Here is a 144,179-nt window from a genome sequence, read left to right as displayed (position 1 = left end):
AACAGGGAAAGAAACCAATCAGGGTGTCGCAACAGTCATCTTTACTGAATTAAATGCCATGGAATAATTTACTAGATTGTGATTTATTTTATAAAATCAAAGTAGAAATGGAATGAGTTTTTGCTGCTTATCAAAAGTAAAAATTATACTCTAAAGATAAGTCATATGACTATGTTTTTAACAAAGGCTCAACATAATTTTTCAGAAGATGGCTAATGAGGGAGCAAGGTGAGTGCATCATAAATTTTAACACAGGTAATCATCTTTATTTGCAGTTGGCTGGGGAACAGACCAGGGAATTGGTGGATTTGGAGAGGAGCCAGGAATTAAATCTCAGCTAACGAACCTTATCCGATCTGTAAGAACCGTGATGAGAGGTAAGAAGAAAAACGAGTGGAACACTCTTAAGTTTTAATTTTGTGGTTTGATTTAAGTAGCAAAATTTCTGAGTGTGAATACTATCACATTCCATTTTTGTAGTGGGATTTTTTTTCTCTTTAACCTGGCTTTACTGCTTAATAGTTATTGGTTTCTGTCTTAGTTTGCCTCTTCTTTCTGTCTAAGCTAGTCAATGCAAATAGGATGCTCAGTGCTATAGTCTGTGTGTTACCTCTCAGAGTTAAAAGACTGATGTTTTTGCCTCTGGAAACTCTCTTGCTTCCAAGTAGTAAAGTCATCTAGAGTCTTGTAAGGCTTTCAGAAGAAAAATAAAGCTCCCCTGTTTGCTCTTTTGTTAGAAAATATTAGAGCAACTCAAGAAAGAAGAGTTTAAAACCTTTTATTTAAAACCGTGAAAATTAGGATCTCTCTCTCTCTCTCTGTCTCCCTCTTTCTTTGTTAGCTGCTTTAATCACAACTCACAACTTTGGATAGAATGATAAATAAGTTCATTCTAAACTTCATGATGAAGCTACGGAATCTTCTTTGCACTTTATTTCTAATGTGGAGTGTCTCCGGCAGTAGAATGTGGGTCTACTTCTGCCTGGGTCCAGTGTGCTTCTCTGTTCCCAGGGCTGCCCCAGCACTATCCACAGATGTTTGCGTACGGATCTAGTTGTGCGAATGTGACCCTCATCCCCAGTCACACAAGCCCTCTTTAGAAGAAGTTTTGGATTTTATGATCCAGTGCATGTTTGAATGTTGCTCTGTTACAAGTATTTGCAACATGATTATGATGACATATTGTTAGGTATTTTCATCTATCCTGAATGCTAGTAACTATGACTTACTTTTTTTCTATTTTCTTTACAGTAACAAACTGTTTGTTTTCCTTGCAGTGCCGTTGATAATAGTAAACTCAGTTGCAATTGTTTTGCTTTTACTGTTTGGATGAAGATCAGTGGAGGAAATGGAGACTCAGAAGAAGAGCTGCCAGCAGAAGTTATTACTTCAGTCTTTATTGGAACATACATATCTTAGCTGGCTGTCCTTGGACTTGACAAAAATGTAATCCTGACAATAAAACCAGAGTCCCTATTTATCTGATTTTTTTAAATGTTGCACTTATAGTTTCATTACAAAAAGATCAGATCATCAGAGGCAGTAACTATCCAGGACTGGAATTACATTTGATTGCTGACTGTTAATAAAAGTTCATGCTATGCTAATAATTGTTAAAAGTGTACCGGACTGTCACTTCTATGTCTTTAGCGATTTTTCTCTCTCACTTCTCAGGGATGAATTTTTTTTCAGTTTTGAAGTTCCTTATGAGTTAGCTATGATATGAGAGTGATTATCCTCCTAGATACAATTTAAAGAATTTTTAAAGAGTAATTACTACATATAAAATGATAACTAGGTAATTTGGATAATTTTATTTTGAACTGTTTGATTAAATACTTTGTCTATATATTGTCTCGGCTATGAAAAATTCAAATTTATAGTAACTATTGAGAAGCATTACTCTCTGATCTCAGGGAGAATTCTAATTTTGTAAGTCAGATAGTAACATGATGATTGTGTTTTTGTTTTAAGTTCTTTTCATGCATTTCTTATTTTATTAATTGGCCTGAATGATGAGACCAGATCAGTATTTATGTATTTTCATTGGTAGAAAAATCTATGTAGAAAAGTCTATGCCCTTTTTACAATGATGACTTATTTTTTTAAATCACCATAAATATTAGCCTGCAAGAGCAATCCGAAACAATCACAATTAAAACCATGCTACATAAGAAGCCTTTATTGTGAAGCATTTCCCTCTCCCAAAATTACCACGTTTCCATCTCTGAGGAGCACATGAAGGGGTATGATTCTTATTTCCTCATTCTCTCTGTCAATAGAGCATTCATGCTGGATCAGTTGTTTTTGTTTTGTTTGTATGTCTCAGACCATCCCATATTTGCTCATCCCATAATACAATTTTATGCAGAGAGATTAAAACTATGTAAATGGTTTTTCTGAAAATTATCAGTTATAACACTTTAAAGGGTGTGGAATGGCATCTTTGTTTATAGGAGAACATTTCTAAATAAAGTTAAATTTCCAAGTCAAGCACTTGTTTTTGTACCTTAGTATATACCTGTCAGTCTTAAATGAATTAATCTCATTTTGTGTGTAACACTTCTTATATATGTTCTTTGCTGTACAATCAATGAGCATAGATTTAATGAAAGTAAACATTCACAATCCATTTTCTTTCTTCAGTGAATTAACCGAGTTGCTGACATACATCAGGAAGACTCATGAGGGCCAGCCCTGGTGGCCTAGTGATTAAGTTTGGCATGCTCTGCTTCAGTGGCCTGGGTTCAGATCCTGGCTGTGGGTCTACACCATTTGTCTGTCAGTGGCCATGCTGTGGTGCATCTCACATACAAAAAGAAGAAGATTGGCAACAGATGTTAGGTGAGGGTGGATCTTCCTCAGCAAAAAAAAAAAAAAAAACAAACATGAGCAGCTTTATTCTGGGACTTAAGTTACTTCTAAAATTTTGAGGCAGGTATTGAATGCCTATGGGCCGTGCCTGAGCTAGAGATGGATGATCTCTGGGCTATGGCTTTGCAACTGAACCAAAGAAATGTACTGGGGATTCTTAGGTGATTACTTGGCTCATGTGAGCAACTCACATATTTGACACTTAGAGGCAATGTTCTTTTCACCTTACAAAGATCTGATGCATGAATCTGAGTTTAAGCCACTGAACAGATTAAAAAGCAGCCATTAACTGAGAGTAGTCCCATTTCTCCAGAGCCTGTGAGCCCTACAGAATTTTAAAAAGAAAGAAAAGAGAGACATTGACCTAACGCTGTTTTCATGTCAAACATATAACTCACCTTCATGTTCATTTAGTGTTGGGATCCTGTCCAAGTTCACTCTGATGGGCAGCAGTCACAGCAGGGCAGGATTCTGTAGCAAAGCAGTTCTGAGGAAAGTGAAGCACTGAACATGAAAGTATTTCATCTCTGGAAGCCACTTACACACTTCTAGCTTTAATGTGCCTGAAGGGAGGTCTGTAAGCTTTCACAGGTTAGCCCAGGTTTCCCCAGAGCAGTTGTGATGCCATAACTTAAGTGCCTGCTTACCTCCCCACATCCTGTCCCTTAGCCATTCTGAGGATTAACACTTTGTGATCATTCCGGACTCCAAATATCCATGATGTTGATGGTCCTTATGTATTCTGACCCTGCATCTGTATGCCTCTGGCCTCTTGGGAAGGATCTTGGCTCTAGTCCATAGATATTAACGAAATTCATGTCCTAACCCTTAAGTACAGTAGTTTTCAAACTTCGTTAACAGCAGAACCAGATTTTCAAAACAGGTCCTTTGTTTATTTATTTATTTAGTGGAAGTCATAATAGTTTATAACATTGTGAAATTTCAGTTGCACATTATTATTTGTCAGTCACCATATATGTGCCCCTCTGCCCCTTATGCCCACGTCCCAACCCCATTCCCCTCTGGCAACCACTAATCTGTTCTCTTTGTCCATGTATTTGTTTATTTGCCACATGAGTGAAATCATAGGTGTTTATCTTTCTTTGGCTTATTTCACTTAACGTAATACCCTTCAGGTCCATCCATGTTGTTGCAAAACATCCATTTGTTTTTGGTTGAAACAGGCACAAGGCCCCTGTTCAACCTCCACCTCACTTTTGTCAAGCTTCCTAAGGCAGTTCTACAAAACAAGTTTTCAAAAACCTGGTTAAAAGGTACCTTTTTTAAAAATGCCTGCTTTAGCTAGAGTAGGCAATATGATCGGTGCTCTATAGGTATATGCAATCACTTGTGTGTCTGTGTGTATACTCATGAAATGACTTGAGAGAAAGCAATATATTTGAGTAGTAAAAAGAGTAGGAGGCAGGATAGTTCTAGTAAGCCAAGAAAAACTTTTTATTATGTGACTTAAACTTCCTAAGACCTCAATTGTTTTTGATTGCTTCGTCTGTAAAATTGGTCAATAACTTTCAGAACAGAAATCTGGTCTAGATGATTTATGTATATCTTTTTCAGGTCACTAACCTTTGATTCTAGACATACCTCCACCAGAGTTCTCCCAAAGTAAAGTGTTCTTGGTGAAATAAAACACTTTCTCATTACCTTAAAGTTTCAAAGTTATTACCAATAATAAAATTTTGATAATCAAAGTGGAATTATTTCTTGCTAAAATTTTCCTTGGCTCCTGATTGGTCATTAGATGTCAAATACTGTGAAAACATTCTGTGCAAGGCCCTGGGACACACAATGGGCAATGCCCAAGAGGATTAATGATCAAGATAAGTTTTGGAATCCTGCTTTTTTTGTTTCCATTCTGAGACTGCTTTATGTGTCCATTCCCCCTTTGAGTTTTTGCCCCTTTTCTTTCCCAAATTCAGCCCCTCCTTTTTGATGTCCCATCTCTTCTTTATTCATCTTGCCCTTTGGCAAGCAAAGACACTTGAGTCTTTTGAGGAGGAAGCCATTAGTTTTGTTCTGTTATTCCCATCATAGTGAATGACACCACCAGTTATACTACCTCACTGCCCAAGCCTGAAACCTAGTTCTTGTTGCCTTCCTTCCTTTCCCTTACTCTCAATCTAATCTATGACCAATTTCTATTTTACCTCCTAAAAATCTCCTCAATTTGCCTTTGCTTTGTTTCCAAACATTTTAGTTTAAGCATCTCTCTTGTAGCCCTGCAGTAGCTTCTTTTCTGGTCTCCACATACATTTTGGCCTCTCCCATCCATTTCTCCATATTGCATCCACAGTAAGCATTTAGAAAAACGCGTGTCTTAATATTACCCACTTGCTTAAAATCCTTCAGTGGCGTTTTAATCTGGTCAAAGCCACAGCTCCTAGTTCTGAAGGGGAATCTAAGAACAGGTTCCTTTGCCTTCAACCAAGTAGGCCCCTCACACAAAGAATTTGGATTTAACAAACACGAAGAAGACAAAAACAATCTCCAGACCCAGTGGAGAGGAAAGCAGAGGGTCCCTAGTCCAGGGGACAGAAAGGGTTATTGCTCACAACACGGTTGACTGCAGCACTGGCAGAGGGGATGTCGGACGGTTCCAGCAGACTATGCGTCCCCAGTCAAGGGCAAGAGCAGCAGTTTTTCAAGGGGTTCCATGTGTGCAAACCAAAGTGTATCCTATTATGTCACACTGCTTCAGAAAGTTTTTCATCAAGCCGTTTTCATAGAGAGTGCAATAGGATGACCACCTCTGCCCTCAAGGAGTTTAACTTATTTGGATCAAAGGGAGACAAGTAGGGACTCTCAACGGGGAGGGGTGGGAGGAGGTTCCACGTAACCCAAGATATTGCTCCCCTAGGGACGATGGGCAAGGCTGTGGTAGCTCTCTAACGAGAGACAGAGAGGCAGGGTGGGAAACTTGACGGCGTAAGGGCTTGGAACAACTGATGCAGGAAAGGAGGGACCTCGCTGCCTGAGGTAGTGTTTAATAAAGACAGCGATACTGTCAGATGCTATTCAAATAGCAAAGCAGGAAATGACGACTTCAGAGACTGAGTGTTTCAAGGAAAATAGCAAGGAGATGACTTCTGATTACCCCTCGAGAATGGACGATAAGTGGTGGCGTGAGGGAGGGTAGCGGCAAAGAAAGTTAGTCAATGATTCTTGGTTCAACAGTGGCGCTGTGGAATGGGCAACAGCTACAAGCAACTCAGAGGTTTTTGTTTCCCTCTTGCCTCTGGGCCCAGCAGGCCGCACCCCTCAGGGAGCAGGTCTCAAGAACATCTTCCCGTTCCGCTCGACGGCGGTGAAGCAGCAGGATTAGACCCAGTACCAGGTATCGGAAACTAGGAGGTAACCCTGGGCAGAGGAGGCGGAGATGGAAAGAGGGAGGCGGGACTTCCGCTGCGGCGCCGGGCCCAGTTTCCGGCCTCGATCGGACAGCTGCAGGGCCGGGCCTGAGGAGGTCGTGGGCCGCTGCGCTGTGCTGTGCTGCCTTTCCTGTTGGCGGGGCTTTTGCTGAGGACAGCGTGCGGAGCGAGGGTGAGGAGCCGCTCTGGGACGGGTGACCGTCCGCTTTTCTGGAGGCTGCATTGCTTTGTGAGAGGGCTCGGGGACATACCGGTTGCGTTTCTAGGCCACCCCCTCCGGGAGCACGGACCAACCCGCGTGCTCCATCCGTGAAGACTGCCCCCCCCCCCAATTCCGGGAGGGGCCCGCCCCCTCGGCCGCGGCGCTACTGCGCGTGCGCGGAGCGAGGCGCTTCCGCCAGGACTTGGGGTGCGCGGGGCTGTTCGTCGCCCAGGGCAGACCGCTGGTCTCGTATGTTAGTCATTTCTCGAAACGTGCCCCTGGACGATATTTCGAAGCTGGCGTCCCTTCCAGTCAGTCTAGCGTTTGCCAGGTCCTGGGACTTGGGCTGGGTCAGAGGGCTGTGGCTCGTCTTGAGGTCCCTTCCCATCCGGCAGATGGAGGAGATCGCTGTTGAGTTAGTGTTGAAAGATCCTTGTTCTTGGAATCCTTCCAGTTATAGAGACCGGGATTCATGAGTTTAGTTAGTTCGGAAGTCTCTATTGAGCGCTAAACAGTGGAAAAGGCAACACAGCCCCTTAACTCACAGAGCTTAACAGTTTGCACAGAGTGACAGGTGCCCTTATGGGAGCGCGCTGGGGAATCCTGGCCCAGCCCCGGGAGAAAGGGAGTTGGACTCGGGAATGCCAGAGGAAGTCATGTTTATCTGAGGCCCGAGGACTGAAGGGGTTGGCCCGGGAAAAGGAGGATGCAGGGGGCGGGAGTGGGAGAATGCGAGGAGCAAAAATGGTTTCAGACAAAAGTGGCAACGATAAGGGAGGTAAACTGTAGGACCGCAGGGCCATGGCCCTTTGGTGCGGGAGTGCAGACAGCCGAGTTGGAGAGGCAAAGCCGGGCTGTGAACGCCAGTGTTCATTGTTCAGACTTTCTCCGGGGGCACTGGGGAGTCCCTGGAACGCTTAACTGGAGACTGACCGAATTATAACATCACTTGTTGCGTGCAAACAGTGGTTCCAGACTTTTCCACGGGAAGCGCATAGGGAAGAAAAGAGAATTTGTACTTTCCAGGGGGTCTGAGAGGCATATTCTGAAGAGCCTCAACCTCCCAGGAGAAAATTTTGGATGAAATCTCTTGTTTTATCTTAAATATTTATGCAAGTTTTTAATTACGTATGACAACATATCCTTGTTTTGATATAAAATATGTTCTCAAATTCTCGTTATATTAATGCTTTACTTTAGGGCGTTGAGTCATATTTATCCTGTGATTTTTGTAGCCTTTGACACATCCATCATGTACCCTCCCCTCCTTCCTCTCTCCCCCCACACATAGATAACCCAGCCTTTCTCTGTGTGGAACACTGTTCACAATACTTCACATGTACTACTTTCTTTAATCCTCCTATCAGCCATTAGAAGTGGGTGTTATTCTTTCTACTTTGGCAGTGAAGAAACTGAGGCTGAGAGATTAAGAAAATCGCCTAAGTTCACTCACCTAGTGAGTTGGGATTCAAACCCAGGCATGTACAACTCTTTAGTTCTTGTACTTCACCACTGCAGGGTTGCATTTCAGGGAGTGGATTTTGGGCTGGAAACAGGATTCAAAGCAGAGGGAACATTAGGAAGTTGTTGAAATAGGCTAGATGAGAGATGATGATTTCAAAACTAAGATAGTTTTCGTAACGATGAAGAGAAGGGAGTGGATTCGAGACTGTAAAGGTGGTAGAACTGACATGATTTGGCAGTCGTGGATGGGAGGAAGGAGTGGGAGAGCCTGGTGGGTGCAGTTGGGTTGATGGTTCTGCCATTCACTCTTAAGGATCGCAGGAAAAAGAGCAGCTTTGAGGGTAACAGGGACTCGTTGGATGAGATGCTACTGGGATTTACAAGGGGAGATGTCCTCTGAAGTATCTCAAAGCATCCTGTTGGAATGAGAGAGAACTTACTTTTCCTCTTTACTTTGAATAAGTACCAGTATCAGTTTATGACTCTTCTAAAGCATATCCTATGAAACTTGTTCAAACTATGGGAGATGGTGGGACATAGCAAACTAAAGAAACGTGGATTACCTTTGAAGCCTTGACAGTCTGGGGGCGATACTAACATTTTACAATTACATTTTATCAAGTACTAACTTGTAGGTCAGGTAACAGGTATTGTAAATGTTCACACAAGGAAAGAGATCATGACAGAAGTGGCCAGGGCCTGTAGTGGGGCTAACTGAAGAAGTATATTTTGAGGTTTGGCTGGGGCACTTCAGTTATGTTCTAGGCCTCAAGTAATCACTCTCAGATATGTAATGCTCCAGAAGAGCATTTTAGAGTTAAGAAGGTATGTTCTATGGAACTGATGAAAGCAAAAATGTAGGCTTCTTAAATGCCTTGGTAATATTAAGCCTGTATGAATGCTTCAATCAGGATTAAAATTGTCAATATTCATTATCACCACTGGCTAGCTCTAGTTGGACATTTTTTTTTAAGTACAATTCTTTTGTTGTTTTTCCAGTCTTGTTTATATTTTCTTTCATCACCTTGAGTTAACATTTTTATTGAATATTAGATGTCTCATGAAAGTTGGATTTTGAGAGAAGCGATTTGAGCTTCCTCTGTATAGAAAAAGAGAATGCTTTGTCTTCATTCTGCATAGCCTTACCTTGCAGTGTGTTTTAAATTACAGACTCCTTTAACTGATCTACACCCAGATAGGAGTCTCTAGGAATGGTCTAGTCTTTTGACTAACAAACTGTTTCCTCTCTCGAGTAGGTATTAGTTGATGCTATTGTTGATGTGATCCTCCATTTCAGGGTCACAATAAAGATCAGAAATAGAATAACGTATGAGGACTGCTAGAAAGGGGAGGACTTTGCAGTGGAACCTTGACTAACCAGAACTCTTAATATCTTTTTTTTGCCTCTGCACTTTTTCTTTTCCGACGGATACGTTATAAAAGACAAACAGACACAGGGGTTTATTTAAAAATCAAAATGCTTTGAAAATATTATTCTAATCAGTCTAACTCTTGCTCCTTTGAAGTAATCTGTTCTTTCACTTGGCTGCCTTCAGGGTCTTCTTTTTGTCTTCACTGTACAACAAAGGTTTAAAGATGGGTTTCTTTTTGTTTATCTTGCCTAGAATTCTTTAGGCTTTCTGAATCTGTACATGGGTACTCTTTCATGTTTTCTGCATACATTTTCAGTCTTGTCTTTTATTCTTAAACACGTAGGCATTTTACAGTAACCTGATAATTCCATTATCAGGAGCCCTTACAGGACTGCTCTGTGCACTGTTGTTTCTATAGGATCTCCCTTCTGGTGCCTTGTTTCTTTAAGTTACTGGCTCATTGTTCTTAGAATTTTATTTGATTTTTTTTTTTTGAGAGAGAGAGAGATTAGCCCTGGGCTAACTACTGCCAATCCTCTTCTTTTTGCTGAGGAAGACCAGCCCTGAGCTAACATCCATGCCCATCTTCCTGTGCTTTATACGTGGGACGCCTACCACAGCATGGCTTTTGCCAAGCGGTGCCGTGTCCGCACCCAGGATCCAAACCCGCGAACCCTGGGCCGCCGCCGAGAAGCAGAACGGGCGAACTTAACTGCTGCGCCACTGGGCCAGCCCCTTATTTGATTTTATTTATGAGACTTCTTTGCTGTTTGGGCTGAAACTAACATCTGATATCTTGGGGAGGGTTTGCATTTGCTTCAGCCAGGCACCTGCTAGTCAAAGTCACTCTAATTAAAATCTTGAGGTTTTTCTGAGGACTTATCTTAGGTAATGGGAATTTAGTCTGCAAACTGGATCCAGGGCTGGTTTATGGTTCCAAATTCTTTGTAGCACTGTCTTCCTTCCACCCCTTGGGCCAAATTTCAAAGCAATTGATTTTCTTGTAGTCGACTGAAACAAGGTGGGGTAGGGACGCCAGTTCTGGCTCATCCGTTCAGTGAAGTTCCAGCTTTTAGGTTGGGAGGATCTCTCTCTTCAGGTGGGCCCTGAGTTTTATCTTTTATTCCCTGAAGGGGCCAAAGGGAAGAAACCCCTAAAACTCTAGTTTACTAGTGTGGCAGATGCTCGTGGGGCCAAAACAGGCTGCAGTGTCCCGTTCATCTCCTCGTTTCTTGCTTTTTTCAGATCTAAGAATTCCTTATTTTCTTCCTTGCTCCTTGAAGCTTCATATATGTATATATTTTTTCTTATAAGTATATATTTCATATGTATTTTTTTAAATCTAGTATTGTTAGGTTTGATTTGGAGAGTTAATTTGGTTACTTAGCCTGCTATATTAATGGAAGCCCAGTCCAAGAGTGATTTTTTAAAATAAGCATACCAGAGTTTGTTCCTCCATAAATGTTTACTTTTCAAATTAGTCAATGTAGAAGACTAGAAGCTTCTGCCATCGCTCAGGACATTTTTGGAACTCCTATTTTGGAACTGCTTTGAGAACTGGTAGCATATTCTTTTGAATATCTTTATTGGCTACACTTTTCATCCTTTAAAGATGGATATAATTTTGAAAGTGTAAGAGTAAAGCCAGCTGAATGAGATGAGTAGTCAAGGAGAGTAATGCTACTAGAGGTTAAAAATAAAGTGGAGCCATCAGTTAATGAGGCTGATTTTCATGTGTGGCTCATATACTCGTGCTGAGGATGATTCCTAAAGGGAAAACCTCCAAATACTTTGAGTAATAGTTGTTTGAAATAAACCTTTCTTATCAACCTTCAGGAAACTAGAAAAAACTTTACTAGAACACTGCATTCCTAAGCATTGTGAATAGTTGTGTGTTTATTGCGGTGAGGAAATATTTATTATTAAAAGGTATTTGACAGTCTTTTAAAAGAGAAAAGTAGCTTGTTGAACAGGTGCCCTCAAATTTTTTCATTAACTTTTTATTCCTTTTGGATGTCTAATTTCATACAGCATTAATAACATAATTCTTTGCATTGACATAATACGTGCCTTATAAATAATGTGTCAAAAGTTCCGTTTAATATTTGTGTGGTGTATCTGATAACGTTCTGTATAGCGGAGGCAAAGTCTGTTTCACTAAAGAGTAGTTTGTCAGGCACATTGAACATTTAAAAGCAGGGAGAAGGCAACTTAGGAACAAGTATTTGTGTTGGTAATTTCTTCATCTGGTACCATCATCCTGAAGGGAAGGTAATATCCATACAGGGAGTAGCTGGGTGTTGATTTTCCCACGTCTAAAACTGGCGTTTCTACAGAGAGGGACAGGAGGTGGTTCTAGAGCTGGTGATCTTGAAGATCCTTCCCAGCTGTAACGTTCTTCTCCCTTCGTTACTTAAATGCTTACGTATGGTCTGCTGTCTTAGTCTTATATACTCATGTATATTTTCCTCGTTATCCTTCTTTCTCCTTAAAGCTCACCTTTTTTCCCCACACTTTTGATAAAAGCATATACAAGTTTTTCTTCCTGGGAACACATGTACTCATATTCTGTGGCCCTACAGGGCATTATGTTATATATATGTCCCTTTAAGTGGAATTAGGATGTTTAACCTGCTAGGTTTTTGTTTTGTTTTTTGTTTGAGGGATTTTTTTGCCATTTCTTCCCCAATGTGAATCCCTTCCTTTAACACAGAGATCAGCAGACTTTTCCTGTAAGAGGCCAGGTAGTAAATATTTTAGGTTTTGCAGACCAAGAGGCAGAATTGAAAATGTTATGTAGGTGCATATATAACAGGGAAGAAAAATTTTTTTCTTCAGACCTTTTTTTGAAAAAATGAAACTTTATTTATGGAACTGAAATTTCAATTTCATATTCTTTTAATGTGTCACAAAATATTATTATTCTTTGATTATTTTTTCAACCATCTAAAAATGTAAACCAGTCTCAGCTTGCAGGTCCTACGAAAACAGCTGGTGGCCTTTGGAAGACAGTTTGGCAGTTTCTTATAAAATTAACCATAGACTTACCCTAGGATCCAGCAGTCACTCTCCTAGATGTTGACCCAAATGAATTGAAAACCTATTTTAACACAAAAACCTGTGCATGAATGTTTATAGCTGCTTTATTTGTAATTACTGAAAACTGGAAACACTAAGATGAAATTCAACAGGGGAATGGATAAACAAACTGTGGTACGTCCATACAGAGGGCTACTGTTCAGTAACAAAAGGAATGACCTGTTGACTCAGGGAAAAACATGGATGAATCTTAAATGCATTTTACTAAGTGAAGGAAGCCCAGCCCAAAGTCTACACATTTTATGAATCTATTTATATGACATTCTGAAGAAGACAAAACTGTAGGGACAGAAAACACATCAGTGTTTGCCAGGAGTTAGTGAAGGGAGAGCAGTTGACTACAAATGAGGTACACAGGAATTTTTAGGGTGATGGAACCATTCTCTGTAGTACTGGGGTGGTAGATTCCTAATTCTATGCAAACCCATAGAACTACGTCACAGAGAATGAACTTCAGTGTCTGTAAACTTAAAAAGAAATTGACTGGGAGATCCCTGTCAATTGGGAAGCAGACCATGACAAATGAATCGAACTATGTTGCAAATATATGACATAAGGACACTGAAGGCTGTGGGGAGAAGCTGACCTAAGTAACTTTGGAAAATTGTGTTATGACTGAAAACTCTAAGGATAGAGACAAAATGAACTGAACATAAACACAGTCCTCTAGTAATTTGTTTTCCATGAGGATAAGAGTTAGCAGTCCTGAAACTGCTGTATGAGTTTACCAGAGATGAACAAGTAAGTGAGTGCATGATGGATGGTGTGAGCCAGATTTCAGACCCTCTGAGAGGGAAGTTGCAAATAAACAAAGAATAAATATCTGTGAGCCCATACTGATTATATAAATAAGTGACTGAATAAATAAATGGGGAAGAGAGAAGTCTTCCTTACAGAAGAATTCCAAATAATATCTGAGGATACTCCCCTCTCCAGGAGGTAGAGCTAGTACCCCCTATAGTGACTCTCTTCCAAAGAATACAATACGGAAAGGGAAAAAGAGTAAATGTGGAGAAACCTGCCAAACACCATAATTTATTTAACTAGCCTCCTGTTGATTGTCATGTAGGTTGTTTCTAATCTTGTGCCATTTGAATCTTGTAATGAATTAAAAAAAGGTAATGCATCAGGACCAAGTTGGATTTTGTGCAGAATTGGTTCAACATTAACTTAATTAACCACATTAACAGCTTAAAGAGGAAGAATATGATCATCTCATTGAATATGGGAAAAGTAGTAGATAAAATTCAAGAGCCATTTGTGACAGAAATTCTTAGCACTAGAAGAGAATTGGCACTAAAAGAGAATTTCCTTAACCAGCTGAAGTAGCTACAAAGAATCCTACAGTAAGCATGTGTAATGGTTAAATATTAAAATCATTCCCTTTAAAATCAGGAACAGAATAAGGATGCATGTTGCACTACTTCTGTTCAGTTGTAATGGAGTTCCTAACCAGAGTAATAAAACAGGAAAAGAAAACGGGAGAGAAAAGGCTTGGAAAGAAAGAAAATTATCTTTTGCAGTTGATAATATAGTGTCTGTAGAAAATGCAAGAGAATCTACAGGCTAATTATTATAATTAATGAGAGAGTTTAGAATAGTTAAAGGATATAAGATAAAAAATTTATTATGGGGCCGGCCCCATGGCCGAGTGGTTAAGTTCGTGCGCTCCACTGCAGGCGGCCCAGGGTTTCGTCGGTTCGAATCCTGGGTGCGGATATGGCACTGCTCATTGAGCCATGCTGAGGCAGCATCCCACATACCACAACTAGAAGGACCCACAACTAAGAATATACAGCTATGTGCCTGGGGGCTTTGGGGAGAAAAAGGAAAAAAAATTAAATCCTTAAAAAAAAATTTATTATATTTTAATACACCCACACCAAACTGTTAGAAACTGTAGTTTAAAATGAAGTGCCATTTACTATAGCAATGTTAGGGATATGTCTCCAAATATATGCGAGACATTTATGTGGACATTTATAAACTGTATAAGAAAACTTACATAAATGGAGAGATGTACCATATTGCTGGATAGGGCGACTCAATATAATAAAGATCTCAGTTCTCCCAATATTGCTCTATAGATTTAATGCAATTCTAGTCAGAATCCCAAAAGGTGGGTTGTTTTTGTTCTAATGAAGAATGGCAGGCATCAACATGGATGAATCTCAGAAATAAAATGTTGAGTAAAATGTGAAAGTTGCAAAGGAATGTGTACATTATGATTTCATTTTTATAAAGTTATAATACATTAAAAATAAGCAATAGGTAAAAATGTAAAGAAAAGCAAGATAATGACTATCACAAAATTTAATATATTAACTACTCTAAGTGGTAGGAAGGGAATGTAACTGAGCAGGCTCGTTTAGAAGACTTCAACAGTATTGGCAATGTTCTAGTAAGCTGGGGGCTGGGTAGATACACAAGTTTCATTTTTTATAGCTATTACTATTATACTAGGTATGAAAATATCTTTCTTTTGCCTTCAGCCGATTTTTTAAAAAGATCCCTTTAATTTATTTTCCTCCAACTTTTATGTTGAAAATTTGTAAGAATAGTGTGATGAAAACTATATACTTTTCACCAGAATTCACTAACTGTTGATATTTTCTGTTTTATGTTTCTCTCATGCATTGCACTTAGTTGTTTTGTCTTTTCACACTCCTTCTTTATGAAACAGTTCCCAGCTTTTTTTTTGTTTTCTATGACCTTGATATTTTTGAAAAGTTCAAGCCAATTGTTCTGTACAATTTTTCCTCAGTTTGGAATTGTCTGATGTTTTCCTTATGATTGAGTCAGGTTAAACGTTTTTGGCAGGAGTACTACATAGATGATGTTGTCGCCTTCTCAGGAAGCACATGATGTCAATTTGTCCCATTATTAATAGTGTTAATTTGATCCTTTGGTTAAGGTGGTGCCTGGCAGGTTTCTCCTCTATAATTAATGGAGATTCTTAATTTGCAAGTGATTCTTTGAGCCTGGGTGAATATACTATCCCTCAACAATTTTTCATCCAGCGGTTTTAGCATTCATTGATGATTCCTCCCTTAATAAGTTATTACTTATGGTAGTTGTAAAATGTTGATTTTCTATTTCCAGCATTGCTTCTACATTTTTTAGTTGGCATTCTTCTGTAGAAGACTTTATCTTTCCCATTCCTTTAAAATAGTTTTAGCATTAGCATCGACTCATGAATTTGTTTTTTAATTCAACTTATTATTCATTCCTGTTTTTTTAATTTTGGTGCTCAGATTGCCCCAGATTTGGCCAGTGGGAACCCCCTCGAACTAGCTTCTGTGTCCTGTTGTCCTGTGTCCCCACCTGTGATCTGGTGAAACGATATGTTCCAGGCTCACCTTGTACTTTCTCTGCCCGGCCCTGGTTCTGTTTTGTGCACTTTAGCTGTGCTTATAGCTGTTGGAGTGTTGTTGCTTCTTGGTCTTTTTAGTGGACAGCACTAAGAAGAATATATATTTTTTAAATCATGAATTCAGAATGACACCTCCAATTCCAAAGCAACACCACAGGGTTCTTCCTCTCCTCCCACTCCATGTTTATAACTGTTTTCTCCCACTTGGGAACCGTGATTTTTTTTAAGATCCTCAATATATTTACTCATTTGCTGAGTCCTACAGTAGACAGAATGGTTTTGGAACTCATTCCACTAGCGTTAACCACCAACAAACCTACCAAGTAGAGGTCAAGATTTCTTTGCTATTCTTTAGTCTTTTGATTGTATCCTAGGAAGGACTGGAGTCAGAGTACTCTGCAAAAGTCATCATAGCTAGGTTAGTTTGTTTCTGTTTGTATTCCATTTTAGGACTGGTTTAATTTAAATTTGAATATATAAATCATTAACATGGTTCAAAGTCAAAACTCAAAGTGTGGGCAAGTTAATAATTTCTCAGTGCCTCAATTTCCTCGTCTGTGTAGGATTGCTGAGAAATTTCAATGAAGTGATAAAGATTGCAAAGAGCTTAGCACATGCAGAACGGCATACAGCGTCCCATAATTATGAGCTGGTTTTGCTTTTCTTCTCCTTTCTCAGTGGATTCCTGAGTCACCGCTCTTGTTCCTTACTTTTCCTGGTCTGTGATCCCAGGCCATACATTGTAGGGGGCAGGGAGGTCCCTGTTACATAGTGATGATTGGGAAGGAAGACAACTCACATCTTTTGTGGTCCTACTATGTGCTCATCACTTCTAGGCATTCTCCTTAACTCACTGAACCCTCACAGTCCTGCAACCATTCCCTTTTATTCTTCCCCTTTTACAGATGAGGAAATGGAGGCTTATTCCAAGGTCCCTCAGCTGACCCTAGATCCTGGACCCATGTGACCCTTATCACCTGGCTCCACTTCCCCCACCTTCTGCATCTCCCTCACTTAGGCCCCAGGTTCTAGCTTGCTTAGGGAAAACCCCTGCTCAGGTGTGGGGAGCATGTATAGGGAACACAGCAGACCTGGGGCCCTGCTGGCTGATGGGCTCCCTGGGTCCAACCGGAGCACCGTTTCTGGGTCCCCCTGCCTCTGCTTCCCCCCCAGGGCAGACCATGCCAACAGCTCTGTCCTGTGGGGAAATGCAGTTCTCTGATAGGCCCAGGTGCATGTCCACTATGCTAATCACTGGCCAGCACTTGCCAGCAATTGGCTTCAGTTCTGGGACTCACTCTGGGTTTATTTATATTTTATACTTATACCTTGTTTGCAGAGATGGCTGGCTTGGAGTGGGAGCAGGGTCTGGGAAATGGAAGGAGCAAAGGAGCTAAAAGCAAGAAGCTGGGAGGGAGTTTAGGGGTCATCTTTGCCTCCTGAAAGGAATGCACCTAAGGGAGAACAACACTTAAAAAGATAGTACTGGACAGTCTAGAGTATTCCTGGCAGCTTTGGGAGGTGGACCCAGCAGGGATTAGCAGGCCCGTGTTGAAGGGGAGTCAAGGCTCTGGGGGAGGGGCAGTGTGATACATTGATTCTTTCAGCCCAGATCTCCTGACTATAGGCGGTAGAGAAAGATCTTGCCTCCCTGCCCTACAAATGGAGGAGAAACTTAGGACCACAGAGGGGAATGCGCTTGGCCAAGGTCACAGAATGAATTTGAGGCAGAACCAAGACCACCACCGGGCCTGCTGACTGCCAGTCCTGAGCTCTCACAATTGCGTCTCATAGGGAGCTAGCTAGGAGGGAGAGGTCTTCCCCCTACCTGCCATCTGTCCCAAGGTAAGATGCCATAAGCCACCTGGAAGCTCTTCCCCTGAAGTTCTCCACACATTCTTGGTAATTGCCTACTTACAGCTCCCCAGGTCCTTTCCCCTTTCCCGCCACTTCTCACGTTAAAGGAGATAGTCCCTCTAGCTCTGCCACTCACATAAGGGCCTGACACTTACTAAGTGCTCGGTCAACGTGTGCAGATGAATAGGGCAACTTGGCAACCTCCTGTGGGGGGTGAAGATGAGCACAGCTCTTCAGACCCAGCAAGACCCAAGAGAAATGTTCACATGCACATCCGCCAGGAGACATGTACCAGGATGTTCACAGAGGCACTCTTTGTTATAATAAAATGTGCAAAATTACCTGAATGTTCGTGATCAGGGGAACAGGTAAATAGTGTATTCATACAATGGAATACCATACAGCAGTGACAGTGAATGAACTATGGCTGCATGTGTTAACATGGATATATTCTCACAAACATAATGTGGAGTAGTAAAGCAAGTCGCTAAGTATACATATATTAACATTAATGCAAAGCTTTCACCACATCAAAATCAGAAGAGCAGCTACCTTGGAGAGGGGAAGAAGGAGAATCGGATCAGAGAGGGTACACAGAGGGCTCCAGCTCTGTCTGTGGTGTTTTATTTCTGAAGCTGAATGGTAGGTATTATTCTTGATACCTTTTTATGTGTCGAAAATATTTCATTATTAAAAAAAAGGAAAGAAGAAATGAATGAATGTTTAAGAAAAACTAAAAATGAAGTCCCGTCCCCTTCTCTTTAGCTTTCATACTCTTCTTACCCACTCCTTTATTATCGTTAAACTGTACGTATACCTTATTACTCCACTGTATATATGATATAACTCATAAAAAACAAATTTTAAAGGGAAAATATGCAAAAGGAAAGCTGTACATTGTAAGGTAAGGAAACTATCTCCTGACTTGGAAATTACTGTAGAACTTGAAATTTCCTCCTCAGTGACCTGTAAATACTGGGAGCTCCTTCGCCAGCTGTGCTATTTCAGGATATAACAGTGGAGATGGGCAATTAAAACATTTTCGTTCTATGTAGCCAAAGATGAAAAAGATTCTGCCAGTGATTTAGTGCTTCCAACCACCCATTCTGCAGAGTATGTTATTCTCATGTTTTAAAATAAAATAAATGAATGAATTGTTCTATCAAAGAGTTATTTTAAGAAACCTGGAAGTAAATATTAACTTCTCTTTCAGCATTTCTCTTCCTATGGTTTTAATTCAAGATTTTTTTTTTAAACTAAGCATTATAAAAATTTTATGGATCAAATTGTGGATTTTTTATTTTTAAAAACATTTTTTTCCAGAAGAGAAGCAGCTTAACACTGTGCAGTATCTTTCTGGATATGAATGATATTTTTGAAGACTTACCAGTTTTTAATTGTCCATTGTTTCCTAAACTGTATTTTTAATTTCATTTGCTCTCTCCTAGGGAATGAAGGATGGCAGCACGCCGTGCATTAAAAGCTGTTTTGGTAGATCTCAGTGGCACACTTCACATTGAAGATGCAGCTGTGCCAGGCGCGCAGGAAGCTCTTAAAAGGCAAGCTATCCTCCAGGTTCAGCTGACAAATATGTTTGTAAGTGCCGTTTTGCCAAGGCAGATCATTAGCTAAATGGATGGCCTTAAGATGGCATTTCACCAGCTTACCATATATACAGGAACTGCCTTGGGTTTAGCTAGAAGATGTATGCATTGTAATATCCTCCAAACATTGTTCTCTAAGCCTTTATTAGGTTTGGCCTTTTGATCTAGTCTTTTTGTTCTTTGTATGTGTCTTTTTCTAAGTCAGTAATGTAAATTTGGGAATGAAAACTCAAAATTCAAAAACGTGGAATGAATAGCATGGGAAAAATCACAAGTGAATCCTGGAATCACAAAAGGAAACATGCGCATACACAGAGTCCTAGTTCCACCCTCTCCCCCTTCACCTAAGATCTAGCCTTGAATGTGCAGCTGCTCAAATAAGATTTAATTAAGGGATTTGAAATTTTAGAATTATTTCCATCAACTAAATTTAATGCTTTCGAAGGTTAGAGACTGTCTTATATTTCTGATGTACCAACCACAGGATTAAACACAAGTCTGGATACAAACCAGAGATACGTAGTAAAAGATGGTTAAAGTGAACTGAATGTGGATGTGTGCTTCTGGGTGTCCTGAAAAAAATACTCATCAACACAAAAGAACTAATTATCAGTATTAAGCACCTTCACCCTGAAATAATTTAGAGAAGTTTACAAAATCAGCAATGCTTAGCATTGTGGTGCTTATCATTTTCCAACCTTAAAATATTCATAGTATCCTGTTATTCAGAAAATCAGTGACTAGTATCACAGTACCTAAGTAAGAGAGACTGTGTCAAGGAGTCAGGAGAAGTCCAGCTCTGCAACTGATTTTCTGTTGACGTTAAAGGATATGTTGTCCACCATTTCTCCACCTACAAAGTGAACATCCTGACTCCTGACTAAATTGATAGCTTCCAGCTGATGCCTACCAGATAAAGTCTCTTTATATTTGTTGATTCCTCAAATGGAAAGTAAGCTCCTTAAGGAAGTGTGAAGTCTGTGGAATAAGTAGCATTGGACAGGACCTTCTACTTCTATAAAAATGAACTTTCTACTCTGGATTGAAAAAAAACTTTTTATTTTTAGCAAACAATGACACGTCTAAGTAGCTCTAATAAACTATGAGCCTGCCATTCTGGAGGGACGGGAGCCTACGAATTGTTCTCTTACTGGCACTGGTGGGTTTCCATCCTGGAGAACTCCCTATACTGGCACTGCCAGTTTTGGTTTCTATAGAAACAGACTAGGGGAAGTTGAGGGACTAGTAAAAAGAAAAGTTTACAAAAAAAACTCATTAAAAATGATGTGGTTATTTCAACACTCATACTTGTTCATTTTTAGGGTAATAGTTGTGTTGAAGTAATCAATTTCTTTTGAGAGATAAATCACCAAATTTAATGTTTTGCAGAAAAGCTACCAAACAGATGTTATAGAAGTAGTCATGACTACAGTGAATTATTTAATCATATAAATTTATTGACTATTCTTTGGGTGAATACTTAAAAATCTCTTTTCTGTTTTATTTGCTTTCTTGTTTTAAGTTGAGATTAGTGCTTTTTATGCCTTGTATCCTTTTGGGGCAGGCATAATATAAAAAGCAACAGGGCATTAATATAAAATTTTAAATTGTAGCTAAACTAAAATTATTTTTAGATTTTGGATTAAAATACTATAGGACCCAGAAAATAATTTTTATTTTTTTCTCTGACTTCATTTTTTTTATTGAGTTCATAATAGTTTACATCATTGTAAAATTTCAGTTGTATATTATTTCCTGTCTGTCACCACATAAGTGCTCTCCTTCACCCCCTGTGCCCACCCCCAGCCCCCTTCCCCTGGTAACCACTGAACTGTTTTCGTTGTCCATGTGTTTGTTTATATTCCACATATGAGTGAAATCATCTGGTGTTTGTCTTTGTCAGTCTGGCTTATTTCACTTAGCATAATACCCTCCGGGTCCATTCATGTTGTTGCAAATGGGATGATTTTGTCTTTTTTTTATAGCTGAGTAGTATTCCATTGTATATATATATACCACATCTTCTTTATCCAATCATTGGTTAATGGGTACTTGGATTGTTTCCCTGTCTTGGCGATCGTAAATAGTGCTGTGTTGAACATAGGGGCCCATATGTTACTTTGGATTGTTGATTTCAAGTTCTTTGGGTAGATACCCAGTAGTGGGATAGCTGGGCCACATGGTAGGTCTATTTTTAGTTTTTTGAGGAATCTCCATACTGTTTTCCATAGTGGCTGCACCAGTTTGCATTCCCACCAGCAGTGTGTGAGGGTTCCCTTTTCTCCACACCCTCTCCAACATTTGTTATTTTTAGTCTTAGTGATTATAGCCATTTTAATAGGTATAAGGTGGTATCTTAGTGTAGTTTTGATTTGCATTTCCCTGATGATTAGTGATGTTGAACATCTTTTCTTGTATTTATTGGCCGTGTGTATATCTTCTTTGGGAAAATGTCTGTTCATATCCTCTGCCCATTTTTTGGTTGGGCTGTTTGTTTTTTTGTTGTTCAGTTGTGTGAGTTCCTTATGTATTACGGAGATTAACCCCTTGTCAGATATATGATTTCCAACTATTTTCTCCCAATTGGTGGGTTGTCTTTTTGTTTTGATCCTGGTTTCATTTGCCTTGCAGAAGCTCTGTAGTCTGACGAAGTCCCAGTTGTTTATTTTTCTTTTGTTTCCCTTGTCTGGGAAGACATGGTACTGAAAAGATCCTTTTAAGTTCGATGTCAAAGAGTGTGCTCCCTATATTGTCTTCCAGGAGTTTTATGGTTTCAGGACTTATCTTCAAGTCTTTGATCCAGTTTGAGTTTATTTTTGTGTATGACATGAGATAATGGTCTACTTCCATTTTTTTGCATGTGGCTGTCCAGTTTTCCAAACACCATTTATTGAAGAGACTATCTTTACTCCATTGTATGTTCTTGGCACCTTTGTTGAAGATTAGCTGTGTGTACATATGCGATTTTGTTTCTGGGCTTTCAGTTCTGTTCCATTGATCTGTGTGCCTGTTTTTGTACCAGTACCATGCTGTTCTCATTACTATGGCTTTGTAGTACATTTTGAAGTCAGGGATTGTGATGCCTCCAGCTTTGTTCTTTATTCTCAGAAATAATTTTTATTTTTAAAGAAAGCTAGACTATCATGAATTCTTTCTTTAATACCTGATTGCCAGTTTAGGTTCCAAAAGCAGATCATGGAATCAAAAGAATCTTGTAAGTAGTTCAAGGAGAAAATACATTTCAGTCTATAAAAGTGGAGTGTTTCTTTGAGCTGTTGAGGAGTTCCTGTTTATAAACTCAGTAACACATTAGGGCTTAGCCAGTCTCTAATTGGCTAGACAGAAAGAACAACATCCCGAGGTGTCCTCTGTTCTCCTACTACAGGAGATCAAACCCTGTACCAGGACATAGATTGGAGTTCTTGTCTCACGCCTACTGCCACCCGGCTGTATAAAGCTGAGCAAGTCACTGAACTCCTCTAGGCCTCGGTTTACTCATCTTTAAGACAAGAGGCTTGCACTAGTAGATGATCTCTAAGATGACTTTCACCTCTCATATTCTCTGAGGATGGTGCTAAGCTTTGTTTTTTTTCTTTTTTAGTAAAACCTTGCAGTAAAATTTGGTTAAGGTATAGAAGGCCCTCCAAAAGGTAGAAATAGCTTTTATAATTTGACTTTGCAGCCTTTGGAGATGAAACAGCCCATAAGGTGTGGATAATATTTAGGCAATTCTGGGTAGATTTTTAAAAAGCTTATTGACCATTCTCAGTGACTGTCCTTCCTTTTCCGACTTTTGGCAAGTGCTACCAAATTAGGAGGTTTTATGGAACTAGAGTATAAAAGCTGCCTAGTGACATCTGAATTTTCCTTTTCCAGGTTACGTAGCGCTTCCGTAGTGGTTAGGTTTGTGACCAACACCACCAAAGAGAGCAAACGAGACCTATTGGAAAGGTTGAAAAAATTGGAGTTTGATATCTCTGAAGATGAAATATTCACTTCTCTGACTGCTGCCAGAAGTTTAGTGGAGCAGAAACAAGTCCGACCCATGCTGCTAGTTGATGATCGGGCACTACCTGATTTCAACGGTGGGGGAATTTGGAAAGATTTGAAAATTGGTTCTTTGTATCTTCTTATAAGTCATTCTTAAAGCTGGATGTTAAGAAATGTTTATTTAGATTTCCTCCTGTTATTATTGAAATGATCAACAGTTTGAATTTAAATTGGTTTTTCCCAAACCCTTTTTCACCCCGCTCCACAATAAGTGAAACACATTGCACAGTAACTTAGTACATATGCACTAAACAGTACTTACTCTTACTGTGTGAGAAGTACTCAATTTTCTATTTGGTTTACTTAATTGTCTGTTTGATTTTGATGCTGCTTAGAGCCCTCCAAAATAGTTTCACAGTATACTAATGGGTCATGACCCGTGGTTTGAAAAAACACAGGTCAAAATTACTTGGAGTAAGTTTTATAATCCTCAATCTAGGAGCCACTGTATTAATTTGATTAAATGAGATAAGGCAAGATCTCTTTATTTAAAAATAGATGTCATTTTGTATAGTGTGAAGTTTTTGCATTGACCATGAAATATTTTTAATCAAGAGAAAATAAAACTGTTTTCTCTTTGGCAAAATTAACGGACTCTGGAAAAATATCCTCATTTTATGAAGCTTTGCTACATTGCTTCTTTTTGTAGATGGTACTCAGAGTGAAGTGACACAGTATAGGAAAATGGGTATAAATACATTGTCGTAAAACCTTGTAATGGCTTTACAAATAATGATTAGGTAAGTTCAGCATGCCCACCATTGGGCAGAACTTCAAAACTTGTACAATCAGGAAATATACCAGTATATCAATCAGAATTATTATCTGTAAGAAACAGAAACCAATTTTGTCTGAATTTAACAGAAAATAAATTTATTAAAAAGATCTGAGTGCTGACAGGAATGTAAAATGGTACATCTCCTATGGAGAGGGATTTCGCAATAGCTAGAAAAATTGCATATGAAGCAGTAATGCTACTTGTAGGAATCTATCTCCAAGACATAGTTACAGAAATGCATGACATATGAAGAGGGTTATTCATTATGGCCTTATTTTTAATAATAAAAGACTGGAAACAACCTGAATGTTCATGGGAAGGGACTGATTAATTAAACTATGATATCCACAAAATGGGATGGTTTGTAACTGAAAAATAAGTAATGCTGAAGAATTCTATCTCCTGATGAGTGATTTTCATAAAATATATTAAATGAAAAAAGGTGTAGAAAATCCTACACATTTTCTATGTAAGAAAATGAGAGGGAAATGGATATATATGTCTTTCTTATATTTGTAAAAGGAAGCTAAAGAAAGATAAGTGAAAGACTAATAAAAATGGTTATCTAAAGGATGAGGGAGGGAGGAGGGAGAGCCAGGAGAGAAGACATCTCTTCTCTCTATATAACAAGTACCTTGTTATATTTAGTTTTGACTTTGGATCCATGTAAATGTTTGATGTATTTAGTAAAAGACAATTAAAAAGTAAAAAACAAACCAGTCCCTGAAAACTAAGAAAAAAAAAAAACTAAAGAACTTTACTTTATATCAAGTTGGTGACATAACCACTCAAAGAAAAGAATTACTTCAGATGACTTGAAAATATAGTATTTTGGGGGCCAACCCTGTGGCTGAGTGGTTAACGTTCCACATGCTCTGCTTCGGCGGCCCAGGTTCACAGGTTCAGATCCTGGGTGCGAAGCTACTCCACTCATCAGCCATGCTGTGGAGGCATCTGACATACAAAGTAGAGCAAGACTGGCACCGATGTCAGTTCAGGGCGAGTCTTCCTCAAGCAAAAAAAAAAAAAGGAGGATTGGCAATGGATGTTAGCTCAGGGCAAAGCTTCCTCACACACACAAAAAATATGGTATTTTGACTGTTTGTTCATAGCAAAATAAATTCTAAGGATAAAAGAACTGCATTCAGAAATCTTACTGTTACTAGTAATGTTGGTATTGTTAATTTAAAATTATAGACACAGGATAAAACAAAGTAATAATTATGCTAATATTGTTAGGATCCAAGATTTCAAGTGTAAGTGAAAAGAGATAGAAATATGAAGATCAAATAAGTTAATTAAAAGCTGTATATTATTAGTTTTGGATTGAAAATACCATTATCAGCTCCTTTGTTCCCTTAAAATATACATTATCTAGATCTTCCACTGAAAAGGCCCAGAAGCAGTGACAACCCGGTGCTCAGACTGGTGTCTTCTACCATTTCCCGCTTTAGTTCCTTGGAGAAATGGCTGCTTCCAGATCTGGGCAGGCATTGTATAAGATGAGCCTGGGATAACTGTGTTAGCAGGGAAACTATCGAAGACTAATGAGGTCATGTCTGAAGGACCCTGGGGCCAATTTGAAGGCATAATTTGAGGATCAAAAAAAAAATGATTGCAATAGATAGTGCATCATATACATAAAAAAACCATGAGTTCAAAATGGTGCTCAGCCCCACAGAACTCATTGATCACTATTGGAGGTGGTTAGGGCCGTAATTCATTATTCTGAAAATGGCTAAATTAAGGGAGTGAAACAAGCATTTATCCTGCCTTTCCTATTTGAACTGTATCATAGAGTAATCGGATATTTGATGAGGGTAAATTCTTTGTAGATGAATTCCAGCTAGTAAACTTAAAAGGAATGGCAGAATTAGGAAATCACCATTTGGCAAGCCCTAGTGAAACAAGCAACAACAACAATAGATTTTAAACACGTTAGGTGAAGGGCTGATGGGGAACTTCAGAATGGAGGCATCAAGTCGATACCACTTAAACCCACTGATCAATCTTATCACTAGAAGTTGAACAGCCAGAATTCTTGTGCTTCATGATGTGATATAATAGGAAACTTATACCATTACCTATGAAATAATCTTTTCTAAAAGTTGAATGTGAACCTATGAAACTTCTAGATCTAATTACCAGTTTGGAAGAAATATAAAGGTAAAAGAACAAATTAAATATTATTATAAGCAGTCAGCCAAATCCAGAATGTAAGACATTTTCCAGGGATTATCATCTAGTTGCTTCCCTAAGTGGAGAGGAGTGCTGTTATAGAGTGAGACGCAGGAAATAACAGTGAGATGCAATGTATGGACCTTGTTGGGTGCCAATTACATGTCAGATGTAAAAAAGACATTTGGGGAGATTCAAATGTGGACCAGGTTTTGCGTGATATTAAAGAATTATTAACTTTGTTGGTATAATAATGTTAAAGTGGTAATTTTTAAAAAATCTTTATCAAAGAGACATACTGAAGTATGAAGGGGTGAAATGACACAATATCTGGGATTTGCCTTAAAAAGACTTTCAAAAAAATCTAAGGGGTTATAGATAAGATTGGGAAAATGTTGATGGTTGCAAAAGCTGGATGATGGGTACATCAGGGCTCATTATGCTAGTGTTTGTACTTTTATGTATTTTTGAAAATTCCCATGACAAAAAGAAAACAGGCTGTTTGGGTAGCTTACAGAACTGTCAAGGAGAGCAGGAGAGTTAGCCTTAGTGGCTGTGCAGCCAGGAGCAATGTGCAGTATCACAGCACAAAACCGAACGTGCCACCGATAGCCTTGCTGAGCATTGAGGTCTGCAGCTTGCCCTGTTCACCCCAGTGGCACTGGAGACTGGATGCTCCAGCTAGCACTGCTGCCTTAGAATCTGAGGCTGCAACCGTCACCTTTTACACAGGACGTTCTCCCTGCTTCTTTGTGTTATGAGCTCCCAGTTCAGAGCCCAGGGTGGCTGCTTTTGATTGGCAGAGCCTCTGTCTCAAGGCAGCACCCATAGCTGCAAGAGAGGCTGGGAAAGTCTTTGGTGTTTTCAGCCTCTCTAATGAGAGGGAGCTCTGCCTCTCAGCAAGCCTTATGAGCTGGTGAATCCCCTAATTATGAGAATGGTGTTCAGAAACGGGGCAACCAAAAATAATGACAAATGCACTCTATAATCAACGAATTTATGTTTCTGGGTTAGTTGAAGTACTACAAAACAAGTTTTTAATCAGATTTTTCTCTTTTGACTTTATTTGAAGAAGGTTAAGATTTTAGTTGTATCAGCAGTGAGCTGGAGTTGGGATATATAGGCAGAGTCCCTGGTGTGGAAGAAATCTTTGCCATTCAGTCTGGAGCTATACTTGTGCCATCTTTATATACATGAAAATACCCAAAGTGGAGGGGTTTTTGAAAGGAATGGAAATATCTTTGCTAATTTTGACTATCCTTGCTAGTGGTAGATGGAGATAATAAAAAGAACACAAAAAACTTCAACTCTTACTGTAGCCAACAATTTTATTTTCTTCCTTCAACAAACTTTAACCAATTACTCAATACTTAGGGCTGCTGGTAAGGAGGAAATTGGGAATCTTGGATATCTGCCCTTCCTATTTCTTCCCCTCACATTTTAGTGGACTTGATCATGAAAATTCGTAAAGGCAGGCAATAAGAGAGGCAAATAGGAATTGGCATATGGATAATCCATAGAACCTTTAATCAGAGTTTTAATAACTGTGACAGTGAATGTCCCTGTTTGGTTGTTGCATCTAAAGTGCTGTTACCAGGTACCAAGCTCTTAAAACGTGCTTTAATTATAGAATAATATTCGTAAAACTAGAAGTAGATTAGGCATTATGTAGAGAACTGTAGAATGCACAGCACAGTCCGTATTTATCATGAATGTGTTAACCTCAGCTGTGTCAATTAGAGAGTCTCATTTCCCTTGCCTCTTAGATTTTCAGTCCCGCATCAGTTGCTATTGATCTGATAGCTCATAGGGAATTCATGGCTGTTCCTGTTGATTGTAATCAGTAGAGCTTTTTGAAGTTAGAAATTGTTACTTGTTGGAGAACATCAGGTTCCAAGTTTCACTTTAGATCTCCTAGTTACTGAGTAGCTCTAAGACCATGCAAAAGGAATATGCGAAAATACTAGGAGATGTTTTTTTCTTTTTTTTCTTTTAAGTATCTCTTCTGTTTCCAAAGTACACTGGGCAGGATAATCTCTTAAACTTCAGATTATGGCTACAGCAAAAATTTGGACTTGATCGATTAAAACTACTTTATTATAAAGTGTGACATTACTTTTAATTGCATTTTTCAACAATTGTATATACTTTTTCGTTCTCAGGAATACAAACAAGTGATCCTAATGCTGTGGTCGTAGGATTGGCACCAGAACGTTTTCATTATCAAATTCTGAATCAGGCATTCCGGTAAGTCTTTACCTGTTTGTTTTTCACCTGATCTTACACTCCCCTTCTCCCCTTCCTGTGTTTTCTCGTGTGAGGTTATACTGTTTTACTTTCTGTCCACCTAGACTATACATGAGGACAGACATCTTCAAGATCACCTCAAGATGACCATCAGATAGTATTTATTTCCATCTTGTGTAGTGCTTTTAAAAAGTGATCAATATGTTAAAAATGTGATGATCGTTAGGGTTTTTCTCATTTATAGAATCAATATTCTGGAGTAGAAATTCATAATAAAATTGCAGCTCTTAAAGTTAGCAGATTTCTTTTATTATCACTCCTGTGATTCTTAACTAACTATGCCAATTTCTGATGGAAAACAGCAGGCAGGCTAATGCACAAAAAACAGTAAATCCGATTCTTCCTCCAAGGAGGATCCAGGCTACGGGAAAAAGTGACACATTTGATCACATTTTCAAAGAAATTATTCAATGAATGGTAATGACACTCTGAACTGGGATAGTGGCAGTAGGGTGAAGAAAACCAGGTTCAGGTAACATCAACACGACTTGATGGATGATTGGGTTTACTGGGTGAAGAACAGTGCATCAAGAAGGACATCTGGGTTTCTAACCTGAGCACGTGTGATAGAGGACACTCCCTGCTCGGGGTTCAGAAGGTGGTAAGTTTTGGTTGGGGCTGTTTGGCCTGTGGGATATCTAAGTAGAGACGTTCCAATGTCTGTTGGTAGAAATTTGGGGAAATACAACTAACACATAAAATGTTATAAACCTTCAGTCATGTGTGCATTTTACTGATAGGAAGTTTTTGCTGCTCTTTCCAAAAGGAAGGCTGCATACTGGTTCTCGTACTTCCTAACAGAAATTGGGTCAGAGTTTACCTGCAAATCTGCTCTAGAGTGAGACTGTGGCTTTTTCCCTTGCATTTTTCATTTTTTATCTTGCCTTTTGCTTCTTGTCAAACCATTAAACAGAATAGTTTGCCTTTGAATTTGTGACAAGTAGTTCAAAATATTACATAGGGATACGTTGAACTAACTTAAAAAAAAATTTGGTAGTTAACTGCAAGAATACTATAAGAAAGTCATTTTCTTACCAGTACAAGGATCTACAAGAATCATTCTAACTTATACTTGATGTAGAATTCATTTCTTGATGTATATGTGCTAGAATCAGAATGTTTTTAGGAAATTTTAAAACTCACTACAAGCTTCACACATCTGGGCACGTTATTTACTGTTGATCTTGAAAATGGCTCTTCTCATATATAGTCTTTGTGGCCAGAAATAGCACTTTGGGAACAGCCACCTTTTTTTTCCTGTGTGCACATCAATTTTCCATCCTCGGTTAATGGAAACTATGGCTACGTAATGCACTTTTATTTGTGACTCTTTCACTCGCTGCGGTAGTCAAGTCTTTGTTTAAAAGGAACAAACTCACTTTTTATAGTTACTCAGTATCCATTTACTGTAGTTTTTTCCTGGAGATCCACTGCTATGCCAGATTCCTTGAAGATGTACTTCAGGGTATATGGTGTTAAAATTTCTTTGGCTTCACCTACTTTTATTATCCTACTTTAGCTTCTGGGGGGCGGCCCTACTTTAGCTTCTGGGGAGCGGGGGGATTATCTCACCTGCTCCCTTAAGTAAGGATGACAACTATACCAGCGTCAGTTTTTATTTGAAGTAGAGAACCTGCTACTATTTCTTACTTCCGAATTTACCCCTACTACCGTTTATTCATTTCTTTAACCACAGAATTCAAGGAGAAGGAGTTGATTGATTTTAGCCGGTAATTTGGGAAGGACATATTTAATAGGAGGTTGGGAGGTCTCTGTGTTAGATGAATACTAGACCCAGGGTAATAAAAAGGTATGCTGACATAATGCTGGCTTTGTAATTGCTTGGATCCTGTCTAATTAGTACACTTCCCTAACCATATTGATTTTTTAAACACTACATTTTAAAGCATTACAGTGCACTTATAGGTCAACTCTAATTTCACAAATGCACTTAACAGCTGGGTGGAGAGTTAACAGAAGGATTTTAGGTCTTACCCTTCTTTGCATATTGATGTCTCCACAGAGACCGTGCCTTCCAACCAATGAGTACAGCTGTTTGGATTGTGTGTGGCACATATAGACATCTCAAATGAACCACCAATTAGTTAAATTACTATTCAGGTTGATAATGAGAATAAACGTTGGATTTTAAACCCCGTTGGGTAGCTGCCTTGAATACCAGCTTTGGGGCACATTGCCCTCAGACAGATAATCAACCTTCTACATGGCACTGCCTCTTACTTACTGTGTTTTGGATGGGTAGACCCCACCCCCACCCCCAAATGCATAGTACAGTCTGTCTACAGATATGTCGTAAATATCTGAATAAAGTTGAGGACGCTGAATTTTAAAGATTTGGTTTTGGAGAAGGCTATGGACTGGTTTTATAGGGATTAGACATGATTTGGATTTGGGTTCTATAAAACATTCGAATTCTAAAAGCCATTAATGGCTTTTTTCCTTTTACCTACTACTAAAAGAGACAAGGATTAATATAATGAACACCCACCCATATGCCTATCAACCAGTTTAAGAAATACAGATTATCAGCACATTTCATATCGCCTGCGTATTGCTCCCCAATTTTGACACTCAAGACCCAGAAGTACTTAGGATTATGAGTTTTAATTTATCGTGTTCATGAATTTCTTTATAGTTGGAATACACTTGTAGGTGTTCCTAGACAGTATATAGTATTATTTTGCATGTTTTATACTTTATATATTCATTAGTTTCTTTCTTACCTCTATTGTATGGTTCATCAATCTGAGTATCCGTAGCTCCAGGTCATTCATTTTTACTATAGTACTAGCTTGTAGCAAAGTCTTTTTTGATCTTCTGACTTGAGTTAGAAACCCAAAGCTTGAGCATTCTAGTAATGGACCAATTATAATAAAATTTGATCGTATCTATTAGGAGAAAGGCTACCTGGCAAGCAGATCACTTAATAATCTAACTTGAACTGAGTATCAAGAAGACTAAAAAGTATCCAAGCACAAAAATAATATGTCTTTATTGTGGAAAATTTTCAATGCTCAAAAAAGAATAAACAAAATTGCCTGTAATCCTTCCACCTAAAGAGAACCGCAGTCAACATTTTAGCATGTAAACTAGTTTGATCTGTGCACATATAGACTTAGACAAAAATGAGAATGTATATATACTGTGTGATAATGTGCTTTTTTTAAAACCCAACAATATATTGTACATGTTTTTCTGTATTCTTCAATATTCTTCTAAAAACACATTTGATTCCCACAACATATTCCACTTTAAGAAGTACAATAAATTGTGTATCCATGTGTTTCCTATGGTTGGTTATTTCCAAGTTTTTGAAGTTAGTTTTAAAAAAACTTCTGAGAAAATGTTTGTTAAGCAATATTTATGTTTTTTCCTCAAGATTTTTCTCAGAAGTATAGTTATTGGGTCAAAGGAATTTTGAGGAAAAACTGCATGGAATTACTTAACCTAGGAAAAGTTTAAGGTTTTTTTCTAAATTAAAAGCATCTGCTCTCCATCTGAGGTGCTTATTAAAATGTCATTGTAGCTGAAGATAAGTGACATCATGACTTCCATGTATAAATGCAGAGGCAAAGGCTGCTTAGAAGAATGTTTTGAAGCTTTGTTAAAGACTTCTTTCCTACAGCCATTGCAAGGTGCAAGAATCCTCCAGAAGTGTTAGAGATGCTCAGAAATGAGTTTTTTTGTTTTGGGGGGGAGATTCTTAACACTATGAATGGTTTCTGTTGAATATTGGATTGCTTTCTTTTCCCCATCTCCTTAAGAAAAAATAAAAAGTTTAATTACTCCAGTGTATTCAATTGCTTATAAAGGGAAGAAGAGAAAGAGAAAAAAAAATCAACAATAATGGCCTCACTTATTATTGCATTTTTACTGTAACACATGAATCTTTTCTAAGTATTTAGAGCCCTGGGCATGAGTAATTCCAGAACAGTGTGGCAGCAGGGCTCAAATTAGAAATATTTCTCTGGGCTTTTTCCATTTTGAATGGACTGACTGCTACGCAATCTTTTTAATTAAAGTCCAGACTATAAAAATAAGATGCTTTGGAGATGAGAAATTGTTCAAGACTTAAGAACTTGAGTTATTTAAAGTGTTCCATTAGTGTATGCAGGAGAACAATTTTATATGCCAGTTTGAAAATCGTAGAATACAGAATTGAGGTAAATATCGTCAGTAAGTGCTGTTACATGTTTCAATTTGGGGAGATTGTTTTATGATCAAGGCAATTCTTGCAACTCTAAATAAAAATTTCAGGTGAATAAGCCACATAAATATATTCTGTTACTGGTTTTTTTAGTTTGATGTATAACATGCACAGTAAGGTATACAAATTGTCTGTGTATAACTCAGTAGAGTTTTACACATAAATATACCTATGTAACCCCCACTCTGGTAGGAATATAGAACATTTCCGGCCCCCAGAAGGCTCCCTATGCCAGTCAATACCACCTCTTCCTCAAGGCAGCCACTAGTCTGACTTCTGTCAGTATTGCCAGTTTTTGATCCTCACATGAATGAAATCATACACTTGTAGCATTTTCTGTCTGCTTTTGAGTTTTATGCAAGTTGTTGCAGGTAGCTGTACTTTGTTTCCGTTTTGTTTCTTCTTTTTAAATTTTTGTTGTTGCAGTCTATTGTATGAATATTCCACAATTTATTTATTCATTCTGCTGTTAATGGGCATTTGGATTGTTTCCAGTTTGGGCTGTTAAGAACAAAGCTTCTATGAACATTCTTCTGCAAGTCTTTTGGGGGACATATGCACTCATTCATCTGGGTCAGTATCTAGAAGTAAAATTACTGGAAAATAGGTACTTTAGTTTTAGTAAATGTTGCTAAACAGTTTCCCAAGTGATTGTACCGAGTCATAAGTTCTTGCTAGCTGTAAATGAGAGTTCCAATGCTCTGCATTCTCACCAATCTCTTGCCAGTCTATGTAATTATAGCTACAGTCATGTGCTGCATAATGTCATTTTGGTAACAATAGGCTGCATATATGACAGTGGTCTCATACGATTAGTACCATATTGACCTAGGTGTATAGTAGGCTATACCATCTAGGTTTGTGTAAGTCCACTCTATGATGTTTGCACAATGACAAAATCGCCTAACAACACATTTCTCAGAATGTATTCCCGTCATTAAGAGACACATGACTGTATTCTGTTTGGTGTGTGTATACCGGTATCTTACTGAGTTTCAGTTTGTATTTCCCTGAGGAGTTATGTTGTTGAAACCTCTCCTATACTTATTGGCCATTGGGTAACTTCTTTGTGATGTGCCCATTCTAATGTTTTACCTTTTCTGATTGGGTTCTGTTTTTCTTAGTGATTTGTAGGAGCTGTTTATGTGTTATGTATACAAGTCTTTGGTTGGATATATGTACTGCAGATATCTTATCCCTGTCTGTGGTTTGCTTTTTCACTCTCTTGATAGTTTGAGAACATGAAGTTCTTAATTTTGTTGGAGTCGAATTTGCCAGTATTTTCTTCTGTTCTGCTTAAGAAATCTTTGCCCACCCCACGGTCGTGAAAGTGTTCTCTTGTGTTTTCTTCTGCAAGCTTTATTGTTTGACCTTTAACAGTTAGGTCTAGAATCTTCTATTATTTTGTTATTGAAGTATAGTTGACGTACAATAGTATGTTAGCTTCACGTGTACAACATGGTGGTTTGACATTTATTAGACACATTACCAAATGATCACCGTGATAAGTCTAGTAACCATCTGGCACCGTACAAAGCTGTTAGAATATTATGGACTATATTCCCTATGCTATATATTACATCCCCATGACATTTATTTTGTAACTGGAAGTTTGTACCTCTTAATCTACTTCACCTATTTTGCCCAGCTCCCCACCTGCCTCCCCTCTGGCAACCACCAGTTGGTTCTCTGTATCTGTGAGACTGTTTCTGTTTTGTTTCTTCTTTTTTTTGTTTTTTAGATCCCACACGTAAGTGAAATCACACAGTATTTGTCTTTCTGTCTGGTTTATTTCATTTAGCGTAATACCCTCTAGGTCCATCCATGTCATCACAAATAGCAAGATTTCGTTCTTTTTTTTTTTTTTAATTTTTATTGAGTTAATGATAGGTTGGCAATCTTGTGAAATTTCAGTTGTACATTGTTGTTTGTCAGTCGTGTTGTAGGTGCACCCCTTCACCCTTTGTGCCCACCCCCCACCCCACCTTTCACCTGGTAGCCACTAATCTGTTCTCTTTGTCTACATTTTTAAATTCCTCATATGAGTGGAGTCATACAGAGATTGTCCTTCTCTATCTGTCTTATGTCACTTAACATAATTCCCTCAAGGTCCATCCATGTTGTTGCAAATGGGACAGTTTTGTTCTTTTTTATGGCTGAGTAGTATTCCATTGTATATATATATACCACATCTTCTTTATCCAGTCATCTGTTGATGGGAACTTAGGTTGCTTCCATGTCTTGGCTATTGTAAATAATGCTTCAGTGAACATGGGGGTGCATAGGACTTTTGGAATTGCTGACTTCAAGCTCTTTGGATAGATACCCAGTAGTGGGATAGCTGGGTCATATGGTAGTTCTATTTTTAATTTTTTGAGGAATCTCCATACTGTTTTCCATAGTGGCTGCACCAGTTTGCATTCCCACCAGCAGTGTATGAGGGTTCCTTTTCCTCCACAACCTCAACTGGGTTGTTAGGTTTTTTGTTGTTGAGATGTATGAGTTCTTTATATATTTTGGATATTAACCCCTTATCAGATGTATGGTTTGCAAATATCTTCTCCCAGTTGTTAGATGGTCTTTTCGTTTTGTTGATGATTTTCTTTGCTGTGCAGAACTTTTTAGTGTGATGTAGTCCCATTTGTTTATTTTTTCTTTTGTTTCCCTTGCCTGGTCAGACATAGTGTTTGAAAATAAGCTGCTAAAACAATGTCGAAGAGCATACTGCCTGTGTGTTCTTTTAGAAGTTTTATGGTTTCAGGTCTTATATTCAAGTCTTCGATCCATTTTGAGTTAATTTTTGTGTATGGTGTAAGATAATGGTCTACTTTCATTCTTTTGCATGTGACTGTCAGTTTTCCCAGCACCATTGAAGAAACTTTCCTTTCTCCATTCTGTGTTCTTGGCTACCTTGTTGAAAATTAGTTGTCCCTAGATGTATGGGTTTATTTCTGGGCTCTCGATTCCGTTCCATTGATCTGTGTGCCTCTTTTTGTGCCAGTACCATGCTGTTTTGATTACTGTAGCTTTGTAGTATATTTTGAAATCAGGGATTGTGATGCCTCCAGCTTTGTTCTTTTTTTCTCAGGATTCCTTTGGCTATTGTTGTCCCATATAAATTTTAGGATTCTTTGTTCTATTTCTGTGAAAGATGTCTTTGGAACTTTGATAGGGATTGCATTGAATCTGTAGATTGCTTTAGGAAGTAAGGACATTTTAACTGTTAATTCTTCCAATCCAAGAGCACGGAATATCTTTCTATTTCTTCGTGTCTTCTTCAATTTCTTTCACCAATGTTTTACAGTTTTCAGTGTACAAGTCTTTTACCTCTTCGGTTTATTCCTAGGTATTTTATTCTTTTTGTTGCAATTGTAAATGGGATTGTATCCTTAATTTCTCTGTCTGCTACTTCATTGTTGGTATATAGAAACGCAGCTGATTTTTGTATGTCGATTTTTTATCCTGCAACTTTACCATATCCATTTGTTATTTCTAAGTTTTTTGGTGGGTTCTTTAGGGTTTTCTATGTATAAAATCATGTCATCAGAAAATTGTGACAATTTCTCTTTTTCCTTTCCAATTTGGATCCCTTTTATTTCTTTTTCTTGCCTGATTGTTCTGGCTAGGACTTCCAACACTGTGTTAAATAAGAGTGGTGACAGTGGGCATCCTTGTCTGATTTCTGTTCTTAGAGGGAGAGCTTTCAGTTTTTCTCCGCCGAGTATGATATTAGCTGTGGGTTTGTCATATATGGCCTGTATTATGTTGAAGTACTTCAGAAGTTCTGGGTACTGGCTCTCCTTGGTGGTGTGATTGATTTTGGCCAGCATTTGTGGGTGAGCTCCTCATCTATAAAATGGGGCATGTTGGACTTTGTTCCTTAAGGTCCCTTTCACTAACATTTTGTGGCTCTGAATTTAAGTTATACCCTTGGCTTTTCTTTCACTGCTCTGCCTAAGATTTTTATAGTGTAGGGCTGCTCCCTGGCTCGGAATTTTTAGATTTTTCCTTTGCCTTCAGGGAATTTACAGCCAGAGATTTTTGCATCAGGCCTTATTTGTCCCTTTTTTTCCCTCGCTTCTTGCACCTCAGTGGGCTTTTAGTTAGATACAGATGCAAAATTATCAGATTTCCTGCTGATGCATTATTTCTGGTAAAAACAACCAACCTTTTGTTGCCCTGTTTAGTAAGTGTAAAAACACAGCAAGTATTGGGGTGTCTATTTTTTATTTTTTTTAAATGTTTGTAAAAGATCTTTTAATCTGTGTCCTAGAAAACCTTTTACCTTTTAAATCCATCCCAAATATGCCTTGGCTCTTCAAAGATTCAGTAAAGCTTATGCTGTGCAGAGAAGAATGATAGAAGCAGGAACCACTTCCCTGAGAGAGGCCCATCTTCTCCAGCCTAGTGTAGAACCAGTTCCCATTTAGAGAAATGTGGAGGAACCCACAGCCTGAGCCCTTCCAGGGAAGGCACTAAAGTACTGCCTGGGAATTAAGTACACACATCAATCAAGCTGATAAGTCTTATCCCCAGTTAATATATAATAAAATATTAACAAAGCTAAATCAAATGAGTTTTTAGTTTAGCTATGTAAGTGGAAAGCAATTTTGAGGTCTGTTGCATAAAGAATTCCAGTTCCGTGGTAGAGGAGCAAATAAATGGGATTGGGGGCAGGGTGACAAGAGGGGAGATAGGTAAATCACCTGCCGTTATCTCATTGCTCTCAGCTGTGGTCCTTTAAGGCCAACATAGTGGCTTTACCAGGTTTCCTAACAGTTGAATTTCAAAATCTGCTTTAAGAAATAAATTTGTATTAATATTAGTGAATAAATTTGAAGGAGCTAGCCTGTGCTGTGAGCAATTTGTAGTAACTAACAATAAGTCCCTGTAATAGTCCAGTATTGGTTTTTACTTAATAAAATATTTAATCATAAATGTCTGAATTCTGCATCTCCCACAGGAAGACGTTTCCATGCCCACTGACAAGAATAATTTAGCAGTTTCATAGTTGAGCGCTTAATTACTCATAATTGTGAAGGGTAAGATGTGATGAATTTTTCCTTGATGGACGTACTAAATATTTTAACTATAGAGATGACTTAAAGTAAATTAAGCTTGTGAGATCATTTATTACGTTGGTTAAAAGCAGTTTAAGAAATACATCACGTCCCACATTCCATTAGATGATAACGTGTGCGGGACTGTTTGTGCTGTGTGACTATGGGCTGCACTGCTGGGAGAGACTGGATTTTTTTGGATGGGGGTTGGGAGGTGAGTGTTAAGAAGTTGATGGGGGTTTTTGGACCTGTTTTGTTATGCTTGACTGAGTCACTAATGAGAATCCTTAGCTATATGTAGAGTTTGTTCTCAAACTAATGGGAAAACTCTTTATGCCCTTTTGTTTGGTATGAGAGTAATCGTCCCATCTCAGGACAAAGGAAAGGATTTGACAGTAAAGGCTTTCAGTTAAACCATGTTGGCATTTCTTCAGGGAAGATGGCCTGATGTGCGAAGTGTCAGAAGCAGTCAAAGGTGGAAGGAAGAGGTAAAGGCATGAGCAGAAAGTATTGTAAAATGCCCTATCACATTTCTGAGTTAGAAAGAAGCTTACATTCTGGAGTAGAGGACAGAGGAATTCAGGTATTTTAGGAGTTAGCTGAATATGTCACTGCAGCAGCAGTCGTGTCGTGTTATGAAAGGCTCGCGAGCCTCCTGCTTACCAGCAGGGACGGCTGGAACAACTTGTCTCATTAAGTTAAGCTTCTTCCCCTGAGTGTCTTATTTAGCTTTACTTCTCTTCATTCTCTTTCCCTGGTGATTTGGTTAAAGTGTCTGAAACCACTAAAGGTAAAAGGTTGAAGCAGTCCCAAATTTAATAATCTATCACCTTTCTTTCGTGTATCTGAGTGTAATTCCCAGCAGTTCTTAGCAAATTCATTAGAAGACAGCAAGTCATTAAAAGTTAATAAGAAACTGTTTGTTTCTGTGAGTGTGAATAAAATCTCTTTGTAAGTCTGACATTCTTTCCAGTCATAAAAGCCTTGCTTTTAGCCAGTTTCCATTTTCTCTGTCTCTCTAGGTTACTCCTAGATGGGGCGCCTCTGATAGCAATCCACAAAGCCAGGTATTACAAGAGGAAAGATGGCCTAGCCCTGGGACCTGGACCATTCGTGACTGCTTTAGAGTATGCCACAGACATCAAAGCCACAGTGGTAGGAAAACCAGAAAAAACGTTCTTTTTGGAAGCATTGCGGGGCACTGGCTGCGAACCAGAGGAGACCGTCATGATAGGAGATGTAAGTAGAAGAGCCAGGAAACGCGCCGAGCTCGCCTGTCACACTGGGAGGAGCTGACTTGGAAGTGCTGCTTCAAAACCAGGCGTACTCTATTTCTGATGATATCAGATGGTAGCAAGTGGCTGCCTATAAAGCAGGCTTTCTGCTAGGTGTTTAGAGGTATTCTTCGAAAGAACTGAAATTTTGAGTATTTCTGACATTCTTCATAGTGTGATGAGATATATACTATTCAAAAGACCATTAAAAGCAAGTCAATTAAATGCTTTATGTGTCTTTTGAAGAAAACCTCTACACAAATTTAGATTTTTTTTTAAATATTATGCAGGCAAAAAACCTATACCCAGAGAATTCTACCATTAATGATTTTTTTCTTAGTATATGCTTTATGGAAGAACTTCCCAATCACTGTGCCACAAATAGCTAAAGATATCGATTGCCTCAGCCCTTGGGTGGCAGGGTTGAATCTGATGGATTGGAGGCCCTAGCCGGTCGCATCTGGCCATGACACCTTCTCAGTTTACCCCAGTGTACTGGGCAAACATTATTTTGCATATGTGCCATGATGGGAAAAGAGCTGGAAAGCACACTGCCTCATGGTAAGTAGGTGGCAAGGATTATATTTCAGTTTTTAAATAATAACGCATTAGACTGGAAGGGACCATTGAGAATGTCTGGTCCAAACCTCCTCTATAGACTGGGAAACTGAAGCCCGGAGAGGTAAATCTCCATGCCTCAATTCCCTTAGCTAATTAGTGGCACAGCTGGAAGCTGAACTCGAGGCTCTGGACTCCCTCCAAAGCAAACTGTAGATCTCTTGCTTTCTTAACTTGGGATGGTGCAAAAGTGTCACAGTCCTCCTGATTTCATCTTCCACTTGCATACTTATTCACGTAAACTGAATAGAATAATCATTGAACTTGACACTATTTAGAGAAACCTTTTTCTCTTGGCAAGCCTTTAGCTGACTTTCCTAGGCGAACGTGTGTTTGAAAGCTGGTCGTCTTAGCCTGGAGACTTCAGAATTCTTATCCCCGGAGATACTGGCATTGGGACCGAGTGGGAGGTGGGAAGGGCATGTGACAGAATCCTCGGCTGCATGGAGGGTTGCTTGTTATCCAAGAGAGTGGCAGGTTTTTCCCTTCCTTTCCTTGTCCACTGTTACCCACCTCCCTTCTTCCTTTCGTCCGTCTCCCCCATCCCTGCCGCTTCATCAGGGCAAGTTTAGATGCAGCAGAAAAGGTTTCAAAGTTAGACCTTAAGTGAAGATTTTGACATTCTAAAACTCATTTCTCGGGGCCTTTGTTGAATAATTTTAATGATTTTTAAGGAAAAAACTTTTCTTCAGGCACGGTCTGAATGAGATGGCAGGATTGATTTTTCTTGATATTTGTCTAGTCCTTGGATTTTTATTACCTTGCATTTATCATCACAATCAACCAAGTATATTCATCCCTATCTTGAGTAAGAATTGGAAAGAGGAGCTCCCTTTTCTAACTGATCTCTTGTCCCCAAGTGTGAAGCGAATATCAGTCACAGAATCTGTTCAAGTGTACTGATTGGTCTTGATGCCACCTGTTAGGGACGAAAGGATGGGAAGTAAGGAGATGACATGGGCGGCGGAAAAGCTGACTTCTGACTCTAGTTCCTTCACTCTGTGCAGTTGGATCATCCACCTTAAAAGCTGCCAAGTAGAATGTTTTTTTCCATGACCTATTTTAAGAGGAGGTAGACGCACGTGGCAAAGCATGAAGAACTGTGGCTGCTCTTTGTGTTTGGTTCCGAGGATTTCTGCTCTGTGGTACACCTTCCGCCTCTGTGACGCTTCCCTTTCCAGGAGGATGCTTCCTTACACTACTACATGTGGATTACCTCTTTTTTACACCTTCCTTTCTTTCATTTTAAGAAAAAATCGTGGGATTACAGTTGGCCATCCCAGCCTAAATCAAATCATTGAGTAGGGGTTTGTTCACAAGCTACTGAAGGCACTGGACTAAATGCTTCCTTTATGCTTTTCTAGGATTGCAGGGATGATGTTGGTGGGGCTCAGAATGTCGGCATGCTGGGCATCTTAGTGAAAACTGGTATGTACCTTCTATAAGCCTTCTCTAAAACAGCACGGTGGACTACACAATTGCTTAAAGAACAGTCTGCAGAAATGGCGAAACCCACTGGGCACTTTAATTCTCTTTCTACCACAAAGCAAAAATAAAATGGACTTAGGATCGCAGGGGAAAAAGACAGTGTGGGAGGGCCCATGCTATACAAAACTGGAAGATGAGAGTTCAGAGGTATTTTAATATTTACCCAGAGGTAACCATATACAGTTAACAATTAGCATTTATATGATTTTCTGAATATACAGGTCATCAGATTGCAGTGGACCAAAAGACCGTGAATTGTGGTGCTCTGTAAAAATATCTCTTCTTTTTGTGCCAGCTGTAAGATGATGAAGTTCATCTCATTATGAACTGGCCAGCTAAGTGATCTGATACCTTTTGTTAATGTTTGCGTTTTTTAAAAAACACACATAAAAGCTTTTTTCTTGTCTTTTCACTTAACTGTTTTAGGAACTATTTCCTATACCAAGATGAGGTATACTCTGTGTGGTCCCTGAAATAAATTTAAGGAAACGGAAAGAACTTAATGGGGAGGACTCAGCTAATAGACTATTAATGACTATAGTGGACTGGTTAGGTGTCCTGTGTCCTTGTCTCAGGTCTACACTGACTAGCTGTGCAAGACCCTGGTCAAGGCTCTTCACCCCTTTGGGCCCTTTAAGAATGATGGGGTTGGATTGGTCCCTTCTAGCTCTCACAGTATGTGATTCTGTGCAACTTTCCAAATGGAGTGTGATTAATAAAGTCCTTTCAAGGTAAAGAAAGAACAGGCATGAGAGCTATGTGTGGAGGTGAATACTGTTGCACTGGGAACTTAATGAGCCTCTCCAGGAGTAATGAAAAAGTCTCCCTCACACCCAAGTGGCACCTGCTGAGCTTGGAACTAATAGCACATGTTTAAGGATGACAGCCAGAAGTCCTGTCCAAGAATTGTCATTGGGCTCTTAAAAATCAAATAGCAGATAAGTGGTTCTATAAGTGGTTCTGTGAGCCCGTTTGCCTGGTTTCATTTAATGATAGTGAAACTATTTAATAGGCTGTTCATAAAAGGGAAGATTTAAACAAAGTCACAGAAGAGCTGCTACTGGGAAACTTTAGAAAAGTACCTTTACTCATGACTGTAACATTCAAGAAAATATAGTTGCGTAAAAGTTATTTTGAATAATTTTAAAATAGAAACAAGAAAATGTAGTTGTAGCTACAGTTGAATAAGAAGTATTTGGCAAGGCCCTGTATGAACAAAGAGTGGAAACACACTCTGCTCGTGCTTAGGATCTGGGGTGGACCATCAGAGCCTTGCAGATGGTGACACCAGTCACTCTGGAATTAACAGTGTGGTTGTTTTTCAAATTTCTCAGTCAAAATGATCATCACGTTCCCAGGAACATTACTGCCCTTTGATGTAAGCAAAAAAGAGGAAGCATTAGATAAAGTTAAGAAAAATAGCCACACTCATCATTCTCCCTGCCCATCTTCCCCTACTTTATACGTGGGATGCCTACCACAGCATGGCTTGCCAAGCGGTGCCATGTCCACACCCAGGATCTGAACCGCCCCCGTGCCGGCGAAGCAGAACGTGTGAACTTAACCGCTGTGCCACCGGGCCGGCCCCAGCCTGTGTCTTAATTTTAAAATTCCTCCTATTCACCATTTTATTTTCTGGTCATTGATGAAATCCTCAGATAACTATTTTTGCTCTTGGACATGTTGTGGAGGCAAAGAACAGAGTGCTAAGAGAGAAAAACAGAGAGGGGATCTAATTTGGATAAGAAGGTAGGTCTGACCCGAAGTGTGAAGGAGGTAGTCAGGTGAGAAGAATGTTCCAGGCAAAGGGAATGGCAGGTGTGAAGGTCCTCAAAAGACCCAGGTCCAGTGTAGGAACACAGCTGGGTCTGCAGCCTGTAGTAAGGGGAGAGGGGTGCTGGGGCTGAGGACAGAGGGCCTGGTAGGCAAGGATAGAGATTCGGGGTTCTTTCTGAAGGGCACTGGGACCCATTAAGGGGTATGTAAATAGGGACATGCATTATCTGATTTACATTTGTAAAAGCTCTCTCTGACCACTCTGTGGAATGGTTCCTCTGCTAGGTTGGGGTGTTCAGTTGTGTATCTTGAGTTCCAGAGTCTGAGGAGAGTTAGGCGGCGTGCCTGCCCCTTGGTGGCCTGTCCCGCCTGGCCCAGGCCTGTGAGCATCCATCACTCTCCCTCCCCAGCCCCAGGTGCTCCATTTGCCAGGCTCACAGGGTCCCTGCGTGGCAGCCGCACATGCTGTTTCCAGTCACCCCCAGGAGCTGGCAAGGTCTCTGCCCTGTGGGGTCTGGGCCTCCATTTAGAAGCATTGATTTAATCACCATTCCTGTCTTTAGGGCTGGTGGGGGAGAAAATGATTCCACAGCCCTCGGGATTTGAAGGACACCTTACCTGTCAGGTTTCCCAGCCCCTGTGACTGTCCATCCTGAAAGACCAGAGGGCCTGGGAAAATGCTGAAAATGATCTCTCTCTGAATTGTCTCATGCATCCTGAAGCCTCAGTAAGAGGTGGTTTTGGGGGTGTGGAGTCCCTGATTCTCTCTGGTAATTGAAAGGGTGGTTCTGTGGTGGCCCAGGTGCCCTCGGGTGTGGTGAAGGTGGCATCCTAGCAGTGGCCTTTGTTCACTGACTTTACTTTTATTTCAGGCAAGTATCGAGCAGGAGATGAAGAAAAAATTAATCCACCTCCTTACTTAACTTGTGAGAGCTTCCCTCATGCTGTGGACCACATTCTGCAGCACCTACTGTCAACTGTTATGTGAATCAGAAGCAACTTGAAACGCAGCTTTTCATCGTCGGGCATGAATCCCTCACCAGCTCGATGCCAGCGTAGATAGACAGCCAGTGCTGCTGACGCTGTAACCTTTTACTGTGCATTAATCAGAAAGAAAGGTATTGAATTGCAGCCCCTAAGCTTTGCTAATCCCTTTTGTTTTATTTCACAAAAGAAGATGAGACCCAAAGAAAGGGAAAGCTGAGATTTTATGCCATTGCTGTTAAAATATTCATGGGGTTCGGCAGGGCTGGGGGAGAATCTGCCGTGGGGAGTCCTGTTCTCTGCTGTCTCCTCACTAGAAAATTGGGAGCAAGGGGGATTCAGATCGTGAATAAAGTTGAGTGTTGTTTTTTAAATTGTAAAATAATGTGTTGAAAGGTGCATTAGGCCATAATTTTAATATTGAGTTCAACTGTGAAATCCGTCAGAAGAACCAAGTGGAGTACAAGACAGAAGCAGCGAAATAGATTGTCCTTTCGCCCAAGTGAGCGAGTGAATTTGCCGTAACGAATGTTGAAAACTAGATTATCTGCTGTGTTATTCCCAGCACGGATGACTTCTTTTTCTCTTCATTAGCTAGAGATGACTAATTTAAATTTAGAACCTGATTTTAATTTAAAATAATATTTCCATTAATAACCTATTCATTGCAGATACCTATTATACTGTGTAACAGTTGTTTTGGAAATTTTATGTAAAATTAAAACTATCAGTATTTTACAGATGTTTTAATTAGACATTGTTATTAACAGGAACAGTGCAGAAACTAAAATCAAGCCTTTAATGTCGTATAGACCATGCATTTTTGACGTTAGTGTCCACCAGGGTCCTATTAACTGTACATTTGCAGGATTTCATTATTTTTGCCTCTGACACTATGGGAAAATCTTTCAGAAGCTATTGGGACAGATTCAAGCTTTTATGTACTTGGTTACTACAGCTGTAAAATGAAATCTCATCTTGTAGCATGGATTATTCTTCTCGTGTTAAACCCACCAAAATGAAGGGGACTAAGGAGGTAATGATTTTCCTAGAGCATTTGCATACTGTGATAATCCTGGGCCTTTGCAATTGTTTTACAGGGCTCTTGGGCATTGAATTATTAGCATGTAATTGTACATCATTGTAGTGTTCACCTTCTAGAATCGCACGCTGATGGTAATGAGCTTCGGGTTTTGATGCTTGTTTAGAGATCAGCTCGGCCTTGGATGGGAGGGAGCGAACCTAAATGAGTGGTAGCTCCCGCTCCTTTTGGTAGTTTGGTGTACACCGTTCTTGTTCCTGCAGATGCCCCAACTTAGTACTCACACAGCCTAGAGCCCAAAAGCAGATGTGACAGGCCTCCCACCCCAGACTGGATGGCTTAGTGGAGTGGCAGAGAGCCTAGATTTGGGAGCCTCGCCAGCACTTCACCACCTCTGTGACCTTGCACAAGTCATCTAGCCTCTTATACCGCCTTTTCATTGTGTGTAGAATGCAGATAATAACGAAAGTTCCCACCACATAGGCTTGTTGTGGGGGTTAAACGCATGACCCATGTATTAAGTACTTAGAATAGAATCAGGCAAATGCTAAGTGCTGTGCGTTTGCGATGATGATGGTGCAGATGTAGCAGGAGCATCACATTTAACAATCTCAGAAGGGTTGGTAGAACGTATCTCTCCAGTCAGTTCAGTGGAGAAAGTCTTTCTGAGATTAAAAAAGAGAGACATTCTCCTATATTTAGACTCCCTCAGGACAAAGCCACATGAGAAGGAAGCTCACATGCAGGTAGAGAGCGCTGCTTGGTGCCTGCGGGTGGGCTACATTGAGCTGTGGCCTGTCACCCAGGCACCTGGGCGAGTGATTCCTTGGCCCGAGTGTTATCAAGTGTTTACTCATTGCTACAGGCTAAGTGCCATGCCAGGAAATAAGCATATAAGAAAAAGATTTTGCCTTGAGGACCCTTACTAGTTAAGGAACTAAGGAGAATACACAAGACATGAAGACTCCAGTGTCCCCCCACCTTGTGATGTCGTCCTGACTGCAGGATGGAGTAGGGTGTTCCCTCCTTAGTGCCCACCTAGCACTTGTTAGATTACACTTAGATCTTCACGTCTCTTCTCCCCACCAGACAGGACTGTGTCTCATTCTTTTTATATCTGCTGCAACACAGGTAGTCAGTCAGATGGTCAATGAACCAATAAAAACTAGCTGTAAATCTTATGGGAATTGAATGGTAGAAGGTATAGCTGTAGGTAGGGAGGAGAAAATGTTTCGTTTTAGACTTGTTGCCCATAGGGGACGCCCATTAGACGCTTGGAAATAAAGGATCAGATGCTCTGGAGACAGGTTAGCGGTAAAGCAAAGAAGCAGACATCACTGATGGGTCAGGAGTTAAACAGAAGGGCAGGAACAGGTAAGATCACCTGAGTATAATGTTCCCAGCCAAGAGAAACGGCTGCGCTACTTTCCTCCCATCTAGTTTGGCCCTATGGGCCATTAAAATCTTAGTTTGATATTTTATTTATTTAACAAACATTTATAGGGCTTACTAAATGACCTGTCCACAGTGAGGTTCATGAGGATAAAGGAGAATCTTGGTTTAGATTCATGTTATTATAAACATTCCCAGCTCATCTGGTTGGTCTGCCTTGGGCCTTGTGGAAATTTAATAACTGAAGTATCTAAAGGACTTCAGTTTCCAGCCATCCCATTTAAAGGGTTGTCTTGTGGTATTGACCTTGACCTCAAAGAAGTGGTTGCATCAGTTTTACTGTAATCCTGTCCTGGGCCCAGAAAGGACCAAGTGGCATCTTAGCACTGGAAAGGGTGTTAGAGAAGACCCATTGTCAGGAAATGGTCGTTGAGCAGCTTGCTGTGAGCCAGGTGCATGCCAGGTGTGGAGGAGGGTGAAGCACTGGTCCAGTGGAGGACACAGATGCTCTTGCCCCCACTTCACTCTCAAACCTCCAGAATCAGCTAGTTATGCAGTAGCTCTACCCACTGTTCTGCACCTGTCAGAGCTGCTGTTAATGCCTGGGAAAGAAAAGGGGGCTAGCCCACCTCACTCTAAGTGACGGCCCCATCAAACACCTGTAGTTGGGGATGTCAAACATTCCCTTGGAATGACAGTGTCATCGCCTCACTCTTAATCCCACATTTAAAAATTACAATGTTGGACACGTAAGTGAAAAACACACTTGTATTGGTGTTTAGTTGGTTTTGGATCAATAGTTGTTCGTGTAGGATGAAACTGAAGTCCTTGAGTACTTATAATAAAGAATTTTTAAAACTTCACTAATCTGTTTCACTAAAACACTCTGCCTCAAGAAATAGAATCCCTTTTTCATATTAGCAGTTGTTTGCATAGAGCTGTGTTTGCATTATCAGGTTTCTTTGACATAAGTCAGAAAAGCCTTTTTTTGGCATAAATACACAGGCTTTTGCTGACATTTTATTATGCCAGCCATCAAGATGTCCTACCCCAGAGCCTGCTGCTCTCTTTAAGAGGCAAACAGAGCAAGGTACCAGTGCACCAGAAATCATTTATCATAACTTAAATTGCATATCTGTTAAAATCAAGCCATTTTTAACACCTTTTCCCATTGCTTACCTTCATGTCATACACATCTCAACTCCTGTTTGTTTCACTGGCTGATGTGCCTGAGAAAATCAGACTATTTATTAAATGCCTACTGAGGGTAAAGCACTGAGGAAGACAGAGCAGAATGTAGCTCCGATCCTAAGATACAGATCTAGTTGGGAAATTGAAGCATATAAAAATATACCTAACAGTCACAGAGCTCTGGCAGGTTCCAAATGGTTGTATCAGTCCTTTCAGGAAAGAGGCCGTGTACAGTGAGCTAAGTGCTTTGGGACAGGAATCAAATTCCAGCCTGTGGAGCAGATACAGTGCTCAGATAGCCTTTGGTCTACGTCACTAGAGAGTGTTTCATTCATTCAGTAGCAGTGAAAACAGTCCCATAACCATGGTGCTTATGTTTGAGTAGGGTAGCCCAGACTAATAGGACGTGCACACAAGGACTCAATACAGTAGAGCTATCGATAAGCGATAAAGACAAAGAAAGCCAAGAAGAGTGAGGTTGGAGTTAATTTAGGTAAGTATGGTTATCCAGGGATGACGGACCATCCAGGATGGTGACCTGAATGAAGTCAGGGAGCAAGCTGTGGGAGATGTAGATAGCTAACCTTAGTTGCCAAAATCTGAGTATCAGGAGATTTCAAATGCAAATCGATGACTGGTTTTCCTCGGCAGATTGGAAGATCTGGCAATGGTAGGTTCGAATTTCCATGTTCAGTTGCAGCTGAGTCACTGCTGTGTCCAGATGGTTCTGGCCCTCTCTACTTCACCGCAGTCCCACCTCTTTCTTGTCTTAGACCCAGCTTACTCTACTCCTGTTATTACGTTCCAAGTTCCTATAGGCATTTGAGTTGAGACCTCTGCGTTAGAAGAAAATACCACATGTTGGATTAAGTTAAATTTTCCTCCAGCAACTGACAGGCCAATCTCCTATATCCATGTAGACTTAGATGTACTTTTAATCTGCTATTTAAAAAATAATCATACAGACTTGAATTAGTCAAATGACAGATTAGTCAAATGAGTTGGTTGGTTTCTCAAAGCCCCACTAAAGTAAGGAAAGGAATAGAGGTATAAACCCATAAGGACGACCCACAAGAGAATGGTAGAGGAGACGTCAGTGGACAAGAAGGTACAATAACTTGGGAAATGGAAAGTGGATGGAGTGTAATGGCTAAAATCAGTGTAAAGAAAAGACAACTGAAATTCGTCCTGTAGAGCAACCTCAAAGACTCAAGGCTTGGAGACAGTAGGTAGAGAGGAAGTGAGGTGTGAGGCAGGGTTGAGAAGCGAGGAATTGGTTCAAAGCTGATAAAATGGTTAGAGCTTCAGAAACCCTCCCCACCCTGAGCAGCCAGATCAGCACCCCCAGTCAAGACAGGAGAATGGAGGCTTCTTCTCTGGAAAAGTAGAACCATCAAAGTTAAGGCCTTGGGACAGTGGGCATGGTGGTGGGCCAGGGTGGGATGCAGGCTGAAAACGAGGATTAGTGCAACCTGCTTGCCCTGCAGTGGTCCTCTGGTTCCCTTTCCTTACAACACCAGAACCAGAGGGTGTGGGTGAACTGAAAATTTACCTCATCTTTGGTCATTTGGGAAATAATACTGATGGGTATTTGACAGATCTAAGAAGGTGTTGCAAAAAAAAAAAAATAATAGGTACTTAGAAAATTAAGCAAATGAAAAGGCAGTTGTTAATTCCAGGAATGACAAAAGAAAAAAGGAAATGAATCCTGATACACTAGTTGGCTCTGCAGTGAACAATGGACAGTTCTAAAAATTCTGGTTATTGAGTTAACCTAAAATCATAGTATAACTATTTGGGAATGACAGGGCAGGGGGATGAAAGAGCTACATTTCATTTCTTCCAAAGCAAGAAGTCATTTGCTAATATATAAAACTGATAAAGAAAAGCCCACAAAAATAAAAGCATAACCTAAAAACATACATGCATAACTATTCAGAGACAGCCTTTCCAAGGGAAAGATGAGAGGATGATTGAATATGTGATTGAATATAGATGGGAGTATTAAAAAGATGAACTTGGAAATTCTTAAAAGGAATGGAGGAAGGATGTGGAGGTGTGTCAAGCACGTGGTAGACTGTGGAAGAAGGTTACGTGTATTGAGGGATGGCAAAACCACACTTACCCTGATTGGAGTCAGGAGTGGGAAGAAAGCTTTTATTGCTACTTGATTCTGACGCCTAGGGACCCTGTGTGCAACAGAGGGAACCCTGGCTGGTCTTTTTTTTTTTTTTTTTAACTTTTTATTAAGATTATGATAGTTTACAACCTTGTGAAATTTCAGTTGTACGTTATTGTTAGTCGTGTTGTAGGTACACCACTTCACCCTTTATGCCCTCCCCCCATGCCCCCTTTCCCCTGGTAACCACCAATCAGTTCTCTTTGTCTACATGTTTAACTTCCACCTATGAGTGGAGTCATACAGACTTCGTCTTTCTCTGTCTGGCTTATTTCACTTAACATAATACCCTCAAGGTCCATCCATGTTGTTGTGAATAGGACGATTTTATCCTTTTTTATAGCTGAGTAGTATTCCATTGTGTGTATATATATAAAATATATATATATACCATATCTTCTTTTTTTTTTTTTTTTTTTAAGATTTTATTTTTTCCTTTTTCTCCCCAAAGCCCCCCAGTACATAGTTGTATATTCTTCGTTGTGGGTCCTTCTAGTTGTGGCATGTGGGACGCTGCCTCAGCGTGGTTTGATGAGCAGTGCCATGTCCGCGCCCAGGATTCGAACCAACGAAACACTGGGCCGCCTGCAGCGGAGCGCGCGAACTTAACCACTCGGCCACGGGGCCAGCCCCATATACCATATCTTCTTTATCCAATCATCAGTTGATGGGCACTTAGGTTGCGTCCATGTCTTGGCTATTGTAAATAATGCTGCAATGAACATAGGGGTGCATGGGATTTTTGGAATTGCTGATTTCAGGTTCTTTGGATAGATACCCAGTAGTGGGATGGCTGGGTCCTAAGGTATTTCTATTTTTAATTTTTTGAGAAATCTCCATACTGTTTTCCATAGTGGCTGCACCAGTTTGCATTCCCACCAACAGTGTATGAGGATTCCTTTTTCTCCACAACCTCTCCAACATTTGTCACTTTTTGTTTTGTTTATTTTTGCCATTCTAACAGGTGTAAGGGGATATCTTAGTGTAGTTTTGATTTGCATTTCCCTGATTGTTAGTGATGATGAGCATCTTTTCATGTGTCTATTGGCCATCCATATATCTTCTTTGGAGAAACCTGCCTGGTCTTTTTGTGCCATCCTCTCACCTTCCAGTGCTGTATCAGACAATGCTCCACTGCTATTCATAGAGTTTTCATGGCCAATGTTTTGAAAGTGGTGGCCAGGTCCTTCTTCCTAGTCTGTCTAGTCTGGAAGCTCCACTGAAACCCGTCCACTATGGGTGACCTGCTGGTATTTGAAATCCTGGTGGCGTAGCTTTCAGCATCATAGCAACATGCAGCTGCCACAGTATGACACCCGACGGACAGGTGATGTGGTTCCTTGACCCAGGAGCGAACCTGGGTCATGGTGGAAATGCCAAATCTTAACCACTAGACCACCAGGGCTGGCTGGGCAGTAAGTTAAAAGGGCCCAAATATGTTGTCACAAAGCACGCTATCCACAGGAGCGTCTCCTCTGCCCCTTTACCTGTTTGCTCTTAAGTACGCATACAAGGCAAACTTACCTGCTTTCCAACCACAGCAAATTAGCAACAACAGTTGAGGTTCCATCCCATTGAGATTTTATGAAATTAGGATGGTAGTGGCCACGAGCCAATGAACTCACAGCTACAAGAAATGTCAGCTGAAAGCCTAACAAAGAAAAGAACCCAAAAGCACAGAAAGCAGATGTTGGGAATTGACCAGTACAGCTGTCTGAGGCCATTTAGAGATCTGTACGTCTAGCGTATCACTCTTGCTGCATAGGGTAATACCTGATGATCACGGAAAAGTTTGTTTAGCATACACTAAGATGAAATATCTTTTTATTTTAAATTGATTATATAAGGTATATTTTTAATTTGACTTCATTTTCCATGAAATGACATTTCAAAAGGCATTTGAGAGTATTCTGCTCAAAATAGTTAGTACCCCGAAAATGCTTTGTTTACCTTAAAAGGGTAAAATCCTTTGGAATATTTGCCTATCCAAAATGTCTCTTTTCCTGGAATTTTTTCTCCTCTGGAGGAGTCTGCCTTGCAAGGATGAAGAAAACAAGGCAAGAAAGAGAAAAGGTGACTTACCATAGCTAAGTTCTAGTTGGGGAGAGGAGTGGCATTACTTAATGGAAGCCTTCAAAATTTATCAGGAGTTGAAAGTAGATGCCTCAGATTGTGGGTTTCTGAGGGAGATGCTTCTGGCTATTTGTAACCCCATAAGGAGATGAGGAGCCTAAAGCAGAGAATACTCAGGATGACTGTTGTAGAAGCTCAGGTACCCCATCCTAAGCTTTGGATCCAACAAGGAGCTGTGGCAATGGAAAGGAGGGCCAGAGCACAAGGGACGTGCAATGTGGAGAGTTAAAAGATGTTATTAGGGGCCAGAACTTAAAACAAGCTGGTAGCTGGTGCTGGTGGTGTGCTAGTCACCATTGCTGTTAACTCTAGACTCAAAACGCTCATCTCTAGAGATCTGTCAGTGACATTTCCTAGTGGAGCCTAGTCTGGTAGGGGTCAGAATTAGGGAGAGCTGATGAGAGTCAGAATATTGTCAAAAGAAACAGAGTATTTTGCTTCTCTGCTCCCGTCCTTATCCAGCCTTGAACTGTGAGCTGGTCAGATGGTCTGTCAAGCTTAGCTGCTTTTTTTTTTTTTTAAAGATTGGCACCTGAGCTAACAACTCTTGCCAATCTTTTTTTTTTCCTTTCTGCTTTTTCTCCCCAAATCCCTCCACTACATAGTTGTGTATTCTAGTTGTGGGTCCTTCTAGTTATGGCACGTGGGACACTGCCTCAGCATGGCCTGATGAGCGGTGCCATGTCAGCGCCCAGGATCCGAACCAGCAAAACCCTGGGCCGCCACAGCAGAGCGCGCAAACTTAACCACTCGGCCCCCGGGCCCCCAAGCTTAGCTTCTAATTGGCTCCCCAACTGAGAACCACCCTGTGCATTCCAACACAACTTTCCTAACTACATACATCTTTTTCTTCAAATGAAAAGACCAGTTCACAAATGAGGAACACTACAAGAAATTGTTCATGAAAATTTTATGGAGTCTAATTGTGAGAAAAGTCTCTGTTGCCTGACCTACTGGCACATGTACCTGTAATTGAAATCTTCATATTTTGCTGGCATCAGTCATGAAAAATTAGCCAAAATATCTCATGTTAACAATCCAGTTGTCCAACTTTATCCAGTCTTCAAGAATAAGTTTCTTTTGTCGATTCCAATCATGTTCTTCTTTCCCTTACACTAATAAACCAGGAGGCCTCTATGGTTGTCTTTGTGGCCGGGTCAGGGTAAATGTGATTTCAAACAGACTCGAACTCACTTTGCCAGGCTGAGTATCTCTGAGTCAGATTCTTTGCTGAAGGCTTGGTGTGAGCTAACACATCCAGAAAGTCGGCAGTGGTCACTGTATCCAGCTGGATCCCAGGTAAATTGCTGCTCTCTAGATAAAAAGAAAGAGTAACAGCACAACAATTGACCTCATGGTGATCAATGCTCTTGAAATGCTAATAGACCTTCTTTCCAGACAATGCATAATGCAGCATTCTTAATGGTTAATGCAGCAAAAGGCAAGACTAAAGAGGGCTAGGGAAAAATTTCTTTAATGTGCAACTCGGCCCCTGAAGCCCCGACAAAAAATGTGACTTAAATGTATCATTATTCAAGTATTATTTAATATTTATATATTGCCTCAAATGGATCCAGCGCAGCGTCATAGTGTGCCAGAGAAATAAAAGCTCAAGCTCTCAGGAGTTTATCATCTGGAGGCAAAGTCAATCCAAATCAGAACACCAGAGGAGGAATGAGTTGAGTGCAAGAGAGACGATTTGACCAAACAATGTTCTAAGTGTAAAGAGCCGTTAAGAACAGGAGCCAGGCTCCCTCTGCTGGTGGAAGTTGGATTTTTTTTTTTAAACAATTTCTCCCAGAGCCCCGTTGCTGTGATCCCAGCATACCTGACTGGTGATTTTCAAGTGCGTGGAAGATCTTCCTCACAGGCCGCATGGCTGCTTCCCTGCAGACTAGCTTAATGTCTGAGCCCGAGTAGCCCTCAGTCTCCTGAAACAGCCACAACCCCAGCCGTTGGTCAGCAGGCAGAATGCTGGTGGGGATTACATTCTTGTAGCCAGGACCCAGCCTCAGAGCCCCTGTTTGGATTCTCTACCTAGCCCCCATGAACACCATACAGAGATTCCCAGGTATGTTATGCTTGGGGGAAGAGAGACTGCTAACACATTTGGATGACCTGTGAAGCTGGGCAATAAATCACTTCCTAACACCATCCAAATGTATGTTGGAAGATGCTGGGGAAGGCCTAGACCACCCAAGTTAGCCTAATGGGCCCCTCGTGCCCAAATCAGGATGATCAAATTTGGTAGGCACTTTTGTTCTTGTAAATAACATCACACCTGCCTTTGAGGAACCTCAGAGAACATCAGGTTCAAGTGTCCAGGGACAATGGGAATAAGACATGTACCTAGGGCTTTTCCGTTTGTGGAAGACTTTCATTTAGTCATCACAGCAATCCTTTGTGGCATTTCTGTTACCCATTTTACAGATGAAGAAGCCGAGGCTCAGAAAGTAAGTGACTGTCCTGAGGCCACACAGCTAATGAGGGGCAGGGCCAGGATTTGACCGTGGGTTGTCCGAGTCTAAACCCTATGCTATGCCCACTACATCACGTTGTTTCCCTCTGCTTGGTTGTTTCCAAGTGACAAAGCTCACTCTTTCTGGAACAAGAGGCCCATTGCATTGCTGGGCAGCTTGGATCTTTTCTAAGTGACTCAAGGAAGATGCTCCAAACAGCTTATGAGAAGAGCTGGCCTAGAAGACTGCCATGTGTGGCCGCTTGGCCCGCAGATCCAGGCAGCTTACCCGGCTCAGCACGCTGTACTCCAGCTCTGTGCGCAGTTCCAGGGCTCTGCTCTTGCTCACAGGGGGCAGCCAGTGGTGGATCATGGCCTGCCTTGCCTCCCGGCTGGGGAGATCAACCAGAATCCTCTTCTCCAGGCGGCGTAACATGGCGCAGTCCAGCTCCCTGAAATTACATCAGAAACAGAGGGTTCAGCTGGGGCAGTAAACTCACTTCCTAAGCAACAACTCTATTTTAAGAACAATTTAGCATTGGAGGAAGCAATTCTGCATTTTGACTGTTAGTCTACATCTGTGCCTGTGTGGATAGGGCAGTTACTTCATGTTGTTTGGAAGAAAGAAGTGGTTAAAAAAAGAAAAGAAAAGATATCCCCAAAATACCTCATGTAAAGGAGGTAATTTTAGGTCACTTAATTTTGGGGAAAAAAAATCCAGCTAACAACAACCAAACATATGAGCATTCCCATTGCAGTCATAACATGAATTATTCACTCTGATCCTGCTAGTGAGTAAATTATTCCTGACAATAACTTGGGTACTCGGGGAAGTACACTAATTCTCCTCAAACTTGCATACATTCTGGAGCGAATGACCATATCACTCCTTTGCTCTGGTGAACTCAAAGAGCGGATGCTCCTTCCAGGGTGCCCGATGCAAAAGTGGTCCTTTGAGACACTCACTCCCGCTCCTCCCATAACACCATCAGCCAAGTTTATGCAATTTTGCATCTGCAGGCCATTCGCCCAAATTTCTTAATATGAAATTTTCAAACACATAGAAAAGTAGAATAAAACAATGAATATCCATCTCCATGCACGTTCCATCTTGATTCAACAACAGTTAACTTTTTGCCATATCTGCTTCATTTCTATTTATCTAGCTAAATTATTCCAGAGTAAGTCACATCATGAAAGCCCACCCCTAAATGCTCCAGCATGCTTTTCCCAAATAAGGGACACTTTCTTAATAGCTACAATTATGACACCTAACAGAATTAACACTGATTGCATAATACGTCTAATGCTCATTCCATATTCAAATCTCTCTGTCCCAAAAATATCTTTCAGAGTTTTTCCCACCAAAATCCAATCAAGGATTATGCATTACATATGGTTATGTTTCTTAAATCTCTTTTAATTTAGACCAGGCTCCTTATACTCACCCCTTTTTGGAAAGATAAGGCCAGTTGTAGAATGTCCTAACAATTTAGATTCACCTGGTATTTTCCTCATGCTATCAGGTAGCTGGTTCCTCTATCCCCTGTCCTCTAAGATGGACATTAGATCTAAAAGCTTAATTAGAATCAGGGTAAACATTTTTGGCAAGTATATTTCATAGATGATGATGTTTCTTCATATTCATTACATCGGGATCCACATGTTGGTGTCTTACTATTAGCAATGTGATGTTTAATTACTGGGATCATCTGGTGACCACGGATCTCTCCACTGTAAAGAAAACATCTCTTTGCAAGTAGTAAGTATCCTATGTACAATACAGTCATGTGCTGCATAACGGCTTTATGGTTGACGATGGACTGCATATTTGATGGTGGTCCCAGAAGATTAGTACCATAGAGCCTAGGTATGTAGTTGCTTATACCATCTGGGTTTGTGTAAGCACACGCTATGATATTCACACAGCGACAAAATCACCTAACGATGCATTTCTCAGAACATATCCCTGTCGTTAAGAGACGCATGACTACACTTCGGCACCATGTGAATACCCCCATTTCCCATCCCCTTTCAATTAGTGGTTTTAGCATCTGTTAATGATCTTTGAATCAATTATTTCACAAGAGTAAAAAAAATGGTGATTTAAAAAAGTTTTTTCATTCCAAATGTATTATTTGGAATTATTATGTAAAGTAGAGCTTTCCCTCATTACCTGGGACTCTTTGATTACCCTGAATTACCAGTCCTGTTATCAATAGATCATTTTGAGTGTAAGTCTGTGAAATCTTTAGTGTTAAAATTTCAAGTTCCTACCAGGGAGGGAAACATCTGTTTGTTTTTCTAGTATATCAATTAGGAAGTGCCTGTGCTTGTCCAGCTTAACCTCTGATAAGTGAAAACGTCATCATCAGATATTTCCCATTCATAACGACACCGAGACTTTCTAAAGCATCCCCCCATTTTTCTTACTCTCATTCTGAATCTATGTCATATTTCCTTTTAAATTGAAAAATGAAAACACCCTTCTGGGGAGCATATCTGAATCCTAAGTTGGAGTGACCAGATTTCTTTAAAGGCTGTGTCTTCTCTTTACCTATTATTCCTCCAATCCTCATCTGAGAATCCCTAGTCCAGGGGTGCCTTACCAGCAATAACAATTACCCTATTTCTTTTTCGCATTTGCTTTTTTCTTTATGAGCCTAATTCTGTTGTACATCCACCTTGTTCTTTCTCGGTCTCACATCAGAGACTCAGCCACCTCTTCCCCTTCACAACCGTCCCCTCCTCTCAAGGCCAACATTCGCATTCCAGGCACAGGGTCACGGAAACTGCAGACCTCTAGGAGGTTACTTTCCATATTTGAAATATTAGTGAAGGTTAATGCTTAAATAGCACTCACTATGTGGCAGGCACTGTTTTAAACATTTTACAGATCCTAATTCGTTTAACTCTCACAACAACCCTGTGAGGTAGGTACTACTATTATCTCCATTTTAAAATGTGGAAACTGAGGCTCAGAGGTTCGGGAGCTTGCTTGAGGCCAGAAAGCTAGTGAATGGTGGCACTGGACTTGAACCCAAACAGTGAGACTCTGGAGCCTGTGCCTCAGTCATTGGTGTGACGCCAGCGCAGTGTCTGTAAGCAGAGCCCACGTCACATCGTGGTGAAATTTCAGAACCCTGAGAACGAAGAGAGGATCATAAGAGCTTCCAGAGAGGAAAACCAGGCTACATACAATGGATTAAGAGCAAGACTTCTCATCAGCAACGTGAGAGATTAAAAGAAAATAGAACAATGCCTTCAAAGTTCTGAGGAAAAATAATTTCCAATGTAGAAATCCGTATCTTGATCAAACAAGTAAGTTGGAGATTAGAATAAAGATATTTTCAACATGCAAAGCCTAAAAAAGTATACCTGCCGTGTACCCTTTATCAGGAAAGTCCTGGAGGACCAAAGGGAGAGTAAACAAACCAAAGGGCTAGATGGACCCAAGGACGGAGTCTCGGGCACAGAACGAGAAGGAGATCTGCAGGACGGGGAGGTGAGGTCCCAGGTGTCCTTATCTACTGGGGGCAGAGGACAACTGGTTCAGTTTGGAGTTGGTAAGAAGGTTCTAGAAGACATGTCTCCAAGAAGATGAAATTGGTAGAGTACCTAGTGTGTCCGAATGAGTGCAGAGTCAATCTAGACAGTTAGCAGAGGGTTGTGACTAGTTAGTGGGAGGAGACGGTGAAGGGCGTGGGCAAGGAAAGGAGAGAGGGGAAAGAAGCGAAATCAGTAAACTCACATTTTGGAAATTCAGTTCAGTGCAGCAGTATGGACCACCTGCCAGGCGTTTTGCCGCTGCTAAGTCTCCAATAGGCAGAAATGAGTAAGACAAATTCCCTACTTACAGGTAACGAAAGGCAATAACAGGGAGGTTTTGGCCTCGGACTGTAGGAACGTTGTCCTGGAAACTTCAAAGATAGAGGAAGACTTGAGATCAGACTGCAAACCAGGAAGGAAGGGAGAATAAGCTGAAGAAGTGTCAGCGCTAGGAGAGGCGAGCAGTTGCCGTAATTCTTCCAAGGACTTTCCTTGGACCAGCTGCCCTCTGCCAGGGGATTGCAGAAGGAAGACTCCTTTGTAGGGACACCTTCTTCTGGGTCTCCCTATCCCATCCAGAGTGACTTCCGACTGAAAGGAAGACCATGTCCCAGAATGCCCTAGGAAAGTAGAGCCATGCAGAGGGAGGTGGGAAAACAATTCCTCACTATAGATGTCTGTATTGATCAGCTAATGCCCTAAAGCAAGAGATTCACCTCAGAACTGCTTGTGGGCACAAAACAAGTGCAACTCTCTGACAGCCAGCCCTGATGAATGTACTTTTAATGACATCAATAATAATATAATCATACAAGGGAGGAAACAAAGGACAAATGGAATGCACCCAGGAATCATTCTTTATGCCAATATACTTGTAAAAAAAATTTAACCTGTGGCAACTAGAAAACACTCACTGTTAGCTCTTACACTTTGATTTTTGACTAGTTATTCTGTTCTCATGTCTCCCTTATTTTGGTCAGTTAGTACTTCCATCAACTCAAAGGTCAAAAGAAACTAGTGAGAGTGACATGTGACACAGCAAAGGCTCACAGATCCCAGAGCCTGGCCACTGGACCTATGCCCACTGCTATATACAAGGTGGCAGTGCCCACTGGCCACCTGGTCAGTTTACCTTGGCTTGACCTGAGCACTGGGCTCCTGCGCCAAACCTTCAGGGCCCTTCCTCAGCCCCTCGGCCTGTCTTCTCTGATAAACCATATGGTTCTGGGGACAGTGATCATTCCGAATTTTACAGAATGTGGAAACCAAACATAATTCTAGTTCATTCATTCAATAGTTTAAACATTAAGTTCAAACTCTCTCAGCGTGGTAAGAGAAAAGCAGCCTTCGGTTTTGTAAGCAAAGTCTTTCCAGTATGTCCGTAGCAACATGAAGCTAGTGATCGTAACAATCCTTGAAGAGCAGATGAAGGAATTGTAGTAATCTTTGGCAGATGACGAGGAGCCAATGAATAAAGAAGGTTACCTTGTCTCCCACAGGGAGCCCTGCATAAGCTGACTCCTACCTACATTTCCTTCTCTGAACCTACCTTTTGCCATCCCAGTTGAGCTGCTTCTTATGCCATTTTCTTTACGTGGAACTTCTACGTTGTCTACCAAGAGCCATGTCATCTTTACAGGCCTAGTCCGGGTGCTCTCTATCCTAGACAGCCTTTCCCTTTGTTTTTTCTTTTAAACATCTGTCATAAAAAATTGCCTCTTCCCTATACAATTTTATTCTACTTATTGTCTGTACCAGTTACATGGTGCTGGCTATATCCTCACTTCATAGTTATTTGTGTTTATATCTCATCCATTGTCCCATCAGATAGCCAGCTTCTAGAGGCCAAGGACCATGGACCGACCATATGTCTCAAGGACCCCCTCCCTCCATCATGCAGAATGCTCACAATAGGTACTCAATAGATCCTACTTGGATGGATGAATGAACTTTTGGTGCAGGGCTATTGGCTTCATGTCAAATGGCCTGCTTCCTTAAAGCCCAGTATTTATTTATGAAGGTGAATATGCTTTGTTGAAAATTAGCATTTTATAATCAACATTAGCTCTAATTAATAGAGAACATCAGCATCAACTTGGGCAATGGGAATAAAACATTTTATTTTCATCTATAGTGAAAACAAGAGAAACAATGATTTTAAAGGATGATTCATCCAACTCACTTGGGTGAGCAGTGCTTGTGAAGATGAACTGAAAGCTGTAGTCTCCACGTGGGGCCTCGCATCTCCAGAGACTCCACTTCTCATTCTGAGGCATGAGCTCCCAAGCATGAGACAAGGGGATCTAGCAGGCGAGTCTGGAGCAATCAGTTCAGTTTATGTCCTACTGATGAGTACGTTAAGAACATCATTGCTTTATAATACAGAATGAAAATTACTTCTAATTACTACAATACCAACAAAGAAGATATATTCCCATTACTCTTGCCAGAAAATATATTACCAATAATTGAGAAAAAAAAAAAAAAGGAAGGTTCTGTTTCCAGCAAAATGATGAACTAGATATCCAGAAATCTCTTGCTATAAAGCCCGTTAAAAAGCTTGATGAATCAGGAAACACTTTCTGAATACACAAGAAATGCGTCCACAAGGAAGCAGTGCCAAAATTCTCAAAGACTGAAAATGAAGAGGAAGCTAAAACTCAAGACAGGGCAGTTGAAGTTGAAGCTGTGGCTGATTTGGGGGTGTTTGCCCCTTGGTTACAAAAAGGTTTGGATTTGGAAGTCTACATAGGGGATAGCATAGAAAGCCTTGGGCCCATTCAAGATGAGAGGGGGAGTCAAGACCCATCACATAAAAGAACCAGAGGGTACATCCTCTATGGAAGGGTGGGTTAGAAAAACCTCCCCACAGGCAATGGAAGGAACCAAGGAAATTGGTCTGTCTTGCACTTTGGGGTGGGAAAATGTGAAAACGTCATCACTGATCATTCAGAACCACAGACCTACCCTTGTTGGCATGGTCAAAGAAACCCCAAGCTGAGAAATTATCTTAAAGTGGTTCAAAGTCTGACACAGTCAAACATAAATTTTCTCTGGAGGGACACATGCAAGACTCCCACAGATAGAGTCCCCCTTATTAAATGCAAACTCATCATCTAAAATTACGAAACATATAACAAACCACCGTGAATGAGAGCCAGCAGAAATAACTAACAACAGACTCTGCTGATACAGAGGATAAAATAATTGTGTGAAAGATGTATAAAGAGATAAAAGAGGGAATCGAAAATATGAGCAAAGGATTTGCACTTCTGGCCAAGATGGAGTAGCCCGTTCCTCTCTCGTCCACCCTTACAACCAAAATCCCTGGATATCAGGGAACAGATAAACACAGGGGGACACTGAAAGGTGGAAAGAAGGAGGAGGACTGGCTGGTATCTCAGGTCTTGAGGAATGACATGGCAATATTCTCAGGGTTTTCTTTTTGGCTCCCATATACCCCCAGTGGGGTGCTGCAGAAACCTGCTAACATGCGCTGACAAAAGCCCGTTCTCCCTAGCCAAAGGTCTGGGAAAAGGAGGGCTACCAGGGCAGAAGAACTTTGGGATGATACCTGCCCTATTCCAGCCAAACACCAAAAGGAAAACTGCATTCTCATCTCACAGTGGCCATGGGGCCAAGCTGGGAGCCGAGTCATGGCGGAAGGAGCAGGGGCAAAAGGCTGGTGCCATATTAAAACCCTCAAGAAAAAGAAAAGTCAAATAAATTATGTAATTCTATATGAGATTAGGTAGATTTTCAAAGTTGTCCACAATATAAGTGAAAGAAAAGAAAAACAGGTCATAGAAAAAAATAACATGCATCCATAGGATGATCACATTTTTGTTTCTGTGTGTGTGTGTGTGTGTGTGTGTGTGTGTTTGTGTGTGTTTGTGTACAGTTGTAGGGGACTGTTCATTTTCAAGCAATACCAAAGCATATGAAATGTGATTTTTATAATGAACATGTATTAGTTTTCTAAACAGCTAAAATGATAAAATTAATTCCTTCTTGGGGGAAAAGAATGACACAGGATGATACACAGGCAACAAATGATAACAAATAACCAAACTATTTTCACCAAGAGAGTGTATACAAAGATGAAAATATTTGTGTCACAGTGGTGAAATTATGAGTAGTTTTTTTCTATTTCTCAAATTTTCTATAACATGGGTATATTAATTTTATACTTTTTAAAATTTGGTTTCAAAATTATAGTTCAAACATCAACCTGCACCCTATTAAGAAGAAAAAGTAATGCCATGGTAGGCCGGCTTGGAAGTGATTTACGTCTGATGGAACAAACAGAGTAAGGTGTGAATGGGGCAAGGGCAAGGTCACAACTAGTAACTCCTGCTCAGTCAGTCGTGTGCCTGCCCCATTGCACCTACCAAATTCTGCATCACACAGTGCTTTCCTGGTTGTATCAGAATCCCATATCAACCACATGTGCAGGATCATGGATTTGATATTATTGCATGGGATAGTGAAGTTCTGTATGGAGAAAAGCAATTTCAGGCAAAACAATTTGACGCTGGTAGGCACAAAAATGCTACAAAAGATTTAAAAAGTCTGCAAGCATGACTGAATGTGATTGCAATGAAAGATGCAATCATCAGATCAGAGTGAGTTCATGCAAACCACTATTTCCCAAAAGGGTTTTCAAATGAACACTGGTCTTGCGAGATGCTCCCTGAGGAAAGGATTCTGGAGTCCAATAAGGGTGGAAATCACTGCTTTCTCATATCTTCTCTTGGAGAGTCACAACACACATAGCATCTTAAAGACACTGAGAAGTCCTACCATGGGGGAAACCAGTTGAACTGTCCTTAACTCAGTATCTCCTGAACTTAGTAGACCACTAGATCCCATTTTTTGGATAATGCTTACTGACCTGTGGCAGACTACTCTTAGAGAAATGTTGATCTAGAAGATGATGATAGTCAAGGCATGAGCCCAAAGGTAGACCTCAGATAGCACAGCTTCTCCCTGGAGCCCAGGACCTGCATGGAGTTATTGTGGAAAGAGCTGGGGTTATGTCTCCTGAGCTCTTCCATCACATGCATACACTTCTATAGAAATACCACACCAGACAGGGGAGAGTTCACATGGGAAGGTGAGTTTACACAGGTACATTTTTGCACATTCCCAGTGCAAAAATCTCCTGGATCGTATACTTTCTTCTAAATATCAGGATTTTAGGGGTGTTTTTAATCCAGAGTTTAGTCATCCCAGGTGTCTGATTTTTAAGAGGGATAGTGAAATTTCTAGACCTTTTTCAAATAGTAAGGAAAAGATGAGTTTCAACATGCTTCACACATACAATTTTCACATCTTATTTGTACAAACTACCATTAAGTTAAATAGACATCTAAAGATGGCATTTGCCTTAATGGCCGTGTTCAGTATTTAGTTTCCCTCTGGACTCCTCGGCCTGAGCTTGTGAATACTCAACAATCGAGGTGGGTCAAATTAGCCCTAATTGTGCTCGCTAAACATTTCTTCCATGGCTATTACTTTAAGTGGTAATATTAAAGATGCAACATTTGTTATTGTTCTCGTTGCTTATTTACACATCAAATGACACAGATGAGCTGTTATTTCTTGCCTCCTTCTTGTCCTCTCTGTGATGCTAGTGACCAGGGAAGGCACTCCTCAGAGGAGATGCACTGAATAAACAAAGATGCTGCATGCCATCTCACTGATAAGAAGGGAGAAAGTGGCTGCCCCTTTGAGACAGAATGGATTGTCTAGGGAAAATGATAAATTAACAGGCAGTAAACAATAGCCTAGTGCCCTGAAAGATGCTACAAATGAGAACTACCACTACCCAATCAAAGAATTTCTTTTGGTTGGGGCCGGCCCAGTGGCACAGCAGTTAAGTGCACACATTCCGCTTTGGTGGCCGGCTTGGATCCTGGGTGCGGACATGGCACCACTTGTCAAGCCATGCTGTGGCAGGCATCCCACATATAAAGTAGAGGAAGACGGGCACAGATGTTAGCTCAGGGCCAGGCTTGCTCAGCAAGAAGAGGAGGGTTGGCAGCAGATGTTAGCTCAGGGCTAATCTTCCTCAAAAAAAAAAAAAAAGAATTTCTTTTGGGATTTTAGAACTGGGTTTTTACACAGTTTGATATGATTTACTTATTTCCTCCAGAAGGACAAACTGCTTCAATCAGATAAAGACCCTGAAGGCCAATATTCTTCTGAAGTTCCAACATTCTTGATAAAAATACACTATTTCCTCACAGGAGGACTTGGGCGAGATGTAGCCAGGGACTTAAAAAACCTTTGATACGGTATTCCTACTTCGAAAAATCTGTCCTAAGGAAATATCCAGATTTTAGTCAAAGATTTTTATTCGAGGAAGTCCATTTCAGTGTTATTTATAATAGAGAAAAGTTGGGAGCATCATATATGTTCAACAGGAAAGGAATGACTAACTAAGGTATGGTGCATTCACATGTGGGAATTTTAGGCAGCCATTACAAAATCCAATTTTCAACGAATATTTAATGACAATGGAAATGTTCTTACTATAATGTTAACTAATGAAAGTAGGACCCTAGTGGGAATACAAAATATACAACCTCTATGGAGGGAAATTTGGCAATCTCCATTATAATTTCATGCACACTAACCCTTTGACACATGGGGCCGGCCCAGTGGCACAGCGGTTGAGTTCTCACATTCCGCTTCAGTGGCCCGGGGTTCGCTGGTTTGGATCCGGGTGTGGACATGGCACCGCTTGGAAAAGCCATGCTGTGGTAAGCGTCCCACATATAAAGTAGAGGAAGATGGGCACGGATGTTAGCTCAGGGCCAGTCTTCCTCAGCAAAAAGAGGAGGATTGGCAGCAGTTAGCTCAGGGCTAATCTTCCTCAAAAAAAAAAATCCTTTGACACGACAATTCTACTTCCAGGAACCTACCCCAAAGATACACTGGCAAATACACAAGTGATATATGGACACTGTTACTCACTGCAGCATTATTTTTAATAGCAAAAGAGTAGGAATAACCCAAACGCCCATCATCAGGTGATTGGGATAGATTATCATATGCACAAAATGGAACATAAGCAGCTATAAAGGGAGTAAGAAAGAACTTTCTATACTTATTTGGAAAGATCTCCAAAACACTTTGTTAAGAAAAAAAATCAAGACACGAACAATTATATCATATGGACCTTTTGAGTAAGCAAAGCAAGTTCAGTTATTTTATGGAGTTTTAAAATAAAACCTTGAGTTTAGCTGTGGAGCACATGACAGCCTGTCTCTATATAATGTCTGTCAGTTCCATCCATTAGTCCAGTGAGTCTCAACTGGGGGTGATTTTGCCCCCCGGGAAACATCTGGCAATATCTGGAGACATACTTCAGTTGTCACATCTTGGGGAGGTGGGGAGGTGCTGTTGGCACCTAGTGTGGAGAGGCCAGAGATGCTGCTCAGCAGCATACAATGCACAGCACAGCCCTTCACAGCAAAAAGTCATCTGGCCCCAAATGACAACAGTGCTAAGGTTGAGAAACCCTGAATCAGCTCTTCCATCTTAGGCCAGATCTGTGCCGTTTTCCTCATCAAAATGTTACTGTCACGGTAGTATTGGTGTTATTACTGAGAAACTCTGTTATCTACACAAACATAAACTATATTTACATATTAGGATAAAGTGAATGTTAATTATGTAAATGTTGTTAAGAACTAATATTTCACAATTAGAGAAAAGATACAAATATAAAATCAAATGATTCGGGCCTGGCCCATGGCAGAGTGGTTAAGTTTGTGCGCTCCGCTTCGGCGGCCCCGGGTTTCGCCATTTCGGATCCTGGGTGTAGACATGGCACTGCTCATCAGGCCACGCTGAGGTGGCACCCCACATGCCACAACTAGAAGGACCCACAAGTGAAAATACACAACTACGTACCAGGGGGCTTTGGGGAGAAAAAGGAAAAAATAAAATCTCTTAAAATCAAATAATTTAACTAATAACATTATACTCTTAAATTTGAATGGGAAATACTAGTATAAACTCATTATTTGCCTCTTTTTAAAATTATGCATTTCTGGGGGCAGTCCCACGGCTAAGTGGTTAAGTTCACAGGCTCCACTTCGGTGGCCCAGGGTTCACTGGTTCCGATCCTGGGCACGGACCTGACACCACTCATTAAGCCATGGTGTGGTGGCACCCCACATAGAGGAACTAGAATGACCTACAACTAGGATATACAACTATATACTGGGGCTTTGGGGAGAAAAAAAAAAAGAGGAAGATTGGCAAAAGATGTTAGCTTAGGGCCAATCTCCTTACCAAAAGAAAAAAAAATAATGCATTTCCCAGCTCTGCCCAATCAAAAGGCCAAGAAGCAATTATAACCCAGTAGCCAGGAGCAGCCCTAACTGCGAGACTGTCATCTCTAAATATCATTTCCCATTAAAGGGAAGCAGGGCTCTGTGAATCAATGGTTGATTCCAGGTCTGGAGCAGACTGTGCAAACAGAGCCTGGGTCATCTTGGGTAAATAACAAAGAAGCTTAGCCTTGGCCACACCTAACAGCAGAGGAGACTGAAAAATAGAACTCCAAAATTGGGCTTCTGTTATTAAATTAGAGGGGTGAAATGAATATGGGGAGGCACTTATCGATCTCTGCCACAGCAGCATGGGGGCGGACAAATTAGTGTCTGGATCTGCACTGTCCAGTATGGTAGCCACCAACCACATGTAGCTATTGGGCACTTGAAATTGGCTAGTCCAAATTAAATACGCCATAAGTGTAAAATATTACACTGGATTTCAAATATTTTTTTTTTATTTTTCCTTTTTCTCCCAAAGCCCCCCAGCACATAGTTGTGGTGTATTTTTAGTTGTGGGTCCTTCTAGTTGTGGCATGTGGGATGCCACCTCAATGTGGCTTGATGAGTGGTGCCATGTCTGCACCCAGGATCCAAAATGGCGAAACCCTGGGCCGCTGAAGCAGAGCACCAACTTAACCACTCTGCCATGGGACCGACCCCCCGGATTTCAAAGATTTAGTATAAAAAATAAAGTAAAAAGTTGCAATAATTTTTATATTAATTACATGTTAAAATGATAATATTTTTGGAGATATTGGGTTAAATAAAATACGTTAAAATTAATTTTATCTGTTTCTTTTTATTTTTTTTTTAATGTGGCTACTAAAATATTTAAAAGTGCACGTATGCCTCACATTATACTTCTTTTAGACAGCGCTGCTGTAGAATAACCAGTTACAATGTCTTCTGAGAGTCTGCAGGCTTGGGAAGTGGGACTGACAGGGGAAGTTTAGCAAGGGCAGAAAGAGAGAAAGAAGAACCAAAAAGTTCAGAAAGGGAGAAAGGGAGGGAGGGAGGAAGGACTAGTGACCGTGGAATGGGAGAAAATATCTGCAGATCAAATATCTGACAGAGGACTTGTACATATAAAAGACAGACTATATAAAACAAATCTCACAACAATAATAAAAAGACAAGTATTTACGTGGACAAAGGATTTGAAAAGACATTTCTCCAAGGAAGATAGGCAGTTGGCCAATAAGCACATGAGAAGATACTCAGTATCATTAGTCACCATAGGAACGCAAATCAAAACTACAGATGCCACTTCTCATCCACTAGGATGGCTGTAGTCAAAAAGACAAATAATAACAAGTGTTGATGAGGATGTGGAGAAATTGGAAACTTCATCCACTGCTGGAAGGAATGTAAAATGATGCAGCTGCTTTGGAAAACAGTTTGGCAGTTTCTTAAATGATTAAACATAGAGTTACCATAATAATTCTACTCGTAGGTATAAGAATAGGCAAACCTATAGAAACAGAAAATAGATTCGTGATCGCCTAGTGCTGGGGGTCTGGGGGATTGCTAATGGGTATAGAGTTTCTTTGGGGGACAAAGAAAAATGTTCCAAAATTGATTGTGTTGATGGTTGTACAATGAAATAAATATAGTTAAAACCATTGAATTGTATACTTCGAATGGGTGAATTTTATGGTATGCAAGTTATATCTCAAGAAAGCTTTTTTAAAAAAAACTAATGAAGTCATACTGAGTCATTAGATCATAGTGAGAGAGAGACTGACTCGTTGGTTACCACTGGAGGTTGTTAGGGCACCAACTCATGACTCTAAAAATCCAAAAGAAAGAATCCTGCCTTTCTAGTATGAACTAGATTTCAGGATAACCAAATAACCCTCTTGGATGAGAGAAGTTCTATTATACAGAATAATTCCAGCTGTCAATCAGAAGGAATGATACAGTCACACTCCTAGTGAAATAAGTGACTTATCAATGGATGCTCAAACTACTGATGGGAACCATAGAGTGGAGGAACCAGGATGACACACCTGAACCCACTGAGAAACCCTGGCATCATCTCAAGCAGGACAACAGGACATGACATACATCTGAATGCAATGCAATGTGATGTACGCAGCATCAACTATGAAGTATGTTTGCCAAAAAATTATATTGATCCTGAATCCAATCAGTCTAACTTTTAGTCTAAAGTAATTATAGGGGTAAGAAGAACGAGCTAAATACAATCATGAGGATACAATGAGCCAAATCCAGAAAGTTTAGACATTCTACAGCACAATTTCCCTGGCAATCAAGTCAATGTCATGTCAAGTAGGGAAAAAAAAGGGAAGGAATCTGTTCTAGATTAAAGACACCAAAGAGAACAACCAATTACAAAATGCAAACCTTATTTGGATACCAGTTCAGTAAACCAATTGTAAAAAGACATTTCTGGAACAATATGGGAAATCTGAATATAAACTGGGTATTAAATGGTATTAAGGAATTAATCTTAATTTTCTTGGGGGTATTAATGGCATCGTGGCAATGTACGAAAATGTCCTTATTTTTAAAAGACGTATACTGACGTATTTATGTGAGAAATAAAACAATAATCTGGGATGTAATTTAAGATATTGCAGCAAAAATGGGGAGCAGGAATAGATGAAATCAACTCGGCAAGATTGTTAGTTATTGAAGCTGACAAATGGCGGATTCGTTGTGCTTTTTTCTCTTCTTCAGAGTTTGCTCGGAATTTTTCAAAATAAAAATTTTTTAAAATCTCAGCAACGCTCGAGGATGCATGGCTTAGAACATATTGGTTGCAAGGTTCATTGTAACGAAGCAATCTGTATATAAACGAATCCAAGCTCAAAAGCACACGTCTTTGCCATTTGACGTGTTGAGAGGCAACTCTTTCAGAAAAGCCCTTCTAAGCTTCTTTCATTTTGGATTGTCTGCTAGCTTTATTTTTTTGGCTCCTCTGAACCATCGTTTCTAGGGCTTACCAAAAACTGGTCATCTTAGGGAAATTACGGCCGCACAGTAACTGCCTCTACAAGAGTCCTGGGCATGCGCCGGGAGCGGGGGCTCTCTATTCCTCCAGAAACTGTGTAGTCTCCTGGGGGCAGGGACCGTCCCAGAGCCGTGCACGAAGCTGTACAGTTTTCACACACCCTCCCCAGCTGACTCTCACAGTGTCCCTGGGACAAAGTAAAGTGGTTGTGATCAACCCTGTTTCAAATAGATAAAGGAACAGAGACTCTTTCTCTAGAGGATTCTACAATCACACTTAAATGATGGTTCTCTGTTTGGACCCCACTTAATACTGTGTATAAACACCGGTATCTTCAAAATGTAAAATGCTGATCACCTTAGCCTAAAGTTGAGGAGAGGTGGAACCACGCATGATTATGCGTGAACATCATGATCTCTTTTCAGTGACTCCTTTGGGAGCCCAGACGATCAGCATGTACCACAGAAGAGTTTCTCATTTCATCTTTGAATGTGGAAACAGAAATGGACGGGGTCGGGGTGGGGGGAAGGCATCACAATTCCCAGCTCTGCTGCAGAGCTGTTGATTTGGGGTCGACTGACCTCCCTTGACCTTCGTTCCCCTCTGCCAAGGGGAGGAGCAGCATTTCCTTACCTGTCTCCTCTCTTACCTGTAGCTCAAAAGAAATAATGGCTGTGAAAATATTCCTGGAATTATAAAGGGATTATATTTTTTAAATATATTTTCCATGTAAATAGTGTTTTTCCCTTGTCAACACCTCTTATTTCCCATTGCCACTTCTAGAATTGATCTTAAACCACTCTGGGATACAGTTTGAATAAAAGACTCTGCGAGTAGATTATATTTTCAATTAGAGATTATTTAGCTTCCTATTTACTGTGCAACATTAAAGAAAAGATTTTCCTCCTAACTAAAAAAAAGTTAAATTTTAATACTGTTAAAATCCAAACATTATTTCCGGAATGTTCCTTGAATCCTGGAGATTTTAGCATTTTACAGTTCTCTGCCAAAGCCCTGTTTAACATACTAAACAACTTGACCTTAAACTCAAAATGTGCATTTTAAATATTGTCAGTGATAGCCCTGGCCTACGTTTCTTCTATTGAGGCAGATTCTTTCATGGTATGGATAGCAAGGACTGAGGACTGGACCAGGAAGGGCTTCAGATTTATCTTCCAGGGCTGGACTCAAGCAACAAGGCTTTGCCCGAAGTGGTCAATATAATGTCTTCATCTGTGCTCAGTGGCTCATGAAAATATATTCAAAGTGTGCACTCTGGATCCCTTACCATGGCAGGTTAGAAGCTGCTAAGACAAACACGAGATCTTCTGAGCGAGCCAGCCCATCCATCTGCACCAGTAATTCTGTCTTCATCCGAAGGCTTCCTTCGTGCTCTCCCCTGGAGAGGGACGAGGAGGTGAGACTGTCCCCAGGCAGAGCCTTTGCTCCCACGACAGGAGTGGCACTCACGGCAGTGACTCAGTGACCACAGCACAGGGGCCCTTCTGACAGCTCACCCCTTCCCTACCTCATGTCTAGGAGCCACTCAGACTAGAGTTGCAGGAAACAAGCACTTTCGTACTATTTTCACATAGAAAGGAATAGAGAGGAAGGAAATGAATATAATGATCATACTGGAAAGAAAACCAAAGGTTGGCAGCAAACTAGAAAGTAACTGAAGGCTGGACAGGGCCTCTCACAGATGAAACGCAGCCTGGCGGTGTCTGCCTGCAGTATCATTTACCCTTCTTAAAAATGGCATAATTGAGGGTAATCCTTTTCATTCATATAGCAGGCATGAAAGTACTTGTACACACAGTATTTTCCTTAATATAATTGACAGATATAAACTGTCAGAGAAGAGGGATGAACTACCACACTGAATCTGTTTCACTCTCTTCTAATATGAGGCAAGAGAATGCGTGGAAACTATGCTTTCCTTGCACAGCGGGCTGGAGACAGTTTTCTGTGCAAATTCATCTTCCAGCCTGCCCCCCTCGCCTCTCCCCTGCCAGAGACCCTCCCACCAAGAAGGGGCTCACTACAGGCCTGAACAGTGCAAACTGGCTCTAAACACTGACCACATTCCGCAGGCTCTGCTTCCTCTTCACTTGTACACATCGAGTTAAAAGGACAAAAGATGCCTTTCTGGAACAACATGACATTCAACTTCTCATCTCCGTGAGTATGTGGTGCAGCCCAAATTAGGTATGTGTCTTTTTAGGAACTCTGCCCCTGACTATCCAACTACCTTTTCATAAGAGAGAAGACACTCTCACAGTGGAGTTATATATTTATTTGGCATTCCCTCGTAATTATTATTCTTTCAACATAATATGACCCAGGAAGTCTCCCGAGCACCTGGCCTTACTCTCTGACCCTTTGAAGAGTCTAGCTTTAAGTTCAAAGTTCCAGAGAAGGAAGCTGACAGTCAGTGGAAAACCTGGAGCACACTCAAGGATAGGAGATGAAGAGTTTCCCAGTTAGCCCAACCAAAGCTACGGGGAACCCTGGGGATGGAGACAGACAAAGCAAATGTCAGAACGCATGCACAGGTCACTGCGGTAAGGGAGCCCAGGCAGGGCAGGTCTTTGCAGAAGGAATGACTGCTAGGGTGGTCTGGTGGATTCCCACCTGGACGCCTGTGCAGTTGTCTGGTCCTGTCAGGCCCCAGAGAGAGGCAGAGCGCCCCAGCCTGCGCTGGCCAGCACCCGTTAAGCCATGGAAATCATCCCATTTCAATCAACGGCATGAATCCCATGCATCTTGGGTACAACTTGATGGTTGTTTTTCCCTACTGGGAAAATGGTTTTCAATAAGTAAAATTTCATAAATTAATTCCTAGCTGTACTTCCAACAAGCTAATCATTTAATTATTACTATTAGTTCTGTCTTGATGAGAGACCATTAGAGGCCATTAACAAATGCAGCTGTGTTGAGATTTCCTGGGGACCTGTGCTTTCAAGCCAGGGGTACCAAGTCTAGTAAAAAGTTTCAAAGAAAACTATCCCTGATGAAGACAGAAAGGCGTTCTTAAAACACACACACACACACACACACACAAGGTTTATTACAGTCTGAGATGTGTTCTTTCCTGCTTCGGACATTACTGGACACTTAATCTTTAGAGATAACATACGTGACATATTAAAAATCGGACAGGCTGAGCCACAACCCGATGTCACAGAGAACTGGTGGCTTCCCTGACCCCACACACTTTGTCAAGGACTTCCTCTTGGGACCTAGCCCTTTGCAGTCCCGTTCCCCACAGGCAGCACCCCTGGCTCCAGAGGAGGTGGTCACAGGTGGCTATTTTGAGCCGGCAGGACCGTTATGGCAGCCTGGGATCGTGGGGCTGGGTGATCTTCAGGCCTGAGAACCACTCTGTGGGGAAGGGAGGATGACATTTCCTCCGGTTATAAAAACGACTTAAATCAGCTATTCAGTTAACAGGATCTAATTTAAAGACCTTTCCATGTGTCTGCAGAAAATTTGTGGGCTTATTAATAGGCTCATTCTGCTGGTAAATGTCGATGGGCTTCCGACCATCAAACACACTTACAAGAGGGGAGAAGTGATGCCAAAAAAAAACCCCTGTCTGTTACCCGGGAGCCGTGCCTCTCTGACTCATCACCGACTCCAGCTCGTCCAGGAAGATGGTGGAGGGGGCGTGATAGCGGGCAAGTTCAAATAACACCTGGGTGGGAGAAAAGCAACCACATGGTCAAATTCATATACTTACATTAAAGTTCTCAGATGCTCCCAGAGATCAAAAGTTTAGGATGGCTGCAATATTAAGCATTTATGCTGCACTCTGTTATTTCACAATAACTTTGTAATCATTACAATTATTTCTCTCTAGCACCACCCCATGGGGTTGGATGGTCCAATTATTTCCATTTATCATTTGGTAAAATTAGAGCCAGAGAGTAAGTGGTTAGCTCAAGGTTACTAATCATAAGCGGGAAAGCTTAAGACAAAACTCAGTTACCAAGCTTTCAGTGGGTTAGTTAATCCCAGAGACCCCTGCCGATAACATGTTCCATCGGACACAAAAGCCTTGGCATATGTAAAATCATTTGATGATTTTCCCTTAACCTTAGAGACAATGGGAGAGTTATTCTCAAAAGGAGGAATTGTAGGCAAAGGATAGGTTCCAGTCACGAGTACAAGACTAAAGAATTTTGCCCCTCTCTGCTCCCCAAATTACTCCATGGTGTCCCCCCACCACCTCAACACTGCCATTTAATAGGTTCAGGTACTTAAAGGCAATCCCCGATCGAATAAAACGTTCCATTCCAGAATAAAATATTATAGACTGAACAAGAACAGGAAAGCAAGCAGCAAAAGAACAGACATATAAAAACAAAATAAAGAGCTCTAAAGGGAGATGTGGTCGTGATGAAAAGAGTATAAAAAACAAAAGCCTTTTTTTTTTAACGCTGAAACTGATCTCTTGAGCACCATATACAATTCTTCACTGGTTGATCGGAGAAAGCAGGAGAGATTTAGAAAAGGATAGAGGTTCTTTAATAGGCATAGGGGATTTATTCTCCGTGTCACTTAGTGCTAGCAGGGCATCACAGAACAACTAAGAGGGGAAGGGCTCAGGAAAGGCCAGATGGTGGTTTCCACGAGCAGCGGCAGGTTGTCGCTCACAGATCTCCCCGTCGCTGAATGGCGAGGTGCTCACCTTCACCACTGCTCGCGTGTGTGTGGTGCATCCACGCTCATGCTCAAGTATTTCCCTGTACAGAATCCTATTCCATTCGGCCAAGACAATTGGCTCAGCCTAATGAACTGAGAGAACAGTGTCAATGCTGGGACACTCATCACAAATGCCTTTTAGACACAATAGAGATTACCTCATTAGAAGCAGGTACCTTGTCTTCCTTGTCACAAAAAGAAAAGGCCAAATATACCTGATATTAAGGATGATTACAACAGCAGCAATCTACCCAATGAAAAATGGAATATTAGAACTGTACGCTTTTTAAGGAGCTCCCTAAGGTGCAGAGAGACCAAGGGGCGGGACAAGACTAAACATCCAGTTGAAAGAAGAACCACATCTGGGGCCTATGTCTCCATATTGACCATGCCGCTGCTCTTCCCACTGCCAGAGAATGTACAGAATCCTGGGTGAGTGCTCTGGAAGCATTAGTCTAAAATTTTCAAAAGTACTTGGAGGAAGTTAATCATACAATTGGGCAGGGGGGTGTTGAAAGATGTAAGCACCAACAGGTGTGTGCATTTGCTAAAGAGACCACTCAACTATTCAATAGCATCAACTCCTAAGAGGCAAGAACATTAGGAGGGGAGGGGGGACCCAAGGGCTCCCTATAAATAACTCTTTAATTGGAATAGAAAGAGAAACAAATGGTAGGAAAGCTTCTCTGATTTAGGGGAAGGTCCTGAAGGCTTTTCTTTATCTGAAAGCTTCAAAGTCAGGAGCTTGATAGCCTGACCAAGATTTTCCAGGCAAGGATCTTTCCAAGAGCTGAGAAAATTAAGTAATTTCTGAAAGGGTATGAGATGAGATCCTTCAAGGTTAGCGGAGGTTGTTATCCTCTGGAATTATTTCTTTAAACATCCAAAATAAAAATGCATTTCACAGAAAAAAAGAAATATAAATATTTTTTAAACCTGTAAAAAGATGTACAAGTTCAATCAGAATTAAAGAAATGCATATTTGAGCACTGACATATTACTTTCACTATGAGATTGGCAGAGGATTTTAAATTTGGGTACTATGCAGTGTTGGCCAGGGTGTGGGGAGCAAACACACACACCGTTGAGAGAAGTGTAAGCTGGTGCAACCTTGTGGGCAGGCAATTTGACAATCAGTGATTTTCATTCCCTCTGACCCAGCAAGTCTACTTCAAAGAAATTGTCCTACACTATGATATATGCCAAGACGCATGTAGTAAGACTGTTCACTGTAGCTTTGTTCATAACAGCAAGACACTGGAAGCAACCTAAATGTCTACTAAGAAAAGCCTGGTTAAATACGTTTGGGGACACACCCATGCAATGAAAGGCTATGCAAACATATAAAGAATATACTCTGTCTACAATAGTGTGGAATATCCAAGTTATATTGTTAAGTGTGGAAGAAAAAACACAAAGTACGGAAGGGTTTGTGTTGTATGCTTCTACTTGTGTTTAAAAAGAAAATGAGACATAGATTCAGTTGTTGCTGTTAATGTTTTTGTTGTTAGGGCCACGTAGTGGATTCTGACTCCCAGCGACCCCGTGTACAGCAGAGTGGAACCCTGCCCCGTCTTTGTGCCATCCTCTCACCCCCCTGTGCTATATCAGAAAATGCTCCGCTGCTATTCATGGGTTTTCTTGGGCAATTTTTCAGAAGTGGGTGGCCAGGTCCTGCTTCCTCGTCTCTTCGTCAGGAAGCTCCTCTGAAACCTGTCCGCCATGGGTGGCCTTGCTGGTATTTGAAATACCAGTGGTATAACTTTCAGCATCACAGCAACCACCACAATGTGACAACCAACAGAGAGGTGGTGTGGTTCCCTGACCCAGAAATTAAGCCTGGCCGGCAGTGAAAGCACCAAATTTTAACCACTAGCCCACCAGGGGTTCTCTAGATATAGAGAAATGTTTTGGATAGCTACACCAGCAACTGTAGTAGCTGCCTCTGGGGAGAGGGCTCACGGGTCTATATACCCTTTGAACTATTTTTTTTTTCAAAAAGACTAGTTACTTTTTAAATATACTGTAAAGGAAGGGGAGAAATTTCCTCACTCTTAGAATTCTAACAAAATAACACTGAAGCAGAGGAAAACTCCAGTTCAGTAAATTGCTCTCACAGAATAGAGAGTTTTTGTTCAAGGACTTCTCCGGCTATTCAACATGAAACAAGAAATCCACTTAGTTTCAACGTTTATTAAGAATATTCAGAAAATATCTGAATTTGCTCTTCTGTGTGGGTCAGTCCCGTCCAGGGAACATGACGTAACCTTTCTCTGAGCACCTTGCGGTGTCTTGTGTTCATAGCTCTCAACACCACTTGTCACGACAGGAGATGAAGCTACACTGACTCTGCGGGCATCCTGTAGGAGTTTTATTGTTCTTAGCACACAGCTACGGAAGGTTTAAAACAAAAGTCTTCAGGCTGATAAGCATTCTAGTTAGTTGGATTTCAATTAGCTGAAACTAGAATCACATGGAACTCACAAATTTAGGAGCAGTGAAATTCAAGCCCCATCTTTGGACCTGGCACTGAGTCAGCCTCAAGATGAAGAACAAAGAAACAAAAGATGTCACACAGATTTCCACGAATTGCGATCCTGAAGGAGCGATAAGAATTTATAAAAATGTACACATTTGAAACAGCTTGAGAACAATATCGAAGTAATAAGTCCTAGGTTATTTTAGGTAAATCAATCCTTTAAAAATATTCTATTATACCTTCCAAATAAGCCATAATGTTTTTAAAATGAGACATCCGAGGGAATGTATTTTAAGCATAATATTTTCGAGGAATTTCTTTTCAGAAAATATATAGTGTTTATACTCACTTAGTATCGATCACTTATCAGTCATCCTACAGAGTGTAACAGTTTGACAGGGTTTCTGAGAAGGACTCCCCAGCTTACACTGAGGCATAAATCACAGTAGGTGTTCTCATAAGGTGACCGGATGATATAGGAAAATTTTACAATATAAAATACACCGTGGCCTGTGAAGGAGATTTTGTAAAGGTGGAAATGATCTCTTCAGGGAACAAAAAAACCCCTATAGGCTATGGGCCCTGTGGAGGAAAGTGCCACAGGGCATCTGAAAGAATAATGAAGTTTTACGTTTCTAGATTCTTCCTTACAGTATCTAGTTATAAGGACTAGGATACAGTGGTAGCCTCTCAACAAACATTAACTGAATATACTGTATATGCTTAATAATAAATGCTTCTGGAATGAAGGAAAAAATAGGTCATTTTAGGACAATTTTTTCCCAGCTTCCATTCCTAAGTTGCATGAATCAGAAAACAACTGTTAGTTGGGGCCAGCCCAATGGCATAGTAGTTAAATTCCCACACTCTGCTTCGGCAGCCCAGGGTTCACAGGTTTGGATCCCTGGCGTGGACCTACATGATGTTTGTCAACCATGCTGTGGCAGCATCCCACATACAAAACAGAGGAAGATTGGCACAGATGTCAGCTCAGGGCCAATCTTCCTAAAAAAAAAAAAAATTAAAAAACCTGTTAGTCAAATTCCCAAAGGAAGGGAGCACATGTTTTGCTGATGGGACACGATTAATATCTGCATACAGCAGCCAATCCATCTCCCAGCCTTTGGTAATCAAGATCCAGGATAAATTCTAACACATAAATCACTTAAAAACAATTAAGGTCTAACATCATTTTCTACCACTGTATTCTGCTGGAACTTATTCTTAAAAATCCAGATCAAGAATTCCTACCCGAACAAGCTTTTCTGAATCCCCTCTCCATTTGCTGACAATGGTAGATGCAGAAATGTTGAAGAAGGTTGTTTTGCATTCTGTGGCCACAGCTTTGGCCAGTAAAGTCTTTCCCGTACCTAGAGACACAGGCGGATAAATGTGAGCGGCACTTGAATTCCATTCCTCTGCTGACAGGCAGAAGTCAGTCTCACAAGCGACAAAGGAGGTGGTGACTCAGCTCTCACTTGCCCCGACCTGAAGTGAGGACAGACGGGGCGGCCCGTCCTCTGCATACCCACTTAATATCAGGACCCAAACAGGAAGACTCATTTACCTGGAGGGCCGTAGAGCAGCAGTCCTTTCCAGGGAGAAAGAATTCCCGTGAACAGCTGTGGGTACTACAGGTAAAAGGAACAACGATGAGCTTTGGTGTCAGTACGCCAGCCTGCACACCCTTAGCACAGGCCAGCCAGTGATGCTGGCATGGAACAGCACAACACTAAGAGTCAGGTCTTCCTTTTTTAAGGCCACCTGCTTCTATATATATATTATCTATCCCAATTTTACTTTCACACTTGATAGGAATGTGTGGCTTGATTTTTGTGGCTTTTTAAAGGAGCAATTTTTTAAGGAAAAGAAAGGCATATGTAGGTACTCTTCCTCTCCATTACAATGGTTATTTCTTACATACATGGCATCATTTCCCCCAAGAGTTGCATATTCAGAGCATTTGGCAATCTTTCAAATGTCCTAAAGCAGGGACGAACTTTAAGAGGAATGCTGGAACCAATAAATGAAGGTGTATGCACAAAGCACAAAGCTATGGGGAAGCCTGGTTTCGAAGGTGGGAACACTCGCTGCTGAACGCATTGTGAGACCCTGACTCCCACAGGACGTGATGGACTTCAATAAGTCTGTCCTGTTAGTTCAAATTCAAACAATCTGGAGGGTGGGTGGGGTTGGTAGAGAACAAGGGAGAAGGAAAAATAATAATAAAATTATAACCAGCTATTAGTTTCTTGCTGATACTAATGTCAAAATCTCAATGCCATCACATACAGAATTTATAATATCATGGAGATAACACATCAGAGAGTTTCAATGAGATGTTCTATCCTTTCTAGAAGTCTTCAACTGTAGAGCCACATAGAGGAAATGGTGAGTAAATTTCTACTACTTCTGAACACCAGTATAGTTCTTACCCCCATGTTTGAACACAGGAAGAAAGGGGGAAAAGACAATCCAAATTTATTGATTTTGTCTCATTAGAATAGAAGCATCCAAAAATCAAGGGCTCCATGGGCTCTGTGGTAAGAATAAGTAGGTTATTCAATAAAATAAATTTGTAATCCTGACTGAGGGAGATTACGGAAAATGGCCACAAATTATTTGCAGCTCCTTCTACCAAGAGGCACAGCATATTTCTCCACCACTTGAATCTGGGCTTGGCCTTGTGACTTTGGCCAAAGGGACATTAGCAAATATAAGAAGAGATTTGAAAATATAAGACTAGCAAATATGAGAAGTATAAGAAGAGACATGGGAAATGCTCATGGATTAGGACCTGCCCTTTCTTGCATCTGTCTGGGAAGTCTCTGCCACCATGTGGACAAGACTGGGCTTGTCCACTAGAGGATGAGAGGCACTTGGAGAGAGACCTCAGCTGTCCTGTTTGTCCCAGCTTTCCCAGCCTCTCCATCTTTTCCAGCCACCCTGGCTGACGCCCCAGATGTATGAGTGAGCCCAGCCAAGATCACGTGGAAAAGAGATGAGCTGGCCCAGCTGAGCCCAGCCCAAACTGCCTACCCACAGAATCACAAACAAATAAATGATTGTTGTTTTAAGGCACTAAGTTTTGGGATGGTCTGTTATACAGCAAAAGCTATGTGATACACTGACCTTCTCATCATCACATTCGTAAACCAAAGAGGGAGAGTCTTGTTTTTCTGTTTTTCTTGCTGTTTAGTGAGCCACTCTGCACTAAGGCTTGTCGGGAATAAGCAATGAGTGTAACATGCTGGCTCTATCGTCCAGTGCCCTGGGAGGGGCGGTCTAGCCTTTACAACCAGCCAAAAGCAAAGCCCCAGATGATGGGGGCGGGGGGAGGGGAAGAGCTATGGAAACAAAGTGAGAGGCCCTCTCCTACGGGAGGCATTTCTACTATAAGTATATTTTTAGGGAGGCAGGCTTATTTGAACCAATCTATAGTAACTGACAAATCATATATACTACAGAGTCTAGATCTTAAATTATCACTTAGAGCAGACACCTGCCTTGAACCAATATGTAACATGATTTCAAATTACCTAGGATGGACTGGCCTTGGTCCTCCAGTGTTGACAAAGTATTGAGACACAGACAAAAAGTTAACTTGTGGACAGAAAATCATCCTCCCCTTCTCTTCCTGATGGGTACGTGACATACAGCTTGTCCGATGGATAATGAACAGAAACAGCTCCCGAGAGGCTCCCCGTCCTTACCCTTATAGGATACACGACAGCTTCTTTGACTAACTGCTTGGCTGCATCGAGTCCAATAATGTCACTCCACTTTATGTTTGGATTATGGAGATAGATGTCCTGCAATGCACGTTTGATCATTTTGTTAAAACTAATGTTTTCCTCCACAGCTGTAATAAACACAGGAGCAGCAAAAGACTTGACTTACAAAAGGACATAAAGTGCTGGTGATAAAACTTTTCATATTAGATATATGTATATATACACACTGTAATTTGGGGCTAGTTCACTAAAGGGATGCCGTGAAAATATTCAGTGATTTTTCCCTAAAGAAGATATTGATGATATAATATGGTACTTTTAGGGGGAAGAAAAAAAATCTCCTAACAATGGACTGTACCTGCCTTCAGTCAATAGCAAACCAGACTGATTTACGACCCTCATCAGAGGAGCTACAGAACATGCCTTCAAATTACATTAGCTTTTACCGCGAAACATGGTTCCTAGCTGGTGCCTGGCCTCTCTCTCGCTCCTTGATCTCGCAAACACTTTCTTAATTTGTTGCATAAAAGAAATAATGCTCCTCTGAAACCAATTTCTTTTTTTTTCCCTGGTGATCGCTGCCTACTTCCATCAGGAACAATTGCTTCTACGAAATTCAAAGAAGCCAAGAACCAGGCAGAAGTGCAGTTTTCCCGTCTCAGAGTAGAGCCCTGTGGCAACCATCCAGGGTAATCAATTAAGGTAGCTTTTACTGATAACTAATTTACAGTTTCCAAACTTCAATTTCACAAGACGCCTCAGAACAGTCACTCAGGGGCCTTTCTCAGTAGGAGCTGTTTCAGGCAAACTGAAAATCTAGATGCCACATCAAAAAAAGAAAGAAAGAAAGAAAGCCTCCTTTCCAAAGTCATTCTGAGTGACTAGAGAACAATCTGGAAAATATTTTTGTATTTATTTAATTTTTAAATAAGTAATACACGCACACGGTACAAAAATATAAAAATACATTTTTAAAATACTGGTGAGATATTATGCTTCCGCTCCTGTCCCCCATCCTCCCAGGTCCCTCCACCACAGGTGACAATTTCTTTTAGAGAAACTATTTATACAAGTGATTTTGGCAGTGCATAATATGCACGATCCATTCCTGGATGGAATGACAGAGAAAGGACTCAGTCTCCCAAAATCTTGGAGAAACTCAGCCTGTCTTTAAAGGATGGATTTGCGTGCTGGCCCACCAGCCACTCACATTCTTATTACCACACATTCTTAGGAAAAGCTTCACACATAATAGGGATTCATCTCCCTTGGAAGTCAAAGCATCCACAGATGATAGCAGTATTTCTTGCCCTCTTCTAGAGTTGACATTGAGTTCCATATGGTCGTGTTTAATTTCCCGACAGATAGTTCCTCCTTACATCAATCAAAAGTTATCAGTCAGAACTCAATAGGACTGCCTCATGAGATGGGGAGCTCCCCATCACCGTAAGCATTCAAGCAGAGCCTGGAGTTCTATAGAAAGGTTTCCAGATGGAATCATTTCAGGCCACTTCCTCTCTACAACTCTATCATCACTAGTCATGTTATCCTTTTGCAAAAACAGTAATGTAACTATTGACTTTTGTGTGTATAAAAAATATTTTTCTCTGCTCTCTTATGCATCCCAGTGACCACAGCCTGGCTCAATCCCTCAGCCTCTCTCACTGGAGATAACTCCACAGCTGGTCTGCCTATCTCATTTCTTTGACAGTCGCCCACCACACTGTCATTAGAACACGCTATCTAAAAGCACATTGGATCTTTCCACTCTCCCAATGGGCACCTTTCAAAGATGCCCATCTCCTACAGGCTGGTCCCCAGCCCTGGATCCTGTTCACAGAACCCTTACTCAGGAGCCTGGTCTCTCTCTCCCGCCCCCTTTCCCACCACTCCTTGCACCTTACTTGGCTCAGTAGAAACCCTGCACAAGCCATACAATTTCACAGGTACATACACCTCCAGATCACCTCCACTCTCCCTTTTCTACTCTTTGTCACACGGCAGTTTCCTGTGTATCTTCTTCCCTGACACCTTCCCCACCTTTTGGTGCAAAATACTTCTCCTTTATGCTCTCAGAGTGCACCTTGCCCATGGGATGAGAAACTTTTTCGGGCAGTGACTATGTCTGATTCATTCCCCTTTGTGTCTCCAGCCCCCAGCACACCCTTGACACATAATAGGCGTGCAGTAAACAGCTGCTGAACTGAACAGAGAGGCTAGGGAACCCTTCCTTACCTCAGAGTATCTGTGCATTTTGGGGATCATTATAAACATCGTTCTTAGCATGCCTAGGTTTCAGTCTTTCATTAAATATGAGATCTCTGGATATCAGAAAAGTATGTTATAACTCAGGAATCTATTCTATTCCCAAGGAACTTGCCCAAAGTCACTCAGCAAGAAAGAGGAGGATCTAGAAATCAAATCCAGGCCAACCAATCCCAGAGCCTGGGTCGTTAACCATTAGACTGCACTGCCTTTAGAATCTGGGGGAGAGCTTGAAAACTCAGTAGTCTGGATGGTAAGATATTTCCTAGTAATCTTGTGTTTTATGGAAATTTCCAATTATGTGATCATCAGCTCCTGACATCTCTATTTCTAGGCTTTGACTGTTTAAACAAGACGCAGACATGCTCTTTCCTGCCCTAAGAGGCTTCTTTCCTTGACTCTAGGCTCTGCTCTAAAACCTTTCACCTGTCCCTTCCTCTCCAAGGCTTTTTCTCTTTTGGTTTTCTTGGCCTCTATAGTGAGCTGGTGGGCTTTTTATATTGTAATTTTATGATTCTATAATTTATTTATCATGCATTATTGTGCCTCTAAACAATATGAGTGCCTTCGCAAGTGGGGGCACTTTATAAATAAATGATCATATTTATTGTTATTAATAAAAGAAGCAGCCCGCAATGCTCCAGGAGCCCCAATCCGCCTCCGTAAATTTGTGAATTGAATATCAGATCTTACCCGGCTCACCACGGCTGCCAGTTCTCGCATCTCACTGTTCATGCCAATAAATGCACTCAGAGGCTTCAGCAGTCGTTCCTGGGGACGGGAACAGAAAGCCTCACATTACAATATTGCTCCATAATTCAGGGAGAAAAACAGGGCACAGATCTCGGTGACACAAATGGTGGCAGGGTGCTGTGACCTTCCACTTGATCTCAAGGTTTCTCTGGACTCAAAATTATCTTTCTAAAGTCATCTAGATTTTGGCAGTTTGTGAGATGATTGTCACATCTTAGCCACTTACTGAGGGGTCTGGGTTACAGTCGAAGCTGTTGAAGCCGAGCTCGCTGCTTGCTCCTTTGATGGCGTCTGTGAGCAGCCCTCGGAAGTCAATGATGTGGCCCTGAAAGGGAGGGATGGTTATTTACGCCATTGAAACATGAGGGAAGACTACCCTTAATGGCTCAGCTTCATTAAATCAAGACACGTTTATGGACCTTGGTATGCAGGGCAAACTTCAAGTGAAGCTTTAAAAAGAACCTGTACTAATAATGAACAGGATGAGTTCCTCAAGTTGGGGTGTCTAAAAAAGACAAGCTGTAAATAAATTCTTCAGGATGAAGTTGAATTTGAATAAAAATTCACAAGCGTTTTCAGTTCCTGACACATATCATCTGCTTCCGTATATGTCTACTTCCCCCATATTGTCTCGTCCTTTTAAAACACTCCACACACAGGGAGAACTCACTGGCGCAAGAGGAACCCTAGTTCCTATTTAGTGACTATCATGTACACTCACCACTCAGGAGAGTGCCTGGCACAAAATAGGTGTACAAGCTACTTTGTGAGGATTATTTACAATTCTTAGAACACCTCTGCTAGTCGGGCCTGGCATCTTAGTCTCATAGATGTGGAAGTAAGGCCAGAGAAGTTAAGCAATCTGCCCAGGGTCACACAGCTAAATGACTTAAGGCCAAGATTCAAACTCAGATATTTGTCTCCCATACTCCTTCCAATGCCACCTTGTCTCTCCTAGAGGCAGAAGGAAAAAGCAAGAATGTGTGCAAAAACAAGTAACAATAAGAGTAGCCAGCGTTTACTGAGGGTTTCCTACGTGTGAGGCACAGTAAGCACAAAGGCTCTCTATTCACTGTGACATTTACAGTGGGCACTGTGATTGTTTCCATTTTACAGATGAGAGAAATGAGGCTCAGAGAGATTAAACAACTTGCTCAAGGCTACACAGCTGGAAAGGCCTGAGCCGGGGTTTGAACCCAGGTAGGTGGACTCCAAAGCCGGTGCCTTTAAGAGCAACACCCCTCCTGAATTTGTAGGGGACTTGAGAACCCCGAAGCCAGGGCCCCTAACAAGGCAATGACAGACTCCTTGTGGAGATGGGCCCCTGGCTGTACACCCTCATTCATCTGACGAACATTTGAAATGCTAGAGAGAAAACGGCCTACATTTTACTCTGAGGACATTTCTGCTGGAAAGAGAATTGATAGCCAGGCTCTTTCAAAGGTTAAGTGCTGGGTTAAAAAGTCCCTTCCTTGTGACCTGATCAGAAGCATCCATTCTTATCAACCTGAGACCTTCATGAGAGAAACTTAAGCCACAAATTGCTAGGCAGAAAAGTGACTGAAAACATGGCGAAAGTAGTGAAGGTGAACAGGAAAATAATTCTCCATGGGAGACACTGATTCAAATAGCATCATCTACAGCAATTACATATAACTGAGGCCCTTAAAGGAGCCAGTTCGGGCTAGCAAGGCAGCTCCCCTTGATTTCCAGGGAGATGCTCTCAGTTCCCCTCCAAACACACACACCCAGAGTTTGGTTTGCCCGAGAAGAGCTGGCCAGAGCTAAGTCAGCGGTCCTCTGCTTTGAGAACTTGATCAAAGAAAGAAAGAAGACTCTCAAAGAAGCACAACTTTGGAGGTTACAATCAAGAGAATATGTTGGTGTGGGTGCCGCTGTTCATTCCAAATGACATGTTTTAACTACTTTTTGCCTACATCCACCCAATCGGCATCTTTCCTGTTTGAAAAACTATTTTTTTACAAATCAGGACATAAGGTTCATTATGAAAGGGGTAAAAATATCTATGAAGGATGAGATCAATCTTCTATCTATTGAAGTTTCATGGTTCATGTGAAATTATGTTTAAGCCTGGAGACTTACCTCCAAGGAGAAAGGTGACCACACTTATCAACTGCCACCAACGGGGCAGAAAAGAATGAGTATGAGGCCATGACTCCCTAATTAATGCAGAACAGTCACGCCAATGTTGATTCATTTAATCACAGAATTTTCAAGCTGAAAGGGACATTAGAAGCCATCCCTTCTAAACCCCTCAATTGCAAATGGGGAAATTGAGCTCCTTCGAGAAGCGGCATTCCTTCAAGTCCCTCCATCCAGAAAGGAGATTCAAACCAGAACCCGGGGTTCTCATCCTCATCCAGTGCTCTTCCCAGTTCACCTCATAGCCACCCTTTGATCATGACTTATTAACTCTTCTGTTTGACAAAAATAACACTTTTTAATTTTCATTTTTAAAAAGAAAAATGTATCTCCCCTTCCAGTGTCGGGTTCGTGAGTCCAACGTACTTTTTGCGGGCGGACGCTGTCTTCGCCGCCACCTCTGTTGATTCCTGATATACTTAAGCCAAAGTCAGCACTCACTACGTGGGTGTTATTGTCAACCTCCTGAAGAAAGAGGAAGACAGTGAGAAGTTAGCTGCAGAAAGCAACTTAGAGATGCTGGTTGTAACTGCCTATTCCGTCACCCCAAATCAACTGCTGTAACTGGGGAACCCCACACATAATTTGGCCACTTCTGTGCAGACCCAACAAGATGAACTAACTATCTGCCTGGACCGTGTGGAAGGAGCTGTCCCTGGAATCCTTGCGCTCCGAACAGCTTTTCCAGCGGAGGAAACAGCTGTGCCTTAACCCATCCCCACTCGCTGGCTTGTCTTTCTCCTGTGACAGAGGTGTTTGTGGCCAGGAGTGGCTGAGTTTGCAGAAGCAGCAGTGTCAACCAGCCTCCTGTGGGACTCGTCTCCCTTCCATTGAGTCAGACTGCAACCGCCAGAACCATACAACCTCCATGAGGGTGAGAGGTTCTTTTTGACTAATTGAGTTTCGTGGTTCTTGCTTTCTAACGACATCTTTCACGTTCATTCTTTCCATTCTTTTTCACAATTTCCATTGGTTCTCTTTCCTTTGAAAGCTGGTATGTTTTGTCCTAAACCAGAAGGTTCTCGCATCTCCTGGATCTCCTGAGTCAGGAGCCATCGGTTTCACCGCCTGCTGGGCTCTCTCCTCTTGCTGCTCATCTCCTCCCCCAGAAAGTCCAGTGTGGAGGTCTGGAGTGGCGATCAACCAGGAGTGCGTTGGAGAAACCCAACAGGAGACTCTGAGGCCCAGCCACACTCAACACTACCCCTGGCCTACTCTTAGGAACCCAGGGATATGCTTCAGGACGGGAAGACCTGCCGCCTAGAATTACCTCCAATGGGCAGAGCAAGCTCTACAGCCGCCAGGCACTCCTGCTCTCACTGGGCCCAGCCACCCCTCGAGGCCCGCCACCCAGCGCTCAGACCAGGGAAGGGTTCTGGGGGGAAAGGAGGCCTCTTGCTCAAATTAAGAAACAAGAAAGCCTAGGGATTTGCCTGTGGTTTTAATCCAGCATACAGGAAGAAATCTATAATCTGCCAAAATTACACAACAATTTGAAAACATGGTCCTCAAAAAATAAATAAATGTTCTTGGGGCTATTTCTCAGCCACCTGTGATTTTACCGACGCCAAGCAAAGCCATCCCAACCTGCTTAGGATGCTCCTTATGGAGGGTCTTGGTGTCCCCTGGCTTCCCCACTGAGCTTTTGGACCGAGGCCTCTGCTGATTGATCCTGGGAAGATTTTGACAGCTGTCACTCATCACCCTAGGGAAAGGAACAAAGACCTTGGAGGAAATTATTGTAACCACTTAATTTGAGGTAACTGAACAACTTGTGTCGCACACTTAAAGAAAGTTCTGGAAACATATGCAGATGCACCACAATAGGGTCATTCTATCTGCACCATCCTCCCACCCTGTCCATCCTGGCGCTGACTCCCTCCAGTCTACCCACTGGGTTCTTCCAGACTAGAGGGTCCACCTCCTCCTGGAGCCCCCAACTCTCCCTCTTCATTTCCCCTTCACACCACACGGCTCCAGCCCTTCTGCAAAGAGCTCTCTGTCCCCAAGAAGACATTCTTTACAAGCATTCTCCCATTGTTTCTTCTCACCTTCCTTAAAGAGCAGCTCGCAGGCCAAGGGGAAGGTATGAGGGAGGAAGGAGTCCTGCTCCAATTAAGAAACATTAGAAAACCTAGGGATTGGTCCGGAAGTTTAATCCAGGTGTCCCTGCCTACTTAAAATACCTCTCATCATGCCACATATGATCGACATCAAGGGGGGCTTGGGGAAAAAAAGCAAACCTTACCTCATCTCCGTTGTCACAGATTATTCATATTAACAAAAAAAATTTTCATCAAATATTGTTCACTTCAGGCAAAACAAATTGAGGGAGCTGGAAGTCAGCATAGTTGCTAACTCTGGTGGAGATGGGGAGTATTGACTGGGAAGGGAGTGGCGGTGGGGTTTCAGGAGTATATGTGCATTGTATATATGTTATACATCAATACAAATGTAAAATAAACGTGTTCACGACATCCTCATAAGTAGACATACAATTCAATAATGGAATGTTTTTAGATAGGAGATGACATCCAGAGAGTGACAGGACCTGCTTGGGGGGCAGAACATGAACTCCCACATCATCAATTGTTTGGTTCTCTCAGTTCTTTTGTCCTAACATTTGCAGGAGGTTTGCTAGACTTATTTCTCCCCACATTCTAAGTAGGCTCAGAGGGCTGCTATTTCAACTCCATTTCTTTGTGGGAAAGAAAAAGTTTGTTCGTGTCTAATATAAACACATAGCTATTTGGCCAGAAAGACGATCCACACCAACAATACCACAAATGTCTGCACGTGGTGACCCCTGTTTTGGGCCCACTGGGGTGAGTGTCCTAAGAGTGGACAACTAACACTTTCTCAGGGCATCTGTTTTTCATCTGTAAACTGGGGATAAGAATGTCTGTCCCTCAGGCCTTTTGCTGACAAAAAAATGAAATAACTACAAAATGAATACCAAGCATTTTACAAGGACAAACCCTTATGAATAGCATTGTTTTACATGAAGTGATGTTAAGGGCCAGCCCCGTGGCTGAGTGGTTCAGTTTGCACGCTCCACTTCGGCGGCCTGGGGTTCTCAGGTTTGGATCCTGGGCACAGACCCTCACACTGCTCATCAAGCCATGCTGTGGCAGCGTCCACATAGAAGAACTAGAAGGACTTACAACTAGGATGTACAACTAGGTACTAGGCCTTTGGGGAGAAAAAAGACAAAGATTGGCAACAGGTGTTAGCTCAGGGCCAATCTTTAAAAGAAAAAGAAGAAAAGAAATGGAGTGAGGTTATATATTGCTAAATTTTCCTCTATGTCCTTGTGGGGCTGGCAGGGAATAAGGACTCTATTTTCCCACTTTGATTTCCCATTGGAAGCAACTAATAAAAAGATTTGCTTTAACATGACCAAAGATAAGTGCACTAATGTGTAAAGCAATGCAATTAATTTCCAGTCAGCTCTAATGATTGTAAATGTAATGACTGTAATGTAAATGATTTTTCCTAATATGGAACCAAGTTCACCCTGTTTTAACTGTAGTCACCAGTCCTAGATGTGCCCTGTGGAATTCTGCAAAGAAGGCCCCATCCCCCTTTAGCTCTTTTTTTCTTTCCTGCCCAAAGCCCCAGTGCAAGGTTGCACATCCCAGCTGCAAGTTGTTCCAGCAGCTCCATGTAAGCCACCACCACAGCATGGTAACCATCAGACGGGTGACATGGTTCCATGATCAAGAAGTGAACCTAGGCCGCCGAAGTGATGAGCATGGAACTTTAACCACCAGGCCATCAGGGCTGGCTCAACTCATCTCCCTTCAGAGAGTGAAGGCCCCTATTACATTGTTCCAACCACACACACCCCCACCCCCCAACCCTAAGTCTTCTGTTCTTCAAGCTAAGCATCTCCGGTTGCTCCACTCATTCCTAAGGTACTGGCTCCCAGATTCTTCCTCATCCTGGTCACCTTCCCTTTGTCCACTGTCTTCTGACCAATAGAGTCACCTCCTTCTTTCTATTGATAAGACACGAGACCACATCAGCAATCACATCACATTGTTGACTCTCATTGCATCTGCAATTAACTCTAATTTCTAAATCTCTGATTTTGTAATGGGGGAGCATTTGTTGTGAATCTGGTTAGAGCTTAAACCTTGTTTCATTAAATTTCATCTTGTTATTTTGGGCCCATCTCCCAAACTGTCAAGATCTTTTGGCACCTTAATTCTGTCACCCATCACATTAAATAACCTTTCCTCCTTTGGGTCATCTGCAAATCTGTAAACTGTGAGCTTGCTCTCTGGTGTGGGATGCAAGAATTATGAAAAGGCACTTTCATTTGCTAATAGCCAGTCTCATGACACAACCTCTCATCTCAATAACTATCTTTGAGGGTAAAATTATAAACAAACACCATTCATTATTTTCCTAGTTATCCTTCCTGACTCCAACCACTTGCTTTCCAACCTTTATGCCTGCCATGTGCAAACATCTACTCAGAGAGGAGCTGAGGAAAGCCCAGCTGTTGCACAGGCTCCATCTGCAAAGGGAAGCAAAGCCGTCCAGGGACCTTCGCTCACAGAACGGCTCTGCCGGGTGAGAAACGCTGAGGAAATTCCAGGCGTGAATGCACGGCTGAAAAATACTCAGAACCCAAATGCGTTCCAAAGCTGGCCTCTTAAAATGCTCCTCACTGTTTCTATTCACAAGTAGTTATCATTTATTACCAGAGTTTGACTAGTTTTATGGAAACTATAAATAAAAAAATAGCACTCTGGTCAAAACAATAAAACTGTTCCTAAAGAACAGCACAAAGCACAGGGAGCCTGGGGCAGAGCATTACTGTGTGTGTGATCATGAAGCATGCATGGGCTCCACGACTACTTCATAAACGATTCCAGATGGCATCGCTTATAAAAGGTGACGTGCCTCTGCCCCTTCCTTCTTAGGCTGCAGACACAGGACTGGAGTCGCAAGAGCAGGGAACTTATCAGGGCCGCAGAATTCACCACACCTCTTGAGGACCTGATGAGTTGCTTATGCCCACAATCTAAGTTTTCTTCTTTCAATTACATTGTAAGATTTTTAAAAATTTTGTTTACTGATTGAAGGGTTGTGTGGCCCCTACTGGAACCCCACTTTAACTTTCCCCTGAGGTTTGGGCTTTATTATAATAGCAAAAATCCACAGGCTTGATGCCCCAGAGCTGTGCCATCCTCGGCAACAGCGCCCTTGCATTCTTGATCATTTCTGAACAGGCTCTGACAATAGAGCTGTTGGTCGGGAGCAGGAAGAGAGAAATGGGGAGGACACTGAGGCAAGAATGGGGAGGCTTGTGTCTACCCAGAATGGTCAGGAGACAGAAGGGCTCCAATCAGATGCTACAAGTCCCAAAGGAGATTTGGATTTGAGAAGCTGGAGAAAGGAATATAAGATGAGCATGAGAAAGGGAGGGGAAAACAAACACCCGATTCTCCTTAGACAATCGGAACATGTGATTTGGGAGTGCACAAAGAAATGACAGGTATGATTTAAAAAGGGAACACAATACTTCTTGGGCGTGCACTATGTGCTTGGAACTCGTTATGTGTCAGAAACTTGTTCCAAGCTTATAAGTAGCAAAGCCAGGAATTGACCCTGGGTCTTTTAATCTCTTAAGTCCATACTTTTCATACCACACAGCTTAGAAAGACAGAGCATCACTGGATAAAATTATTTGTGGCAAAACCAGGAGAACCAACAGACTCTGGCCCGTCTGTAATATGAGAGGAACCCATGACTGGGCCCACCAAGGTCACATGACCGCAATCTGGTATTGCTGGTAGACAGTCACAGGGCTGCACTGGAGAATCTTCTGGAAAGGGATCCCATAAATTCCCGGAGCTGAGTTGGTCAAGTTGAGTTACTATTCACTTTACCTTCTGGTCTTTCCTCCACTTCTTTGTGGCAAATTATTTTCTGCTGTAGCAAAACAAATATTGGGAGAAAAGGAAAGAATTTGATTTTTAAGAGGAAGTGATTTTTCGATTAGCAGACATTTGGTCCTGCCCAAAACTTCCATAAGATATTTGGTAGATGCCAAAAGGTCCTGACATTTGGTCCTGTCCAAAATGTCCATGAGCATATTTGGCCCATGCCAAATGATTTTAGACAGGACCAAATATCGAGGACCTTTTGGCGTGAGCCAAATGTCTCCATGGGCGTTTTGGAGAAGACCAAATATTAAGGACCTTTTGGTTTGGACCCAATGACTTATGAGCATTTTGGACAGGACCTTATGAGCGTTTCCTACAGGGCCCCAAAGGCCTCAGATATTAAACATGTTGGAGACTATGGACCTAGTGGCAACTCCAATGTGGGCTAGCTTTATAATTACCATTTCATTAAGTTTTCATAAACTTGACACCATTTTGCTATGATCTGTGGGACAACAGGGTGATTGCATGAGTCTGGCAGAGAACATTTATCAGTCATACTCTGCCAGTTTACCTTAAAATAAAGACATTATATCCAATATCCCAGGAGAATGTGGTTCTAGAAATGTGCAATCTAGAAATCAGATCATGTCAGTAATAGTCCTGGTGGCCCAATGGTTAGGATTCAGTGCTTTCTCTACCAACACCTGGATGCAAAAACCAGCCAAGGATGCCAAGCTCTGAATCCTGCGTTGAAAGGGAGCTCAGATAAAATACTTCTTTCTCAGAGCCCTTCCAGCTCTGAGATTCGGCCCTGGCTATTTTTAATTGATGTTCCTCTTGGTTTCCTGGTCCCCACATGAAATGTTAAAGTCTGTGGCTTAACAAGTGCCTTGTAAACAGGACAATGATCTCCCTTGGTTTATAATTACTTCCCCCACTTACAGACTTCTAAGTCAATGTTACTACAAAACATAGGGCCCTCACTTTAGATCTTTCCTCCAGCCAGCCTCCTTGACTGCTAACCTATACTGGGTCTTTGCATTATATTGATCATTATCTGGATTGATGGCTTTCAGAAGCATTTCATTATCTATACATGAGCTATTAGCTTCACCAATACTCATTTTCATGTTGTTTTCAAGATAGATAATAGGTCTTCCTAGCAAGAAAAAAGTCTTCTGTCATTTATCCTCTTCTAACAGCTCTTTCCACCTCTAAAGAAATGAAAGTAATGTCGTTCTTCTAAAAAGTACCTGTGATATACTGGGGTTTTGCTTTCATTGCCCTAAAACACACATTCCTCAAATAAATGCCAACATGAATAAAGGGACGTCAATGTCCAGAAGATCATGTTTAAATTGTCTGCACTGGATCTAAGAGAAGCCAAATAATCTTCCTGGTCTACTCTTTCAGTGCAGGACAGGGGGGCACCATCTATCTGGGAATAAAATGAGGAAGAAACACTAATCTTAAAGACGAGATAGAGCCTAATTTCTAGAAAATAGCCAAATACCTGGGTCTGATGCCTTTTTGACAATTTTTGGGTATTTCTGGAATTTTACAAAGTAATAGCTCTCGTATTCCATCAGAATAGTTTCAAGATCAACGTTGTCACAGACTTCAAAGCGTCGTAAGCCCAGTTTAGTTTCTTGCTCCAAAGCATTGGCTGTATCAATATATCTGACCGTTTCACAAAAGAAAAAAAACAAGAAAATTAACTGGGTAAAAAGAATAAAGGCTAACAGCATTAAAAATCCAAAGAGATTCAATACAAAGTGTATGCTTATATTAAATAGTACATTAGATGAAAACTAAAATACGTGAGGTTTGCCTGTAGAGTAAGGAGCCCATATACATCAAATGTAGCCAAACATTGTCTTTCAAAGAGGTTGCCTCTGGAAGCTACATATTTATTCCAATGACATCATGATTGTTCAAAATGTTTTGGGGAGTAATTAAAAGTCAAATAAGTAAATCAAAGAAGAAGTCTTGTGATTTACCTTTGCCCATTAGTAACCAAAAATGAGTATTTGCCCAACTTGATTACCTCTTTATTTACCAGGATTCATTTTAGGTAACATTTGGCAACTGCTAAAACCCAAATTCAACCCCAAAATGTATGATTTACCACCACTGAGGTGGTGGAAATTCAAAAGTGAGGCAATTCAAAAGAATATATCATAAGCTCTGAAGGAAATTCCAAAAATATTTTGGTCAACATCATCGAGGAAGTTTAGCCTAAGAAGACATCATCCACCTGGGTGTATTATTTCTGGTAATCTTTTCATCAGTCACACATTACACTACCAGGTGCCTCTGTACGTAAGTAGTGTTTTCACCGTGGGTTCTTCGCTGTCATTTTCAACTTATTTGTTCGTAAAGACTGTCCTACTTAAGTGAGCTTAGCGATAAAAGCAGAGGCCTTCTCTCACAGTCCTCTGAAAGTGGAAAGACTCTCCAGGTCTTAATCCTGGTTCTTAACTTCTTTTTAAAATCAAGGACTCTCTCCTGAGAAATGTGCACATGCGCCAATATGTACAAATTAGCACACAATTTCAGGGGCTCATCCAAGTATCTCAGATTAAGAATTCCTGCTGCAGGTCGGATTTCTATCTGTTTGATTTGAATCTTGGGAAGATAGAAGGAGAAAACCTTTTTTTTTTTTTATGGTGCTCTCTTCCCTGGCCCAGATTCAGGCCAGTTGGAAGATTGAACTTTCTTAAAAGAGGTTTCTTAAAAGAGATTATGTCCAACGACCTTGCTAATTTTAAAGAATTTGCAAACGTCAATGAACTGTAGTCAGTCAGCTTCTGTACTTATTGATGGCTCATTAGGCTTCTGCATTAAGTCTTAATCCCCATTTTACAGAGAGAAAAACTAAATCCATTTTTTTATTAATAATTTGTGTTTAGCATGAAGTAATACATGCTCACTTAAGAAAAAATTAAAAAATACCCATAAGTCAAAAGAAATTCAACCAGTCAGAGATAATGACTATCAACATTTTCTCTATTTTTCCAAGCACTTTTCAATGACTAAACACACATAGACTTACATATCTGCACTGGTAAAGCAGGAAAAAAAAAATGACGGAAGATGGGAACACACACTATTACTTGTGGTCTTTACTGACATCACATTATATTCTGAACTCTTTCCAGGATCACGGAGTTTTCACTTAAACAAAAATTACAAGAATAGGTGATGGCAGGCCCCGTATTTCCTAAACTAATTGATCTGGGGAATAAGCATAGATTGCTTCTGTACGTTTCTGTTACCCTGTTTGAGCTTGAATGAGGTCTGAACTTGAGAGGCTTGGCAAGAGCAGCCGCTAGAGGTTCTTAACCAACAGACAGGACAGGACTCCAGGAAGAGGAGCGAGCAGTAATGAGCAGAGCACGGCAGGAGATGGGAAAGCTCTTAACAAGCACTCAGGCCAGAGAGATGCACCTGTAGTCTTACAAGAGCCAGCATCCATGACCATCCACTGTCTGATTTTACCAACTCTCCCCCACGCATCCAAACTCTGCTCTTTATGTTTCCCTAACTGTCCGCTCATGCCACACCCCTTCTCTCTCTGCCCCTGCCTAGAATGTCCTCGTCCATCACATCTGTCTATCCACATTCTACACATCTTTCAAGACCAGCTCACATCGCCTTCTCTACAAAGCTTTCTCTAATTGTTTATTCCAATCCACAATCATCTATCTTCTTTGCTAAATTCTTAGTATTTTGCTAAAGGCGGTCTATTTTTCTGCCACTGATATGTCCTTAAAAACACCCATAGTTCGCTTTTCATCTTGATAACTCACTCCTAAGTCCCTTTCCCAGCAGGTCTCAGGAAAATGCAACTCTAGCAGAATTCACATTGACTCGAGATGCAAGGGGCCATCTTGTGGCAGAAAGGGGAAATGCATGCTTTGTAAACACGCAGTAAGCTCTCCAGGCCGCAACAGCACCTGCAGGAGAAGGGATAGCTAGTCTGACTTTTGTTTTTCTGGCTTTTTGTTTTTACAGTTCTACTTTCTGATCGAGTTTCTGGAATACAAAATATATTACAATAAAAATCAAGAATTATCTGTGTAAACGACTGTGCCTTGCTTTCTAATTATTCTACCCATCTACATGCCAGTAAGTTCCTCAGTGGCTATTCAAACGACATGTACTGAGCATCTATTAACACTATGCTTACAGTCCTGGGCTCTTGTAAGATGAGTTCAAGTTTTATAAGAGTCGATTAATCTATGAAGGCAACATTTCTCAAAGTTTTCCATGGAAAACTAGTCCCTAAAGATGGCCTGTGAAAAAATGTGTTCCTTGTTCAAACTGGTTTGCAAAACCCTGAATACTGTGACATTAGCACAGATGTTCCCATTGCACATTAGTCAAGCAGATGATCTGAGAAGTCCTGAAATAAGGGAATCTGTTTAACTTAGTTTTACCCAATGTTTGCCAAGCTTATTTGATCACAAAACTCTCTTAACGTAACATCTATTAACATTCTGCAGAACCACTGTTCCACACACTTAGAAAACACAGCCTTGAGGTGTCTTAGCCCAGGATTATTTTAATGGAGCTGAGATTTAATAAAAAGATAAAGCAAAATGGGCCAAACCCACATTCCAGTTGCTTTAAGTTCTTTGATGAACCAGGTTCGGTATTAAAAGCGTAAAATCCAAATTCCACATCCTCCATAGTAAAATGAGCAAGTGCTCATACGTGCTTACCTTGTGTCAGGCACTATACTAAGCATGTCACATATTTAGTTCTCATACTAACAGCATCTACCTGATACTTGAACACCACCTCCCATTACTCCATTTTATAGGCAAGGGAACTGAGGAAAAAAGAGAATAAGTAACTTGCCCACGGTCACTGGTTACCAAGGAGTAGAGTGGGCATTTGAACCAAGGCAGTCTGCCTCCCAAGACCATGTGCCTATCCAGGAAGCCCTTCCTACCAGGCTAACCCACCAGCCCTTATCTCAAAGCAGACACCTGGCACCATGCTGCCCTTGGAACTGCTTTCCATAGATGGGTGGTGAATGGTGAGGAACAACCCACCGCCTGGCTCATCAATTTCAAGAACATCCCCTTATTCCAGATGGAGAAACAGAGGCACAGAGAGGACCAAATTCAGCCTTGTTCTGCTTGGGCTCTCGCTTCTACCCCACTTCTGTGTGTGGACACAGAGATTTAGCAGTTGAGCATCAGTTGACTGGTCTGCCTGCTAACCGTCTGAGAGGAAGCACTCATTTCTCTAGTCTGAGACTGGTGGTGACGAGGAAAGAATGAGTTGTTTACTATTTAAGTGAAATTTAAATCCCCAACACTGAAAAGAGAAGTGTTTGATAGAACTGTGTGTTTCAAAGTAAGCGGACTGAGAAATGTTTTTATGTTAAAGATGGTGCAGCCCATCGCATTTATAGTGGGGAAAAAAGCCATTTCCAAAACTGTGATATTGAAGTGTTATGAGAAAGGCCACATTTTGTAATTAAAGATCTTACATGATCAGTCAGGGGGAGAAAATAAATCAGGTTACTCACTAACAAAGTTTGCTCAAAGGTGCAGTGTTATAATTAGTCCCCAAAACGCATGCATCCGAAATTTTGGCGAAAAACTCAAATCCTTTAATGACTTGAGTAATAAAAGAATGCTTAAGTACAGTTGCAGAGATTTCATTTTCTGACTTTAAAACGCCATATTTAAAAGAATTAAAAACCTCAAGAAATATGGCCCACCCACATTTTGATCTTCCTGAGGTGATCCTCAGAGAAAATCAGATCTTCCACGTTGGAGCAAAGGAACAGGACCCTAGAAGGCTTCTGGAGGGAGACAGGCCTAGAAAGTGCCCCCACTTAGAGCCAGCTGACTTTTAGTGAGCTCCTTGACTCCCCTAAGTCTCAGTTTCTTCAAGTGTAAAATGGGGACCTTAATACTTCCCATAAAATTTAAAAGTTCCTCAAGGTCTCTCGAATGCTCATTCCCCTGGAGAGGGAGATAGGTTTATTTAAAACGGCTGTTGCTGGCTGGTTCCGAGAAACAACGATGAACTCTCGCTTCCCTCTCAGCTGCCTCGGCCCGCCTCATCTCTTTCCTCCCTTCCGCCCCAACTCTAGGGCTAGTGGGCTCTCAGATCTGACTTTTAGTCACAGCAGCTCCCTGATTCACTAGCAGCTACTCTGTGTCTCGGAAGAAGAGACGCTCATTCAGCCTTTTGGGAAAATGCCAGTAGCTGGTTGATTCTTCATGCTCTAACGAAGGATTTCTCCATCTTGGCATAATTGGCATTTGGGGCCAAATAACTCTTTGTTGTGGGGGCTGTCCCACACGTTGAAGGATATTTAGCAGTATCCCTGGCCTCTACCCACTGGATGCCAGTGGGACAGCCAAAAAGTTTTCCAGAATCACGAAATGACCCCCCAGGGGCAAAAATCACTCCAGTTGACAGCACTGCTCTAACTCAAAAGTTTTAAGCCCTAAACCTGCAACCTAAATATTTTCTTCCTGGCTGAAACTTGAAAAGAAAGGAAGCTCTAAACAGTACCCTTCAGACACTGTGGATCAGTTCTCTTCCTCTCACAATACCCAGCATGTCAGCAGCCTTCATTGCAAGGGCTTGCTCCTTTTTAAAGGAGGTAGGTAGCCAAACTCAAGTTCCTTCCAATTTCCTCCTCTTGCCAGTTATAGAACGGGCATCGCACGGAAAACAGAACTGAGCATAGATGGTCCAGGTAAATGTAACACTTTTATTTTGAGGGACGGAAAAATGAGGAATAGGAGCATTATTTCTGTGTACAGAGCCAGGAATGGGACCCCAGGAACCTCATTTGAAAGACCTACGCTCTCTTCAAACCTGAACAAAGGGAAAGTAACTCATGAGCTGGGTAGCTTTGCATCACGTGGAAAATATCTAGGCAAATGAGGCAGTACAAGTCTGGGTCTCTGTTGTGGGGGCGGGGCAAGGATAGGTGGGCGGAGGGGATTTCTAGGACAGTGAAGCTATTCTGTGTGCTATGACTACAATGGTGGATGGATGACATTATGCATTTGTCAAAACTCAGAGAACTGTACAAGAGTGAACCCTGATGTAAACTATGGACTCTAGCTAATAATGATATATCGACATTGGTTCATCAATTGTAACACACGTACCACGCCAACGTAAGATGTTAATAATAGGGGTGACTGGGTGGGGGTAGGGAGTTGCCAGTAAATGAGAACTCTCTGCACTTTCTGCTCAATTTCTCCGTAAATATAAAACTGCTCTAAAAAATAAAGTCTATTAATTGTTTTTAAAAGTATATGTCTGGAAAAGTAGAAGTCAAAGAGGAATCATCTGTGTAAATATTTGTAAGATAACATACCCTTCTTGTGTTAAATAATGCAAAATCAAAATAAGAAGATTTTTTCGTCGTGCTTCTGTCCTCATCTCGTACTGTGAACAAAAAGGAAAATTTAGATGGGACGACAATGAGATATAACATTCCTTTTATAGCAATAAACCCCTGAAGGTAAATGTAACCTGTCAAAACCAAGAAGCCTGACTTAAAGGCTGGAAGGCATTTTGAGGTCTCGAAGGACATATAAAGTTGTTTTCCATTGTTATTTTCTTCTTGGAGCTGCCTTCTCGATTATAAACTGAAGACATAATGATTTAAATTAGGATTGTGCTTTACTAGTTAAACTCTTACTGCCAAGCTAATTAGCACTTTATTGCTGGTAACCACAAAGAAATGAACACACACATTCCTACATGGACCAGGTTAAGGAAGTGATGATAAAGATAAACTCATGAGCCAGAAATCAGCTCTGACTTCACAGGTACTTACCTGCTGCTACATCTTAGGTCCACTCAGAGTCCCACCCAGTCTCTGCACAAACGTGGAGACAGTTCCAACAGACCACCCAGGGAGACTGCACAGCCCAGCGTTTAGAATATCCCCTGAGAGCAGTAGGGGCCATAAAAGGGACATCCCTGCGTAATAACGTCCTTATTCAAGCTGGATGAATTTGTACATTGTGCTGTGTTTACTTATCTGAGATCTCAAATTCCCCTGAAATGTATTCATAAAACACTTACTTTCAATAATACTTCCCTTATTTGAAAATAAGTCATCTAACATCTTCGTCTAAGGAGAGCACAGGTAAGAACTGGATAAAAGTAAAAAAGACCCCTGGTGGCCCAGATTTCATCATACAATCTATGCACAGACACTCACGCTCATGACACATATGAAAACTTTACAGGCATTCGTCCAAAGCTTTCTAAAATTTAATGTAATAAAATTAAAACATACGTAAAGGGGCCGGCCCTGTGGCCGAGTGGTTAAGTTCATGCGCCCGGCTTCGGTGGCCCGGGGTTTCGCCTATCGTATCCCGGGGGCGGACATGGCACGGCTGGTCAGGCCATGCTGAGGCAGTGTCCCACATGCCACAACTAGAAGGACCCACAACTAAAATATACAACTATGTACTGGGGGGCATTTGGGGAGAAAAAGCAGAAAAAAAAGAAGAAGATTGGCAACAGTTATTAGCTCAGGTGCCAATCTTTAAAAAAACAAACCAACCAACCATATGTACAGTTGTTTAAAAATCAAATAGCATTATAATTTTTTTCTTTTTAAGTTGCTTTTTTTTTAACTTAACTTTCTTTTTGTTTGTTTGTTTGTTTTTGAGGAAGATTGGCCTTGAGCTAACATCTGTTGCCAATCTTCCTGTTTTTTTTTCTTCTTCTCCTCAAAGCCCCCCAGTACATAGTTGTATATTCTAGTCGTAGGTGCTTCTAGTTGTGCTGTGTGGGACGCCGCCTCAGTATGGATTGATGAGCAGTGCTAGGTCCATGCCCAGGATTCAAACCAGTGAACCCCAGGCTGCTGAAGCGGAGTGTGTGAACTTAACCACTCGGCCGGGGGCTGGCCCCTTAAGTTGCATTTTTACTGTGATATAATATATATAGCACAAAATTTACCATTTTGACCATTTTCAAGTGTACAGTTTAGTGGCACTAAGTACATTCAAATTATTATGCAACCATCACTACCATCCATCTTCAGAACTTTTTTATCTTCCCCAACTGAAACTCTGTATTCATTAAACAATAACTCCTCACCTCTGTTCCCCTCCCCCCAATCGCTGGCAACCCCCATTCCACTCTCTGCCTCTATGAATTTGCCTATTCCAGGAACCCATATAAGTGGACTCACACAGTATTTGTCCTTTTGTGTCTGGCTTATTTCGCTCATCATAATGTCATCAAGGTTCACCCATGTCACAGTGTGTCAAAATCTCTTCCTTTTTAAGGCTGAATAATATAGTACTATAAATTTTTTTTAAAAAATGGTCTTCTGCCCCACTCCATTACTCGACCCCCCCACTCACTCCTTGGAAGCAACAACCTTAATTACGTTCTCTGTTTCTGCTATTTACCTCCACGTTTCTAAATATACCACTGTTTCGTGATATATGAATACTAGACATTAACTCTTCACTTTCTGTTAAGGTAGATGAGGATTAAGCTGTCTTACACAATTCTCACCCACCCCTCCTCATACAGTTATATCAATATTCAGTGATGACATTATTATGATGGTATAAAAAAGTACTGTGGTTACTTTTCCACTTCTGTACAAAATTATCTTTCTGAGAAGAATAATTGCCTCATTTTTTAAATTTGGCTAACTTTCTATATACCTATAGCTAATTTTCAAACACCAACACATCTGTAAAAGTCCCTCATATCACTTTCTACACCATCAAATACACCGGATAGTATGTCAATTACACATCCCCCTCCCTCTAGGGTCTAGGGTCTTTGAAATTTCCCTGCATTGGATCCCCTAGAAATGGAGTCTTCTCCTTTACTGCTCACTCGCTTCATTTAGCAGTTTGCATCCTCTTGAGTAAAGGTACACAGAGATAAATGTGGTTGAGAATTTGCACGGCCAAAAGTGTCTTGATTCTACTTTAAATGTGATAGTTTGAAAGGGCATAGCATTGCCATTCTTATTCCTTTGCATGTAATGTGTATTTTCTGCCCAGGCAGCCTTTAGCATCTTATTTTGAACTCTGGTGTTCTAAATTATACAACTTCCTTGGTGCGGGTCTTTTTCCATTCACTGTGCTGGCTGTTGTCAAGCGGGACATTCCCATGCTCCCATTCTTAGAAAATTTCTTTTATTTCTTTGATAAATCACTCCTCTCTGTTTTCTTTTCCTTTTTTTAAGAACTTCTATTAATTGAATGGGGCGTATCCCAGATTAATCTTTTAGGATTCTTTTTTTTTTCCTATAGTGTCCCATTTCTTTGTTTCTTTTTTCTATTTTTGGGGGCAATTTCCTTCACCTTGTCTTTGAACCATTCTACAGAATTTAGTTAGACTATCGTATTTTTAATTTCCAAGAGTTTGTTCTTATTCTCTGATTGTTCCTTTTCCACATCGTTTGCTTCTTGTTTTTTGAATGCACTATTCTCTCAATTCAAAGTCATAATGAAGAGGTTCAATTACGTTCAATATTTGCTGTTTAAGGAGGCATGTAAAACACTCTAAACCTATTTTATAAAGATATCCATCCAAAACAATTCAAATAAAATGTTGTTGCTTAAGGTGATAAGCTTTTACTCAGATTGCTAGAAAACACAGCAAGTAAAACAAAGTTTCACTTATTCAACCAAAACTTATGTTGTTTTCTGCCATTCAAAAGGTAGTTACTGTTTTTAAAAATGAATTTGCATTTTATTTATTACACAGCTTTACACACATTTGTTGTTTTATTGATGCTGTTAGTTAAATGTTTTGCTTTGAATTTAGTCTAAAATAAATAAAAATCAGTGTTCTCAGAAGTCCAACAGAAAAGGAGATTAAAGGAAAATTACAATCTTCAAAGTAATAAAATATGTAACATAAACACTAGTGACTTAAACTAGGAGAAAATATTTACAAGACACATCTGATAAAGGGCTGTTATCCAAAATATATGAAGAGCTCTTAAGATTCAACAATAAAAAGCAAATAATCCAATTAAAAATGGCAAAAGACATGAACAGACACTTCACAAAAGAACATACACAGATGACAATAAACACATGAAAAGATACTTAACATCATATGTCATCAGGATATGGCAAATTAAAACAACAAGATACCACTACACACCTGTTGGAATGGTGAAAATCCAAAACACTAACAACGTTAATTGCTAGTGAGGATGCAAAATGGTACAGCCACTTTGGAAGACAGTTTGGTGATTTTTTACAAAAGTAAACATACTCTTGCCATAGGACCCAGTATTTACCCAAAAGAGCTGAAAATTTATGTCTACACTCAAACCTGCACGCTGACATTTATGGCAGATTTACTCATAATCGCAAAAAGCAACCACAATGTCCTTCAGTAGGTGAATAGATAAACTGTGGTACATCAACACAATGGAATATTCTTCAGCTCTAAAATGAAAGGAGCTACCAAGCCATGAAAACACTTGGGGCAAACTTAGATGCATATTACTAGGTGAAAGAAGCCAGTCTGAAAAGGTTGTATACTGTATGATTCCAACTACACGACATTCTGGAAAAGGCAAAACTGTGAAGACAATAAAAAGATGAGTTGTGGCCAGGGGTTAGAGGAGAGGGAGGGAAGCAGAGCCAGAAGATTTTTAGGGCAGTGAAACTCTTCTGCATGATATTATAATGGTGGATACACATCATTATACATTTGTCAAATCCATAGAATGTACACCACCAAAAGTGAACTCTAATGTAAACTACAGACTTTGGGTGATAATGATGTGTCAATGAGGTTCATCTGATGTGGGATATTGATAGTGAAGGAACTTGTGCATGAGTACAGGCAGAGGAAATATGGGAATTCTCTGTCTTTTCCACTCAACTTTGCTGCGAACCTAAAACTGCTCTAAAAAATAATGTGTAATTTTTTTAAAGTAGTGACATTGTTAAAGAAATATGTCAGACCCGATGTATTTAAATGGAGTCACTCTTCAAAGCAGTCATGTTGGCAGGCCATGCTTTTATTCCATCACTCAAAACATTTAAAATTGTCTTCATTGGGCCAGTCCAGTGGCCAAGTGGTTAAGTCCACGTGCTCCACTTTGGTGGCCCAGGGCTTCACCACTTTGAATCCTGGGCGTGGACCTAGCACCGCTCATTAGGCCATGCTGAGGCAGCGCCCCACATGCCACAACTAGAATATACAACTACGTACTGGGGGGCTTTGGGGAGAAGGAGAAGTAGAAAAAGAAAGATCAGCAACAGATACTAGCTCAGGGCCAATCTTGAAGAAAAAACATTGTCTTCAGTGTAGATCAATAACCACAGTCTTCCTCTAGCCCACATTTACAAAAATAGTATGTGGCTACTGTAGAAAACTAGGACGATACACAAAGACGTAAGAAAAAAACAAAACCTTTTGGTCACATTCCTTCAGTCTTCTTACTACATAAGCTTCTCATGTGTTTTGATAACCTGTTTTTTTTCTTAAAAACACTTTGTAAGTATTTTTCCAAGTAATTAAAAGTTTTTTAAAACATAACTTCATTAATTAATGACTGCAGATAATGTACAACAACTTAACCAACTCTCTGTTTTTGGATAGTCCTGTTATTTGAAGTTATGCCTCATCCAATTTAAGAACACACTTTATTAGCAGATTTGACTATTTCTAAAATCAAAATTCATCCTCACGGACAGATCTGACATCAGGAGAGCTTTAAAATGCATAACAGGCCATTCTGAAAAAATGACACAGGGTACATTTCTCCCTCTGTCTTTGATGAGACCCCTTTAGTTAGGGAGGGTTACCACGCCAGAAAGCGAATTACCAAGAAGGAATAAAGATCGAGAAGGCAATTACAGTAATCTTCTTTGCTATTTTGTATTTGTTATTATGAACATATAATTCATATAGAAGAGTGTATAAAACATCCATTCATTTTTAATAATAATAATAATAAAAACAGACACCACCCTGGGAAAGACCCCAAGCACCTTCAGTATCTTCGAAATTCCCTCACGTGCTCCTCTCAGAGGTTTCTCTACCTCCCACCAGAAGTAACTACCATCCTGACTTTTATACTAATCATTCCCTTTTTCTTATGGTTTTACCAACTGTGTATGCCTCCTTTAAAACATATTGTTTAGTTTTCACATTTTTGAACTCTATATTAATAGAATATGCTTTATTTTTTGTGACTACTTTTCTTCCAAACTATGTAATTTCCTCAACAAAAGTTCACATCAGAGCAAAGGCTTCCATATGATCCAGCTGTTCCATACAATCTCTACTTTAATCATCTGCTTCCACTGCTTTCTAGCCCGTGGGCATAATTTCACAGTGTCTTACAGGTCGCTCTCAAACGTCTTGCAAAGTAACTCTTCTCTTTCCCACAAGATGGAAGTATCATTAAATATTTCTTCAAGTCGCCCAGAGTACCTGCCATGGTGCCAAGTGCTAAGTAGAGACTGATATATCTTGATAGGTTCACTAGATAGTTGTTTTTTTCAAACTGCAGGTCGTGAAATCAACTTAGATTACAAGCAGTACAGGTTAATGCAGTAGAATTATCACAAAATGCGTAACAGGTAAGAAGGTTTAGTATTGCTTCGTGAAATTTTGTTGCATTTGCATATGTGTGTGTGCATGTGTGTGTGTGTGTGTGTGTGTGTGTACTGGATCTCAGTCTAAGATGTCTTACAAGTTGGTCACAGTAACAAAGTTTGAAAGCCACTATACAAAACGACATTATCCTGATATTAAGATGTCCAACACTGGCAGTTTTCACTCATCTTTCTGAAGATGTTGACAACAGCAACTCTTGGAGAAGACTGAAGTCTTTCTGATTACCAAAATTAGCAATGTAGTCAGTTTCTCCCCATTCTAACTTGATTTGCCTCGCCTATAGTGCCATCTAGTGTATTAGGAGGAGGAAGCACGTCATGAATTCAGGTAGTTGCAAATGATTATTTGCATAATAATGACGACAATCATCACACAACTCCATCCAAATCAAGTTTGCAAAATAAAAATATAACCGCATATTAAACAAGCAGTAATAAAATTGAGGGGATATGTTTCTAAATGTACAAATTCTCAAACTCATGCTTGGGATTTTGTCTCAGAATTTTAGGAGGCTAGAAGGTACCTGGAGATCATTGCATCTCAGGAATCGAGATCCAGAAGAATTAAGAGATTTGCTCAAAAGCCTGCAAAGAGTTGGGAGCAGAACCCAGGTCTCCTGGCTCCCAGGCCAATGCTCTTCCCACTCCTCCCCTGATTTGACCCCTCCTCGTCAATCTCCACCCCCACCCCCCACACATTCACTCCAGGCCAGAGAAGCTCCTCTTCTAATTTGCCAAATCTGCCAAATCTAACAACTGTGGTTCCCAGCCAGTCTTCCTTAGCCGACCTCACATAGTAACAAATGAGTGGTGTCTCTTATGATCCCTCAAACCTAATATCCCACAGTTTTAGTGGCCATTTCAAAGCAATTACTGGCTAGACCTCCTTCAGGAATTTACTCACCTTGCTGCAGCAGGAGTGGTGTGTCTTGTAGGAGATTATGCTTTTGAATTTCTGAAGAGTCACAGACCTGCTGTAAATGAAGCTAATCCATCTCATTGGTACATAAAGTTCTTTGAGAACAAAAGGATTTGAATTAAAGAGCCATGAAAGCCATGTACATTCTCAGAGGGACAGCACTGGACACTGACTGGTGTCATTCCCAACTGGGCAGTGCTTTGCAAACTGTGGGGTGCTGTGCCAATATCATGGGCAGTGTTTGGTGGTGCCCAACAGCTGTTAGTCGCTTTGATCTTGTATTTCAGAGTCTCTCCATCCTTCACTCTGGAAACATGTGCTTCTTCCTAATCTAAACATGCACTGATGCAAATATTCTCTCATGACTAGGATACTGAAGAAAAATAACCAAGGGGTGTTTTGCTTGTGTTCCTCAGTACCACACACACTACACTGGGTTTGACTGATAGTTCTGAATTTCCTAAAGATGAGGGTCTGGGTAAATCCAGAAAACTCATTAGAGAAATAGAAAAAGATCTTGGGAGAGATGTCTTAAAAAGGGGAGGGAGGGCCGGCCCTGTGGCCGAGTAGTTAAGTTCGTGCGCTCTGCTTCAGCAGCCCAGCGTTTCGCCAACTCGAATCCTGGGTGCGGACATGCCACCGCTTATCAAGCCATGCTGAGGCGGCATCCCACGTACCACAACTAGAAGGACCCACAACTAAAAATACACAACTATGTACCAGGGGGCTTTGGGAGAAAAAGGAAAAATAAAAAATCTTTAAAAACAAAAAAAGGGGAGGGGAGGGGGAAGAGAGGGCTGGGGTGGACGGGGGAGGTGACAGTTAATGGGTCCAGAGTTTCTTTTGGGGGTAATGAAAATGTTCTAAATTTATCAAGGTGATGGTTGCAGAACTCTGCAAATATATTAAGAGCCATTGAATTTTAAATGCACATTTGAAATTGGTGAGTTGCATGGTATGCAAATTATATCTCAATAAGGCTGTTTTAAAATGCAAAACATGGGGAAAGGTAGAGAAAAGAAGGCTAAAATGAATGTAAACAATTTGCGTAATTTTTTTGACCTGATATGTAAAATAAATGGTCTGACTGAAAATAGAAATAATTCCACGCAATATTTTGATTATTTAAACTGGAAATGGTGTGGGGGAAAGAGCTGCATATCATCCACAGCACGGTGAAGCCTGTTCACCATCCTGATAGCAGAGCCTGGTCACGTCTTGGGATGTGGCAATGACGCTTCTTTACTCGCTCTATTGGATCAGCTATAACAAGCTTGGTGAGTCAATGTGACTACAGGATAGACTCGCCAGACAGAAAAGAAAACACAAAACCATCCAGGTAGACATTTATTTCCCTTTATATTTTTTCTTTTTGGTTTTATCATAATTTGCAAATGCACATAAAAGTTGAAGAAATCACCTTAAGTTTTGCTAATATTTCTTCAGGTCATCTGGACAAAAATAAGCTTCTTTCGATGAGAATCTCAATTTTTTTTTTTCTTGAAGAAGATTAGCCCTGAGCTAACATCTACTGCCCATCCTCCTCTTCTTGCTGAGGATGGCTGGCCCTGAGCTACCATCCGTGCCCATCTTCCTCTACTTTATATGTGAGACGCCTACCACAGCATGGCTTGACAAGCAGTGCCATGTCCACACCTGGGAGCCAAACCAGCGAACCCAGGCCACTGAAGCGGAATGTGCAAACTTAACTGCTGCACCACCGGGCCAGCCTCTCAAATTTTTTAAATGCAGAAATTTTTAAAATTTTATCCAGATATTATCAAGAGTTGGCAAGGTGTGAAAGAATATGCACTCAGATCTAATTTGTGGAAACGTAAATTAATACAACCCTTTTATAGAGCAAATTGACAAAATTTATCAAAATGAAAAATGCACATACCCACTGACCCAGCAATTTCACTCCTGGCCATTTATACTACAGAAGATCAATTACACTATATTATAGAAATACTCCACATATGCATAATGATTAATGTTCAATGATGTTTAACACAGAATTATTTGTAGTCGCAAAAAATTAGAAATAATCTAAATGTCCATTAGTGGTTAAATAAATCATGGTACAGCCTTACTATGGAGCACTATGCACCAATAAAAAGAATGAGGTGTGGGGCTAGCCCAGTGGCCAAGTAGTTAAGTTCACATGCTCCACATCGGTGGCCTGGGGTTTGCTGGTTCAGATCCTGCACACAGACTTACGCACAGCTCATCAGGCCATGCTGTGGCAGCATCCCACATGGAAGAACTAGAATGACCTACAGCTGGGATATACAACTACGTCCTGGGGCTTTGGGGAGAAAAAAAAAAGAATGAGGTGGATGGATATGTACCAAGGAGGAAAGATTTTGAGGACATCATGTTTTCTCTCCACCCACTCACTGCGCACTCCCAAATATTATGTGAATTAGGGAAAGAAAGTTAGAATTAAAAGTAATACTTAAATTTGACAAAGAAAAACTTCACTTAGTACAAAAAGTTTAAAAGGAAACGTTTCTCTTTTTCCCCTTTAATTATTGTTAATTTCTTGTGTAATAGCTCTGGAAGGGGTTTATTAATATCTCAACATATATATGCACAAACTTTTTTAAATTTACAGAAATGGAATCATTTTGTATATATTGCTGCATATCTTGCTTTTTTTCCACTTAATAATATATCTTGAAAGTCTTGCTATATAAGCATACGCAGATCCACCTAATTCTAAAACATATTGTAAACTGAAAAATCACAGAAATAGGGGCCAGCCCGGTGACACAGCAGTTAAGTTTGCACGTTCCGCTTCAGCGGCCAGGAGTTCGCCAGTTCGGATCCTGGGTGCGGACGTGGCACCGCTTGGCACGCCATGCTGTGGTAGGCGTCCCACGTATAAAGTAGAGGAAGATGGGCACGGATGTTGGCTCAGGGCCAGTCTTCCTCTGCGAAAAGAGGAGGATTGGCAGCAGTTAGCTCAGGGCTAATCTTCCTCAAAAAAAAAAAAAAAAAATCACAGAAATGCACATCCACACTCTCTCACACATAGAAAAAGGAAGGAATAAAAACCTAGATATGATAGCATAGCCAGAAGGTCCTACAACTAGAATATAGAACTATCTACTGGGGGACTTTGGGGAGAAGAAGAAGAAGAAAAAAAAAAATATTGGCAACAGATGTTAGCTCAGGTGCCAATCTGAAAAAAAAACAAAACAAAAACCTAGATATGTAGTTACCTTTGGGGAGAGGAATGGGATGGGGGGACAGCAGTTTAAGTTTTAATCCAGGCACTTCTGAATTGTTTCAATTTAATACTTTGGCAAGTGAAAAGCGAACAAACACTTTGGCTTGGGTTCAACTGTTCACAGATCAGAAAACTTCCAGGCCAAGGAATTACGTCATGGCCTTGGTAGATGAGCCACTGGGACATGGGAGTTCCCTGCCCCAGCTTCAGTAGCTGTGGGGTGGAGGCAGGAGTCCCGACACTGATGCTGGCCTCAGGTGTCCTCATTCACCAGGAGGGAAAGATCCATACAAAGTCACTCAACGGCCTCTCCTCCTCCACACCTCACTTCCCACCCCCCTGTCCCCAACCCCAACCTCCTTCCTTTCACATGTGTATACACAGAGGCAGAGAAACTTAGGAGTCTGATTGTCCACTATCTGCAGGCAGGGCCTTAGTTTCACGGCTGCCCTAACAAAACTCGAGCTGGAGGATTTGTTAGAATTATTTCCCTCAAATTCCTTTCAGAATCGTGGAGAGTTGTTTAAAGAGCTAACCCCTAACCTAGTGAACTCGCTGTAGATCAGGATGAAAAGGGAGGCCAAGCTCGACTCTCGGGACGGAGGGACCTGCAGATCCTAAGCTGATCTGAGCAAGGCAGACATATTCTTCAAAGAATATAAATAACCTATCCGAGGCTTTGGCTGATAAATCAGACGTTTTCATTACATTCCAGGAAAATGGTAGCTGTCCCAACCCCAGTCAAGAGTATGTCCAGGGTTTTGGGCTGGAATCAGAAAGTCTGGCAAACAGTCCTGATCTCTACGGCAGATGCTGGCGGTTGAGGGACGCCCTTTGGTTCAGTGATTCAGAATCCCGTCTGCTAATGAGGCAGCTTCAAAAGTGGCTTTCTTACTATGCGGATTGTGAAACGGCTTGTACCTGAGGTCTCCACGTCTTGAAATAATAATGCGGCTTTTTCTTTGAGATAAGTTTGATGGAAATCCAAAATTTAATAAGCATAAAAGAGAGGGATAAGAAAACACTATTCCAATACCTAGTGTTAAATATTTAAGATGTGCTGTTACTTGAAACACAGAATGGGGTCTTATAAATCTGCTAATTAAAAGTGTACAGTTTGCTAGATCTGCAATATATTTCTACTCATGCCATTCAAATGAGCTTAGAAAATTGTCCTCCGAATTAAAAAACTAAGGATGGGCCATCAACAAATGGTCAATTTCAACCGTAAAAGATGGTGTGCCCCTGAAATGGACACAATTAGATGCTCAATTAATTTCTGTCTACCAAAGAAAGAAGGCCCAGAAATGAACATCTAACCGAAATGTCTCGTTTGTCTCTGCTTCAGTAATCTGGCTGTTTTCTTCTTCCTCCATTTCCTCTGTGGGCTATTGTGCTACAGAAACGCCTCCACTATCAGATTCAAAATTGAATCCTATGATACCGTAGCCTGAGGAAAAGGAAGCATTGAGTATCATTCCTAGTTTTAGACCCAGAAGATATTTAGGAAATGTTACTGTATATACACCACATGCGACATTAGTGCTTTTAATTTCTTTTTTACGGGTACAATGGAGATTAATTTGCATGAGCTCGTTTCAATTTCTGTAATAAGATACAAATTTTGCATTAAGTTTTCCATCTCAAAAACAAACAGTTAAAAAGGACACATTTCTTCTTTCAAATGTTTTTATTATCGTTCTATTTTACAGTCCCTGCATCTAATATTCACTTAAAAGCTTGAATATATGTTCCCAAAGGTTCTAATATGTTTTTTGTTTGTTTCCTGATTACCTCCTGCTTCTACCAGGAAACTTCCTAAGTTTCAAATGCTGTACAACTTGACAAAGCGCTAGAACTAGCCAAAGGAGTGTCTACAGACCCGGGAAAGGCATTTATTGTATTTAAAACAAAGTCAGAACTGGTGAACTATGCTCAGGAACAGTGTTGCATGAAGAGGAGCATTTGTTGCTAATCCTGAGTATGAACTGGTTATAGAATTTGGGATTTCAGAGAGGTATACAGTCTACTGAAACACAGGGGAATTTCCACAGCACACCATTGTTTTTAAACACTGAACGAGATGATGGAATTAGGATACTGATGTTCTTTTCAAAAGCCCACGCTCACACCAGCTACTTTCTAGTTGCAACAGAGCTGCAGGATGGAGAGATCAGACTGCCATCATGGTAAGGCACTATCACAGACGCATGGCGTACACAGTGTGAAGTTCTTAGTATCACCCAGGAGGTAAGCGAACGAGTTTAACTGAAACCCAGCGAGCCGTCAGAAGCGACTTCAGTTCACCAGGGATAGAGCAGCAGGTGAAACCTCAAGGAAGCCATCAGACAAATCTAGGAGGGGAGATGTTCTGCAGAACAATTGGCTTCTTGAACAAGTCAGTGTCATTAAAAATAAAAAGTAAAATAAAATAAAAATAGAGAAGGTAGGGTGTCGGGGAAGCTGTGCTAATTCAAAGAGACTTAAGGGATACAACAAGCAGATACAATGCGTGATCCTGGATTGGACCCTGCTTAGAGCCTCGTCGGTTAAAGAACAGTATTTATGTAACTTCATCCTGGTAAAACATACATGTACATGCACGTATGTGTATATACACACAGAGGAAAGGATCTGAAAGGATATATGGATACATAGATACACACTAAGGTTAACACCTTAGTGGGTTGTGGGAATGTAACGTTTTTATTTTATTTACTCTATTTGTTACCTATCATTCCTTTAAACTTGATTTTGTGATTATGCAAGTAATCATGCGATATTAGAACTGCCAATTTATATATTGAGCATATTGAAAACAATAATAACTGTCAGGAATTCTTAGATCTAATAAATTCTAAGACTTGAGGTATCTTTGTAACCTATGATGAGAGGGAAAATATAGACTACTCAATAAAAAATTTTAAGACAAGTGGAAAAATTTGAGGGAAAAGTTGAACAATTCCTCATAATGTATACCTATAGAACTGTTCAAAAGATCAAAAAATTTAAATAAAGGAAGAGCAACCGCTAGACTTTCCTGATTTAGGCAAAAGGTCAGGCCAGGTGCATTCCCCTAGATGCGGCGCTAATCTAATCAGATCTAATCTAATCAAGCGAGGTGTAATAATGCTGACATTTTAAGTTGAGACTATTAAGTTGATATTTTTAGCAGTAATAATAGTAATAACAAAATTAAGTCCTCCTAGGATAAGAGCAAGGGCCCTCGAGAATTCTTGGGGTGCCTTGGGCTAATCTGACTCAGGCCCTACCGCTGAAGTTCAGGTGATCAGAGCAAACGCCCATTCATTCATTCAAGAAGAATTTATTTGATGCCTATGTCAGACACTGCTTTGGGGACAAACAAGATGCAGGGACTATTATGCCCTCACAGGGCTGAGCTGTTTGACTCTACACAAATCCATTTCTCTCTCTAGGCCTCAATTCCTCAACCTCTTCAGAGGGGTGTGCTCACACTGGACCTAAACTACTTAGATTCAAATTCCAGCTTCACCTCTTCCTGTTACGTGACCAAGTGCAAGTTAATTGGATTTCCCTAAACTTCCGTTTCCTCATCTGTAAAATGGGGGCAATACAACTCATTTCGTTGGTCGACAGCAGGCACACGGCGCTAGGTCCCTGCTGATCGATTCCCGCAGACTCTCGGGACTGGAGCAGGGCAGGGTGACCCAGGGACCACCGACTGGAGTTAATCTAATCAGCGAGTGGCTCGCAGCCACCGCAGGGGGGCGGGGGGTGCACAGGATGTAGGGGGTGGGGGAGGGGGGAGTGCTTATAAGGCCAGGCTCCGGCGCTGGAGCTTCATTCCATCTTGGACTGCTCGCAGGAGAGGTCGTTGCAGCCTGTGGCCTGCACTCCGAGGACCAGAAGCGGGCTTCCGGCGTGCCCAGCCGCGTGGCCCTGCTCCCGCCCGCGAGGGGCCAGAAGCACCTGGGTCTCCACCGGGACGCACGGGGACACGACGCGAGCCAGCTCGGGCGATGGCGGCGGGGTCGGTGCGTCAGGTGGTGGCGGAGCTGCAGGCGCGCCTGGCCACCAGCCCCGACCCGGAGCGGTTGCAGAGAGACCTGAAGAGACTCTCCGCCATGCCTATCTCCGTAGCCATTCTCGCCGACACCGGGGTCGGCAAGACAGTCAATCGCCTGTGCAAACTCGAGCAGGTCGGAAGCCTTGCCAGGGACTTGGTGGCCCAGTGGAAGAAGCTGGTTCCTGTGGCAGGAAACGCTGAGCCCGATGAAAGGGTCTTGGAGAAGAGCGGTCCCCGAAAGCGCCCCAGGGACGCCCTTCAGAAGGAGGCGGAAATGCCAGGAGACCACCAAGCACACGGCAAAGCCTCCAGCGGCCCATCGGACGGCTCTGAGCACAGACGGAGAAAACACAAAAACCCCCCAGAGCTCGAGAGGCCCCACCAAGAGTCCCACAGTCGTGAGAGGGCAGAGGAGACAAAGAAGTGCCACAGAGTTTCTCCAGTTTATTCTTCGGAGCAGGAATTTTCTGGTTATGGCCAGTCTCCTCCATTGGCTGCCGGTCCTCATCAGACGTCCAGGGACCATCGCGGACGCCCGGCCGAGGGCCACGTTGCACGCCAGAGGCCTGGAGAAGGCCACTCCGATGCCTCTCGGGACAGACGGCGACTCAGCCAAGAACGGCACCTGGGTGCACCCCAGGGGGAAGCGGCTGTGAGTCAAAGCAAGGGGCACCAATCTTCCCACCAGGACAAAGGCCCAGTGGGTGCCAAGGGACAGAAGTCCTCGGCTTTGATCAGTCGGAAATCACAGCAGGCCTTCCCCAGAGAGGACAGCCCAAGGCCTCTCTTCCGGGAGAGCGCAAAGGAGAAGCCGCCCTCTAGTGGCCTCGAGAAAGAGAAGGGGAGAGAGGGCCGCCGTGTCCGGAAGTTCTCACCCGCCTCCGAGGTGGCTTCAGACCACCACCTCAAAAAGCAAAAGCGCGGGGACTCAGAGAAACCCAAATCGGACCAAAACAAGCCAAGTCTAGACACCTTAGACGTGGGAAAGCGGCCAGGAGGCCTGTTGCCCAAGGTAAAAGAGAAAGTTTCTAGCAACCTAAAGACTCAAGATGGGAAAGTCAAAACGTCTCATTTGGATAGAAAACCGGTAGGCTCCCCCGCTGAAGTTGAGGAGGCAGATATGGATGATGAATTCCAGCCGCCCACCGGGTCTTTTGAGTCATACCTCAACTACGATCAGCCCCCAAAGAAAAAGAAAAAGACTATGAAAACTTCAGCCACTGGTCTTAAAGAAAAGGGACCTGAAAAGAAGGATTCTAAAAGCACTAGTGAAAACTTGAACTCAGTTCAGGAATTACCTAAGGTGAATGAAAACTCAGAGAAGCTGCAGCCGCCTGGAGCTGACGGGGCAGAGCTGAAGAAGGTCCCCACTGATGCGTTTCCAGTGTTGCCAGACCTCCCATTGCCCAGCATCCAGGCCAGTTGCCGTGCGCTTCCTGCCTTTGAATGGATGCCCTCCTTCCAGCCAAAGCCAAAAGCACTGTCTTCCCCCAAGGAAGAGGAAGAAGCCGGATTTACTGGCCGCAGAACGAATTCCAAGATGCAGGTGTTTTCTGGTTCCAAGTGTGCGTCTCTAGCCAAAATGATGACCTTGCGCCAGCAGTGCATCCGGGTACTCAAAAACAACCTCGACTCAATCTTTGAAGTGGGAGGAGTCCCATATTCCGTTCTTGAACCCGTTTTGGAGAGTTGTACCCCTGATCAGCTGTATCGCATAGAGAAATACAATCACGTACTAGTTGAAGAAACAGATGAATTATGGAAAATTCATTGTCGCCAAACCTTCAAGAAAGAAAGGCAGGAAGAGCATGAGTCCTGGCGGGAGATGTACCTGCGGCTTCAGGATGCCAGAGAGCAGCGGCTACGAGAACTGACAGTGAACATCCGGTCTGCACAGGCTGATATGCCCAAAGGCCGACAAACAAAGATGGTCCTTTTCAACTCTGTGGCCAAGCCGCCTTCTGGCGTTCCAAGGAGGCAGAAGTTTGGAACAGGAGGAGCAGCTGTCTGGGAAAAAGCCTTGATCAAGCCAGCCCCAGACACCACAGGAAGCAGCCCTGCGCCCTCCCGCAGTGCCAGCAGCAACAGCATTAACCTCATCTCTGAGAAGCTGGGCTCTGACTGCCCAGGCACCACCAGTGCCCAGCTGGTGCAGGTGGTCAGCAGCAGGAAACCTGGGAAGAAAATTGCCCCATTGATGGCCAAGACAATCAAAGATTTCAAGAAGAGATTCTCCCGACGATAAACTGAGGCCTTGCCTTGGAGATGGAATTTGAGGGGAGGAATACAAGGGCAGTGGTGGGACTTCCAAAGGAGACCAGCGTCTTTTGCTTTGTGGAAACGTCTGGACTCTGACTCCTGTAGTTTTCAGGTGTCACACTTGCAAACCCACATGCCACAGCCACTGCCTCCCCGCTGGGAGAACACTTTGGAATTCTAAAGATGGGAAGCTTCAGTCTCACTGAGGATTTTAGGATCAGTTATACTTTTGTTGTTTATTAGCCTCTTTGTAAACAGTAAGACATAGTTAATTAATAAGTATTATCCCGATTGTGTTTATCTTAATAAATAAATAAATGAAAGTACTTGACATGGTTTTTTTTTAAATCTCAGAGTAGATAAGACCTTCTTAGACACAAACCTAGAACTCATTAAGTATAAAAACTGATACATTTGACTATGTAAAAATAGTCAAAAACAAGGTCAAAAGATAAGGTGGGAAAGATATTTACAACTCACTTAACATTCAAGAAGACAATACCCTGTATATATAATGAGTGTCCACAAGTCAATGAAAAAACAGACTAACAATTTACTAGAAAAATGGGCCAAATATGGGAAAAGATGTTTCACAGAAAAAAAAACCCCACAAATGACTCCTAAATATATGAAATATTCAGTCTTATGCAAATAATAAACACAATGTGACAAATTTTCATCTATTAGGTGAGTAAAGTTCAAAAGATTAATAGCCTGCTGTGTTGGAGCAGATTCTCATGCATTACTAATAGATGTATAAATTGATACAACTTCTATGGAAGTTAATAGGCAAAATGTTAAATGTATATATTCTTTGGTACAGCAATATCACTTTTAGGATGAAAGGCTGACTATATAAATGGATAATGGCCAGACCCACATAAGCTCAGGAAGCCAAGCCACAAACTCTGCAGCAACCATCCCAGAAAACCAAACCACAAACTCTACAGCAATTAGTCCAGGAAACTAAAACACAGCCTCTGGGTCAGTTGGCCCAGAATTGTCAGGATTTGGTCAACAAATGCCAGCCTTTCTATTTTTGCCCTTCGCTTCCAAGTCAGGACTAACCAGAGAAAGCCAAATATGCTCTCCAAATCAATCACATAAAATGCCCTGCTTCTCTTAGCTGGCCTCCAGCTTCCCGAGTCAACAATCTCCAATCAGAAAATGCCTGGAGCCCTCCCTTATTTTCATTATAAAGGTTTCCCACGCCCAGGCCTGCCTTTGATTCCCTGCCAATGCAAGTGATGGCAGCTGACTCCTTTGTTACAGCAAGCTCTAGATAAATAGCCTCTGTTTGTTCTCATTTGGGTGGTTTTCATTTAGTTTCATCACAAGAATTTTATTCTACAGATACAGTGTCAAATATACACACATACAAACTCTTTGATATAGTAATTTCACTTATAGCATTTTATCCTGCAGATATACATGCGTGCGTGCATGTGTGTATAGTCGTCAATGCACAGACATGACCGTGGCATTTGAAGCCACTTTTTCCCAAGAACATTCGCCTGCTTATAAGAGGCTAAGATGCTGAATAGTGTGTTTGACAACCTCAAGGTGCTACAGGTGCAAAAGTTAGAATCTAGGACCCAGCAAGATAGGGGATGCTGGTAAAACCTGTGAAATGCTTGATCCTAGGAATAAGGACAAAGGACAAGTTAAGCTACCCAAGCTCAGTGTCCCATTCTCCATGTGGTCCAAAGAAATCTCAGTTCCTGAAATTGGATTGAGATGTTTCTGGGTCACTAGCACCTCCCGCCAGGCACGAGGCAGAAACAAGCCTAAATCACCTCTAGAGGAAGATAACATGATCCTTCATCTCAAATTATTTCTAAAAACCAATCATCAACTACGCTGTCCCACACAGTCTAAAATAAGAACAACATAAATGAGAAACATCAGGCATAACAGACAATTGAAACAGATCCTGGGACTCAAGATATTAGAACTACTAGACACAGACTTTAGAAAAACTATTTTAACCAATTCCATTTACTATATGTAAAAATCAAATAGGAACAAATTAGTGAAAGATGTTTAAGACTCCTTTTGTGGGCTGAATTTTTCCCCCTCCCCAAATTCATACATTGAAGTCCTAATCCTGAATACCTCAGAATGTGACTGTATTTGAAGATAGCACCTTTAGGAGGTGATTAACGTAAAATGAGGCCGTTAGGGTGGGCCCTATTCCAATCTGACTGGTGTCCTTATAAGATGAGGAAATTTGGACATGCAAAGAGATGCCAGGGCTGCTCTCCAATATAGGAAAGACCATGTGAGGACACAGCTAGAAGGTAGCCGATTGCAAGCCAAGGAGAGAGGCCTCAGGAGAAACCAAACCTGCCAATACTTTGATCTTGGACTTCTAGTCTCCAAAACTGTGAGAAAATAAATTTCTGGTTTTTAAGCCATCCAGTCTGTGATATTTTGCTATGGCAGTCCTAGAAAACTAATACAACCTCTATGCTAAAAATTGCAAAGTATGGCTAAGAGAAATTAAAGAAAGTAAATGTTTATGGATTGGAAAAATAAATATTGTTAAGATATTAATTCTCCTGAAAATTGATCTATAGATTCAATGCAATCTCATGAAAAGCTCAGCAGGCCTTTTTGGATAAACTGAAAATCTGATTCTAAAATCTATGCGGAAATTTAGAATACTCAAGACACCATTGAAAAAGAGCTAAGTCAGAGGATTTTATACTACTAGTTTTCAAGGCTTAATATAAAGCCACAATAATTAACATAGTTTGATATTGGCATGGGGATAAATAAAGCTATCAATGGAACAGAACAGAGAATTCAGATATAGACTTAGAAATATGTGGTAATTTGATTTTTTACAAAGTTGCCTATGTAACTGGAAATTTTTTTAAAAAGGTGCTAGAGCAACTGAATAATCAACTAGGAAAAAAACCTGTAAATTAACCCCTTCTCGCATCAAACACACAACTTAATTGAAGATAACAATCCTAAATTTCTATATACCTAATAACATGGCATCAAAACAAATAAAGCAAAAATTGACAAAATCAAAAGGAGAAATAGGCAAAAAATACAGTCACAATGAGAGATTTTTACATGGTTCCTCAGTAATTGATAGAACAAGATGAAAAAAAAACTCTAGGATATAAAAGATTTGAACAACACAATTAACAAACTTAACCATTCACTGAGACATAAAACAATTCTCAACAAATGTCAAAGGATTGAAATCATTCAGAATATTGTTGTATGAACACAATGCAATTAAACTAGAAAACAATGTCAAAAAGACATCAGCAGACATCCTGTATGCAAATAATACACTTCTAAATACTTATGGGTTAGAGTAAAATCCCAGTAGAAATTAGAAAATATTCAGAATTGAATGAAAATGAAAATGCTACATATTAAAACACGTGCGAAGCAGGCAAAGTAGTGATTAGAGGGGAACTTAAATCCTTAAACGCATCTGTTAGAAGAGAAAAAAGGAAAATATTGATGAATTAAACAACCATCTTAAGAAATTAGAAAAAAGAATAATAAAATAAACCCAAGAAAAGCAGAAGAAAATAATTTTAAGAATGTAAAAGTAGTGAAATAGAAACCAAACTTACAATAGACAGGATCAGCAAAACAAAAGTTGGTTCTTTGAAAGACTAACAAAATTGATAAACCTTTGGTGAGACTGATGAAGGAAAAAAAGGAGAGAAGGCACAAATAACCAATATCAAGAATAAAAAGGGAAGATGGTTACAGATCCTGTATATATTTATATAAAAATAACAGGATATTATGAACAATTATTCCAATAAATGTGAAAATGTAGGGGAGAGGGACAAATTCCAAGAGAAAACACAATATACCAAAATGACACCGAAAAGAAATTTAAAAGTATCAATAGTCTTGCTGAAAAGAATTTGAATCTTTAAAAAAATAAAACCAAAACCAACTTTCCATGGGAAATCCATCCTCAGATTTTTTAAGGCAAATTCTACCAAACATTCAAGGAAAACACAATGCCAATCTTCATAATTTTTTCTACAGAATAGAAAAAGAAGGTACATTTCCTAATTCATTTTATGAGGACAGCATATCTCTCATACCAAAACCTGACAAGCTCATCCAAAAGAGGAAAATAATAGGCTAATCTCACTCATTAATATAGATGTAAAAATCCTCAGCAAAATATTACCAAATTGAGTCAGCAATATGTAATATCCAACATCAGTGTATCCCAGGAATAAGGCAAGTTTGTTTTAATATTAGCGAATCAAGCAATTTAGTTAATGTACCACATTACAAAATAAAGAAATCATATGATCACTTCAATAAATGTAGGAGAGTGATAAAACTCAACATCGTTTCCTTGATTAAAAAAACAAAAAACGAAAAACTCTGGGCAGATGAGGAATAGGAGAATTGCTTTAACTTGACAAAAATATATCCACCAAAAACCTACAGTAAACATCATACTGGAGGGTGAAATGTTAAAAGCTTTCCCTTTGAGATTGGGAAAAAGACAATCATGCCTCTCATCCCCACTTCTATTCAATATCCTATTGGAGATCCTAACCAGTAAGCTCAGGCAAGAAAAAAAATAAATGGCATAAGAATTGAAAAGAAAGAATTAACTCTGTCTTTATTCATGGATAAGATGATTGTGTATGTAAAGAAAGCAAAAGAATCCACAAATAATTATTAAAATGAATAAACAAATTTAGTTATGTTGCTCAAATAAGATCAATATACAAAAACCAATTGTATTTCTACATATCAGTAATAAACACAAAATGAAGCTTAAAAAAAAAGAAACCATTTACAGTGATGTGAAAACATAATGGCATCAAGAGACTGAAACTATGACTAATAAAAGAAGGACAAAATCTTTATGTGGAAAAATCTAAATTGCTACTAAAAAATATTAAAGAAGTCAAAATAAAAAGGGCTACTATATACATTGATTGGAAGACTCATTGTTTTTAAATTGTCAATTTTCCTCAAATTTATCTTCAGATTCAATGCCATCCCAATCAAAATCCAGCAATCTTTGTGGAATTTGACAAGTTGATTCTAAAATATGTAAATACATGTTGTCAATAATAGGGACCATTTGACGAAAAAAACAAGTAGAAGTCTTTGCTTTAATGGATCTCAAGACTTCTTATACAACCACAGTTATTAAGACAGTGCAGTATTGTCATAGGACATAGACAAATAGACCAGTGGAACAGACTTGAGAGCCCAGAAACAATTCTGCATACACATGGACAGTGTGCGAAAGGACATCTTTTCAATAAATGTTTTTGGAAAAATTGTATGTCCTACCTCATCCCTTACACAAACATACACGTGCCCACACCCATGCACAAATCAGTTTCACACAGATTGTAAATCTAAATGTGAAAACAACACAATAAGATTTTTAGAAGATAATATAAGAGAGTATCTTCATGAGTTTAGAATAGGGAAAGACTTTCTGAGGGCACAAAACAAATTAACTGTAAAGGAAAAAATAAATAAAGTGACCTTTATTAAAATTATGTATTTGTGGGGGCCGGCTCTGTGGCCGAGTGGTTAAGTTCGCGCGCTCCGCTACGGCGGCCCAGGGTTCGGATCCTGGGCGCGGACATGGCACTGCTTGTCAGGCCACGTTGAGGCGGCGTCCCACATCCCACAACTAGAAGGACCTGCAACTACGATATACAACTATGTACCTGGCGGGGGGTGGGGGGGGTTGGGGAGATAAAGCAGAAAAAAAAAGATTGGCAACAGTTGTTAGCCCAGGTGCCAATCTTAAAAAAAAAAAAAAAAATCACTATGGCCTCAAATGAAGAATATCTGAAAAAAAAATTATGAATTTGTGTTCAAAAAGATGCCATAAAGAGAGAGAAAAGACCTAGCACAGATTGGGAGAACTTATTGGTATGTTGCAAATATCAACACTTAAAAGGGCTAGTATGCAAATAGTGAACTCCAACAAATCAATAAAAAAGATAAACTAACCCAATAGAAAAATGAACAAGAGAAATAGATGCTTTGCAAAATGAGATCCCCAAATGGCTAATAAACAAAGAAAAAGGTACTTGACCTTGTTTGTAATCAAAGAAATACAATATTAAAGATACTGATTGACAATACCAAGTGTTGATGAGGATGTGGCGCAGGGAGAACCCTCACACACAGGAACCCTCCGCTGTAGGAAATTGTTTCGCATTACCTACTAAAGTTGACTTATGGCTATTCTCTGTCCCAGCAATTCCACTCCTTGGGTCTGTATGTTTACTTGTTAGCTGTCTTCCCTACTAGAATGTAAGCACCATGAAGGCAGAAGCAGTGTCTTTTTTCACCACTATATCTCCAGTACTTACTGTACCTAACTCAGGCACTCCATAAATATTTGTTGAATGAAAGTGTATGGAAAGACTTTCAAGACATGTAATAAAGTGAGAAGCGAAATACAGAATGGAGAAAATGATCTTTTCTGTTAGAAAATATATACATAAATATATATGCAGTTAGGACATGTAAATATATTTCTAAATAGATATACAAGAAATACTGATGATAGTTTCTCACAGGGTGAGAAACTGGAGATGGGCAGGGTACAGAGAGTAGGGAAGAAGGCATTTACTTTTCATTGTACACCTTTCTGTTAAATACTGCTTGAATTTTTATACCATTTTTGAAGTCATTTATTAAGGTATCATTTAAATAAAATAAATACATCCATTTTATTTTATTTTATTTTATTATTTTTTCTTCTTCTTCTTTCCCCAAAGCCCCCTAGTACCGAGTTGTATATTCTAATTGTGGGTGCCTCTGGCTGTGCTATGTGGGACGCCACCTCAGCACGGCCTGATGAGTGGTGCCGTGTCCGCGCCCAGGATCCAAACCAGCAAAACTCTGGGCCACCAAAGCAGACAGTGGGAACTTAACCACTCAGCCACGAGGCCGGCCCCCATTTTATTTTATTTATTTTATTTATTTATTTATTTTTTTTTTTTAAAGATTGGCACCTGAGCTAACAGCATTGCCAATCTTCTTTTTTTGTTTCTTTCTTCTCCCCAAAGGCTCCCAGTACACAGCTATATATTCTAGTTGTAGTTCCTTCTGGCTTTGCTCTGTGGGACACTGCTGCAGCGTGGCTTGTGCTAGGTCTATGCCTAGGATCTGAACTGGCAAAACCCTGGGCAGCTGAAGCAGAGCGCATGAACTTAACCACTTGGCCAGCTCCATTTTAAGTGTCCAGTTCCATGAGTTTTGACAAACATATGCACACATCTAATCAACACTCCAATCAAGATTTAGAATGTTTCTATCACCCAAAAACATTCTTTTTACCCCTTTGGTTGTTGGCAGAATTCAGTTCTTTTTGAATTGTGGGACTGCAGGCTTCAGATTCTTATTGGCTGTTGGCTGGAAGCTTCCTTCAGTTTCTTGTCACCTGGCTCTCTCCAGAGGGTGGTGCATTACACAGCAGCTTGCTTTGTCAAAGCCAACAAGCGTGCATCCTGCTTGGAAGTTTTTGAGTTTCTTGGATCTATGGGAAAAATTTTGGCCATTATTTCTTCATATTTTTTCTCCTCCCCACCTCCACTCTGGGACATGAATTGTACGTATGTTAGACTATTTGACATTGTCCTTCAGGTCACTGAGCTTTGTTCATTTTTTCCTTCAGACTTTTTTTGTGTGCTTCAGTTTAGATAGTTTCTAGTGTGATTTCTTCAATTCACTAACCTTTTCTTCTGTGGTGTCTAATCTACTCGTTAGGCCTATCCAGTGAATTTTTCCAATGAAAATACAGTATTTTTCAACTCTATAAATTCCATTGTATTCTTCTTACATCTTCTGTTTTTCTCCTCTTTACAATCATATTTTTCTTATATCCTTGAACATATTTATAATAGCTATTTTTATTTTTATTCCTTGCCTGCTAATTGTTTCTTCTCTTCTATTTCTGGATCTATTTCTGTTGACTGATTTTTATCCTGGTTTTGTCACATTCTCCTGTTTCCTACTACAACAACTGGTAATTTTTTATTGGATGTCAGTCTTTGTGAATGTCTGGATTGTATTGTCTTCTTTTAAGCGTGTTGAGTTTTATTTTGGCAGATGGTCAAGTGGATATTTGCAGGTGAGTCTGATCCTATCAGGGCTTGTTCTAAGCTTTGTTGGGAAAGAGGTGTTGAAAGTGGCCTCTATCCTAGGGCCAATTTAACTTAGTCTCAAAGCACAGCCTTCCTGAACTGTCTACTAACTGCTCTGCTGTTCCACAGGATTTCTCCATTCAGGTTGTCTGGGACTCAAATGTTTCTCAATGTGATGTGAGCACCAGTAGTTGTTAAGTTTCTAGTTCCCTGGGAATTGGTCTTTCCTCAGCTTTATACATTTTTACTCTGTGTATGCACAGCTTGGTGTTCAGCCCCAAACTCAGAATTATGGAGCAATTTGTTTGCATAGATGCCTCCTCTCTGGTCCTCTTCTCTCCCAGTTCTAACCACCTGAGTCTTCCCAAACTCTACTCTCTGTCTCATCTCAGCAAAACTGCCGTGTTCTGCATAGATACTCCCTCACATGCCAGAACCACTTACTGGTTCGAGGCAGAGGGTCTTCTCTCATGATCTCATTGTCCAATGTCTGCAAACAGGTTATTCACAGATTTAGTCCAGCTCTCTAGTTGCATATAGCAACTAAAAGGTTAGTCTCGTACTAGTTATTCCATCACACTTGAAAGCAGAAGTCTATATCAATTTTTTTCTTATTTTTATACCCATTCCCTGAATTTTTTTTTGGTTTAGATCTCCCCCCATTCTTTTTTCTTCTTCTTCTTCTCCCCAAAGCCCCCCAGTATATAGTTGTATATTCTAGTTGTGGGTCCTTCTGGCTCTGCTATGTGGGATACTGCCTCAGCATGGCTTGATGAGTGATGCCATGTCCGTGCCCAGGATCTGAACCAACAAAACCCCAGGCCGCCAAAGTGGAGCATGCGAACTTAACCACCTGGTGAGGGGCCGGCCCCATATATCAATTTTTTTAATGTGTACAAAATTTATCTGGGAGATATGTACTTTTTGTATTTAAAAATAAAACCTAACAAACGTTAGTTTTACAAAAGAAAGAAAGGATGTTTTTAACTCAAAAGATCAAGTATACAAATTCACATCTGTATAGACTCATATTCTCAGTTAGTGGTTAAGAAAAACAAAAAGAAGAGGGCCCAAGAGCAGCAATGTGACAATAGCAAAGTGTTCCAGGTTGTCTGATCAGTCTCCCTCTCTTGGCCCAGGTATGGGAAAAATGTGGTTCAACAGCAGCCACAGCATTTCAAAAGATGCCCACAAGGCCACAGCAGTGGTCAGCAGTGAAGTGGTTAATCTTCCTTATGTGAGAGCAGACCAGAGCACCTAAAACAGAAGAGTTACTTAAAATTCAGCTTAGCTTTGTGGTGATTTAGAGTTTGTTTAATTAGTATTTAGAACTGCATATTGTTTATAGCTATTGGTATTTCAATAGACGCTTAAATGTTTGAACATTTAAAGTTTAATAAGCCTTAGTTCCTTGAAGAAAAACATTGATGTAATTAAATTTTCAATTACTCTGTTATTTTAGGGGCCCATGCAATTAATAAAAGCTAAGGCATTTAACAACATTCATTTAAAAACCTAGTCAACCACTCATTAATTAGCTAACACTTATAGCAGATATTCTTTAATATGAAATTCTCACATAGGCAAAGTCACAACTTTTGAAAAGTACATATAATGACATATGAGAATAAATAAAAGTAACATCATTTCAGGATGATGTATAGACATGAATATGTGCCTCAATTATGGCTTTCCAAAAACCACGCTTGTGCACTGATACCAATTACTGCTTGTTTCTTTGTTTTCACTTGTGTCAAATTAAAAACACTGAAGCAGTTGCTCTTCAGAGCTTCTTTGCCCTTAGCACATTTGAGAGGATCTTACATTCAAATTGAAAAACAAAAAGTGGCAGAGGTTTGCAGATTGGATGTAGTCTTATTTTAATTAAACACTAAATTTAAAATGGAATAGGAGAAAATTCTGCATTCCCAGATCTTTGCTATCCAAAGATCACCAGCAGCATCAGTAGTTCACGGGAGCTTACGACACACACCCCATTCCAGAACTACTGGATCAGAATTTGAATTTTCACAACATCCCAGGTGTTTAGTATATACATTAAAGACTGAGGCGCACTACAAAAGCATGACCAGTTTACTAGTCAGGAAAGAAACTTGTTAGAATCCTTGCCCTCAAGGAGCTTATAGTCTACTGGGGTAGGAGGAAGGAACTAACAAGGAAAAATTCAATTATAATTTCCTGGGATAAAGGTGGTGTGGTGATATCTACTTACTACATCAAGGAGGGGCACTTTTTATCAAGTTTGGGAAGCAGGCTTCTCAAGAAGATCAAATTCAGATCCTAAAGAACAAGAATTTAAGGGGCAGAGAAAGGGAAGCTCATGGAGAAGGCCAAGAAGGAGAGCGGAACACTAGGAAACAATAGTATCATGAAAACCAAGAGAAGAGGCATTTTCTAAGGATAATCAGCAGTCAACGCTCCCATTTATGGATATCTCAAAACCCCAGCACTATGTTGTACACAGAGTAGGCAGTAAGTAAGTGTTTACAGTATGAGTTGATGAATAAATGCATATTTATCTCAGCATTGAATAAAAACCAAGACATGAATTCAAAAGTGTCTAACTCCCATTCTTATGCTCAGCCACCAGCTCCTATCATAGCCAAAGGAATAACCAAATTTAAAACTAAATTCGAACACATAAACATATGGATGACAAATGCATAACTTGAAGTCAACAAAAAAATAAAGTTATCTTTTAGACTTGAACCATATATTAGTTTTTTTATAGTCACTTCTCTGAAACCACTCCCTTCAGAAGCAACTAGTATGATTCTTTGTACTCCGTAGGCACTCAATAAATATCAGTAAAATAAAAAGTGTTCTTGAGACCGTTTATCTCTGCTCCCTCTCAAAACCATATTAAAATGATGGTAAAGGAATAAAAATGCTATGATCTATCAAAAACAAAGACTCTAGAAGAGGAGATGACAATAGACGGATATGACAATAAAATTGACAGGTGGAAAGCAAATGGATAAATGCCAACTGACCTAGGAAAGCAAAGAAAGCCAAAAGCAAAGACAACCAAAACCAAAGAAAACTGACAACACCCATAGAGAAAGTAGTCAACAAGAAGCAGATATGTATAACAGAGCCCCAGAAAGTTACAGGAACTGAGGGCACCAGGTACTTCCGGAGTCACCAGGCACTTCTAAGGGCAGAAGCAAAAAGTGAGGAACAGGCCAAACACAGTATGACAGATTCCCTCCCTCACCCCAATCAGGTGACAATCCGTCCCCAACCCTGGCAGAAGGCTGGACATTCACTCTTAGAAGAAACTCAACCAGAGAACCTTTGGACTTTAGGACACAAGGGCTTGCTGAAGGAAAGAGTAATTAAGTACTCAAATAATTAAGGAAAGAGTAATTAAGTATAATCCATACATTGAACAGTAAGGAAAAGCACTCCCCCCACCCCACCCCACACACAACTGTCTTTCCCTGTTCAACTCCAAAATGGTGGCGATCAGGCTTATTTGGCCTTCATTCCATGTAGGAGGGTGAAGAAATTGAAGACCTCAGAGCAAAGACATACAGATACTGACATTTGGAGATCACCAATGAAAAGGCTTCTGGCTACCTGATCATTCTACAGAGAAACCCCTCTTTATTAGACAGTCTTTTCTAAAACACACAAATTCTAATCAGCTTTCAGACGTCTCACCCAAGCCAAGGTTCACCAGACTTTTAAGGCAAACCACCTACATGAAAGACAGAGCCCAAGGGAACTTGAGGGGAAACAGACATAATGCTAGCAGCAAAAGAAGAAAAAAAAACCCTAAAAGCAAACAGACAAAAATAAAACCACCTTAGGGAGATGAAAGCAGCCATGGCATTTTGCAAGAACAGGATGCTGTAAAAAAGGAATGTGGAGACAATGAGAAGTACCTGGAAATAAAAATATGACAGTAGAAATTGAAAATTCAATAAAATGGGTTAAAAAGTTGAGGAGATCTCTGGATAAGGAAAATAAGAAGATTAAATTATGTAAAATAGCAAACAAAATAATACAATTAGAGGCTCCATTTGGAAGTCAAAAGTCCAATGAATAGAACTTCCAGAAAAAAAAGAAAAGAATACAAAAAAAGAGAGACAAAATTATCTAAAGAAATAATGCAAGAGTATTTTACAGAATTGAGGGTATGAATTTCCTGATCTAAATGGCTCATAACTGTATACCAGCAGTTGAATGAAAAACACTCAATATCTTCATGAAAATTCAGAACCCAGGGATGTTAAAGAGAAAATTTGCAAAAAACTTTCAGAGAAAAAGAGAAAAAATGGCATTAGCCTGTCACAGTCACATTGGAAGCTAAAAGATAATGGAGCAATGCCTTCTCAACTGAGATGAAATCAATTCCAACCTAGAATATTAATCCCAAACTATCAACAAGTTGAGAGAAGAGAGAGTTGTATATATACATTGTTTCAAAAACTTTACCTCCCATGTACCTTTTTTCAGGTAGCTATCAGTTGATGTGTTTCACTAAAACGGGGATATAGGACAAGAACCAGAAAGACATGGGATCAAGGAAACAGGGTTTCTGACACACGGAAGAGGGGAAGAAGGGATTTCCCAGGAAGACAGCTGCATAGCAAGCCCAGAGAGCAAACAGTCCACACAGCAGGAAGAAGAAAGAGGTCCAGAAAGGAGGTCTTTAAGAAAAAAAAAAAAAATGGAACTGAGAAATTTCCTGGTGCGCTTCACCATATGGAGAGGAGTTTTATAGTCCTGTCAGAAAGTTTAGAAAGGAAGTGGTGTCAAATATATAGAAAACTAAGCGAAAGAAGGCATTAGTAAGATAGGACTGAGTCCTGTCCCAAAAGTTAAATAAGAAATAAAATATAACCATAGTCTGCCATATGGCTCAGCTGTGAATAATATTTACATGGTCAGATTTATATAAATGCTGAATATTTATTTAACCAAATATTACGATAGAAGTATCTTGGGGGAATGAAAGAATGGAAGTATGAGCTGATGCCAGAAGAAGGGGAAGGAGTGAGATAGGTAGAAGAAAGCCAAATGCTCATTTTCCATAAAAGTGAGTAGATTACCTCTGAAAATGAAAAATCAAAATTCAAAAGTATAAACTTGTTATTTTGAAGAAGCTGCTAAAAGAGATGAAAGTGATTGCTCCTGGGGGGCAGTACTTGAGGACAGAGTGAGGTGAAGCAGGAGATTTTTTTTTATTCATTTTGTAGAACCATTGAAATTTTTAAACTAGGGGCCGGCCCTGTGGCACAGCAGTTAAGTGTGCATGTTCACTTTGGTGGCCTGGGGATCGGCAGTTCAGATCCCAGGTGCGGACATGGCACCACTTGGCAAGCCATGCTGTGGCAGGCATCCCACATATAAAGTAGAGGAAGATGGGCACAGATGTTAGTTCAGGGCCAGTCTTCTTCAGCAAAAAGAGGAGGATTGGCAGCAGATGTTAGCTCAGGGCTAATCTTCCTCAAAAAAGAAGAAAAAATTTAAACTATGTACTGATATTACTGTGTTAAAAATAAAAGTCAATTTGAAAAACTAAATAATTAATTTGAAACAATAACAATCAACCAACTAAAAAGGAAGCCTTCTGGAAATCCTAATACAGTAGATGATGTAGATGGTCAAAATTCCTTGTGGACACACAGTCCTCTTTACATCCATTCTCTGGATCACCACACCCACCTCTGCCTTGTTTCCTTCTCCAGACCCCTAATTAGGACAATTCCTTGCACTTAGATTCCAAAAGATCAAGCCATCAATGAGTATATCACTCACAGAGCAATTTAGGGAATAAAACAAAAAATAAAACTGGGCCTCTGCTTTCAACTTACATGAATTCTGTTTGAGAGGCTATGGTATATGCAGGAAACAGATAATAATACACATTAATCACAATTAAATACTAACTTGTATAGTACAGACTATATGGAGTTCAGAGACAAGTCAGACCAGAGAGATGTGCCTGGAGCAGTGGGAGGCAAAGCGGAGAGTGGAAAGGAAGAGGCTGGATGTGGAAGTTGGGTCACATCATTGCAATGCTCTGTAGGTCATTGTCAAGGTTTGGGGGTTTTATTCCAAGTGTAATGGAAACGGAAAAAAAGGATCCCAGCCTTGGAGTGACATATTGTTAAGAAGATCACTCTGATCATTAGATGAAGAATGGCTTGGAGGGAGACAAAAAACAACAGGGAGAATAGTTACAAGGCTATGGAAGTTTTCAGGGAAGAGATTATGGTGGGTTGGATCATAATTGCGGCTGCGGAGATATGGATGATTAAAGACCAATTATAGAAATAGAATCAATAAGATTTGCTGATGTCTTTCTTATGTAGAGGACGGGCGGAAGGACTAGGAAGAAGAAAGAGCTAAGAATGACTCCCAGAATTCTGATTTGAGCAATTGAGTGGATGGTGGTTTCACATTCCCAGATGGAGGAAGACGGGAAGGTACTGGTTTCAGAGAGGAAGGTTAAAAGATAGGTATTGAACAAATTAAGATGCAGATACTTGAGATACCCCACTAGATTTGTCAAGTAATCGGTTGATTCATTGTCCTCTCTGAATACCATGTTCTAGGACACCACATGGGTTTGTGGCTCAGCCCAGAAGTCCTATCTATTGTCAGTTTGGGGGAGCAGTTGGCAGTGGAAGTCATGAAAATGTATGAGACTGTTTAGGGTAGTGGTTTTCAAACCTGGAGTGTGTGCTTGCAATGTAATGTTCAAGACCCCATCCCAGAGTGTTCTGATTCAGTAAGTCTTGGTGAGGTCCAGGGATATGCCTTACTAAAAATCAACTCTAAAGATTCTGATAAAAATAGTTCAGGTTCAGATTGGAATGGGTTTAAGCACAATCCAGAGTGAAGAAGTAGCAACAAGTACAGCCAACGCTTTCCAGAAGTTGTAGAGAAAAAGAGAGAGGTGGGTAGGTAGAGGGGGATATGAGGCCAAACAGAGGGTTACTTTTTTGTATTATTAGTTTCTTTAAAGGCAGGAGACACTAGAGCAGTGTTTCATAACCTTGGCTACACATTGCAATCACCTGCTGAGTTTTTAAAAATATCGATGCACAGGATCCATCCCAAACCAGTAAATCAAAATCTCTGGAGATGAGGCCCAGATATCAGTATTTTTTTTTTAATCTTTCTTTATCCTCCTCCAAGCATTATTTTTATTTCCCCAGTTCCTGGCATACAGGATGTCCTCCATTCCTGTTCGTTGTTGTGGAAAGTATTGCTGGCCACTTAGCAGATGATACTGACAGCAGGAAACCACTATATGTATTGTGAAGTCCATGCAATCTTCGTGCGAAAAGGATTACAGTCCAATTACCTTGCTTTCAAAAGTGGGAACTGAAGCTCGAGTGGAATTACATTTCTAAGGTCTCTCCGCCCTGGTAGTGGCGAATCAGGACCAGAACCCAGTATCCCAACTCCAGGGTAAGAGCTGTCGTGCTTTTCAAAGATCTTCATTTTGACCACTCCCCAAACCCATCAAGACAGCCTGTCTAATAATACCTCCTTCTCAACACTCCATTTCCTCAGTTACAAGCCGACCCTGCCGTCCGTTTCATCAAACCCACAGTCGCTCCCAAACCCGCCTCTGAGGCGGACCCATCCTAGCCCCATCACAGCCTCAAGCCCAACCCCCGGACTTTGCCCCTGGGGCTTTAGGAGCACTCACTGCGCTTGCGCCACTTGGCCAGCAGACCGTCGCCATAGCAACCGGAGACACTCGCATTGGCCTGCGGCAACAAGGGGAGAGGAGTTCCTGGTACGTACAGTTCTTTTTTGTATATGTTTTCCTTACCGCTTCCCGCGCCTGATGGGTGAATTTGAGAGTCTGGTAAGAAAGCTCCATCAGACACTGTGTAGGGCCGGAGAGAAGGGAGAAAAGGAGCCAGTCACTAGGCTGACCAGTACATCCAAGGAAGGTGGCTCAGGGAAATCTGACGCTTAACCAGCCCGCCCCTTTCAGGATTGGCCAGAGCCTAGACAGGCCAGCCAATCACTGGGCAGAGATAGATTCTTTATCATGCCAATCAATGTTAAAATAAACGTTAAATCCAGAGTATTTGTATGGCACTGACCAATCAAGAGACCGGGAGGGGATGATTGGCAGGTCTTGAGGCGGGGCTTGCAATTGTTTTGGTTTTCTTAATTCTCTCTCTAAAATGCAAGTTAACCCAAGTTTATGTACCATAGTATTTGTCCTTGATTTCGGCAGTTGTTTAGGCCTTTGTGACCCAGTGCTTATGTTCCGAAGACTATACTTTGACATCCCGTCTTCTCCAGGCCCCCACTTCCTCCCTGTTAAGGTATGGGTTTGGAAGTTCCTTCCTGCTTTATTTTGAAATTGTTTGTACGTGGTCCATTTAGCCTGGAAGAATCTGCTGTGGACTTTGGCTGTCAGAAACTTTCTGGGATGCAAACTGTGCATGAAACTTTCCCTTCTCCTGCAACTTCCTCCACATCAGACCCACTCTCATTAGAAGTGGGAATAAGGGACTTTACATTTCCCTCCACTCCATTTTCTTCGTGTATTAACTACTCTGTGTCCCCAATGTCTTTCCCTTCTGTCTCTCTTGCCGTGAATCCTATTCTAAACCATCCCCTCTTCATTATCTTTGGCCTTTTTCATTCTTTCCCTCCCCTCCGGATACAAAAATATTTGAGTCTCCTCAGTCTAAAAAAAAGCTCTCATGTTATAATTGTTGAATTGAATCCCCTCTCTCCCATTCCCTTCAAGCTTTCTGAAAGGACTTATCCTCTTCTTCACTTCCTTTTCTCAACACATTCTGCCCCTTCTCCTTTGCAGCTGTTCTTGCTGGAGTCGCCAATAACTTCCTAATTAGGAAATCCAATTACAACTTGTTTTCCACTCTTTATCTTTATCTAAACTTAGCATCACTTGAAATTGTTGACCATTCTCTCATTAGTAATAATAGGTGTAATTTATTAAGCATGTATAGCTCCAGACAATGTACAATGTGATTTATGTGGTTATCTAATTTAATACGAAGACCCCATGCTAACACTCCCAATTTACAATTGTGGAACCAGCCTCAAGGAGCCGAATTAACCACTTCTAAGTTATCCAACAAGATAGAGTTAGGATGCAAACCCGCGTCTCCTAACTGAAGCCAGTGTTCCTTTCCACTATACCATGCTGCCACCCTCCCTGTCCAGTTTCACCTGTCATTTCCACCCTGACTCAGGCAACCCTCCCCCCCACCCCCGCACACACACCAGCACACGTGAACTGCTTACAAGGCTTGTGAACCACCATGAGCAGTTCCTTTTACTTGGGAAATTACTCTCATTTCATTTGCCTCATGAAAGCCTATTTCGGGTACTGAGACTCAGCTCAGAAATTACCTTCTAGGACAAGTCAATGGAGTTTTTCCAGTCTCCACACTTACCCTAGGCAGAGCTTAGGTGGAGAGAAAATCAGTTCCTGATTCCCCTACATACCTTTCACGCTGCACTTATCTCATTGTTTTGTTGACATGATTTTCAAAAAGTTAAAAATATGATTTTCTTTGATATGAATGGACACGTTTCAAAGATTTTACCTACCTCATTGAGGGAGCCAGTAAAACACTAAAGCTGGTTTAAAGAGAATTTTGAGGAATTAGGTATTTATAGGCATTTTAAGAAAACAATGTTAGAATAAGATTGCTAGGTTAGATACAAACTGGTTAATGTTCTACAAGGCAGCAAAACCATAATCTTTGAAATTTTCTTTTCTAAAGGCCATAGATTCCTCTAGTTTTGGCCATTTACATTTAAATTTTAACTAAATAAAATTAAGTAAAGTTAAAAATTCAGTCCCTCACTCACCCTAGGCACATTTCAAGTATTTGATTGTCACATGTAGCTAGTGGCTAATATATTGGCCAGCTCATATATAGAACATTTGCATCATCCCAGAAAGTCCTTCTAGGAAATGGTTGGGCCTCTTAAACATTGCTTTAGTATGACATTGAAAGAACATGCTGTACTCTGTTTTGCTTTTTTTTCCAAATTTAATATATATATTTTTTAAAGAATCTCCTTCACATGACCACTGGCTTTCACACTTTTCTAAACAAGACCCACATTAAGAAATAAATTTTTGGTCAACTAATATTTGACAAGGGAGAAGGAGTACTCAAAGGAGAAAGGGTAGTCTCTTCAATAAATAGTGCTGGGAAAACTGAATATTCACATGCAAAAGAATGACATTGGACTCGTCTTACACTACTCGAAAAAGTTAACTTGAAATTAACTTGAAATGCACTTAAAGGTAAGACCTGAAATCATAAAACTCCTAGAATAAAACACAGGACAAAAGCTCCTTAACATTGGTCTTGGCAATGATTTTTTTGGATATGACACCAAAAGCACAAGCAACAAAAGCAAAAATCAGTAAGCAGAAATACATCAAACTAAAAAGCTTCTAGACAACAAAAGAAATGATCAACAAAATGAAAAGGCAAACTAGGGAATGGAAGAAAATATTTGAAATCATCTTTCTGATAAGGGGTTAATATCCAAAAAATATAAGGAACTCAATAGCGAAAAACCAAACAATCCAAATAAAAAATGGGCAGAGAACTCGAATAGACATTTTTCCAAAGAAGACATACAAATGACCAACAAGTACATGGAAAGGTGCTCAACATCACTAACCATCAGGGAAATACAAATCAAAACCACAACGAGATATCATTTCACTCCTGGGAGAATGGCCATTATTAAGAAGATAAGAGGTAACAAATGCTGGGGAGGAGGTGGAGCAAAGGCTACTCTTGTGCACTGTTGGTGGGAATGTACATTGGGGTGGCCACTGTGGAAAACAGTATGGAGGTTCCTCAAAAAATTAAAAATAGAACTACCATATGACCCAGTAATTCCACTTCCGGATATATATCTGAAGGAAATGAAATCAACATCTTGAAGAAACATCCGCACCCCCATGTTCGTTGCAGCATTGTTTACAATAGCCAAGATGTGGAAACAACCTGAGTCCAGATGATTTTAGAAATATGTCTTTAAAGTGCTGAAAGAAAACAAAAATATTGTTAACTCAGAATTCTATATCCAGTGAAAATATTCTTCAGAAATTAAGGTGACTTTGAAAGGGTAACTGCCAGGAGCTAGGACGTCAGAGCGGAGGCTATGGAAGTATTCTAGCTGAGGGATAATGGGGCAGGGACCATGAGGACTGAAAGGGGAGACTCTCAGATGAGCTCTTTGGAGATCACCTGACCACTGAATTACCCCTAGAGTTAGTTTTCTAGAATAGAGGTCTTATCACACTGCTACTTACAAAATGCTGTGTGGTGTCCCAGAGCACCCGAACCCCTCATCTTGACATGTGTGTCCCTCCCCAATCTCATCTCACCCTGTCTTAAAATTAGTTTTAATCAAAGCCACTACTTTAGAAAGAGAAAGAAGAGGCAAAATCATGAGTTTTTTCCTTTAAGAAAGGAATTCAATTTTTTTTCACTGAAATTCTCTGCTAGCTAGATTTGTTGGGCCAGAGCAGGGATTCTCAGACTTGGCACTATTGACATTTTGGCTAAATAATTCTTTGTTGTGGGGGACTGACCTGTGGATTGTAGGATGTTTAGCAGCATCCCTGACCTCTATCCACTAGGTATCAGTAGCACCTCCAAAATTGTGACGACCAAAAATGTCTCCAGACATTTCCAAATGCCAATTGCCTCTAGATTAGCACTACTTTTTTTCTCAAAAAGAAAGAAAAGCCCACCATATTTATTTAGTTTAACATTTCTCCTGATCTAAAGAGAAAGATGTCAAAAGAAAATCTAGGATGTATACATAAGCATGCACTCCCCCGTTCTTAAGCAAGATAATCTAAAAGAAAGAAGGAGGGCAAAGTTCTGTGTAACAGATAAATTTATCTCTGCTTCTGGAAGTTGTTTCCTTGTCCCATTCCACATCCTCTTCTCGGGGCCACTTTTTTTTTTTTTTTTCATGCTTTTTATCATGGGTGCGTTCTTCAGCACGTCAGGCAAGATCAGAAAGCAGATCTCGCTGCCATGGATGTTCACCTACTCCAGCTGTGCCACTCCACGACTCCATAGGGGACCGGGATATTGGAAATCTGGCAGGTCCTGTTGGCCTCATTAGTCTCACGATACAGCTCGCCGGAGTTTTTGTCACATTCACGATGTGGCCCTCAGCGTCGTGTTAGGACTTTAATTGGCACACGAAATGTCATCTCCGCGGGAAGAGAATGCGGCCCAGCCCATCTTCCTTTCCCACGCGCCGCGCAGCTTCCGCGCTCCCAGAACTAAATTTTTTAGTGTATCAATTTATTGTTGACTTAAACTATTAATATTAATAATATTAAACTATTAATATTATTAAACTATTAATATCTACAGAGAAAAGAAAAACTCCCGTTTTTCCAAGAAAATTTTATTTTTCCCTCCTTTTATAAAACACGTTAAAATTTCTGATGCTTGAATTTCAAAACATTGTTTACATAATTACCAAGTAACAAAATTATGCCTGGTGTGCACATTAATGATGCCTCCAAGTTGTGTCATTTGAAGTAGGTGAAACAGAGCTCAAATTTACCACTGGTGTCTCAAGGCATATTATTTTCTAAAAGATTGAAAACAATCCAACTTCAATTGGAGCAAATGAGTTACTCCACTACTTCTTTCTCTTACAGCAAAGATGTTTTATAGGGTGAATTCTGAGTGTGTTTTTTTTTTTTTTTAGGAAGATTAGCCCTGAGCTAACATCTACCGCCAATCCTCTTCTTTTTGCTGAGGAAGGCTGGCCCTGAGCTGACATCCGTGCCCATCTTGCTCTGCGTTGTATGTGGGACGCCTACCACAGCATGGCTTGCCAAGTGGTGCCATGTCCGCACCCAGGATCGGAACCAGCGAACCCTGGCCCCAAGGCAGAACATGAGCACTTAACCACTGTGCCACCAGGAGGCCCCCTGAGTGTTTTTTAATCATAAGCTTTATGTTTTATTGATTACCCTCTTCAAATCATATGTTAATCCATTAGCCGCAATTCCTTTCTCTCCACTAGCCCCTCCCCAAGTAAACACCTTGGAATTCAAGATTCACGACCTTGCTTATGTCAAACCACCTTCAGCTTCTCTAGGCATGCAAAAATGAGGGGGAGTTTTCAAGAATGACAAGAAACATACCTGCCTAACTGCAAGCCTGTGACAGTCAACTATGTCATCTCTGACTATGTATTGTTAAAACTCCATTTTTTATGTTGCTAAAAAAAAATGTATCCTCTCATTCTTTAAAAACTGTCAGCTCTGTCAATGGGAAGAGAAAAAGTTTTAATCAGACAGACATTCTGTGTTAGCATAAGTATCTGTCTGCCAACAATTGTTGAAATGTAAGAATGAAGAGCTTTTACTGTATCTTGTGCAGAAACAGAATGAAATCTGGTTTTTGCCCCCCCCCCCCCCCCCCCGCTGTCATCAGTGTCGTTTCCGGTTTACCTAATGGTATCAAAATGTTTGTCCGTCTTCTTATCTTCATCTCCACAGCAGTCCTCCTGCTGCCATTCCTGCAGCCACATGTAGCGGTTCAGAGTCACACAGGCCAGGACTGCAATCTTGCTCTGTCACTTACTGCTCTGTGATTTTAGGAAAGGTATTGGACCTGTTCAAGCCTTATTGCCTCATCTGTAAAATGGGAACAGTAATACCCTCTCATAGTGTTGCAATAGATACAGGAAACAATGCATGGGAAAGACTGCCTCAGTCAAGTCTCCTGGATTAAGAGATTGTTAGCTTTTTTGTGTTTGTAGAATGAATGATCAACTAAAGAAAGAAACCAACCCATATTAGTTTTAAAAATGAAGGGAGTGGATTTTACTGGAAGAATAGCGGGATAACCTAAATCATTAAGCCAAGGAAACATTGAACAACAAGGTGCAGAAAGGGCAGACATCAGTGCAGCATCTGAGACCTCAACAGCTGTCCCCATCGCTCAAAAATGTCCTGCCATTAACATGACTCATCTTCAAACTCCTTTAGCCCACATATCACTCAGCACAAATTTTCAAGAAAAAGAATTTGATTGCTACCCCCTACCTAACAGAGGGTCTTTTCTCAGCCAGTGTTCCATCCAAATCCAATAATCAGCTGTGGCTAGGGAGGAGGTTCCCACGTCACAAATAAGTTTGCAGGGCTTGTGAGAAGGAGAGCACGGCTGACACACACCCCAAAAAGTGTGTGGTTTCAGTGCTTGGAAATGCCTGGCACCTCATGAGCCCCTAATGAGTCTTAGCTATTGTTGTTATTGTTGATAGAGTTCCCTGTAATTTTCATCCTTCTTACATTTCATTACACCATTTTTTTTTTACCACTGAAATGTCATTCCTCTTCTTTTTGAATGAAAATGAAGTCATTAATTTATTCATTCATGCGGAAAATATTTATTTCATACTTAACATGAGTCAGACAATGTTCTCGGCAATGGGGATACAGTGGAGAACAAAGTCCCTGCCTTCATGGTACTCCCATTCTAGTGGCGGCTGGGGACTTTAGGAATAATTGTCCCCACACACCATGAATTAATATAACTGGACGTGGTGAGAAGTTCCAAAAGGAAAATAAAACAGTTTGAGGGGATAAATAATGATAGCGGAGGAAGAATCAGGCCTAAGTGTGGGAGATAAAACGAGGGTCTGTGCACCGTAGTGAGGAGGCTGATTTTTATTTTTAGAGTGATGTGAACCCATTGAAAGGTTTTGGACAGAGGGATGGTGAGATCAGATTCATATTTATAAAACATCGCTCTGGCTGTTATATAGAGAATGGTTGTAGTAGAGCAAGCTAGAAAGCAAGGAAATAAGACAGGAGACTGCTGCAGTCTTTCAGGATGATGGTGGCAGTAGCAGAGGAGTACTGAAGAATGATCAGATTTAGGATGGATTTTGTGTTTTGTTTTATTACGAAATATTTCAAGCATACAAATATAGGGAATAATAGATTGGTATATCCACCTTCCAGTGCCATCATATCTTAACATTTTGCCATATTTGCTTCAGATCTTTTTTATTAAGAAAGAAAACTTTATAGGCCAGCCCAGTGGCATAGTAGTTAAGTTTGTGCATCCCACTTCGGTGGCCTGAGGTTCCAGGGCCTGGATCCTGGGTGTGGACCTACACACTGCTCACCAAGCCATGCTGTGGCAGCGTCTTACGGACAAAAAATACAGGAGGATTGGGACAGATGTTAGCTCAGTGACTCTTCTTCAGGCAAAAAGAGGAAGATTGGCAAAAGATGTTAGCTCAGGGCCAATCTTTCTCACCAAAAAAAAAAAAAAAAGAAAGAAAGAAAGAAAGAAAGAAAGAAAGAAAACTTTGTAAATACAGTGGAACTCCCCAGAATAGCCCACAGATCCCATTCTCTTCTTCTCAGAGGTTCCTACTGTCCTGGTTTTTATATTCATCACTCACTTGTATGTTTTTCAGCTTCTATCACATATGTATCTATCCATAAATATACAGCATTGTTTTATATCTTTGAAAAGTGTATATAAAGGGTATATAACTTTTTTCCAACTTGATTTTTTCATTTAACATCATTTTGGGGATTTTTCCATGTTCTTATATGTAGCTCTGGCTTATTCATTTTTTTTCTTACTCTATGTGTAGCATTCTTTTGCAGGAACAAACCACAATGCATATATCTACTCTCCTCTTGATGTACAAGTAAGTTGTTTTCAATTTTTCACTATTACAAACAGTGATGTAATAAATATCTTTATACATATCTCCTGGTGCACATGTACATGTATGAGTTTCTCTAGGTTAGTGCTTCCTAATGTTTTTCAGGTCACAGCACACAGAGAAAACGATAAAATTTCTGTGGCATGTTGATAAACTGGAGTGGATTTAGGAACATCTATATGGGGCTTGATGAAAAAGCTCATTACTTTTTTCTTATAATCGTAAGAAAAAATGGAATACTAAAGTATTAAGGAAATCATAAAATATTTAATTTATATAAAACTTCTATATAAAAAATTTTGAGTTTTAATGAAAAGCTTGAGAGCACTTCCATGAGAAAATTTAATGTTTGAAATGTTTATATGTCCTGATCAAGACATTTTAAATGACAATGTCTTCAAATTCTTGTAGATACAATTGACAAGAAATGTTACATTTTTACAATCATTCAAAAGTTGAAATTATATATTAAAAACCTACTAGCCATTCCTTTTCTATGACTGACAAATATAATTTTGGAATTTTGAATGATAAATTAGGTTGTAGATTCCAGTTGTTTAGATAGTACAGAGTTCCCATACACCCCAGTTTCCTTTATTATTAACATCTTATATTAACATGGTACATATGTCATAGCTAATGAACAAATACTGATACGTTATGATTAACTAAAGTGGTCTAGTGGTTAAGATTTGGGGCTCTCAATGCCATGGTCTCGGGTTTGTTTCCTGGTTAAGGAAGCATACCACCCACCTGTCGGTTGTCATACTGTGGTGGCTGCATTTTGCTGTGATGCTGAAAGCTATGCCATCCGTATTTCAATACCAGCAGGGTCAACCATGATGGACAGGCTTCAGCAGAGCTTCCAGACTAAGATAGACTAAGAAGGACGTGGCTATCTACTTCTGAAAAACCTGGCCATGAAAACCCTATGAATAGCAGCAGAGCATTGTCCCATATAGCGCTGGAAGGAGAGAGGATGGTGCAAAGAAACCAGGCAGGGTTCCACTCTGCTGTACACAGTTTGCTAGGAGTCAGAATCAACTCAATGGCACCACCAACAAAAATTATTAAATAAAGTTCATACTTTATTCAGATTTCCTTAGTTCTTGCCTAAAGTCCTGTTTCTGTACCAGGACACCAGCCAGGATACCACATCACATTTTGTTGTTATGTCTCTGTAGGGTCCTCTTGGCTGTGATGGTTTTTCTGACTTTCCTTGTTTCTGATGACCTTGACACTTTTAAGAAATACTGCTCAGGTAGTTAGTAGAATGCCGCTGAAGTTAAGAGATTTGTCTGATGTTTTTCTCATGATTAAACTAGGGTTATGGGTTTTTGAGAGGGAGACCACAGAGGTAAAGTGCCATTCTCATCACATCATTTCAAGGGCATATACTATTATCAAGTTCTCATCAGAACTTGGGAGGTGATAAAAAACTATCTCATGACAATCTCTGTGATAGAGAAGCAAATGAAAAACAGACTTGTAAACAGCTCCTAACAAACATCCCATGTTGGTTTTTAGTCATTTAATCATGTTTCCTGGTATGTCTGGTAACTTTTGAGTAAATGCCAAGCATTGTGTATGAATTATATGTTAGTTTTCCTTTTCATTAATTTCTTCTCTAATATTTAATATCTCTTTCATATTACTTTCCTTGGGTTTATTTTCCTGTTTTGTTTCTTAAAGTTGTTTAGGTCAACTGATTGCCAGCTTTTTTCCTTTTCTACCATAGACATTTAAGGTTATAAAATTCCCTGTAACGACGGCTTTAGGTACAACTCACAAATTTTGATATGTAGTGTTTTAATTATCATTCAGGTAAATAGTTTTTAAACTTTCATTGTGATTTCTTCTTTGACCCATAGATTACTTAGAAGTGTATTGCTTAATTTCCAAAACTGTGGTGATTTTATAGTTATCTATTATTGATTTCTAGCTTAATTGTGCACAGAACATAATCTGTATGATTTCAATCCTAAAATTTGTTGAAACTTAGCAACAAAAATTGAAACAAGCTGATTAAAAATGGGTAAAGGACTTGAATAGACATTTCTCCAAAGAAGATGCACGAACGGCCAATAAGCACATGAAAAAAAGCTCAACATCACTAATTGTTAGGGAAATGAAAATCAAAACCACAATATACCAGCTGATACCTATTGGGATGACTCCTATTAAAAACCAGGAAATAACAAGTGTTGATGAGGATGTGGAGAAATTGGAACCCTTGTGTACTGCTGGTGGGAATATAAAATAGTTCAGCCACTTTGGAAAACAGTATGGCAGTTCCTCAAAAAGTAAAAATAGCATTACCATATGATCCAGCAATTCCACTCTGCATATATACCCAAATGAACTGAAAGTAGGGTCTAGAAGAGATATTTGTACATACATGTTCATAGCAGCATTATTCACAATAGCCAAAAGGTGGAAGCAACCTGCTATGGACCAAATGTCTGTGTCTCCCCAAAACCTATATGCTGAAACTCTAGTCCCCAAAATGTGATGATATTTGGAGGTGAGGCCTTTGGGAGGTAATTATGTTTAGCTGAGGTCACGAGGGTAGGGGTCCCATGATGGCAATAATGCTCTTATAAGAAGAGGAAGATACCAGAGCTCTCTCTCCAAGTCATGTAAGGATACAGCAAGATGGTGGCCATCTGCAAACCAGGAAGACATCACCAGACAAACCAGCAAACCTCATCAGACATCAGATCTGCTGGCACCTTGATCTTGGACTTCTCAGCATCCAGAACTGTGAAAAATAAATGTTTGTTGCTTAAGCCACCCAGTCTGTGGTATTTTGTTTTAGTGGCACAAACTGATTAAGACACAACTTAAGTGTTCATGAACAGATAAATGCAGAAACAAAATATGGTACATACATCCAATGGAATATTATTCAGCCTTAAAAATGAAGTAAATTCTGTCATATGCTACAATGTGGATGAACTTTGAAGACATTACGCTAAGGGAAATAAGCTAGTCTTCAAAAGACAAATATTGTATAATTCCACTTTTATGAGGTACCTAGAGTAGTTAAATTCATGGAGAAAGCAGAATGGTGGTTGCCAGAGGCTGGGAGAAGGGGAGAATGGGGAGTTGTTGTTTAATGAGTACAGAATTTCAGTTTTGCAAGATGAAAAGAGTTCTGTAGATGGACGGTGGTGATGGTTCTGCAACGATGTGACTATTCTTAATGGTACTGAACTGTACACTTAAAAACGGTTAAGATGGTAAATTTTATGTCATGCGTATTTTACACAATTTTAAAAATTGTTGACACTTACTCTATTGTCAGTATATGTTCAATTTTTGTAAATGTTCTATATGTGCTTGAAATAATAAATTTTCTGCACATTAATTAGATTTATTGGGTTGTTTGCTAAGTATGCTGTTCAAAAAATACGTATATCTTTAATGATATTTTTGTTTGTCTTTTGTATCAATTATTGAGCTAGGTATGATAAAATGCTTCACTGTACTTGTGGATTTTGTCTACGTCTCAATGTAGTTCTGTATGACATACTGAAGCCATGTCATTAGGTGCATACAAATGTAAGATTGCTATATTTTACTGGTGAATTGAACTCACTCAGGAAAGTCCCAAGTATGGCATCCCTAGCAGATATTTATAGTTCCCTCTGGTCCAGAGGCCATTTACTAATCAGAGATCATTTTTATCATAAACCTCTATGTCTCCAAGTGAACAAAGCTAGAAGGTTAACTGCAGGTCAAGTTCTCATGCAGAATAGGAAAGAGTTTTGTTAACCCTTTACCTAGTGTTTTTCTTTAGTCTGAAAAATCTCAAACTTTATCTCTTCACATATTACTTCTGCCTCATTCTGTTCCTTTTTGTTGCTTTTTAAGGACTCCAATTAGACATTTATTAGACCTTTTCAACATTATCTTCCCTGTCTCAAATCTATGTCTCTAATATTTTCTTATGTATTTTTCACCCTTTTGTTTTCCTGCACTTCATCCTAAATAGTTTTCTAACATATGGTCTGGTCATTAATTCCCTCTTAAACTGTGTGTAATATACCATTAAACCTCTCCATTGAGTTCTTAAGCCTCTCAATTCTAGAGTTTCTATTATTTTTTCCAAACATTTATTTATTTGTGTAAGCATGCTTTTATTGCAGTCTTTTGCTGATTTTTGACTATATGCTGGTCATTTCACTTGGAAAATTATCTGTAGGATAGTTTGAAGTTTGAAGTGATGCTATCTTTGTCACTGGAGAGGATTTTTGTTGTTTCTGCCTGATGCCTGTGGAGTGCCACTCTAGGACCTGTTTATTCAACATTCAAAGTGTGAGACTTCCTGATTACTGTAAATCCTGATTGCAATTTGTGGAAGTGTTGATTTATTTCTGGCTTATCTTTATCCTATGGGATCTTGTATTAAATATGGGGGTGTTTATTAGACTTTCCATCTTCTGTGGCACTAGATTTATTTCTCTCTTGCTCAGCAATCTTGCAAAAGTCATAGCTCAGTTTATAGATTTTACTTTTGGATTGCCAAATGCCTTCAGGACAAATGTTTGGTTTAACTGCCTGGAATACTACTTTCTAAGATTTTGGCTGGATAATTCCTTATATTAGGCATTTGCTTCTGATTTTCTAATCCAGATTTTTTGGTGGTTCTTAGAGTTGGATCAAATTACCAAGTTCTTTAATATATATGCTAGTGTGAAAACATCCCTGCATTACTAGGGTAAGATCTGCCTATAAGTTAGATAGGGAAACTAATTTTTGTCTGGTTTTGGCATCAAAGTTATAATAGCATTTTAAAATAAGGAGAGAATTTTCCTTCATTTTAAAATTCTCTCTATAGTATTAGAAATCACATCATTGGTTGTTTTTAATGGGAAGTTTGACTGGGAAGGGGAAATAGGGAACTCTCTAAGGTTATGGAAATGTTCTGTATCTTGATAAGCATTTTTCAAA

At 40.6% G+C, this 144,179-nt stretch overlaps 4 protein-coding genes and 1 long non-coding RNA gene across 16 annotated transcripts in view; 4 read left to right on the top strand and 1 right to left on the bottom strand.

The window, feature by feature from the left end:
- The window catches only part of IER3IP1 (immediate early response 3 interacting protein 1), a 16,810-nt gene extending 14,317 nt beyond the window's left edge, over positions 1-2,493 (top strand). Inside the window, exons 2-3 of the mRNA XM_008525220.2 lie at positions 276-377; positions 1,278-2,493. Of these exons, the coding sequence (XP_008523442.1) occupies positions 276-377; positions 1,278-1,333 (158 nt within the window). The 3' untranslated portion in view covers positions 1,334-2,493. The remainder of the gene's footprint in view (positions 1-275; positions 378-1,277) is intronic.
- A 3,779-nt stretch (positions 2,494-6,272) lies between these two features.
- HDHD2 (haloacid dehalogenase like hydrolase domain containing 2) lies at positions 6,273-47,270 on the top strand. Of its 5 annotated transcripts, none has more exons than XM_008525219.2 (8): positions 6,285-6,432; positions 17,399-17,616; positions 19,077-19,187; positions 23,109-23,317; positions 28,401-28,485; positions 38,856-39,072; positions 41,090-41,153; positions 43,862-47,270. In XM_008525219.2, the coding sequence occupies exons 3-8, from the start codon at positions 19,087-19,089 to the stop codon at positions 43,975-43,977; spliced, it is 792 nt and encodes a 263-aa protein (XP_008523441.1). In that variant the 5' UTR covers positions 6,285-6,432; positions 17,399-17,616; positions 19,077-19,086; the 3' UTR covers positions 43,978-47,270. The 5 variants fall into 5 exon arrangements, with proteins under 5 accessions (XP_008523440.1, XP_008523441.1, XP_070486209.1 ...); XM_070630108.1 differs by lacking the exon at positions 6,285-6,432 and adding an exon at positions 6,622-6,877; XM_070630106.1 differs by lacking the exon at positions 6,285-6,432 and adding an exon at positions 6,625-6,711.
- Positions 47,271-52,805: 5,535 nt separating this feature from the next.
- KATNAL2 (katanin catalytic subunit A1 like 2) lies at positions 52,806-131,504 on the bottom strand. 8 transcript variants are annotated; one of them, XM_008525215.2, is made up of 16 exons: positions 131,302-131,477; positions 98,616-98,686; positions 92,763-92,929; positions 91,250-91,292; positions 86,934-87,051; positions 85,713-85,811; positions 83,410-83,508; positions 83,124-83,201; positions 80,145-80,243; positions 77,999-78,062; positions 77,683-77,801; positions 72,851-72,942; positions 70,534-70,644; positions 54,658-54,820; positions 53,739-53,841; positions 52,806-53,224 (listed from the first exon to the last, which is right to left on the bottom strand). In XM_008525215.2, exons 1-16 carry the CDS (start codon positions 131,350-131,352, stop codon positions 53,085-53,087), a joined length of 1,617 nt encoding a protein of 538 aa, XP_008523437.1. In that variant the 5' UTR covers positions 131,353-131,477; the 3' UTR covers positions 52,806-53,084. The 8 variants fall into 8 exon arrangements, with proteins under 8 accessions (XP_008523437.1, XP_070486204.1, XP_070486203.1 ...); XM_070630103.1 differs by having other exon boundaries at positions 91,250-91,289; positions 131,302-131,460; XM_070630102.1 differs by having other exon boundaries at positions 91,250-91,289; positions 131,176-131,454.
- On the top strand, positions 112,945-115,578 carry ELOA2 (elongin A2). The gene has a single exon (XM_070630329.1). The coding sequence runs from the start codon at positions 113,036-113,038 to the stop codon at positions 115,325-115,327; it is 2,292 nt and encodes a 763-aa protein (XP_070486430.1). The 5' UTR covers positions 112,945-113,035; the 3' UTR covers positions 115,328-115,578.
- On the top strand, positions 131,158-138,831 carry LOC139084863 (uncharacterized). The gene is made up of 2 exons (XR_011542710.1): positions 131,158-131,265; positions 136,233-138,831. It is a non-coding gene; the product is annotated as an uncharacterized lncRNA (long non-coding RNA).
- The last annotated feature ends 5,348 nt before the right edge of the window (positions 138,832-144,179 follow it).

The sequence above is a fragment of the Equus przewalskii genome, chromosome 7 (genome assembly GCF_037783145.1).
Source record: "Equus przewalskii isolate Varuska chromosome 7, EquPr2, whole genome shotgun sequence".
NCBI lineage: Eukaryota > Metazoa > Chordata > Mammalia > Perissodactyla > Equidae > Equus > Equus przewalskii.
Note: the sequence above shows the minus strand (reverse complement) of the source record. Positions and strands in the feature narration are given on the sequence as shown.

What these genes read in the sequence shown, in the direction of transcription:
- HDHD2 (XM_008525218.2), top strand. Translation starts at nt 19,087, where the DNA reads ATGGCAGCACGCCGTGCATTAAAAGCTGTTTTGGTAGATCTCAGTGGC. An exon ending in AGACCGTCATGATAGGAGAT is followed by an intron (nt 39,073 to 41,089) that starts GTAAGTAGAAGA and finishes ATGCTTTTCTAG; the next exon opens with GATTGCAGGGATGATGTTGG. An exon ending in GGGCATCTTAGTGAAAACTG is followed by an intron (nt 41,154 to 43,861) that starts GTATGTACCTTC and finishes CTTTTATTTCAG; the next exon opens with GCAAGTATCGAGCAGGAGAT.
- ELOA2 (XM_070630329.1), top strand. Translation starts at nt 113,036, where the DNA reads ATGGCGGCGGGGTCGGTGCGTCAGGTGGTGGCGGAGCTGCAGGCGCGC.
- KATNAL2 (XM_008525213.2), bottom strand. Translation starts at nt 131,352, where the DNA reads ATGGAGCTTTCTTACCAGACTCTCAAATTCACCCATCAGGCGCGGGAA. An exon ending in ACTGTAACCCAGACCCCTCA is followed by an intron (nt 83,202 to 83,409) that starts GTAAGTGGCTAA and finishes TCCCGTCCCCAG; the next exon opens with GAACGACTGCTGAAGCCTCT. An exon ending in CAGAGAGGCACGGCTCCCGG is followed by an intron (nt 70,645 to 72,850) that starts GTAACAGACAGG and finishes GTCCCTCTCCAG; the next exon opens with GGGAGAGCACGAAGGAAGCC.